Genomic DNA, 144,179 nt, shown 5'->3' on the forward strand with positions numbered 1-144,179 from the left:
CTGTTTCAGCCCTGAACGTTAGTGGCGGATCTGACTATCTTTTGTGCGACCGACGGTCGCGCGAAAGATCACAGATCGCCACGTGTGTGGCCACCTTAAGAAAGGTTGGGGATCCCTAAGTTACACAACCCTGCTCTACAACAAAAGAAGCTAAACCTTTCACATACAAAAAAATGACATTGATTGGCAAGAGTTTATTTGCAGTTTCTTGGTGACCAAATACCTTTAAATGCATTAACACAAATCTACCGTGGGGCTTTCAGATTTTATTGGGTTGCAGCCCCAGGATAGAATGACCATTAACTCCCTTGGGCACCCCTGGTAGGGTGGCAGTATGGCAGATAATTGTGGACCTGAAAATCTCTTGTTTGGTTGAACATGAAGGTGTGAGGGCAACAGTTATTCCTGACTGGGCACCAGGCCATAATCAGGCCTCAGGCAGCAGCAATAACGCCCAGTAGGCTTCCCAAGCGCCACACTGATACTAGCAGCGGCTGCTCAGGCCTATATTTAGTCAGGCGCGCCGGTCATGTGATACGCGCGGTCACATGGTCTGTGACGGGTTCTCCTGAGTCTCTTTGCTGCCTCCGTAAAGCGTCGCTGGATCAGGGAGTGGGAAGTGGGTGAGTCGGGCGAGTTGCCTGAAATGTTTATCTTTTATTTATAACGCGAACTGGGAGTTGTAATCTCCGCCCGGCGTTGGTCCTTACTGGGCTCTCGGAGACTTGTTGCTATTCTGTGTGTTTGTATCAACTCCTGTGCCTTCTGCCTAACATGGAGACACCATTTTATCCCTCAGCCGTGGCTATTAGTAATATGTGTGTCGTATGATGGGGGGGGGGGGGGAAATATGAAGGCTTGTGTGAAGGATATAAGGCTTATCGTACCCTTACAGGCTGCGTCTCTCCAACCGGCTCTGATTTATGGCTTCCCTGTGGGGGAGGGAGGATCATGGGAGTTGTAGGCTGGCAGCATAGGAAGCTGCTATGTATACACACAAAATCGAAATGCAGACAGGGCTTCTCTGTAACGGAATGTATATGAGGGCCTATCATAATGTTTATATTGCCCATATACCTATATATCTGTGTGGGTAGCCATTTTGCTTATCTCAGCAGAGACAGTCTCTGACTTGTATGACTTTAGCCCTAAACAGGGGATGCTCCATGGCAAGGTGACCCCAGGCCCAGACAGTCTGTGGGGCTGCTGTAAGGTGCCATAGACACTGGCAGCCATAGGCTGTTTGGGCCTTTATAAACCTCAAATGCCAAGGCCTGTTGTGAATCCAGACCTGAGTCCCACTGAAATGTTCTGCCTATAAGCCACCCAGCCCAGTGCCACTTACCCCTGCTGGTACTGAGGTGACGATATGGAGAAGAGTTGCCTGGGCAGTGCCATACTTCTATAGTACAGATCTGATATATGAAAGTAAAATGCCTCCCCCAGACCATCTTCAGTGTAGATTTTTTATGCTTAGCAACCTGTAATGTAATTAACCTGAATGAAAGGTTAAACACTGAGGGGTGCCTGTTTGTTTTGCATCCCCCTAGTAAGGTAAACTTCTAATCCCGTGGCCCCGACTTGGGGTATTTCTTGTATAGTGATGCTGTGTTTTATACTATTTCTCCAGTATCCCCTGGGTAAAAACAATGGTACTTTATATGTGCCTGACATACTGTGATACTGACACAATATTAATATATGTTCAAAGTTCCCTATAGGTCCTGTTGATTATTTGTTGCTGATAAACCTGCTTTTGTAAGTAATTGTTGGTGGAAGTTCCTAAAACTGCTTTGCCAACCTGACTGTCCCTTCTCAGCCTGTCACTTACAGCTTCTAATGCTAACGGGCTCCTGCTGCACAAATATGGCCGCCTCCTCATAGGGGAACATGGGGGATCTGTTAGGTATATGTAAAATCATTGGGCAAATACTTTTATGGCAAAATTCTAAAGCTCATGCACACAGTTTTATGATATATTTAAAAAAAAAAAAAAAAAAAACTTTGTGATGATCCTTTATTTCTAAGCTTTAAAATTACTTTTTTTTCCTCTGCATTTCCAGTCTGTACATAGTTCCTATTTACCTTTAATGCAAATACGTGCCTTAGGGATAGGTAGAGTGGCAGTGCCGTGGCTATGGAAAGATTGGGTCACATGTATTCCATGCAAACCCAAAAACCCCCGGTTTGTAAGTAAGGTAGATAATGACTTGTGCAGGATCTGCATTATAGTGATGCTATCGGTATTAGCAAACATGCAGCAATGCTCTAAGGCAGGGATCCCCAACCTTTTATACCTGTGAGCCACATTCAAATGGAATAAGTGTTGGGGAGCAACAGAAGCACGGATGAAGTTCCTGTAGGTGCATATAAGAGCTATAATTGGCTATTTGGTAGCCCCTATGTGCCCTGACAGCCTACAGAAGGTTCTGTTTGGCTCTACACTGGGTTTTATGCAATCAGCACTTGCCTCCAAGCCAGAAATAAAAAGTGAGCACCTCCTTTGAAGCCACTGGGAGCAACATCCAAGGGGTTGGGGAGCAACATGTTGCTCACGAACCACTGGTTGGAGATCACTGCTCTAAGGGCTCTGGCACACATGTCGCGGGCGACTAATCTCCCCGAAATGCCATCCCACCGGCTAGAATGTAAATCGCTGGTGGGATGGCATACGAGGCGCTGTGATTTCCCAATTTGACTTGAGAGGAAACTTCCGCAACTTCAGCAAATCGCGGCACCGCAGGGAGAATAGTTGCCCACGACAAGGGAGATTTGTCACACGGCAACTAATCTCCCCGTCTGTCTCAGCCCTTAGGCTTGTCGCCCTGTGGCAAATCTTCGTTGCTGCGGGCAACTAATCTCCCTGCAATGCCATCCCACCGGCAAGAATGTAAATTGCTGGTGGGACGAAAACGTGTCACTACGATTTCCCAAGTTGCCTTGAGAGTGACAGACTCATCTCCCCGTCTGTCACTGCCCTTAGAAGGGGCAACTAGCAGTAGGCTTGGGGCAATATAGATGTAATATTGTTAAAAATCTTAAATTTTGGTGCTGCATGACTAGTAATACTGACATATATGTCATATGTTATAGATGCAGGAACACGCCCCATATCCCTGTAACTTGAATTAAAGCTACTTTTTGGCAGGTTCCAGGAATGTAGTGTACTAGCGTTAGAGCAGGGGTACCAAACTAGTAACTTGGCTGCATGTTCTTTAACAAAAACTGATCTATGTGACCTGCTGCCCCCGCTCCCACGCCTTTTGTACCTCAGTACTTATACAAAGCTGCTGGGCTTGCTAAAGCCTATAAATAGTCTGGGTTATATTCATTGTTTTTTCCTTGTAATGGGGCCTAATCCAGGGTTTGTCCAACTTTGTCTGTTCAGCGGCTGCTTCGGTCACATGTGACACTTTGCTACTGTAAAAGCAAATAAAAATAAATAATGTAAGTGTAATGAATACTCAGCAGTTGTATGTAGTAAGCAACTAAATCACAGGGAACCCCACAATTCACCCCAGTCTATGGATGAGTAATGCAAGAAACAATAGAGGAAATGTATGAGTAGGTGCCCCAACAGGCACTAAATGAGTTTTTAACTTTCTTTGCTTTTTTGATTCTTTACTTTAAGGGCAGGGGTACACGGGGAGATTAGTCGCCCAACGACAAATCTTCATTGTCGCGGGCGGCTAATCTCCCCGCAGTGCCATCGCACCGGCTAGAATGTAACGATGTCCCGCAGTTGCCCGAAGTTGCCTTGAGAGGAAACTTCGGGCGACTGTGGGGCATTGCAGCGACATGTATGCCATCGCACCAGCAATTAACATTGGCATTGCGGGGAGATTAGTAGCCTGCTACAGCAAAGATTTGTTGCTTGGCAACTAATCTCCCCGTGTACCCCTGCCCTAAGGGAACCCACAAATATTTCCTCTATTGCTTCTTACTTTGCTACTGTAACCTTTGTCTGGGAAAGCTGCCATCATAAAAATACTGATAATAATCTCTATTGCCATTTCATTAGTGAGTGTGGCACATTAATGGCAAGGGGGAGCTGTAGTCCTTGCTCTGATTTGACTGGAAACAGCAGACTGCACGGTAGTGACATATTACAGAGGGAAGAATCCATGTAGTATTAAAAATATAAAAAAAAAAAAAAAAGCTAGTAATTAGGCCAGAGCTTAATATAGGCACTTAATGAGATGTCATCACAGTAAATTCATCTTTGAACTTAATGGCACTTCTGCCGGTGTTGCAAACTGCAAATCACAGATTTTAGAAACCATTCGTTCCTATAACATAGTTTAGACAAAGTGTTAAATGGGAAGTTAATATTACATTTTAGAATAATTTAAACAAGGCACAGGCTACAGCAGTCCGTCCTTCAGTTGTAGATTGGATGCTTAGGGTGGCAGGTAACATCTGGAGCCCCCATCATGCACGTTGCTGATGAATGCAGTGTATTTTAAGAAAATCTGCAGTTAGGTGTCATTTTATTTACCTGTGCTTTTTTTTTTTATTTTTGTTTTTGTTCTGCTGCTTTCATTTTTTTTAAATTCCATTTTGCTTGCAAAGGTCAATAACTTTTATTCGCTGATAGAGCTATAAAAAGGCTATAAAATATGTCCTTTTAAAAGGTGCTTAGTAACGTCACTGGTCTTAAATGATTCAGTGTGCCCCCTGTTGTAAAATATACAGCGATTAGACATTACCCAGGGCGTCACTAACTGAATAAAGGTGCACTCGGCCTGTGGCCTTGTGTTTTCATATGGCCATGGAACTCCTTGCTGGTATTTGTCCGTTCCAAGACCTGTTTAAAAGCACTCGGCCTTGTGTCTTTACATGGTCATGGATTTCTAATATCCCTATATTTTACAACAGGAGGTACACCTATATAATACACAAGCCATGAATATTCTGTAAATTATATCCTTATAAACGGTGCATAGTGATGTCATTTGTCACATGACTCACAGAAATCTGCATAGTATAATAAATACTGTACCTCCTGTTTTAAAATAAGAGGATATTAGAAGTCACTTCTGATTATCTATGACCTGTGTAGAAGCACTCAGCCTCTGAAACTTTTGCGACTTATTTATATCCTTATATTTTACGAAAGTGGATACATTTACTCTGTAAATTTTATTTATTAATTTATTTTTGCTATAGTTGCTTTCACAAGTACAGGGTTGCATGTACCTTTATGTTGGACTGTGAGTGCTTTATGGCATGATAATATATTTCCTACTTTTATTTTTCCCCAGATTGTGCGGTGGTGTGTGGCCATGAGACCGCAGGCAGCTGTGGCCGGTAAAGTCTTTATCCAGAGAGACTACACAAATGGAACGTTATGTCAGTTCCAGACCAAGTTTCCCTCTGAGTTGGAGAACCGGGTACGTGTAAGAGAAAGATACAATTTGTACATGGCAGCTTATTGGTCTGTGTATGGGGCCTGTACAACCAATATCTAAGCAGGTTGATGCAGTCCTCTCCCAGCACATCTGCATAATCCACTCATTGGCCCATTGAATGAATCAGCGTATTTGGCCCAGCAAGTGTTTGGCCATATTATAGCAAAGATCCGCTCGTTACCCAAACCTAGCCAAACAGGGGAATCTTGCAGTGTATGGCCGGCATCACCAGAATCTCATGGCTGCTCCTGCTACATTCTTTTCAATTATAAAACTGCATTCTTAGGGTTTGAGATGATTATTAATAAAGGAATGCACTTAGCTGAGTGAAACAGTTCTCCCTACAGTAATTCCTCTCCCTGTCATCGGCTTAATTCCTTTAATACCCATTTCCAGAGATTACATTGGTGCTAAGATCACTATGGCACTTTATTCGACAGGGGAGAAAAACTGTATAAATATTAAATGAATTAGAAACATTTCCTGGTTCATAAAATGTTTGGGGTCATTGGCTGTTATTGGAATAATAACACAGAAATCACCTGAGAGCCTCAGGCTGAGGATTGCTAGTTTAGAGCAATATTTATAGTCAGCAGCTAACTAACTAGGTTTTAGATACCAGTGACATAATCTGAATTATATACTAATTTCTATATATTTTTATTTTAGATTGACAGGCAGCAGTTTGAGGAAACTGTACGGACACTAAATAACATGTATGCTGAAGCGGAGAAGCTGGGGGGCCCGTCCTACCTGGAGGGCTGCCTTGCCTGTTTCACCGCATACACTATATTCCTGTGCATGGAAACACACTATGAGAAGGTGAGACTGACCTTGTTGCCACATACAAAGGGTAATGCTTACTGTATCCGTGCTTATATAAAGGGCATGTGCTGTAGGTTAAATATGAATGCTGAGTGCGGATATAAAATGAGCCAGTTTTGTTGCCAGTTAGATGGGTTAAGACCAAGGCTTTAAAAGAATGAATTGAGACCTTTCAGCAGCTTGCTGAAATACCTTTTTTTTTTTTTTTTTGCGCCACGTACAGACATCTTTTGGATTTATTTATTCAGGCTAACGCCAGCTAGATTAAGATATACCCTTTATTTTCCACTAAGATTTGAGAAAACCTGGTTTCAATCCTGTATGCCAAGTTCATACTTGGCAGGGAAGGAGTTAACCCAAGGCAGCCTGTGTCCTCAAACCTACCCCACCCTCCCAAACCTGACTGTAAATATTGGGCTTTGGACAGCAATCTCTAAGCAGGAGGAGAGAGAGCAAACTTATCTGGATGAATTCTCCACTGTAAGAGGTATATAGCCAAGGGAAGCAGCGTAAGTGTAGTTATTAATTCATAGAGATTTTCCCTTTGACTACCTGTTAACCCATGTAATGCCACATTTACTAATCTGTTCTGACTTCAGGCTGTGGTTCGCTAAGCTGATTTGTCCAATTAAATGTGTCTTTAGGTGGCAAGACATTGGCCGACCCTCAAGGTTTCTCACCGATCAGCCCCTGGGCTAAACATTTATATATTTACAATGTAAACATACACATGGATGGCCAAATAAAGTGCACCACCAGGGAACATTTTCCATATGGACTGATCAGCTGCAGTGGGCTGGCAGAATAGTCAGTCAAATCTCTACCCTAGGGGACATGTCCAGACTGTGCAAATTGGCCAAACTGCTTGGAATAAACAGGAAATAACTGGAATGAATAGGCATTTTAAAGCAACAGTATACATTTAAAAACACCTTTGCTAAAAAATGAACACAATAAATAGGACTTGTATTGACATTACACTCTGCTTTATTGCTTTTCATTTTAAAAAATCTTATCATTTCCATTTTTTTTGCCATTATAAAGCACTAATGAAAAATTGGGCTATGTTCCGTGAAGTTACTCCTCCCTTCCTTTATAAATAAGACAGTTTGTTGAGTGCTCCCTGTCTCTAAGCAGCAGCCTTTGAGCAGTTCATTATTAGGAGCTTCTCTGTGGACTGGTAATCAGCTCCAGTTCTTTGGGATCAGGAAGTGCTAAAGTGACACTGGCTTCATGTTCTTATTTAGTGCTAGAAATAACAGAAACCATAGATATTTTTTGCCTATTGGTTTTTATTAAAAAATATATTTAGCACAAGCCCTGTTCATTGATGTTGGAAAGGGCTGCATACTATCTCTTTAACATTGTTGCACTAATTAAAGGGGAAGAATACCAAACATGAAATGGTTTCTTTCATTTGTACCTTCCAGTGAACAATAACATCAGACAGAAAGGTTATGACTTGAGTGTATGGCAAGCTGCCACCTGAGTGCTAAACAGCCCACTGAGGTTTGATCATTTGAAACCAGGTTAAACAAAAAGGCTAGAGTTTCTCAGTACTTCTTTCTTTGTCCCTATCACCCACACAATGCACAGAATGTTCCTCTATGTGAGGTCCCTGAGAGCATGGATATCTAATATCAGAAATGGGTGCAAATAACTATGCTCATTCAGCTTCTAAACCAGCTGCTTTTTGAGCTGGTTTGCAAGGGATTGGGACATCTTAAATCTGCAAATTTGGAAATAAAGGGTAAACAACCATATACTTAAAAAGAGTTAAGTATAAATGCCTATAGTTCTTACCTGAGTAAGATGAGTGCTGCCCTTTAAGGGTCCTTATACTATAACAAAACAGGATATTTAAACCATACGTGCTGTTGTATGTATGTGTGTTCACAGCAATAAACACCAAATGTATTTAGTTCCTACATATATATTGGCAGGTACATCATCCCCAGTATATTAATGTAGCTGGGATTCTAACCCAGCAGCTGTGTACCTACCTCCAATTTATGAAGGGCATTGAAGCATATTCCTATCCCACCTGTCCTTTTCTCTTGATCTCCTTATTTCTGTGCTGACTTTTTTTCATTTATATTGATGCTATGTTCTGGATAGCTCACACTGTCATTTGCTTAGGCAAATAACTGTATCCATTACTTCTGCCCCTTCCCTCTTTTTTTTTTCTTACCTAGATACTTTTTTTTAATTGTACCTGTTGCTCCTTCCTCACCCTTCTAATTCCCCTGTTCATTTCCTCTCTTTAAGGTTTTAAAGAAAATTGCCAAGTACATCCAAGAGCAGAATGAGAAGATGTATGCGCCCCAGGGCCTGCTGCTGACTGATCCAATAGAGAGAGGCCTCCGTGTGGTATCCTTTGTACAGGAGCTGTACTTACTGACTGCTGACTCTTGCACTCATTTACAACAGCTGTTTAGTTTGGAATTTTAGCAGATATCTGGTTCCTATGGTTCCATTCCTCTAAAGAAAGCTAAGTAGTAAAGGTGAACTGCCCCTGTATTGTAAATCCTATGGTCATGCTCTATACACGGTCATACACTTGTTGGTTTATTATTTGCACCATACATTTTACTGTTGGTTCTAGGGATGTGCTGAATCCACTATTTTTTGATTTGGCCGAACACCAAATCCTTTGTAAAAGATTTGGCCAGATAACAAATCTGAATTCTAATTTGTAAATACAAATTAGGATAAAGAAGGGCGCAATGTGAAATATTTTCAACTTCCGTGTTTGTGACAAAATGTCACCTGATTTGTCCAAATGCTGCTGAAAAAGGCAGAATCCCGAACCGAATCCTGGATTTGGTGCATCCCTAGTTGGTTCCCAATACCAAATGATAACATTTTGAACATATGCTGTTGCTCAGCTCAGTGAGTGTAGTACCTTACATAGTTGATGTATGTGACTTTTGCCTTAATAGCCATAACTTGCAGATTGAAATTACCATCTATGAGGACAGAAGCCTGACTGGGAGATAGGACCTTGCAGGTAAATAAATACTTTTACCCTCTGTCCAAGCATTTCACTTTTTTTCCTCAACTGCTAAACTGCTGTTTTGTATTATAAGATTGTAGTATTATTGCTGTTGCATGTGAGAAGACTGTGGTGTCCTATAAAATCTGTGTACCACACCCCACCATCCAAACAGCACAAAAATACCAGCACAACAGGACTTAATTTAAGTGGGATAAACCCTGCTGATTTTTTAATAGTAGCAAACCATATAACATTTCGGGGGCACGCCCCTTCAACATACATTACCCTTGTCTGACGAAGGGGCGTGCCCCCGAAACGTTATATGGTTTGCTACTATTAATTTAAGCGGGATAAAGCCTGCTTATTTTCTGTTGTGGCAGTATTTTTGTGCTGTTTGGATCATGGTGGAGAGTCTCTCCTAATACTGTGCACCAGGCAGAACAGAATGGAAAGGCCTGGGTGTGCTGGTAATGTATAAATGCCTTGTTTCCTTCACATAAATCCATGGGGAGTATTGATCAGGAGCGCACAACACTGGTTTTTATGTTCTGATAAAAACAAAAGGGCATCTTATTTTTTTTTTTTTATATAAATACTTTAGCTGGCCTTACACTAATAGATTTGCTTGTTTTGTGCAAATTTTGCTGATCCAATTGTTTGGCCCCTGGTGTGTTAGCAGCATACAAACACAGTACTAGGATCTGACACACTGTCCACAAGACCTTGCAGCCAGTTCACTTTCTGGCTTCAGTCAAGCCCAAATAGGCTTGAATCAATACACAGTTAGGCTCTGTTTTTAAGTAGCAGCTATCTGGATGTGGGTGTTAAGTAACAACTGTGAAATGTGTGCCTTACCCAAGGCCACCATCCTGGGCATCCTGACCCCTAGAAATAATGATATAGTGTATTAATAGAGACAGCAAGAATGCCACCAAGTGATGGAACAGATGGGATGCAACCACCTAATGTCCCTGACTAATGGAAAGTTGTATTGCTTTAGAAACTGGCAGCCTCCCCAGCCAGCGCTTTAGCAGATGCACAAGAGGTATGCACCACGCACAATGGAGGTTCTTCAGGGATTATCCCATATTAATTAAAGTCAGCAAGTAGCTGTGTTTAGCATAGTGTTTTGGGCATGCCTGGCCCATACTCCCTCAGAGAGCTAGGTTTGGTCATTGTTTCTTGCCCTAGGCAACCTTTTCTGCTGTTATTTACCTGAATTAATTAATATAGGATAATACCTGAAAATCTTTATTGTTAAAGGGATACTGTCATCCGAGCATTAACCCATTTTATTATGATACCGTATAGTTTTACACATGCTTTAAAGGAGAGGAAAAAGGTTAAACCACTCTTGGATGCCAAATATTAGCATTGGGCCGGTGCTCCTGTTAGCGGGGTACTTCTGAGTGACCACCACTGAGCTTTTTGTTTGGCTTCTCTCTCTACCGCGCCTGTGCACCTGGTGCAAAGAAGGAAGAGTATTGCTCAGAAGTACCCCGGGCCGGGGCAGTTTTCTGCTAACTGGAGCACCGGCCTGGGGTATTGGGTAAGTGATTATATAACTGGTAGGTGCCTAACATTTAGCAACCCCACTGACTTAACCTTTCCTTCTCCTTTTATAATGTTATTTTCTTAGATTTATCTCATCCTACAAACGTAAGTGATCCAAAGTGGAATCATTTCTGTGGGGTTTTTTTTTTCTTGCAGATGTGGAAGGTCAGACTTTTGCTCTGTAAATAAAACTCTTCTGCTACCCGACGATCGTCCTTGACATTCCTTCAGTCACCATTCCTGTGTCTGCAGCAATCCTTTCCTGGTTCCTTCAACTCTGTATATAATGGACCCAAAGCACCACTCCTGTGCCAACGCTTTGTTGCCAGTCTGTGCTAAGTGACTATTTGAGATGCAGGGCACGGCCTTAAGGAGAGGTTAAAACCTAACCGCGCAGAAGGATGCCCCTTCTTGTGGGGGTGGGGGGAATTGTGCCATTGGTATGTGACTTTCCCAGCTTTTATTTCCAGACAAGACTTGCATTTATCTTTATCAGGGAACTGGTTCCAGAGGTGGGTACACAGTGCTTATATAGAGCCTTCAGTTTCCAGCTGCCATTAGCACTGGTGAATTAGTAACCGATTTTGTTTTTGGAACACATCTTGAGAAAAGGGAAAGTAGAAACCTGTGATAAGTACTGACGTGATTGAGTGCTAATGGCATCCATGGCAGGTTATAGAATCAGTGCAGCACGTTGGTTTTCATTTAGTGGGTCACTGTTCTACATCACACACAACCTGCTTAGTCTGGGCAAACCTGTCCCACCATCATTCCGAGCCTTTCAGCTAATTCTCTCCACCGCCTCTTTGTGGCCTTTGCCCCTAGTACTAGCTGTGGCATTTTTACATGGGATAAAATAAAAATATCACTATCAGAAGGAAGTTCTTTTACTTTTTTTTTCCCCCAAATGTATCTTGCAGCATCTGATGGGAAGGGATATGGCTTTTCCCTCTTTCCATTTCTTGTATTAATAGGAATATACACTGCTCAGGACAGCCTTATTTCTTTATCAGTCTATACAAAGCTGTGCACATATCCTAACTGTGCTGTATAGGAATCTGTGGAGTACATGGAAGTGCAGGCGTTTGCAGTATATCAGTGAGAGTTAAAGGGCTGGAAATAAAGCAGATATCACATTGATGCCTGTGTAAGGCCTGTACGACTCTGAAGCAGTGCTGGCTGCCAGGTATTGAGAATTTCATGTTGTATTACCCTTGCTACATCTAAAGTTACTGTTTTTGCATTGATTTTCTGTATGGAAACTACACATTTAGTGATAGAGCAGGGTCACCAACAACCTCATTTAAAAGGCAAAAACCTAAACAAAAGAAAAAGATCCATAGCCATTAATACTGTTACCCTACCCTTCAGAAGATGTAATAGCATTTTTACAGTGTAATAAAAGCTACAGAGTTTGCCCAGGTCTAGCAACCAATCAGATGCTTATTTACTTATTGGCTGCTTCGGTGCTGGTTTAGTACCCCATAGCAATCTTTGCAGTTTTTTTTACATAGCCCCTTGATGCAGCTCCTTAGGTAGAATTGCAGGGTCCTGTAGGACTAAAGGGCCAATTTTGGAAAGCATCGGGGGTCCAGTGGAATTCATGGCACTCTGCATACAGTATGCAAACCTTTCATATGTTGTAGGACTGTTGCTGCTAAGAAATATATCCTTTGCAGATGGTCAGGCATAAATGTATGAAAACCATTGTCATTTGTTATTGTCCATTTAACAAGGGTGCGATAACCAATGCCTGTATGTTGCTGCTCCGTGATGTATGCAGCGCTGACACAGGTATATTTCCCAGGTGTTTTTCCTTGAAGGTGGTTGTTGGCAACCCTATGATCAAGCCTCCTGCCATTAAAGCTCCCACTTTTGTGTACATTACCTCACTGTAACAAATTACATGCTTTTATGTATTGAATTTATTATAAATAAAACATAATTTATAGGCATTTGTGACTTGCTGCTCTGATTCTGGGGTATCTTATTGCAGAACCAGTGTTTCTCTGCAAGGGGAGGGAATGAGAATTTTAGGTTTCCCAGGGCGGGAGGAGAAATTTGGGGTTTGTGGGACTTAATAATAAAGGTGTAAATAATGGGAGAATCTGAAGTTTGGTGATGTAAAAGGGTATTACTTGGATTTCTTGGGTTATCCTCTGCTTCTGTGATCATTGGTAGTATTTTTCCCTTTGCTAAATTAATGCATCAGAAATGCCACTGGTGGGGAGGACCAAAGAAGGACCTGCACAAAATAAAAAATATTTGTTATATAAGTTAGGCAAAAATGTAATGTATAAAGGCTTGAGTGAGCAGAACATAATAGCCAGACCACTACTTCCTGCTTTCAGTTCTCTAAGCTGTTAGTTGGTGACTTTAGGGTGGGGCCACATGTGACATAACTGTTCTGTTAGTTTGTGAGCATGCAGGTCAGATTCAAAAGCAAACTAACTGATCAGCTATGTCCCATATGCGCCCCCCCCCCCCCCCCCCCCCCCCCCCATAAGTCACTGATTGGTTACTGACTGCTAACAGCTTAGAGAGCAGTAAAGGAGGAAGTAGTGTTCTGGCTATTATGTTAGACATCTTCTCACTCCAGCCTTAATAGATAACAGTTTTGCCTAACTAACTACATTGAAAACATTTTTTTTATTTTGCGCAGTCTATTTTACCCAGTTTCATTTTTACACTGAACTGTTCCTTTAAGTTGCACATTGTTGCTGTATATGGTATGTAAATAGGTTTTTATCCTTAATAAAGCTTTTTTGAATTTTTATCTGCTGTTCTGGAGTCCGACGAGTGCATGGTATGTCTATATATGGTATGTCAGCCATACGTGGGGCTTTTTTCCATCCTATATGGGCAATGGCACATGGGGAGATTAGGTATTTTGGCTGCCATGGTTTTTGTAATTTAAACATGTAAAACACATGCTCCATTGGTCCCTGTGAGAAGTGCCCGACAAGCTTAGGTGCTTGTGCTTTGAGTTCTCTCTCCTTGGGGCCAATGAAGTGCAAGTGCGGAGCCCTGCTGAAAAACCATCCCCCCCATCTCGTCAGGTGACGGCTTCATTTCTCATAATCTCAGTACCAGTGGAAAGAGCAAGGTACATTATATTTATTATATGGCTTGGCTTCAGGGAGGCAAGCTGGGTTGTGTGTATACTTCTGGAACTGGTTTGGGCAGCTGGTCCGTGGCCCATAAACAGGAAATTTGGAAAGCAAGGACAGAAATTTAATTTCCTGTAAAGGAGTTGCACTTTTCCCCCTGGGGGCTCAGACAGGAATTTGGGACAATATGAAATGTGAGCAACCTGTGGCTTTATCTTGCAGCCACATGCCCGCAGTGTATGTGATACAAACCCAATATGTGCGCATTATAGATTAGCAGTACTGAGTAGCATGCATAAGGGCAAGCTGACCGATACAGGGTTAAAAAGCTGTTTTGGGTTTTTTTGTGTTGCCAGCTGAACGGAATATTATGTGCAATATATAGGCATATGTGCCACTGCTCTCCCAACCAGAGCCGTTTTCTCAGACCCTGGCATTTAATTCCTGTTTGAGAATAAAAGCAACAGTGACCCTTAAGTCAAGGTTGGGTGTCTCACTTACACAGCTCTCCCCCCGCGCTCCCTTTCCTCAGTGTTCCATTACAATGGCTATTATTGGGGGGGTCCTGAGAATCGGCTGTCCGGGGCAGATCTGCTCGGCTGAACGCGGGTAATTCAAGTGGTTCCCCGATGGGGCCTGCAAGGAAACACAGAGCGCAGTGTGTGAGCAGCACATAAATGAGACTTTATTTCCTCTCTTCGGCTCCTTCCAGTTTCTTTTCAAATCAACAGGATCCTTTTACGCTGCGAGATGTGACTGTCACTCGCATCTGACCTGGGCCAAACCGCATTTCATTGCACACAATCGCACAATAAGTACACATAGGCCCACCCAGTCTGCTCCTTTTTCATGTGATGGTTGGTCGTCTTTTATGTTTCTCATAAATGAACACTGTTATGTTTCTTCAGTGTAGCAATAGCAGCTCTCTGCCCTGCGCTTGGTTTGGTTTCACTGTGGGTTCTCAAGCAGTTTGCAATACAAGTCTCACTTTGCCCTGATATATATATCTGTATATATATATATATATGTCTATATGCCCTGCAAAATATTGTTTAAGAAAAAAAAAATCACCCAATATAAAATCCTGTCAGAACTTATTCTGCCTTTGTTGCCAAATTGCAATCTATACAAAAGTTGGAAACAAATCAGAGACAATTTAGGGGACAAAAAGAAATGGCGCACACAAACCTGGTAGTGTGCACACCCCCTAAACTAATGTTTGATCTTATTACAGCACTCTTTTTGGGTAAGAGTCAGTTTGGCACATCTGGACTTGGCAATTTTTGGTCCCCTTGCAACATTTTTCCAGATCTGTCAAATTGCGAGGGCATCTTCTGGGAACAGCACTTCAATCCACATTGGGCTATCAAATAGCCAATCACAGTCCTTATTTGGCATATCCAAAAAACTTTCTTCATGCTTGTGTGGCGCATGAGTAAAACAGATCCCAGATTTAGATGTATGCCTTGGGTCACTGTCATGCTGAAAGGTGAAGATCCTCTTGAGCGTCGGCTTCCTAGCAGATGCTTGAAGGTTTTGTGACAAAATAGACTGCTACTTAGCGCTATTCATGATTCCATCCACCAGTTCCAGCTGATGAAAAGCAGCCCCAAAGCTTGATGCTGCCCCCACCATACTTCACTGTGGGTATGGTGTTCTTGGAATTATAACCAAATAGTTCAACCTTGGTCTCATCAGACCATAATACATTTCTCCACAAGGTTGTGAGAGACCGGCTATACATTTTGCAATGGTTTTTTTTTTTTTTTTACTTTGTTAGTAAAGGCTTTCATCTCTCTACCCCTCAAACCAAACATATGAAGAATACGACTGATTGTTGTCACATGTAGGGAACAACCAGAACTTGCCAAGAAATCCTGCAGCCCCTTTAAAGGACAAGGAAAGTCTAGGGAACATACAGGCTTCTAATAAAAGCTTCACATTAATACCTTAATGCGGACCTGGCACCCTAAGAAATTATTCCAAATTGTTTTCTATTGTGTTTGTCAAATATAATAAACCACTTACACTATATAAATTATTTTCATTGTATTTTCTTCAGCCTTGGAATTCAGCTGGGAATTTAAATGCATTTATAATGGGTATGGATGTGCTTAATAAAAAATGAGTTTGGGTTTCATGTTTAATTTGAAAAGGACTTTTATTATACAGCTTTTTATGTTTGGGTAACAGGTCCTCTTTAAGCAGTGCTTAAGACAATGCATCATCCATATTAATTGGATCATGCAGGGAAACATGGCGGCATGGTTCAAATTCATGGCCTGCTTACTGCAGGCAGTCGTACTTTGGGGTAGCACTTTTTATTTAAAAAAAACTAGCGATTAGGTTCAGCTCCACATACTTTATTAGTGGGATAAAGACTGCAGAATAGGGTTTTGTTGTCCTTTAATGTTGCTGTAGGCCTATTGGTGGTCTCCCTGACCATGATTATCAATCTTGGAGGGACTAAAGCTCCATAGCTTAAAAACAAATAACTAATAATAATGAACGTATGGTGGGGGCATATAGTGGAATTCTGTAAAGATTACAAAAGCCAGGCCATAAAGAGTCTGCCATTTATGAGAATTTGAGCCTTAAAGTGATACTGACACCAGAAATCAAACCTTTTATAACATTGTCATAACATTGCCTTTGCATGCTATTTATAATTTTGCCATAAAAGTATTTGTCCAAGCTTTTACATTCCCTATCTGATCCTCCATGTTCCTCTATAAGGGGGCGGCCATATTTGTCCAGCAGGGGGCCGTTAGCATTAGAAGCTGTAACTGTCAGGCTGAGAAGGGACAGTCAGGTTGGCAAAACAGTCAGGTTTTGGGATTTCAAGTAACAATTACTTACAAAAGCAAACCTATCAGCAAAAAATGATCAACATGACCTATAGGCAACTTTTTATGTAGATTCATATTTTAAAAAGTTGTTTTTTCGTGTCAGTATCACTTTAAGGCGGCCATACATGGGCCGATTCTAGCTGCTGATATTGGTCCCTTAGGCCGATTCAGCGCTAATCTACCCGTGTAGGGGTAAAAACGACAGGCCTGCCCGACAGATATCTGGCCTGAAATCGGCCAGATATCAATCGGGCAGGTTAAAAAACTTAGTCGGACTGGGGACCACATCAGCTCGTTGAACCGACTGCGCCTATTACCGGCGTTCTAATTCCATCGTTTGGCTGTGGGGCCACTACAAACTACGGTTTGTATATTTTACCCATTCTCCCAAATTAGCAAATAATTTGTCCATAAATTGTAAAAAATATAGCTGGAGTTTTCCCGTAAAACATTTGCCCTGGAACTCAAGATAACTAACGGTCGGTTTCTGAGTGACAGCTGCTGTTATCTAAGTCCTCTATGAAGCAGAGAAAACCCTGCCGGCACTGGCGCCCCGAAACTTTCTACTACTGAACCAATAGGGAACCTGCACACTTTAGAGTTAAGGAAGAGCAAAAAATGACTTTGGTGAACTACACCCATTAGCTTTTCCTAAAGTAACCCTTTAGCTGACCCTAAATTGGGACAAACAAACTCCATATTTGGAGGAGACTCTGGGGCAGCAGTTACTCTCAGCAAAAAATTAATGTCTTTCTTTCCTGACACAAGTAGGAATTGAGAGCATAAACACCTGAACAACTTATCACCTTTTGGCAGCTATCTGGGCATTGCCCGCCAAAATAACATAAGCAGCACACGTATGGCTTTCAGATAACAATTCATGACTAATGTTGGTCACACATTAGAAGCTGACGTTCTGCTAATTGCCAACGCAGCTATGACCACCATCCCACCCCGCCAAGTGCCGGAACCCAGCGGCGCCGCGCTTATATAGGCGTAGTGTGACGTCCCAGTATCGCGGGATTTGCGAGGCGCGGATTGGCTGCGCGGAAGGAGTCGCTGCTCACACTGAGCGCTGTGTTGGTGTGTATAAGTGCAGCGGCGACTCACTGATTTTATTATTCGCTTCTTGTTGTGACTGTCCTGAACCAAAACAACAACAAAAAGAAACAACGTCAAGAAAATACAACTTTCGTTGTTTTTAGTATTGGCAGCTTTCCTATAATGTTGGCACGTCTTCTCCCAGCACTGAATGTGCCTAATGGATAAATACATGCGCTCCAGCCGCACAGCGGTGCAAAGCCTTCCGCAGGGCTGCATAGGGCTCCTGTAGAGCTGTATTATTACACAATACCCAGCCCATGGGGAAGCGTTATGTTGGAACAGTCACCTACATTATTGGCAACACTGGGCTGTGCAGCTGAGCCTTTCACTTTAGTTTTGTGTGTGAAATAACAATTGCAAATTGAGCTAAAGGCCAGGGGCTCTGGCTTTGACCCTTTGGGGCACACCTCCCTGTCCTGCCTATATGCTGAGGTGGGTGGGGAAGGTTAATGGGGCAGGAGTAGAACCAGACCCCACCGGCAGACCCTGTGCCCCCCCATGTTTAGCCGTAGGGAGTAAATTTGGGGAATGGGTATGATGCCGCTTTCCTTGTATGATCCGTGCCAGTAACAGCAGGCCTATACCTGAATGTGGTGCAGCCGGCTACAGCATGAACGCAGTTTCTGACCCAAAATACATAGAAAATGCATTTATTTTTATTCCTCTCTAAGTCTGGGCCAGTGAGCATGACTGAAAATGTTTTTTATTTAATTGTAACCTAAGTGCAGAGTTAATAGCCTGGCTCTACACCCCACCATGTTCAAAACTGCTGTCTTTTGTTTCTTCATAACACAATCCCTCTCCCCTCAGGTTTCTTTCATCAAGTTCTGTTACTTACCGGCACCCTGGAGCAACCAAGCCTCGATGGGGTTTACCTTAGTGGTATTGAATATGACTTTTACCAGCTCATATCCACGGAGCTGGAGCACTTTCTGCATCAAGGAGACCTGAAAAAGTGAGTAACGCGTGAGGCCATCACAAACTCAATGGTAATGCTCTTTTCTAGGCATACAGGTATGGGATCCCTTATCCGGAAACCCATTATCCAGAAAGTTCTGAATTATGGAAACGCCATCTCCCATAGACTCCATTATAAGCAAATAATTCTAATTTTTAAAAACGATTTCCTTTTTCTCTGTAATAATAAAAAAGTACCTGTATTTGATCCCAACTAAGATATAATTACCCCTTATTGGGGGCAGAACAGCCCTATTGGGTTTATTTAATGGTTAAATGATTCCCTTTTCTCTGTAACAATAAAACAGTACCTGTACTTGATCCCAACTAAGATATAATTACCCCTTATTGGGGGCAGAACAGCCCTATTGGGTTTATTTAATGGTTAAATGATTCCCTTTTCTCTGTAATAATAAAAAAGTACCTGTATTTGATCCCAACTAAGATATAATTACCCCTTATTGGGGGCAGAACAGCCCTATTGGGTTTATTTAATGGTTAAATGATTCCCTTTTCTCTGTAACAATAAAACAGTACCTGTACTTGATCCCAACTAAGATATAATTACCCCTTATTGGGGGCAGAACAGCCCTATTGGGTTTATTTAATGGTTAAATGATTCCCTTTTCTCTGTAATAATAAAACAGTACCTGTACTTGATCCCAACTAAGATATAATTACCCCTTATTGGGGGCAGAACAGCCCTATTGGGTTTATTTAATGGTTAAATGATTTCCTTTTCTCTGTAATAATAAAACAGTACCTGTACTTGATCCCAACTAAGATATAATTACCCCTTATTGGGACAGAACAGCCCTATTGGGTTTATTTAATGGTTAAATGATTCCCTTTTCTCTGTAATAATAAAACAGTACCTGTACTTGATCCCAACTAAGATATAATTACCCCTTATTGGGGGCAGAACAGCCCTATTGGGTTTATTTAATGGTTAAATGATTCCCTTTTCTCTGTAATAATAAAACAGTACCTGTACTTGATCCCAACTAAGATATAATTACCCCTTATTGGGGGCAGAACAGTCCTATTGGGTTTATTTAATGGTTAAATGATTCCCTTTTCTCTGTAATAATAAAACAGTACCTGTACTTGATCCCAACTAAGATATAATTAAAGCAATACATATGTATTCACCAGGTCTGGATAGTGTGCAGTGAATTTAATATCATATAGGTGCATATAGATTTTGGTGACTTTTTGCCTCAAATAAGATTGGTATATGATATTGGTCAATAAATAATGGTACTTTTCTTAAAGGAGAAAGAAAAGTAAAAACTAAGTAAGCTTTATCATAAAGGTCTATGTAAATACAGCCATAAGCACTCACAGAAAAGCTGCACTGAGTTCTCTGTTTGTTTTCTTCTGCCAGAGACACGCAGCTCTCTGCTCTCTCCTGCTCCCCCCTCCCTCAAGAATGCTAAGAACTCACTCCCCCCCCCCTTAGGAATGTGGATCTGAGCCAATCAGCAGGAAAATGACTCATAGTCTAACTGAGCATGTACACTGGTCTGGGTGTCTGTGCAGGAGTGAGGCATTATGGGAACTTTCTTTACACAGCTCAGCGTTTTTTCTTCCTGTTTGGCTTCTGATCATCTGAACAGGTGAAATATGGGGAGACATAAGGGCACTATTGAGAGAAATGAAGGTATGCCTGCAGCTTGAGATTAACTCTTTATTAGCCTTTCCTTCTCCTTTTAAAATGTATTTAGTAATTTCAGACAGATGGAATTAGCCAATTAGCTAAAGGGTCCTAATGTTGGAAAAAACTGATGCATGTCAAGTACACAGAGGTCCAAATAGCCCCCCACCAGCCCAATAAATTGCATCTTACAGCAGCCCCTCTGGCATTTACCAGAACCCACAGACAGATTTTAGTACAGAAATTGTTGAAAAAGTTCTGTACTCCACATTGGCGGTAAAAATTTGTGAGGAAAAAAAAAAATATGTCAGAGGAAAAACCCCTGGGTCAGTACTTTTTTTTTGATGAATGGTGTTGGCCCGAGGTAGGAAGTAAGCATAACAGCATTGCACCTATACAGTGATCTACCTTTTGTTCTCTTTTAAATGATACAACCCTGCTGCCATTTTTTACATAGATAGAATTCTCTGATTCTCTGTATTTTTTGCCTCTGGGTTACTTCTTTCTCATGGTCCAGTTGGTGGGGAAAGGATGTGCGTGTTCTATTAGTTAAGTGTTTTCAATTTTTCTATGATGTGCACAGTTTATGAGGCTTCAGAAATCATTTGTTCCCTGGTGTTCACCCTGCCACTGAGACTGCACAAGCCATGACAATATTAAATAAGCAATTGTGCCTTTCTCTTCTGGGGCAAAGGTATATTTTCATGACTGTAAAGTAGAGTACCTTGGGCAACCATGGTTGGTCGTTTCTCAATTGAAAATTGAGAAATTGAGTCCTGCCGTAGATTCCAGTATTCAAAGAAAGTACTCATCAACAGGTAACAGGCCCCGTGCTGGCTGTACAACTTTCAAATTCAATCCAAATAACCTGGAGAGTACACATGTTCTTCAGTGCAACAGTGTAACAGCGGTGCAGTGATATCTCAATAAATTACACTGTTGCACTGAAGAACATGTGTACTCTCCAGGTTATTTGGATTGAATTTGAAAGTTGGTCCTTTCTCTCCTTTTCTGTTACTCGGACAAGGTGGACTGGCTTCTCATGAAAATCTTTTGATGGATTTGTAGAATATGCTTCTGTTATGGGTCTCTCTGCAGAGTTCTTCTGTTCCCACCAGTATCCAGCCGGCTGAGGTACATCATTCATCGCCTAACAGAGTCTCAAAGTACCCTGAGCAGCTTTTCTGTTGGAGAGGGCTGGCAGAGACGCACCGTCATTTGCTTCACAAGCATCAGGTAAACAGTAGTAAGGGCACTTATAAGCTTGATATATTCAGGGATGTTATATACAGGTTCTTAATTTGCTATGTCATTTAGTTCAGTTAATGCAAGTTGTGTGGAAAAGTTCAGAATTGTCTCTTTTCTACAAGACTGAAAATGGTTCACGGAGTAAACTTCATATAATATATTTGTAATTGACAGGCTTTCTACACAGGAAGAAGATACCAGACCCAAAAAACGTGAAGGGAGCTATGTCTCTAACAAAATGGGAAAGGGCAGAACAGGCTGGAGGCCGAAAAAGAATAGGAAGCCAGACCAAGCTTTATATGTGCCAAGGGGAAGGTTTGGAGGGAGAGGGAACAACATGGCAGGGGACATGAGCAGAAAATCACAGAAGGAAGAAGAGAAAAGGGAAGAGACTGAGAAGCCCGGGGATGTACATTTGCAGGTAGTGGAGAGTGTTGGGGAGGGAGAGAACTTAGAGAAGGGTGAGGAAAATGAGTTAGGAGAGGGATGTGCTGAAAGAGAGAGGAAAATCAGCATAGAGGATGAGGTAGAAATAACATCAGCAGTACAGACTACAGAGGAGTCAGAAAAGCGAGTCAAATGCTTGAAGGCAGAGGAAGAGAAACAAAAGGAGAATGAAGAAGACATGCAGACTGAGAGAACTGACCATGGGGAAGAAAACCAACCTAGATCTGGAGATATAAATGCCACAAAACAGAATTCAGAGCTGTGTGAATCCAGAAGAGCAGAATTACATATAATAATTTCTCCCTCTGGGGAAACTCAAAAATTGGGTGCTGTGATGCAGCCTTCAGAGCTGGGGAGCCCAGAGAGTATCTCTGAAGAAAACCGTAGAGAACCAGGGGATATACTGCTGCCTGAGAGACCAGCGGAGACAACTGAGGGGTCTCTTGCAGAATGCACAGATCTTCCTGGACCCTCAGAAGCTAAAGACAGTGAAAATAAAGGAACAGAAAGAAACCAGGGGGAAAATAAAGGAGAGAATAAGCAATGTGCCCAAAATAACAAAGGGGACACCTGCACCATAATAGGTGGGCACGAGGCAGCTGTGGCGAGTGAGGAGGCAAAGTCTCTGCTATGTGACTCATACAGACAGGGTGATGCGCAAGAGGAGGGGATATCTGAGCCTGCATTGGATGCTGCGTCACCAGCAGAATCAGGGATCTTGCAGCAAATAATAAAAGAAGTAAGTGAAATAAATGTATATTTATATATATTTTTATCTATACATGCATTAATTGATCATGAAGTACCATAGTATGTTAGGTTGAAAAAAAGACACCTGTCCATCAAGTTCAACCTTAATGCCTACATATAACCTGCCTAACTGCTAGTTGATCCAGTTCTATACATAAATGCAGTTAGATAAAATAAGATAAAGTAGGATAAAGAATGCACGTAAAACCTATGACCCTATCCAGTTTATTATTTATCAGACATACAGTATGGGAAGTATTTCCTGTTGTGACCATTGCCTTTTGTTCTGTTATTCCTGATGCTGCGCTGCTACCCAGTGGTAAGCTGGGGTAATGCATTTGTTCTGATGTAAATAAAATATTATAGCAACTGCTGGGGGAATCAGGAGTGTAGAGGGCCCAGTGGGTCGTAACTTTTATCTGATGCTGATGATTGCTCTGGAAATAATAATAAAGACAGTTGTTTTAGACCCACATTTAAAGGGATGCTTCAGTGTATATGTATGGATTTATATTCTATTACACCTTTATTACTAGATCATTTACTAGTGATACTAGTGATACACAAACCACTCTGAAATAGAATGTGATCTGTTTCATGCATATAATTCCAGGCTCTTTCCTACAGGCCCTGAGTTCTATCTGTAGACTTATAGCTCCATAGGACACTGCAGTCTTTATATAATCCTAATCACTTCTCAGATCATTGCCAACGTAAGTGAGAAGGACGTGCAGATTCAGCCCCTCCTGAATGATTTTGCAGCATATGCCGAAGATCAGACGGACCATGGCAGATTTGGCCATGTAATTGAGATTTATGGCTTCTCACGTGAGCTCCGCACTGAAGATCTAACAAAGCCTTTCATAGAATACAGGTATCCTATTCCTTCTCAGCCTGTCAGTTATAGCTTCTTATGCTAACGGCCTGCTGCTGCACAAATATGGCCGCCGCCTCCTCATAGAGGAACATGGGAGATCAGATAGGTAATGTAAAAGCATCGGGCAAATACTTTTATGGCATTATTAATAGCATGCAAAGCCAATGTTATGATAGATGAAACAAAAGGATTCATTTTTATGTCTTAATGTCAAAATAAATAAATAAATATATATATACACAATCCCTGTTGCTTAATGGGGAGGGCATTGCTTGGTAGCTAAATGCACAGAATGTCTTAATGTCCTATATATATTGATAATGGGTGAGTTCAGAATGCCTCTTGTCTCTGTCTGTTTATACAGATATATATTTGGCATACAAAGTGTCTGAACACTCTGTTTTAATATGGTGGTTATATATATATATATATATATATATTATAATTTATACACGTATATATTAAAGTAATGCTTTATTACAGGAATTTCTAAGGCTGGCATTTTTTTACAGGGAGCAAGGAGGCTTCCAGTTGCAGTGGGTGGATCAGTCACATGCCTTGGGCATATTCTCCAGCCCTGAAGATGGTAACGTGTTTTGTTCCTACTGTTTTATATTGAACTGACTTTATTCTAGAGAGCAGGAAAGTGATTAGCAGGCCTGGTGTCCTTTTACTGCGCCTGTTGTTTGTGTGCAAGGCTTGCTAGCTTGGCCTATAAAGAAGGTGGAGCAATGTGAGCATTCACCTCAATAGTTGTTCTGACTGTGCTACCTTTCTAGATTAAGTAGGTCAGAAGATGTGGCCTAAATGTACTAAATCCTACTATTAATGGAGGAGGCCCACCACTTTAAACCACTTTTGTATCTTGAGCGTTCTACTTCTGCCTAATGATGTGCTGAAGCAGACTTCCAGATATTATTTGAGGAGTAGCACATTATCCTCCTTATATTGAGGGCACCTAATGACCAGTAGATAAGGTGTCAATCAGATTCTTGGTTGTCATGGTAATTCCTCCTAAAGGGTGTCGTTCATGTTTAAGTAAACTTTTAGTAAACTTTTAGTAAACTTTTAGTATGTTCTAGAATGCCCTGTTCCTAGTACTTTGTAATTGGTCTTCATTATTTATATTTTTATAGTTATTGAATTATTTGCCTTTCTCTTCTGACTCTTTGCATCTTTCAAAATGGGGGTCACTGCCTTTTTATTAATTTTCTTTCTCTGCAGACCCTCTTCTCTTCATATTGCCAACTCTTGTTCAAACCACTGCTGGTTTCTGGGGTAAATTGCACCCTAGCAACCAGATAGCTGCTGAGATTTAAAAATGGAGAGCAGCTAAACAAAAAAGCTAAATAAAATAAAAAAATAAGACCAATTGCAAATTGCCTTAAAATATCAATGTCTGCATCATACTAAAATGTAATTTAAAGGTAAACTACACCTTTAAATCAGCTTTCTCCATGGCAAATGGAAACAGAGAACCACATAAGTATGACATTTGGGTAGACTCTACTTGACCGGGACAGGGCAAATAACAAAAACGAGTGTTGGCTCACCTTCTAAATTATACATTCTTTTGTTGCCAAATCTGAACTCTATTTAGGGTAAGGGCCCCCCTGCGACCTATGAAGTGCCAGTATAACCTGCATATAACTACTCATTCCTTTTATAGTCATAGGGTTTGTCATAAAGAGAACTGTGTTCATTCCTGATTGTGCCATTTCTTTGCTCCCAGTCAGCCATTAAACCCAGTTTCCCTTTTCAGGCTCATCTGTTGCTTTTGTAACCAGATTTCTGTGTATGACTTACTTTTGCCTCCCCTCTCGCAGCATATTCCGCCTCCTGTAAGTCGTACCCAGGCATGAAGTTTCGCCCACTGTCCCAGGGGTGCCACCAGTCTAAAATGAAGGCACATGAATGTGCAGGTGAGACTAATGTAGTACTTACCAGGTAGTAGGCAGTATCTTCTCGGGCAGTGTACATCTGCTATAGAAAGGCTAAAAAAGGGTTAAATATTCTATAGCCCCCTGTTCTTGTTGTCTTAGACAGGGTTGGGGCTTGGACCAGCCCAAAGGTGCCCATACACGGGCCGATTCTAGCTGCTGATATCAGTCCCTTAGACCGATTCGGCAGCTAATCGGCCCGTGTATGGGCACTACCGACGGGCCTGCCCGACCGATATCGGACCGACTTTTCCTATACCCACCGTTATAATTCAATCGTTTGGCCCCAGGTCTCCTGATATCGCCCACCTGTAGATCTGAAGGTGTATGGGCACCTTAAAAGCTGACTTTGGAGTTTACACACTGCGTTGTTTGTTATGGGCAGTGTAAAGCAGGTTGAAGATAATGTAGCCACTAGGGGGTGCTCTTGAAGACCTATCAATCAGTATAATGGGGAAAATGTCAACAGCTTTCAGCTGGTACAAGATATGTTCCTGGGTGAAAACCCTGGCAGTGGTTTGTAGTGGGGCCAATGGTAATGGACCAGTGTGTTATCTGTAAGCGGAGGGGGAAGTTGTTACAGAGGCCCTGCTCAGTAGAGCTTACAGTTATACACCTACCTGCATGAGTGCAGGCAAACGCTTCTGATAGTGAAGAGACCCAGGTGAAATGATCTCACTATGCTAAGGCACAGAGTAGATATTAATAAAGGTTTTGTCTTTTGCCATTTTATTCTCAACAGAGTTTCATTCCTCCAAGGAGAGACCCCAGACCGATTTTACTGTGGCAAAGAGAATGCTGAGCAGAGCCCTGGGTCACCCCCAACAAGATGGAGATCATACCCTGAGAGACTCCAAGTAGGGGGGGAAGAATTCTTTTGAGAATTATGTTGTATTGGGGTTGAGAGGGGAGTTTTAAGACATACTGCAGAGTTTATGGTAGGCTAGCGATCCAATGGCTGTGTACCCCAAGTATTCTAGTGAGTAGCTAGACAGTGGTGCGCTAGATTAGGGTTGCCAGAGCACTTGAAAATTCAGGGAAACATGTACCATGCATTTATTAGACATGCCCCTTAATGTTCAAGTGATCTGGTCACCCTATGCCGAAGGAAGTTGCCAGAGAGACATTTATTTGATTCCAATATGGATTCTGGGAATCCCATCACTACAAATTCAGTTGCCGCAGCACTTATTAAAAGGAAAAGTAACACTAAAAATTTTCAAGTAAAAAATCTATTCTAACCTGCCCCAATAATTGCCCTATCCTGCACCCCATTTATTATTTTGAATGCTTTATTAGAAAATACCTGCTAAAACTTGGCTTCCGGCCATTTGAAATAGGGCGATACAGTGATGCAGGGCAGAATCCACTATGCGATTGATCGATCCTAGCCTGACTCCTCCCCATACAGAAGGAAGGCTAGGATCGACCAATCGATGGTCGCATAGTGGATTCTGTCCTGTATTTCAAATGGCCGGAAGCCAAGTTTTAGCAGGTATTTTTTCAAAATAATAAATGGGGTGCAGGATAGGGCAATTATTGGGGCAGGTTAGAATAGATTTTTTACTTAAAAAGATTTAGTGTTACTTTTCCTTTAACCCTTCACGTGCATATGCAATAACCTGCCAATCCTATTTTGCCTCTGTGGGGCAGTATGCACTATCTTCCCAAATTGGAGGCCAGAACTAATCATTTCTGTGCAAGCCTAAACTAATGTGGCTCCCCCTGCTGGTAGAGTACCTTAATACAGCTTCCATACCTGGGATGTTTCCACACCTCTCTATATAGAATGAGAGTGTTATGAAGTTCCCACCCCACCTCCTAGTTTCTGAGTTGTTTCTTTGTTATATTCATTAGTGTTTGGTTTTGCCATGATGACATCATGTGCTAATAACATGACATCACTACGTTCTGCTGTGTGAGCGGTCTCTTTCATTCACTTTCTTATCAAACAAGAACACAGATCTGTGCTCACGAACAGTTTTATTTCCCCAACAATGTTATGGTCACATACAGGGAGGGAGAACCTGGAAGCTTTCATAATTCAAGTATAAAGCAGGCAGCATATGGGGGGAAATGGCTGCTCTCCTCCCCGTGCCTGTCCTTGGTTACTCCCCCTCCTCTGCAGCAGTGGTACAGCCAGCTGCCTCAATAGGCAGAGTCAGGACTGCAAGAGGCACTGAAAATCATTGTAATAATTATAATAAGTTATCATTTATTCCTAGACATATGCTAAGACTAATACTGGGCGGAGTAACGTAGCAAATAGCATAACATATAAGGGAAAAATAATCTTTACTTTACATTTAAAAAATATAGAATAAGTTAGATCTAGGTCACTGAATAGTCTACAGCAGGGAAATCCATTGAACTACAGCTCCCAGCATTCCCAGCTGAATTATGGTTCAGCACCAGCTAAAGGGCCATAGAGATATCCCTGTCATACAAAAAGGTTTACATTTATGATCTTCTGCTGGTTTGTTGGCCAGGAATGGTGGGAGTTATGGATACAGGCAGTGAGCCTTTCTGTCCTGAACCAGAGGGCTCTTGCTTTTAAAGAGTATGCTAAAAGAAACAATATGGCAGCCCCCCTACATGTACAGATTGATGTATTAAGTGAAGGAAATTGTGCTTGAGTGATAAGCTCTAACTTCACAGGTTACTGGGCAGTAACAAGGGAAAAATGAAAGATGATCCCTACTGATATACATGATGTATTTTGTATTTAAAGAATGAATCAACCTAATGTTGGAAAGGCGGCATGTATCTGCCATAGCTGGCCCTGAGCACTCCATGTACCCTCCAGTGTGCTTCCCCCTAGTGGAGAGAGATGATAAGCACAGAAGAGAGCCAGGATCACTGACTGTAGCCACGGAAATAGAACGGGGGAAGAGTCCAAAGAAGTGCTTGTAGGCATACTTCCAGGTTTAATAGCACCAATATAACAAGTGGGTAGCAGCAGTGGTTTGGTGGTAGCGCCAGTGTTAGCCTGACGCAGAGCCAGGGAAACGGGGGGCGCACCGCTCAAGTGGGAAAGGGACAGGATTACACAAGCTGCACCTTCCAATAAGCAAAGCTGATAGTCCCACTGGATTTCATCTTATCCTACAGCACCCAAACGAAAGGACTGGCATTCACATGATATAGATTTGGCTCAATTCTTATCTTTCATACATAGTGAGATACGGAGTGACCAAGGATTATGTCATTAAAGCCCTGAATAAATGAGTCCCAAATTCCAGAGGAATCGTCCTCGTGCCACAAGAACCAAGCATAGTACTGCCCGCGGCCTGTTCTACATCACACGGCTGGAGTGGTTCCATGATAAATGTGAATATTGTGCTACATTTAGAACATAGTCCCGAGTAACGACACAGGGGAAAGTGGGATGGAATGTATAATGCATAATACGTTCGCTGGAGCTGACAGTTATTGTCAGGCGGTTACAGAAGGTCTCTGATGCACTTCCTGCCCCCGTAGTGCTAGCAGGAAGCCATGGATTTTTCAAGCCCCCTCTGGCATTGGGGTTAGGTGGTGTTCCCTCTGCATCTTATAGGATTCATTGTTCCATTCCATAGAATGTCTACCGAGTGGAGAGCTGGTTATTCATGAGCCCACTAAAGTGTTCGAACTTCTCTTCTGTCTCGGTGCTGTACGACCCACCTGCAAGTAAGGGGCAAGTATATTTTATAGAGAATCTCATGTTGCAAACAGTCATTTATCAAACCTGGGCAGTAACCCCTGGCAACCAATCAAATTAATTGTTCTACCAGCAGCTGACCGAAAAAGGCAATCACTGATTGGTTGCTGAGTTACTGCCCATTTATAACTTGACATCCTACATGTTCTGACACTCCGTGTCATAGGGGGGCAGAGAAGCAGTAGGAGCTGGCAGTTATATCGTGGGCTTGTGTGCAACTCACCTATATGACAGTTGTACATCCAGATTCGGTGTCCGTCATACCGACAGCGGCACTTCATGATGTTATTTGTGTAGTCTGACTCTGCCACCTCCTGGTTTGGATTAATGATAACCTGTGGGCAGAAGGATATATGAGACCAATAAAGGGGAATGAGTAGGTTGTGGAATGGCAATGCCTTGGTTTGGGTTTCCTGTCAGCCTCACCTGGAAAAAGTAATCCCCCGGCGCAACGTCTGTGATATCGACCCACTGGCAGTCAATGTCGTGTCTGTAAACGTCCCAGCAACCCACCGTGATACCTTGCTCCCCAAAATTAGCACAGGCGTACTGCTTCTGGACATCTGCAAAGAAGAAAACAATGACAGAAGATTTTGAAAATGTGTTTGATAAATTCTCTGTTTTAACTGATGTAAGGCATAGCCAACTGATGCTGGAGCTTTTACAGGACTACATATCCCAGCATGCCCCCCACCAGCTGTACTTCCTCTGATACTGTACTCATCTCTGTGCTCCCCCCTCCCTTACAATTTCTACTACTTTTACCTGCAGCTTTCTACTTCGGATTTTAACCTTTTGCTAGGGTCCCACTTGCTATAGCAACCAGAGCAGGCAAGATAAGTTATATAAAAATAACTGGTTGTCGGGTCTCACTGGGACTGGCAAACAGCTCCAGTTATATATTTTAGCTTAGAGAAGGGCAGATAGAAATGACTTGTGGCCGGTGAAGCTCATGCTGCCTGTGGCCAGTAGAGGGAGCATATGCTCCATCAAGCAGCTTTATACTTTTCCCCATGACTGCAATGGACATATATTGGAGGTATTAAAGGGGTAGTCCCCACCCCCCTCATTTCAATATTAATGCAATTAATAATGCCTGTTTTTATTTTTTAATTACTGCACTAAACAGGGCAAAATCTGAAATGAAAAGTAGTCACATTCTGTACAGACGCAACCTAAACATCAGCTGTCCGCTGAGAAGCCCCCTATTACACCATTTTTCTCTTGGGAGCAACGACAGATTTCCTACTTTGCCTCCCCCATGTGTATTTTCATTTGTTTTTTTTTTTGGACATATGGGTATTTTAATGGTACAGGTATGGGACCCGTTATCCAGAATGCTCAGGACCTGGGGTTTTCCGGATAAGGGGTCTTTCGGTAATTCAGATCTCCTACCTTAAATCTGCTAACAAAAATTATTTAAACAGTAATTAAACCCAATAGGATTGTTTTGGCTCCAATAAGGGTAACATATCTCAGGTGGGATCAAGTACAGGTATTGTTTTATTATTACAGAGAAAAGGGAATCATTTAACCATTAAATAAACCCAATAGGGCTGTTTTGCCCCAATAAGGGGTAATTATATCTTAGTTGGGATCAAGTACAGGTACTGTTTTATTATTACAGAGAAAAGGGAATCATTTAACCATTAAATAAACCCAATAGGGCTGTTCTGCCCCCAATAAGGGGTAATTATATCTTAGTTGGGATCAAGTACAGGTACTGTTTTATTATTACAGAGAAAAGGGAATCATTTAACCATTAAATAAACCCAATAGGGCTGTTCTGCCCCCAATAAGGGGTAATTATATCTTAGTTGGGATCAAGTACAGGTACTGTTTTATTATTACAGAGAAAAGGGAATCATTTAACCATTAAATAAACCCAATAGGATTGTTCTGCCCCCAATAAGGGGTAATTATATCTTAGTTGGGATCAAGTACAGGTACTGTTTTATTATTACAGAGAAAAGGGAATCATTTATAAAAATGTGAATTATTTGATTAAAATGGAGTCTATGGAAGATGGCCTTTCCGTAATGGGTTTCCAGATAATGGGCCCGATACCTGTTGTAGTAAAAGTTGAGTTTTTATACCTTTGATCAATCAGACTAGTGACTCAGAGTGAGTGGTGCAATTTATGGATTGCCTGGTGGTTTCTTTCTACAAAATACATTTTTAAGTACTATTTTATTTATTTTTTTTATTTCCTAGCTTCAATTTAAAAGGGGAAGGTTTGCTTTTCATTTAACTCCCCCACCCCCCAACACAGTCGAAAGAAAGTGAGGTTAGTGGGAAAAAAGGAAAGGTTTGTGATGGTTTCTCTGCTTATAAAATAAAGTGAGTGAGCAGAGAAGGGTCATCCATTCACAGCAGAGCGACATCACAAGAAATTCCCTTTCTCACAAAATAAATTTTCTGCCAGCTGTAGCCGCTTGGCCAGAATGACCAGCAGGAGGCGCTGCTGTTACAAAGTACTTACATAAGCATGGTGTAAAAACTGCTGCTTAGAGTTTGTTTTAAGAGCACTTCAAATTAACCTATTAACTTTCAGATTAACCTAGTGATCTGTGACACACACTAGGGCTTATTTATAAACATTAGGCAAAGTTACACATGGGCAGTAACCCATAGCAACCAATCAGTGATTATTTTCAGACAGCTGCAGGATGAAGATCGAGAGCAAACATTTCATTGGTTGCCATAGGTTACTGCCCGGGGCAAATTTGCCCAGTGTTTATAAATGAGCCCCAGATTGGCAGCATATGGATGCTGAGTGCAAGCAGTGTGTGTAACAAGGTAAGGGTGGGTGTGACTTCAGGAAAGGGGAAAGGTCCGCTGACCTGTTTCACACTCTGAATCTTCGAGGCAGAAGCTGGCTTTGTGTCCCTCCGCCACTTTGGTCCCATTCAGGCTCAGCAGATCATAGTGGGTGAAAACCTCCATGCTGTGGTAATGGCTGAAAGACAAATGGGCAGGAGAGTGAGGACAGAATGATGCTGTTCCAGTGACAAGAACATTTGGGAGGCTCAGTGGCGAGCAGGACAGTATGGAGAGTAGGCACTAATGGCCTCTTATTCCTGTGTAGCTGCCAATTACTGTAATACCCAGCCATACCCAGGCTCCGCCTCCTGTGCCCTGGCATCACCTTAGAACTAATCCTTTAATGTAGAACCACCCAGCCCTTCCCAGGGCACAGACTGTGCTCTCTGCCTACATACAGCCGTGCCTTTATTCCCTCTCTCCAGTCTGGGACATATTCTATTCCCAGTACATATAATTAGCAGGTACATCATACTCAGGATTGCCTCAGCTGCTATATTAAGGGCTTGTTTTTGGCTTTTGTGTTTCTATTAGTAGCATAAAAGCTACATCAGTATCAGAGTAGAACTAACCTGGGTTTATTAAAAGAAACAGGAAGGAGGCAAACAGAATAGCACCCTGTTCATTCAGAGAACTTATGTGCATCTAGATCCATGTATGTATTTGTGTCTTTGGGTATCGCTTACTTATTCCTCCTGCTTTTGGCAACCAGTAATCAGCAAATCCTGCCACACATATGAAAGCCACTTTTCTAACCACTAAACATGCACAGTGTGGCCAAGGGTACCCAGACACCTGTCTGCCCAACTTCTCATTCCCAAACCAAGGTTGGCCCTCCCTTTGCTGCTATAAACTATTCCAGACAGGTTCCCACGATGTGTTGGAAGAGTGTTGGTAGGATTTGCTTCCATTTAAACAAAGGAACATACAGTGGCTTGCAAAAGTATTCGGCCCCCTTGAACTTTTCCACATTTTGTCACATTACAGCCACAAACATGAAATCAATTTTATTGGAATTCCACGTGAAAGACCAATACAAAGTGGTGTACACGTGAGAAGTGGAAGGAAAATCATACATGATTCCAAACATTTTTTACAAATAAATAACTGCAAAGTGGGGTGTGCGTAATTATTCAGAGTCAATACTCTGTAGAACCACCTTTTGCTGCAATTCCAGCTGCCAGGCTTTTAGGGTATGTCTCTACCAGCTTTGCACATCTACAGACTGAAATCCTTGCCCATTCTTCTTTGCAAAACAGCTCCAGCTCAGTCAGATTAGATGGACAGCGTTTGTGAACAGCAGTTTTCAGATCTTGCCACAGATTCTCCATTGGATTTAGATCTGGACTGTGACTGGGCCATTCTAACACATGGATATGTTTTGTTTTAAACCATTCCATTGTTGCCCTGGCTTTATCTTTAGGGTCGTTGTCCTGCTGGAAGGTGAACCTCCGCCCCAGTCTCAAGTCTTTTGCAGACTCCAAGAGGTTTTCTTCCAAGATTGCCCTGTATTTGGCTCCATCCATCTTCCCATCAACTCTGACCAGCTTCCCTGTCCCTGCTGAAGAGAAGCCCCCCCAGAGCATGATGCTGCCACCACCATATTTGACAGTGGGGATGGTGTGTTCAGAGTGATGTGCAGTGTTAGTTTTCCGCCACACATAGCGTTTTGCATTTTGGCCAAAAAGTTCCATTTTGGTCTCATCTGACCAGAGCACCTTCTTCCACATGTTTGCTGTGTCCCCCACATGGCTTGTGGCAAACTGCAAACGGGACTTCTTATGGTTTTCTGTTAACAATAGCTTTCTTCTTGCCACTCTTCCATAAAGGCCAACTTTGTGCAGTGCACGACTAATAGTTGTCCTATGGACAGATTCCCCCACCTGAGCTGTAGATCTCTGCAGCTCCCCCAGAGTCACCATGGGCCTCTTGGCTGCATTTCTGATCAGCGCTCTCCTTGTTCAGCCTGTGAGTTTAGGTGGACGGCCTTGTCTTGGTAGGTTTACAGTTGTGCCATACTCCTTCCATTTCTGAATGATCGCTTGAACAGTGCTTCGTGCTTTGGAAGGAGCACGGAGCACTTTGGAAATCTTTTTGTAGCCTAAGCCTGCTTTAAATTTCTCAATAACTTTATCCCTGACCTGTCTGGTGTGTTCTTTGGACTTCATGGTGTTGTTGCTCCCAATATTCTCTTAGACAACCTCTGAGGCCGTCACAGAGCAGCTGTATTTGTACTGACATTAGATTACACACAGGTGCACTCTATTTAGGCATTAGCACTCATCAGGCAATGTCTATGGGCAACTGACTGCACTCAGACCAAAGGGGGCTGAATAATTACGCACACCCCCCTTTGCAGTTATTTATTTGTAAAAAATGTTTGGAATCATGTATGATTTTCCTTCCACTTCTCACGTGTACACCACTTTGTATTGGTCTTTCACGTGGAATTCCAATAAAATTGATTCATGTTTGTGGCTGTAATGTGACAAAATGTGGAAAAGTTCAAGGGGGCCGAATACTTTTGCAAGCCACTGTAGTTGAGGTTGGGAACTGATATTTGGGTTCAGGACTGTCTCGTATTCACATTATAATTCACCCCGTGGTGTTCAGTTGGGTTGGGGTGAGGCCAGTGCTGTGCAGTCCTTGCTTTGTGCATGGGGGAATTATTGTGCTGAAACTGGGCAAATCTTCCCCAGACCTTTGCCCCAAAGCAGGGAACATGGAATTGTCAAGATTGTCATTGTACGCTGTACCCCTTATGATCCCAACCATGTTTGTGCTGACATTGCTGCTGGAGGCAGGGGGGGTCTAAATACTTTATATCAGTGGATATTGTTGGCCATATACAGTACATAGTAGTACTAATCAATATATACATCTGAGAAGTATCTGGGATTCTTTGCCGTCCTACAGCTAAACATCATCTTGCCATTTTGTTTCCGCTTCCTATCCACCGGCTATTGTAATCATCAGTTTTGTGTTGGCTTTTATCATTGCTTATTTTTAAATTTCTCACATAATAAACAGGTCTACTGCCAATCAGAGCCTCCTGTAGGCTGTCAGTCCATATAGGGGCCACCAAATAACCAATCAAAGTCCCTATTTTGCACACCAAAAAACATTTTCCATGCTTGTGGTAGTCCCCAACTCTTTTTACATTTAAATGTGGCTCATGGGTAATAAAGGTTGGGCATCCCTAAGGTATAGCATTTTGTAGGCTGTGATACTCAGGCATAATACTTACCGATGGCAGTCGTGCCATATCCAGGAATGCCGACCAGTCTTAGGGCGAAAGTCGGCCTGCCCGTTGTTGTGGATCTGGGAGCTGAAGCGCAGGAGGCGGCGGTAGCCAGTAGTAGGGCTAGTGCGATCAGCAGAGGAGGACAGGCACTGCTCTTCGTGGGCACACTGCAGCATGAACATTGGTCTGTCTTCAAGATATGTGGTTTGTTCCACCAGGGCGGCATTTAGCACAAGGTCTGGGGCAGCTGGAAGAAAGTAGAGCCAAGAGTAATAATTACATGACATTGCTTGCCTAAAAAGCCATTAATTAGTACCCAATTCATAAACTGTAAGTAGCGCTGAGAATTAGTGTCTGTCCTATAAATAAAGGGTAGCAACTCCTCCTAAAGCTGCCCATACATGCGATATTCGGTGCGCGTATGACAGCTTGACGAGGCGACTGATATCGCAAAAGGCTGCGGATATCGGTTGACTCGTCGATTCGCACAGGTTAAAAGATTTTGATGGCGCCCGAGCAAAATCTACATTCAGGGCTGAATTGGCAGATGGAGGTTGAATTTCTATTGTTTTTACCTCCATATCTGACGATTCAGCCCTGACATAGGCCAATAACAGCTGACAACTCTGTGCCTCCAGACTGGCAGCGTATCATCCCATGTATGGGGCCCTCAGCAGGTTCAACCCAATCAGTAACTGTTTGCGCTAGCTGGGTCCTGGATCTAGAAACTGCAAAACTGAGTCTGCTCACCTTTACGCCCCCCCCCCCGCCCCAGAAATGATGCTTCATGAGTCTTCAATTCCCCACCTTCAGACCTTTAGGGCAGTAAAAAGGGTATTTTTGGGTTAGGGGTGCGAATATTTTTCTTCCCCCCTACTTTTTCTACATCTTCTATGCTTACTTCTATGATTTACTTTGTATTTAAGAAGAGAATTTGGGGCTCCTGGGACCCAGAATGACTCCCTACAGCTCATAGCCGGCAGTACTATTTCAGTGGATGGATGCAACCCCACACAGTATTTAATGACTTTAGCAGCATATCATCCAGCAATGTAGGAGAACATACCACACAACAGTATGAGGGGTGGAAATTCGGGTTAGCTCACCATGTAAGAGGAGAAGAGATGCTGAGTGAAGGGAAAGAGCCACAGGAAATAATATGTTTAAAAAGCACCTTTTACATTCGGCACAATGAAGGAGCAATGAGCTTATGGAAAATGGAGGAGTCGGGTTACTGGCTGCCCTGATCCAGACGGGACGTACCAGGGGGCGGAACTGAGATAATGGTGTTATAGCATGCACACCAGAGGCACTGCCATAAACTGTGAATATGTGCATCTCTCCAACCTCTGTTGTGTTATTAGAGAATTATAAGAAGAAATATTCTCAATCGTTTGCCATAAGTAGGAAAATCCCATCCTCTAAAAATGCATACGTGAGGGATCCTTGGCCGGGCACACTTACTCTCCACACAGGACACGCCAGCAGCAAACCTTCCTCCTCCTCGGGGGCAATTGATGTTGGCCCCATCGTGCCGACAGTGTGCCAAAGACATCTCTGTACCTGAGCATTTAACCCCACTCATGACAACATCGTCGGCATTTATATCTCCTTGCCAGTACCAGGTCTCCTGTGTGCAAAAATAAATATAGCACGTGAGCTAGGATTATGTATCACAGCAATTCTATACTGCCATCATCTCTTCACATCATCAATGTGAGAACTGTCACAGTTCTTCCATCCATAACTGTATGGATACCAGGGTTAGACTTCCTCTTCCTGGTCCATACTATAAAGCTTCCCCTATAGGGATGTTTGTCTAATACCTCTCTCTCTCTCTATATATATATATATATATATGTGTGTGTGTGTGTTACACTGCGACCCTTCCAAAAACTCCATCTGGACCCCTGTGGTAAATTCTCCTACCTGAAATGCATGGCTAGCAAACCCAAGTCCCAACTGGCGACAAACAATCATGGCTTCCATTGTGCCCCAGGTATCACTGCACACAGTTCCCCAACGCAAGGTTCCATTCCGTTCCATCAGAACCTCCACGCGTCCTTCAGTTGGATGACGTCCTCCACTCAGCCGTACCTAGGGGATTAGAAGACCTTTGAAGGAATTTGCCAGTTGTACAAGTATGCTTTAGGTTAGGGCTCACCCTTGCTGCTCGAGGCTATGTAGGTAAAACGGTCTTCATGGGGGCATCACTCACCTGGTTTTCAAAGCCCATGGCCGGCACATTGCACCTAACAGCAGCATCCTCCTCATGATTGCAGCCTTGCGAGTGGACATTAAATTTGCAGTCTATTAGTGACTTCTCAAAGCCATTGCATTGGATCTCACTCATGTGGATGTGGCCCATTCCTAGAAGGAGAGCAGTGTGTAAGGTTAGCATGGCCTGCGCTCTCTCTGTCCCATTAGTGTGCAGTTGGCATTCGTTATTGTCCTAGTGCAGACCGGTAGATGAGAAGCTCACAATCTAATACTGTAAGTGCATAAAGGGGAGTTGACTGAGGAAAGGCTTATGAAATGTCCCGGCCTGGTAAGAGTATAGATTTTTGTGTGGATGAGGTTGTTCTGTTACCTTGGCCCATCTGTGCTCCTGCAAGAGCTTCCTTGGCGCTGCCAAACCCCAGTTCCCTGCAGACCACGCTGGCGGTGACCAAGTTCCATTTATCGTCACAAATCGTTCCCCATTCTCCATTCTTCAGAACCTCCACACGCCCTTCTCCAGTGTTAGCTCCGCCCCTCAGGCGCACTAGTGGCTGCTGCAGAGGAAAAGGCACAAGGGTTGGAGCTTAGGAGTGTATTTGGCATCCAATGAGGCACCCACTGAAAGCATCAAGTGTGCTGAGGCGGGGCATAAAGTGAATTTTTCCCAGGGCCAAAGTGGGGTGGCACTTGAAGACCAGTTAGGGTGGCATTTAATAGGGTTTGTTCACCTTCAAGCTAAGTGTTAGTATGCTATAGAATAGCCTGATCTTATCAGCTTTTCAGTTGGTCTTCCATTTTGTATTTTTTATAGTTTTCCAATAATTTGCCTTCTTCTGACTCTTCAAGCTTTCGCATAAGGGTCCCTGACCCCAGCAGCCAATAAACCATTGCTCTGTGAGACTACTAGTCTATTATTCAAACCATTGCCTGGTTGCTAGGGTAATTTGGACACTAACAACAAAAAGCTAAATAATATAAAAACCACTAATAATTACAAATGAAGACCAGTTGCAAATTGTCTCAGAATATTACTCTCTACATCATATAAAAGTTAATTGAAATGTGAACAACCCCTTAAAGGCAAGCTTTAGGTGATTGGCCGCTATACATAGTTACATATTTGTGGGCTTGTCATATGTTACATTTAGTTGTATACAAGCCAATAAGAAAGGCCCCTCACCTCTTGTCGGAATGCTTTCCTGAAGCCTGTGCCAGGACTGGGGGCAAAGGCACGCCCTGGGGTACAGCTCACCACGGCAGGAGAACCATCACTGCATGTCTGATTGGTTTTGGGATCGGGTGTGAGGACGCCCCCCACCTTGCAGGAAGAAAGATGGGCCTCATTTCCTGTGCAGTTTGCTGAGAATTGCCAATAAGTGTGCTTCCGACGGGATGAGAACAACCTTGGGGCAACAGAATGACAATGGATCCATTAGCCACAAAGGTGGAAACATGCTCATTCACGTCCAATAACAATAAACCATTATTCTTAGAACTATTAGTAACTATTATCCCACTGCTACTATAGGCATACCTGCTATCCCACAGCCATAGTCCCTTCCCAGAGGCTATTATCCCACTGCTACTATAGGCACCATCTCTCCCTACTATACCTGCTATCCCACAGCCACAGTCCCTTCCCAGAGGCTATTATCCCCCCACTGCTACTATAGGCACCATCTCTCCCTACTATACCTGCTATCCCACAGCCCCAGTCCCTTCCCAGAGGCTATTATCCCACTGCTACTATAGGCACCATCTCTCCCTACTATACCTGCTATCCCACAGCCACAGTCCCTTCCCAGAGGCTATTATCCCCCCACTGTTACTATAGGCACCATCTCTCCCTACTATACCTGCTATCCCACAGCCCCAGTCCCTTCCCAGAGGCTATTATCCCTCCACTGCTACTATAGGCACCATCTCTCCCTACTATACCTGCTATCCCACAGCCACAGTCCCTTCCCAGAGGCTATTATCCCCCCACTGTTACTATAGGCACCATCTCTCCCTACTATACCTGCTATCCCACAGCCCCAGTCCCTTCCCAGAGGCTATTATCCCTCCACTGTTACTATAGGCACCATCTCTCCCTACTATACCTGCTATCCCACAGCCACAGTCCCTTCCCAGAGGCTATTATCCCCCCACTGTTACTATAGGCACCATCTCTCCCTACTATACCTGCTATCCCACAGCCACAGTCCCTTCCCAGAGGCTATTATCCCCCTCTGCTACTATAGGCACCATCTCTCCCTACTATACCTGCTATCCCACAGCCCCAGTCCCTTCCCAGAGGCTATTATCCCCCCACTGCTACTATAGGCACCATCTCTCCCTACTATACCTGCTATCCCACAGCCACAGTCCCTCCCCAGAGGCTATTATCCCCACTGCTACTATAGGCACCATCTCTCCCTACTATACCTGCTATCCCACAGCCCCAGTCCCTTCCCAGAGGCTATTATCCCCACTTGTACTATAGGCACCATCTCTCCCTACTATACCTGCTATCCCCCAGCCACAGTCCCTTCCCAGAGGCTATTATCCCCACTTGTACTCTAGGCACCATCTCTCCCTACTATACCTGCTATCCCCCAGCCACAGTCCCTTCCCAGAGGCTATTATCCCCCCACTGCTACTATAGGCACCATCTCTCCCTACTATACCTGCTATCCCACAGCCTCAGTCCCTTCCCAGAGGCTATTATCCCCCCACTGCTACTATAGGCACCATCTCTCCCTACTATACCTGCTATCCCACAGCCACAGTCCCTTCCCAGAGGCTATTATCCCCACTGCTACTATAGGCACCATCTCTCCCTACTATACCTGCTATCCCACAGCCCCAGTCCCTTCCCAGAGGCTATTATCCCCCCACTGCTACTATAGGCACCATCTCTCCCTACTATACCTGCTATCCCTCAGCCACAGTCCATTCCCAGAGGCTATTATCCCCCCACTGCTACTATAGGCACCATCTCTCCCTACTATACCTGCTATCCCACAGCCCCAGTCCCTTCCCAGAGGCTATTATCCCCCCACTGCTACTATAGGCACCATCTCTCCCTACTATACCTGCTATCCCTCAGCCACAGTCCATTCCCAGAGGCTATTATCCCCCCACTGCTACTATAGGCACCATCTCTCCCTACTATACCTGCTATCCCACAGCCACACCCCCTTCCCAGAGGCCATTTGCTCATTGCTGTTGCTACTGAGTGGAGGTGCTCTGAGTGCTCTGTGGAGTTGTGACTTTCTCCCGGGCCCGGCTGGGTCTGGGAGTTAGTTTTGTGGGTATTTTTCTCTGTTTTTGGTGCTTTTCCCTACATGATGGGGAAGAAAGCGATAAAACCGTTTAGCCGGGTGGTGAAGACCCGGTTGAGCAGCAGGAGGGCTGCTGGATCTAACATTGTGGTGTCAGTAGAGCGCACTGCAAAGGGCAAAGTTTCCTGCTCTGTTAAAGCAAAGGAAAAGAAAAGCAAAAGCTGTTCCAAAAGTGGCATGGAGAGTGACTCTGAGGACCTGGACTCCGGTGTTGGAGTAACTGCAGGGAGCTGCGGAGCTACAACAGAGGCAAACCAGGAGGTGAGAGGAGAGTCTGATGGCTGCAAAATGGCTGCTGGCAGTGAGGAGCATGGAAGCCATGTGGCAATGGTGGTTGCTGAAAGTGCTCTGACCAACCAGGAGATGGCTGCTGCCAGTGAGGAGTATGGAAGCTGTGTGGCCCTGGAGGTTGCAGAGAGTGCACCGAGTCACCAGGAAATGGCTGCTGCCTGTGAGGTGCATGCAAACCGTGTGGCCCAGGAGAGTGAGCAGGTAATGGCTGCCGGCCCCCTGGGGAGGGCAGGGGAAGAGCACAAAGGTACTGAGACTGTAATACAATATGATACAATTATTAATGCTTTAAAGGAGCTGAGGTGTTTGGAGGAAAAACAAAGCAAGTTAAACAGAGACATTGACAGACTGATAAAGAATCAGAAGTTGCTGAGAGGAGAGAGGAGGACTCAGTTCATCAGGGAGTTGGCTTTCCACAATAAGGAACTAGAAGAGACTGAGACTTACATTAAAGACATTCTGGCTGTTATAGAGCCATGGAAGGAGCTGTATGGCAACAAGCAGAGATTTGAACAGATGAAGGAGGGCAATATGACTGCTGAGAGACTGCTAACAGTTGCTGAACTGCTGAAAGAGACTGAGTACTCTAAAATTGTTGCAGAATATAGCGTTGCTACTGATATTGTGCATAGTAACGATCTTTCCCATACTGATAGTGTGTGTGCAGCTGCCGTGAGTGGGGTGAGTGCTGGGGGCAGTGTGGGGCAAGCAGCTGAGGTGCAGGTGATTGCAGGTAATGCAATGTGTGTGAGTGAGGGGGGAGGGGCAGTGAGTGCTGGGGCAGCTGAGGTGCAAGTGGCTGGGAGTGGTGCAGCTGAGGTGCAGGTGATTGCAGGTAATGCAATGTGTGTGAGTGAGGGGGGATGGGCAGTGAGTGCTGGGGCAGCTGAGGTGCAAGCGGCTGGGAGTGGTGCAGCTGAGGTGCAGGTGATTGCAGGTAATGCAATGTGTGTGAGTGAGGGGGGAGGGGAAGGAAAAAATGTTGTTTATTCTGCTGGGGAAAGCAATGTGCATGGGGGGACTGAGAGTGTTGCTGGGGCTGCGGGGGGCAGTGTTTGGGAGGGAAGGAGATTCTTTGCACGTCAGCAGGATGAGGAGTTTGATGATGAGTTTGATAAAAGGAAAAATGTTGTGAAAATTAAATGGGAGAAAGAGAGGGAGGATTTCCCGGGGCGCAGGTTTGTGGGCAGAAACATTATTAAACAGTTGCTTGGTTTTACCCCACAGGACGTTTATGCCTTACTGAGTGTCACAGACACTGAGTTTGATTTAAGCTATAAGCTATCCCAAGGGTTAGAGGAGTTCTGGAGGCGGTACCATCTGAGTAAAGAGGCCAAGGAGTGGGAGGGGTTTAGGGTAATACCGGTGTCCAAACCCGAAACCAAACTGGTCACCATTATCATGAAGAGAGAGACCGTGCATGAGCAGGACATCCTCATATGGCTCCGGCGCCAGTGCACTGTCCTATCCCCCCTGGAGCCGGTGTTTGATGAGGAGGGATTCTGGGTAGGGGGGTATAAAGTCCAAGTAAAACTGCATGTGGATCAGAATGTTCAGAAACATCTCCCAAATTCTTTTTTCATTGGGAAAGCAAGAGGTGTCTGTTTCTATGTGGGCCAGCCCAGGCTATGCTATAAATGTGGGTCCAACAGGCATTATGCTGTAAAGTGCAACATACAGAAATGTGCTTTGTGTGGGGAGACTGGGCACCCAAGCAAGGAGTGTGTAAAGGCCATAAAGTGCAACCTGTGTATGCAATCCGGCCATGCTTATAGGGCCTGCCCCGACGCCTGGCGCAACATTAGGAAGGCTTGTCCCAATCTGGAAAAAGTAATGAGTACCCCAATGCCAGGGGAGAACTTGCCCCAGACTGAGGGAAGGGGGGAAGAGAGGGCAGGTGGGGGAAAAGAAACAGGCAGGGGGCGCCCAACAGAGGTGAGAGGGAAGGAGAGAGAGAACAAACAGGTAAAGGTACAGGCAGCGGTACAGGCAGCCCAAGAGGAGGGAGGTGGAGGGGATGGTTGGATAGTGGTGGGCAGCAAATCAAATAAAGCTAAGGAGGCTCAGTGCCCAGGTGTAATTACCCTCCCAACTGAGAATAGGTTTGTTTTGCCAGGAGGGAAATCGTGGGGGGATTTAGCAGAGGAACAGGTAGAGATGGAGAGAATGGAGGAGGAGGAGGAGGAGGAGGAGAGGGAGAAAAGGAAAAGTCTCTCATCTGATATCATCTCCAGCAGGAAGAAGAGCAAGAGGGAAGTGGCTTTTCAGTCTCAGGGGGCAGAAAAGGAGTCACTGGAGGAAGGGGAGTTGGGGGAGCAAGATGTGATGGAGAGTCAGGGGGCAGGTGTGCGGGTACAAGTTAAACGGACTGCTGGGAAATGTTTGGACAAGTCTCAAAATAAGAAACATAAAGATGCCTCTTGATATGTGTATTATAACGATCTGTAAGAAATAAGATGCTTTGGAGGGAGGTGCGCTTTGTTTTTTGATGCAATATTGATTTCTATGTATTTTTTGCTTGATTGAAATGTAATTGTATTTTTATTGTATTTGTTTAATATATTTTAATAAAATTCTCTCCCTACTATACCTGCTATCCCACAGCCACACCCCCTTCCCAGAGGCCATTTGCTCATTGCTATTGCTACTGAGTGGAGGTGCTCTGAGTGCTCTGTGGAGTTGTGACTTTCTCCCGGGCCCGGCTGGGTCTGGGAGTTAGTTTTGTGGGGTTTTTTTCTCTGTTTTTGGTGCTTTTCCCTACTTGATGGGGAAGAAAGCGATAAAACCGTTTAGCCGGGTGGTGAAGACCCGTTTGAGCAGCAGGAGGGCTGCTGGATCTAACATTGTGGTGTCAGTAGAGCGCACTGCAAAGGGCAAAGTTTCCTGCTCTGTTAAAGCAAAGGAAAAGAAAAGCAAAAGTTGTTCCAAAAGCGGCATGGAGAGTGACTCTGAGGACCTGGACGCCGGTGTTGGAGTGACTGCAGGGAGCTGCGGAGCTACAACAGAGGCAGACCAGGAGGTGAGAGCAGAGTCTGATGGCTGCAAAATGGCTGCTGGCAGTGAGGAGCATGGAAGCCATGTGGCAATGGTGGTTGCAGAAAGTGCTCTGACCAACCAGGAGATGGCTGCTGCCAGTGAGGAGCATGGAAACTGTGTGGCCCTGGAGGTTGCAGAGTGTGCTCTGAGTGACCAGGAAATGGCTGCTACCTGTGAGGTGCATGGAAACCGTGTGGCCCAGGAGAGTGAGCAGGTAATGGCTGCCGGCCCCCTGGGGAAGGCAGGGGAAATGCACAAAGGGACTGAGACTGTTATACAATATGACACTATCATTAATGCTTTAAAGGAGCTGAGGTATTTGGAGGAGAAGCAAAGCAAGTTAAACAGAGACATTGACAGACTGATAAAGAATCAGAAGTTGCTGAGAGGAGAGAGGAGGACTCAGTTCATCAAGGAGTTGGCTTTCCTCAATAAGGAACTGGAAGAGACTGAGATTAACATTAAAGATATTCTGGCTGTTATAGAGCCATGGAAGGAGCTGTATGGCAACAAGCAGAGATTTGAACAGATGAAGGAGGGCAATATGACTGCTGAGAGACTGCTAAAAGTTGCTGAACTGCTGAAAGAGACTGAATACTCTAAAATTGTTGCAGAATATAGCGTTGCTACTGATATTGTGCATAGTAACGGTCTTTCCAATACTGATGGTGTGTGTGCAGCTGCTGTGAGTGCCGGGGGCAGTGTGGGGCAAGCGGCTGGGGTGCAGGTACATGCAGGTAATGCAATGTGTGTGACTGAGGGGGGAGGGGCAGTGAGTGCTGAGGCAGCTGAGGTGCAAGCGGCTGGGAGTGGTGCAGCTGAGGTGCAGGTGATTGCAGGTAATGCAACGTGTGTGACTGAGGGGGGAGGGGAAGGAAAAAATGTTGTTTATTCTGCTGGGGAAAGCAATGTGCATGGGGGGACTGAGAGTGTTGCTGGGGCTGCGGGGGGCAGTGTTTGGGAGGGAAGGAGATTCTTTGCACGTGAGCAGGATGAGGAGTTTGATGATGAGTTTGACAAGAGGAAGAATGTTGTGAAAATTAAGTGGGAGAAAGAGAGGGAGGATTTCCCGGGGCGCAGGTTTGTGGGCAGAAACATTATTAAGCAGTTGCTGGGTTTTACCCCACAGGATGTTTATGCCTTGCTGAGTGTCACAGACACTGAGTTTGATTTAAGCTATAAGTTATCCCAAGGGTTAGAGGAGTTCTGGAGGCGGTACCATCTGAGTAAAGAGGCCAAGGAGTGGGAGGGGTTTAGGGTAATCCCTGTGTCCAAACCCGAAACCAAACTGGTCACTATTATCATGAAGAGAGAGACAGTGCATGAGCAGGACATCCTCATATGGCTCCGGCGCCAGTGCACTGTCCTATCCCCCCTGGAGCCGGTGTTTGATGAGGAGGGATTCTGGATAGGGGGGTATAAAGTCCAAGTAAAACTGCATGTGGATCAGAATGTTCAGAAACATCTCCCAAATTCTTTTTTCATTGGGAAAGCAAGGGGTGTCTGTTTCTATGTGGGCCAGCCCAGGCTATGCTATAAATGTGGGTCCAACAGGCATTATGCTGTAAAGTGCAACATACAGAAATGTGCTTTGTGTGGGGAGACTGGGCACCCAAGCAAGGAGTGTGTAAAGGCCATAAAGTGCAACCTGTGTATGCAATCCGGCCATGCTTATAGGGCCTGCCCCGACGCCTGGCGGAACATTAGGAAGGCTTGTCCCAATCTGGAGAAAGTAATGAGTACCCCAATGCCAGGGGAGAACTTGCCCCAGACTGAAGGAGGGGGGGAGGAGAGGGCAGGTGGGGCAAAAGAGACAGACAGGGGGCGCCCAACAGAGGTGAGAGGGAAGGAGAGAGAGAACAAACAGGCAAAGGTACAGGCAGCGGTACAGGCAGCCCAAGAGGAGGGAGGTGGAGGGGATGGTTGGATAGTGGTGGGCAGTAAATCTAATAAGGCTAATAAGGCTAAGGAGGCTCAGTGCCCAGGTGTAATTACCCTCCCAACTGAGAATAGGTTTGTTTTGCCAGGAGGGAAATCGTGGGGGGATTTAGCAGAGGAACAGGTAGAGATGGAGAGAATGGAGGAGGAGGAGGAGGAGAGGGAGAAAAGGAAAAGTCTCTCATCTGATATCATCTCCAGCAGGAAGAAGAGCAAGAGGGAAGGGGCTTTTCAGTCTCAGGGGGCAGAAAGGGAGTTGGGGGAGGAAAGTGTGATGGAGAGTCAGGGGGCAGGTGTGCGGGTACAGGTTAAACGGTCTGCTGGGAAATGTTTAGACAAGTCTCAAAATAAGAAACATAAAGATGCCTCTTGATATGTGTATTATAACAATCTGTAAGAAATAAGATGCTTTGGAGGGAGGTACGCTTTGTTTTTTGATGCAATATTGATTTATATGTATTTTTTGCTTGATTGAAATGTAATTGTATTTTTATTGTATTTGTTTAATATATTTTAATAAAATTCTCTCCCTACTATACCTGCTATCCCACAGCCACAGTCCCTTCCCAGAGGCTATTATCCCCACTGCTACTATAGGCACCATCTCTCCCTACTATACCTGCTATCCCACAGCCACAGTCCCTTCCCAGAGGGTATTATCCCCCCACTGCTACTATAGGCACCATCTCTCCCTACTATACCTGCTATCCCACAGCCCCAGTCCCTTCCCAGAGGCTATTATCCCCCCACTGCTACTATAGGCACCATCTCTCCCTACTATACCTGCTATCCCACAGCCACAGTCCCTTCCCAGAGGCTATTATCCCCCCACTGCTACTATAGGCACCATCTCTCCCTACTATACCTGCTATCCCACAGCCACAGTCCCTTCCCAGAGGCTATTATCCCCCCACTGCTACTATAGGCACCATCTCCCCCTACTATACCTACTATCCCACAGCCCCAGTCCCTTCCCAGAGGCTATTATCCCCCCACTGCTACTATAGGCACCATCTCTCCCTACTATACCTGCTATCCCACAGCCACAGTCCCTTCCCAGAGGCTATTATCCCCCCACTGCTACTATAGGCACCATCTCTCCCTACTATACCTGCTATCCCACAGCCACAGTCCCTTCCCAGGACAGTTACATGTTTTTGTTGAAGAGTTATCAGGAATCTTAGCAGCCCTTAGCTGTCGGTGGGCACTTACTTGTACACCTTGTTGTTGAATTTCTTTTCTGCAGGGAAGCCAAACATGCCACACACCACTCGGCTGTTCTTGCTGCTCCACTCAGCATTGCACACCTGCCTCCAGCTGCCTTGGACTTTTACTTCCACAAACCCCTCCGTTACTGGCACACGCTTACGATAGGCTGATAAAATGGCGCGGATTCGCACTTCCTCTACTTGAATATTCAGACCCTGTGGAACAAGCGATGGGGAAAATAAATACAGAATACAGGAGGGACAAGAGGGATCTATTACTGTTCTTACACTGTCCCACCACATGGGGGAGCTCAGGAGCTGAGCTGTAGGTTATGACAGTATGTGAGCAAAATCAGTTTTATCCATGTGGGCAAAAACAGAACTAGGCCCAGTAACAAGAAGAGTAATTGCATGCATTTATAATATAGCCATATTCATTCTGCTCTGGTTCAATAATCTGATAGGGGCCTGTTTTGGGGAAACAAACATAGTACAATATTCCTCCTGCCTTTAGAGAGGGGCAAGGAACGACTACAGAAAACAGAACTAAAGAAAACTCATCTTGGCACCTTAACATCACACACTTTTGGTTGGCAATAGAAAAAAAGCAAAATACTAAAATGTATTATTCTGTTTGTTTTGAAGTTTATAAAATCAGGGCAACTGGCAGAGGCTGTGGCCTCCTACGGCCAAAACTAACACATTAGCCTTTCCCCCCATGTGTACAGTGTTATTGAAAAACACTGCTCTAAAAAAAAGTCCCTCGCTGTGCCAAAAAAACAGAAAATTGGGATAAATAAAGCTGTGGTATCTGTGTTTCACTTGTGCTAATGGGAAGTGGGGCAACAGGGTTAGTGCCAAGCGCCGAGTGCCTGGGAACCACATCCAATAATAGGCACAAAAACAGGGGCTCTATAGTTCTGTGTCTCTTTTAGAAATGCAACTCCCAGCATTCTACTGGTACCTAGTGGGAGTTCAGGGATATACTGTACCATCATCTGGTTGAGTTCTTTTAAACAGACTAAATTAATGGGGATATATTATTGCTTAAAATACACAATTCGCACCAATTACAGCACCTAGTACATACTGTGCAGGTATATGGTAGACCTATAATACCCAAGAGCCACCAATAAGCTGTAATGATGTCATAAGCTATAATCAGTGCTTAGTGATTTCACTTGTGCCACACTATGGGTCTCATTTATTAACACTGGGCAAATTTTCACCTGGGCAGTAACCCATAGCAATCAACAGGGTTGGACTGGAGGTGAAGGGCCTACTGGGTGTGTGCCCCCGGGCCCCACACATCCCCAGGGGGCCCTCATCGGGTGCCCAATCCCCTTCCCCGAGTGCAGAAGGGTCAGACTGGGCCACCAGGGCAGCGGGAAAAAACCCAGACCCGATCCCCACAGGGTGCTCCGCCGAGCCACCAGTCTCCCTCCTCCGACCTGCTGAAGATAAGTTTAGTTTACGCACGCTCAGGGGAGGGGGTCGCATAGGTGTTGGGGGCCCCGATGGGCCCTGTACCCCCTAGTCCGACCCTGTTCCCACCTTAGGAACATTAGCAGAGGGAGATCTGTGGGCTGGGGGAGCGACAACAGGGATCAGGTCTGGGCCGCCGGGGCCCACTGGGTCTTTTCCTGGTGCCCTGTTGGCCTAGTCCAACCCTGGCAACAAATCAGTGATTAACCTTTTTTGTTTAGCCAGCTGCAGATAGAACAGTGAAATCCAACATGTTATTGGTTCCTATGGGTTACTGCCCAGGTGCAAAACTGCCCTGTGTTTATAAATGACCCCCTGTATGTCAAACTTATGTTTTATTAAAAGACCAATTGCCCTTTCTTTTTAACATATAAGGATAGCCTAATATTAGAGGTCACCTTGGAGTTCTATGACACATACAAAAGCTCTTTTTATCTCATTGCATGGCTAAAAGTATGTGGACATCTGCCTTCCCAACATCTTATAAAACCAAGGTTACTCCTCCCTTTGCTACTATAACGGTCTCTGCTCTTCTGGGAAAGTTTCCACTAGTAGAACATTGTTGGTGGGATTTGCTTTCATGCGGCCACAAGAGCATTAGTGAGGTTGGGAAACTGATGTAGGGGATCAGGTCTGGCTCACAGTCCTGTTCTTACTCATCAGACGGTCAGATGGGTTGAGGTCAGGGCTCTGTGTAGGTGGACCAAGTTCTTCCACTCCTATCTCAGCATAATCATTCATTCATTGGGACATTACTGTGCTGGAACTTCTGCCACAAAGCAGAAAGCTTAGAATTGTGGACTTTACTGTCACTTTATGATATAGTGGCACTTGTGTTATCAATGATGGCTGTGGCTTGAATAGCCAATTCCAGTAATTAGAAGGGGCATCACATACGTTTGGCCACATGTTGTAGCTTTATATCAGTGATCCCCAATCAGTGGCTTGGGGGCAACATGATGCTCACCAACCCTTTGGATGTTGCTCCCAGTGGCCTCAAAGTAGGTGCTTATTTTTGAATTTCTGGCTTGGAGGCAATTGTTGATTACATAAAACCCAGTGTAAAGCCAAGCCTCCTATAGGCTACCAGTCCACAGAGGGACTACAAATAGCCAATTATAGCTCTTATTTGCCCCCACATTAACTTTATCCATGCTTGTGTTGCTCCCCAACACGTTTTCCATTTGAATGTGGCTCACGGGTATAAAAGGTTGGGGATCCCTGCTTTATATGGTCACAGAACCCTCCTTCTGAAGAGCAACCACCCCTTTCTAAACCAATGACCAGTTGCGAGCAGCATGCCATGCAGATCATGGGCCTCTTGAACCCTCAGCAGGAATATTTTGAGATGTTTTGCAGACTTAGAAATTAGGAAAAGCCAGAGAACATCTGTTTTTAACTTTCTTCCCACAAATACTCCTTTATTGGAATTCAGTTCCCATAGCCGTGAACATTAGGGCTTCAGAGCTGGAGAATCAAGCCCTTCAGCGAGCCATGCAGCCACCTGAACTGTCCCACGTTTAGCTTCAGCCTATATCTGGCTACAGGAAGACTTTTCTAATTTAGTCAATGGGCATGCTGAAATGCTGGGCAGCAGCAGCCTATATATATGTGCTCACGGTGTATCCGCACACACCGGCTGTGCCACATTTAGTTGTGGGCAGGCACTCAGTAAACATGGCCCTTTCATGCAGAAGAGACATTGAACTTGTGACCCAGACGCTTCCTAGGATACACACGCCAGCCGAACAGGACTGGGGCAGGGGCACAGCTGGGAACAGCAGGAACACAGGAACACAGTGTATGGGTAGGTGGGCGAGACACCGCTGCGGTGACTGGCGAGATGTGTGAGAAACAGGAATAAATTACACACAGGGTGTGGGAGAATCATGAGCAACAAGTGCACAGGGAGATACAGTATGGGCTGAATGGGACATGTGCCAGCGGGGGGTTCATCGGATGTGTAAGTTGTGGTGGAAGGATTTCTAATAATCTCATCATTCATTTCTGCAGCAGGTCCAGACTGAGAATTAAAATAGGCCCTGGTATTTCAAGTACACAGAGGCCCAAATAGCCCCCCCACCAGCCCAATAAATAGTGACTGTCTATGGCATCTTACAGCAGCCCCTCTGGCATTTGCCAGAACCCACAGATTGCCAGTCTGGGCCTGCTCTACAAGACTTACCTCCAGCTGTCCCGGCAGCTCATTGCTGACTTTAAACCCAGGGATCCTCCGGTCACTGCACTGTACCCCAACATCCTCGCTGTGCTTGCAGTCTGTCACCCCCCATCCATTGGAGCCGCACGAGGCAATACTTTTCTCTCTCCCATTGCAATTCACATTATCCAACCAAATCCGTCCTGTGGAAGTGACCAAAAGCATAAACGGATAGCCATGAAATTGACCTCATAGTAACATAGTAACATAGTAAGTTGGGTTGAAAAAAGACATACGTCCATCAGTCCAACCTGTGGCCATTCAATTCTTCAATATAGCCCTGTGGCTTCACTATATCTTCAGTTCCACAGCCCTTCCCATTAACATGTACATTTAAAGAAAAACAAAGTAACATAAAATGCTCTTCTAATCACTCTTGCAACTTTCGTTATTTTATTTTCTAGTTTTGCAACAGTGAAAGTGTCAGACCTACCTTCTCCTTTTCCATACTTGGAGCTCGGTGACCACGACACTGCATCTTGGTAGCCCAACTCTCGGCACACTATATGGGCAGCATACATAGAGAAATCATCATCGCAGACTGTGCCCCACTCTCCTTCATAATAGACCTCCACTCGCCCCTCATTGTGCTTTCGCTTCTCCCCTGCCAGCCTGACGTGGATCTGTGGCACATTTCTGGCCGGAGTTGGTAGAGGTTCGGGCGCCTGGGACGCTTGATATTCTGGGTAATAGAGCCAGTGCTCATATTGCCCGAGTGTAGGCACAGATAGGGAGAGGGTGAGAAGGAAAATATGTGTCACCAGCATCTCTAATATGGTCCTTGGCCAAAGGCTCCACCTATGAAAGTAGAGAGAGAAGAACATATTATAAGAATGTAAGTCATTCCAATATATTTTCCAACTGGTTAATAAATATCCCTGTATTGATACATCAGTCTTCTGGTGCTTGTTTATTGGGAGCAAAAGGACAAACACACACCTACTAGGTTAGAGATTCAGGGCAGACATATTTAAAGAGATATACCATGAGCTGGACTGTATGGGACACTGCAGCGACATGAAACGGTATAACTAGTCGTGTCTGTGACTTTCCCATAGAGCTCAGTACTAATATTTCATAGATAAAACCTTAATTGCAGAAAACAATTTTTGTAAGAGCATTCCTGTTCGTGAAGGAGATGAAAGTATATTACCCCAGGTTGTACATTCTCTCCCACCCCCTCCCTGTCTGCCCTTCTCAGACTTACTGGGGGGGTTTAATGGTGGAAGGAACGACTGCGGAGGCTGAATATTTCCATAGTGAGCTCATTGTGACTATGCTAACACCAGCGCAAGGGGATATCCCAATGCTGACCCAAACTTGCCGTGCCTAGAGAGTGCATAGCGTCACGCCATTAACCACTTCATTGCATATGCCAGACTTTCCCCAACTATTAAGCGCTTACTGTTTAGTCAGTTAAACACTTTTAAAGATCTAGCCTGTATATAAAACATTAAAGAGATGCGCCTAGTTCTCTGCACTAACTTTACAATTTACAGTCCTATAACCTCAACAGCACATCAACACCTGCCTGGGAAAGAATTCAGCCATACAATGTGTTGTGCAAATGTCTAGTAGTCTTGTCATACAGGCTTCTAGCTGCTGAACTACAACTTTCAACACTCAACATTATACATCAGTGATTACTAGGGCTAGAGGTTATTTATAAGAGGAGGAGAGAAAGTGTTTATGTGGGTCAGCTAACTCCAAAATCTCATCAACAGGAAATATAGCGAGTTCTGTCCATTCTACAACAGACCTCAAAAAGACTGGACCTCCTGTGGCCCATGAGAGAACCTGATTCCTAGGATACACCCTTGCAACAATAAGATGCAGATGGTTTTTAATGTTTTAGATAATATAATGTTCTATGGTGGAAATAAAAGAGCTGATGGGAATTGTCCCATGTTAGGCCCACCAGGAACTCCTTGGGCACTCTGACTCTTCTCACAATGCCAAATGGGAACTGTCCCACACTGGGCCCACCAGGAACTCCTTGGGCACTCTGACTCTTCTCACAATGCCAAATGGGAAATGTCCCACACTGGGCCCACCAGGAACTCCTTGGGCACTCTGACTCTTCTCACAATGCCAAATGGGAACTGTCCCACACTGGGCCCACCAGGAACTCCTTGGGCACTCTGACTCTTCTCACAATGCCAAATGGGAATTGTCCCACGTTGGGCCCACCAGGAACTCCTTGGGCACTCTGACTCTTCTCACAATGCCAAATGGGAACTGTCCCACACTGGGCCCACCAGGAACTCATTGGGCAATCTGACTCTTCTCACAATGCCAAATGGGAACTGTCCCACACTGGGCCCACCAGGAACTCCTTGGGCACTCTGACTCTTCTCACAATGCCAAATGGGAACTGTCCCACACTGGGCCCACTAGGAACTCCTTGGGCACTCTGACTCTTCTCACAATGCCAAATGGGAACTGTCCCACACTGGGCCCAACAGGAACTCATTGGGCACTCTGACTCTTCTCACAATGCCAAATGGGAACTGTCCCACACTGGGCCCACCAGGAACTCCTTGGGCACTCTGACTATTCTCACAATGCCAAATGGGAACTGTCCCACACTGGGCCCACCAGGAACTACTTGGGTACTCTGACTCTTCTAACAAGGCCATAAAACCAAGGTTCCCTAAGGTTAAATATTAAAATATAAAAAACAAAGTCAGAGACAATTTTATGGGGTTTCTCCTTCTACCACTGGTCAGACTGGAGCAGAATGGTGGAATGTGAAATCTCACACCCCGACAGCCAGACTGACAATGTGGCCATTGGAATCTTTGCTGCTATTTTTTACTGGAATGCAGACAACTTATGATCTTTTAGCCACTGGCAAGGTCACTGGGAATGAACTGTCTCTTCTATTGTTACATCTTCCAGTTAAAGAACACAAGTGCACAAGGTCATGATGGTCACATGAAGATCTACAGCAAGAGCTCTTGGGTGAAAGAAGTCAATGGTACAGCAATCACTTAGGATTACTGAACACTAAGGCACCAATATTGGCAAACATGGCACAAGTTAAAAGCATGCCTCACAAGTCGCTCAGTAGGACTATGGTCTGTCACATATAACTAACCCTTTTACCCATAAAACATTCTTCCAGCTGAAATGGGGCATTGTAGTTTAGACGCTGTGCAAAACTACACGTGGGGCCCAGTAGTGGCAAACTAGCAATAAACTCTTTGTGTTACTGAGCTGTGGGCGCGTACTTGAGCAAAGGGTGTCAAAGATCTCGTCCGCAAACCATTAATCACCCTTTCTGTGTCCCATTTTACTGCATCAGGTTCAGTATAGAACAGACAAGTAAACAGAAGGGCCTTTCTAGATGTTAACAGCGGCTGTAAAAAAAATCACAATGTTATTAACAGTTGTAAGCTGCTAAAGCACCTATAAAAGAGGCCTATCGTTATTCCTCAGTGTCCTGGCTGTGACCATAGTCATGTCCCCAAAAAGCAGGTTGACGAAGAACTTTGCTTTATGGCAGGGATCCCCAGCCTTTTTAACACATGAACCACACTCAGATGTGAAAAGTGTTGGTGAGCCACACAAACATGAAAAAAGTTTTTTGGAGATGCTAAATAAGGGCTGTGATTGGCTATTTGGTAGCCCCATGGGGTCTGCTAACATGCAGGAGGCTCTACTTAGAGTAAAACCGTGTATTGTGCTTTCAAAACTTTCCTCCAGGACAGAAATGTAAAAATGGGCACCTACTTTGAGGCCACTGGGAGCAACATCAAAAGGGTGGTGGGCAACATATTGCTCACAAACAACTGTTTAGGGATCACTGCTTTAGGATGAAGCCTGCTCTCTAAGGCCAGTGCTACCATTGCCACCTAGGACTTTTTGTTACAACCCATTCCCATCCCCACTCTGCGTTGGATGGATGTGAAGGTTCTTAAAGAATGAATGAATGTCCCTGAAATATTGAGGACAAAAAGTTTCTGTCTGTGCAATTAAGTAGGAAGCCAGCTGAGATGCAGACTCGCATGGAAGAAGGTGCTGAGCAAAGCAATGGCTGGTTTGCAATAACTGAGGCCTGATTGCTATGGGGTTGTTAGATTGCACATTCCATCCCTACGGAATTTCTTGCCATATCCTGTATAATTCCTGGACACCACAGGCCAGTCTCTGTATAAAGTCCATCAGTAGCTCAAGTAAACTTCCTTCCATTCCTTTTCAAGAAAGTGGAAAATATGAGCTGTATGGTGTGACTAACCGCTATGAGGCATGAATGAATGAAATCGTTCCATTTAGGCTTCTGCTGGATGTCCCCTCACCAGAGAGGGGCTCAAGCTTCACTTTTCCCTGTGCTGGCACTGACCCCATGATAACTGACATACAGAGGGACGATTTAGGGCTGTTATACAGTCACTTTAGTCTTATGCCACCCCAAAAGTGTGGCAGCTGAGTGTTCTATCTCCACTATACATCATTGGCAGAGGTCATTCTACAGCACATGTATTTACCAATACCTGGCCTAGGCTTCATATGAAATTAGTCAACTGGTGATATTACTCTCCAGTGTATAGTCAATAACATTAATAATGATCAAACCAATGTCCTACGAACGTCAGGTATCCTGAGAGAAGGTTTGGGATTGTGGGGAGAACATTGAGACTCCATGGGGTCTCTCCACAAGCAACAATGGCATTCAGTGGAGCATATAGACCGATAAGCCCTACAACAAAATGATATATGTGCATGTATGTAAACACATGTACAATTCACTTGGCTGATTTAAAGTCCCAGCAAGTTGAAAGGACAAATTTATTTTACCTATTAAATATATCATATACAGGTATAGGACCCGTTATCCAGAATGCTTGGGACCAAGGGTATTCCAGATAAGGGGTATTTCCGTAATTTGGATCTCCATACCTTAAGTCTACTAAAAAATCAATAAAACATTAATTTGACCCAGTAGGCTTGATTTGCATCCAATAAGGGGTAATTATATCTTAGTTGGGATCAAGTACAGGTACTGTTTTATTATTACAGAGAAAAGGGAATCATTTAACCATTAAATAAACCCAATAGGGCTGTTCTGCCCCCAATAAGGGGTAATTATATCTTAGTTGGGATCAAGTACAGGTACTGTTTTATTATTACAGAGAAAAGGGAATCATTTAACCATTAAATAAACCCAATAGGGCTGTTCTGCCCCCAATAAGGGGTAATTATATCTTAGTTGGGATCAAGTACAGGTACTGTTTTATTATTACAGAGAAAAAGGAAATCCATGAAATTCTGAATTATTTGCTTATAATGGAGTCTATGGGAGACAGGCTTTCCGTAATTCAGAGCTTTCTGGATACTGGGTTTCCGGATAAGGGATCCCATACCTGTATATTCATTAGTAGGTAAATATAAAGGAATGGAACCGGAATGATTACACCGCTCCTGCAAACACAACAAAGACCAGTGGTAACACAACCACACATAGTAACTGAGCACCTTTCAGTAATGGAGGCAATAAAATGGCCTTTTAGTGAGCTTGAGAGGTGTCTCGGTGGCACGTTTCCATTAGAAGCAAACAGAGGCGACGGTCATTTCCTGTTACATCATGCAGTAATTGGACGAGTGCCTAGTTTATAACCGGGGGCGTTTAGAAGCATCATCAGAAGAGGCTGCTTCACATTCTGACATTATGTCCTTTTGGAAAACTTCTCATTGTAGCCACATGTTATATTCTGCTTCCCTTATAGCCCCCGAGGTTCTTTTCTAGAAATATGTGCAAATTATATCACCTTCTCGTGCTGCTCATCCACAAACAGGGACAGCATTGTACGAGCAGATCTGCATCTGCTTCAAGCCCTCAGATGAACTACAAATATGGAAAGACTTTGCAGCAAGCACATTGCCCTGTTGAGTAAATGCAGTCAGACTGGGGCTGCTAGGGCCCACTACAGAACCTGATATCCAGGGGCCCACTACAGAACCTGATATCCAGGGGCCCACTACAGAACCTGATATCCAGGGGCCCCACTCCCACAATAGTAAGATGGAGACAGTGCCAAATGGTTTAAAGATTATATAGGCTTATGGTGGAAATAAGAAAAAGCTAATGGGAATTTTCTATGCTCCACCAGAGCCTGGTCCTACCAGGACACCCTCTGCTACTCTGGCAGGTCTGGCAGAATAATAATTTTTAGATATAAGTGACGTATTATTGATCTTTTCTGAAATATTCTTTGGCCCCAAACAATGTAGGTCTCAATAAGAATAGATCACATATAACAGCTCATATGTAAACTCTGCTTCATACACATACTTTTTTAATAGTATGTGCCATTGGGTAATCGTAAATAGAAAACTGCCATTTTATGGGGCACCCCCTGGGATCACATGATTTACAGTACATACAAAGTTCTGTCTTTTGCTTCCACACTACTTCCTGCATTATTTCCTGTCAGCTGATCTCTGAGGGAGCACACAGCCCATTACTAAATGGCGGCTCAAGGGAAAAGATGTAAAAGGGCAATATGTACATTCCAGATTGGTAAGGCTCCTTAATAGGCCACTTAATATAATATAAACTATTTGTTGGTTAAGTATTTATTCTGGGGGTATAGTTTTCCTTTAAATATAAAGCTATCCGGGGCACTGATATACCCCCAAGGATACACAGATGCTCAAGCCCTTATAATGACAGTGTACTGTGTATGCCAAATGACAGTAGCCCTGGCTGCCAACTGGCAGGGCTTTGAGCCTTTAATAACGATGGCGTGTTTCTCTTTCTCCAGTTATGTTTAGGAGGCAGTGAAGTCCCGGCAGGATGTGCTTATGGCTGATGAGGGCCCGTGAGAGGCTTATATAATGCTTATATAATGCCTCTCACCAGCAGATGTTTAACATAACTTCTATTTAAGTGGTCACACAGAAATTTGCTGTTTATGCACGTTCTGTATGTCTGCTGAGTGTCCTTATTAGACTGCACTGGTTTATCTGCCACATGTGTTAGCTGTAGCGTGATTCCATTATGGGTGGGAACTTTATAACCCATCTTTGTGGGCACAGCACCAGTGAGACCAGTATAGTAGGAATGGGCAATCACCAGTATTATGCCAATAAAGTTTAATGGATGTCGGTAAAACTGCTTTTAGCAGCTGCTTTATTTAATAGCGTTATTCATTTGTTCCTTTTTAGTTTATGAATAGTCTGGAATATGGAAAACCATTCTGGGCTGTTCTACTGGGCTGTCTTGCATCTCAGGGGCGTAACAAACAGACTCTAGGACTATAGGGTGACATAGAAGTGGAAAGGCTGCACTGTGGCCCTGACAAATGTTCCCTCTAAGGCTACCTCCAGCTATCAATCCTGGTTGGAGCACTGACTGCTCTGTAAAAGCTTTCGAGAACATGCTATAACTGTATGTAGCCCTGTAATCTGACTAAACCTTGTTCATGGGTTTCCAAACATTCACTAGAAGGATTTTCTCTCTGTCTGGGCCTTGTTGACTCCAAGCTTCCCAAACACATCCACCTGGGTCAACGGACAAAGACCAAAGAGGAAGTGCCACCCCTTCCCAAACCCTTTATTAAAGTGCTACCGGAAGTGGTCACAAACCTATGGGCCAATGAATCAGTTATGTCTTCTGCCTAGTAACTAAATAATAGAAAGTATAGAGGATTTAAAGCCATATGGGCTACTAACCCTATGGGTCCCTATGCACAGACACAGACAGTCATATATACATTAGATCACAACCAAAGTCTATATATATATATTAAGTATGCATTTTTGTACTGAAATCCTCTCGTTATTTCTGCACCCAGGCCAACACAGCGCCCCTAGTTATGGAAACACATGGCTGTACATTGCCTTTACAAGCATGTGATAAAAACAGGGCAAGGGTTAATGAGTGAGAACTTACTTTTCCCGTCTTTTATTAAAGGGATAATGAAGCCCCTTTTAGTATAATTGTTCACACAAGCTTTCATTTATTTCTGTTATTAGAGGATCTGATTTCACATATTTATACAGTTTATATTCCTGTTAGGCAGCCTCCCCCTAGGCAGTCTCCCTCCCTACTTTCTGTGGGTGGCTTGCTGCTTTCCTCCCACCTCTCGCTCAGGGTCACTGGGCTTTTATTTCCATAGATAGGGCAGGCCGGGCACTTTGTTTTTTTGGAACACTTCATACATTCTGAGAGCTGTGAGATACATAATAGACACTATACTATAGCCCAAAAGGGGTTTATATATCATATATTATACTGCTGTTTCATAAGGCCCTGTATGGTATTCTTGCAGAGGGGTTCTGGTACGCCTTGTGTTGTACATACACCACCACAAACTCTTTTTGGCACTTGCATTTTTATTGCAAATCTTCCCATTGTCAACATTTGTACTTCAAAGAGACGGGAAGGTTAAATGGAAGGGTGTGTGTGTGTGTGTGTGTGTGCTCCAGGTCAGACCCCAGAGAGAATGTAGAGAGCTTGTGTCTGCTTGCTTTAGGGAGGAAGGTAGAGTGCTTTCACTTATTAGGGAGGAAGGTAGAGAGCTTTCACTTATTAGGGAGGAAGGTAGAGAGCTTTCACTTATTAGGGAGGAAGGTAGAGAGCTTTCACTTATTAGGGAGGAAGGTAGAGTGCTTTCACTTATTAGGGAGGAAGGTAGAGAGCTTTCACTTATTAGGGAGGAAGGTAGAGAGCTTTCACTTATTAGGGAGGAAGGTAGAGAGCTTTCACTTATTAGGGAGGAAGGTAGAGTGCTTTCACTTATTAGGGAGGAAGGTAGAGAGCTTTCACTTATTAGGGAGGAAGGTAGAGAGCTTTCACTTATTAGGGAGGAAGGTAGAGAGCTTTCACTTATTAGGGAGGAAGGTAGAGAGCTTTCACTTATTAGGGAGGAAGGTAGAGAGCTTTCACTTATTAGGGAGGAAGGTAGAGAGCTTTCACTTATTAGGGAGGAAGGTAGAGTGCTTTCACTTATTAGGGAGGAAGGTAGAGAGCTTTCACTTATTAGGGAGGAAGGTAGAGAGCTTTCACTTATTAGGGAGGAAGGTAGAGAGCTTTCACTTATTAGGGAGGAAGGTAGAGAGCTTTCACTTATTAGGGAGGAAGGTAGAGAGCTTTCACTTATTAGGGAGGAAGGCAGAGAGCTTTCACTTATTAGGGAGGAAGGCAGAGAGCTTTCACTTATTAGGGAGGAAGGCAGAGAGCTTTCACTTATTAGGGAGGAAGGTAGAGAGCTTTCACTTATTAGGGAGGAAGGCAGAGAGCTTTCACTTATTAGGGAGGAAGGTAGAGAGCTTTCACTTATTAGGGAGGAAGGTAGAGAGCTTTCACTTATTGTTCTATATGAGCTAAAATATTTAGGGACAAAAGACAGTAAAAGGAAGAAAGAAATTACTGAAGCCATTGATACCCTTCACACCGACTGCTCCAGTAGAGGTACCTGCATGGACAGTGGAATGGCCAGCCTCGCTGGTCAGGAGGTGGCAGTAGCTCCAGGGTTCCCAGGTTCTAATGTGGCAAATAGAGCTCGGTTGTACATGGCTCACTTGCTGTGCAATGATTGGATCTGACAGCTCCTAGTCCCTTATAGTTGCTGTGTGGGGCAGAAACCACTGGTTCTGTTACTGTGGCCCCTAAACTTGTCACTGATTGAACTGAGGCAGAGCAGCAGCTTTAAGGAAGAGAAGATGCACATAGAAGCTTATTGCCTGTACACCGTGGGCTCAGTGTATACAATGACATTGTATAAATATATTTCCCATTTCCCCAATGGCACCAAAATAGGGTGGGCAGCTCTACCTATCAACTTCTAATGGGCCTATGCCATATTGCTATGGTAACTGCTAGCCACTGTGCCATTTAAATTGTAAGTTCATGGATAGTTGGTAAAGGACATGCAAACCCTACATTTTCCTACCATGTATAGGTTGGGCACATCTCCCCCACCCAAACCACACCATTTGTTCGCCAGCACCATCACATTTCCTAAAGCAAATAGCAGCTTTCACCCAGCAGCCATTTTCCCTCTGATACATAAACATTTCTTCGGCGAGAGTGCATAGCTAGAGCAGCGTTTCCATGGAAACCAGCAATGCCATCTCTTGATTGGCTGCTAGACTGGAGGGCATGTTTGATAACCTGAGTTGAGACGAACTGAGCATGCCCAGTAGCCAATAGCCAAAGTAAATTCCCAAGGGAGGGGGCTGAGTGGGCTAAAGGAGGAGAAGGAATCCCAAGTGACTAAAGGGATGCTGTAGCCTTACTATTAACCTTTGAACAACTGGAGTGGCAGGTATTTAATTATTTCAAATAGGCTGTTCACTGTGAGGGGGTTTACATGTCCTTTAAAGGATTAAGTTTAAGTAACTAATAAGAATAAAATAAGCCTACTTGCCTTAATTCCTTCTTCCCAAACAAGCCCAACAATAGGCTAATATAACTGCTTAATGTTTTCATATGTATATTTACAGGTAAATATACAAAGATACTATTCTTTACTGAAAAGTGTTGAACAACTTATTTGAGAATAATAAAGTAGAATCCTTTCCGTGCATGTGTCCCCAGCTGGCCAGGATCTCCCTCTCCAGCCACAGACCCCCCCCCCCCCCCACCAGATCATGTAACTTACTACTAAGGAAATGTCTGAGGGACCCCAAAGGCCTCATTAGCCAAACCTCACATCCAAGTGAAGTCATGTGCAAATTATGTCTTAGGAAATGTGGGTGAGAGGAACATAAAGGAGGGGGGGAGAATCATTTCTAGAGAAGGGAGAAGGAGAAAGGCCAAGTGCTGAAGGCAAAACCATAGGGCGTAATGAGGGAAAGTATGGAGGGCTGAGTAAGGACTGGGGCTTCTTTACATGATATCTGGTTACAGAATGGAAAATATGAAGGTCATATCGAATGCACAGAAGACAAATGAATAGAGCTGATTGGCATGAAGAAGCCAAACCAAGAAGCCTATGGAGGTCTTGAGCAACTCCAAAATCCTTTGGAGGGTCACCAGTTGAAGGCCCTGGTTTACAGCTTTTCTTTTCCTTTCTTAAGCTGGCCATACATGCACCGATGTCGTCCGAAACCTCATTTCATGCGATATTCGGTGCATGTATGGCGACTCGGCCGATGTCGCAAAAGGCTGTGGATATAAGTCGACTCTCCAATCGGGCGGGTTAAAAAATTTTGATCGAGCACCATTGAAGGCGCCTGAGCAAAATCTACCTTTAGGGCTGAATCGGCAGAAGGAGGTAGAAATCCTATTGTATCTACCTCCATATCTGATGATTCAGCCCTGAACGTCTGTGGAGAGTGGGAATGATCTTTCGTGCGACTGATGGTAACATGAAAGATCGAAAATCGCCACGTGTGTGGCCACCTTTAGAACTTATATGTACTCGGGGCGGGGGGGAACCAGTATGAAGAGGGGCTGATACACAGAGTAAAGTCAAGGTACGACCAAAAGCTAAAAACAAAGGACAGATGATAGAACGGAGGGGGAGGGTCAAAAAGCCGGCGGGTAAAAGAATTGTGGGTAAAAAGAGAGGAAAGTATGATATGCCGCTCTAATGCCGTTCCCCGGGGATGTCTGTAATATGTCTGAGAAAAGTTCCACAGGATAACCTTATTCGTCACTCCGGCAGGAATGCAGCCCCGGCACATCTGGAGCAGATCTGGGCCCATCTCTCATGCACACCTCATAACACACAGCTCTAAGGTACGGGGGGGGGGGGGGAGAGCGCAACCATAATACCAACTTGGACTAGTTACTGTTATATTCATTATTGCAATTGGCTACTAGAGGAACCAGCTCCCATCATTCATTTGGCCAGTGATTCCTCCCTCAGTGTAGTGCAGTTTGAGGCCCTGATCAACTGGAGGCCAGTCTTTTTATTGGGGCCTGAAAGCAGGCAACTAGCCCTAAGCAGTTTCTGTATATACAGTACCATGGAAACCAGCTCCCCACACAGGCATTTAGACTTGTAATGAGGAAGGGTATGATATGGTAGGTATTACTGGGAAAGATGGCAACAGTATAACTCCCAGCATCAACCAATAGCTGTAGGGTGAAAGGCCATATGAGCCAATGAAAGGCTATGGTGAGTTAGCCCTGGGTTATATAAATAATGGGGCCACTAGGGTCCAGCAAAGTCTGCTTAGATCAGGGGTCTCAAACTCGCGGCCCGCGGGCCATTTGCGGCCCTCGGTACAATATTTTGTGGCCCTCACCAACGCCTTCTCAAAAGCAATGAATGGATCGCAATTTTTATTGCGATTCAAGGGATAATGCAAGGCACGGCGGGCGGGAGCTGCTGATTGCGGAAATGACGTTATGCCATCATAACAGTTATTATGGGAAGACGTTCTGTGTGCACAATTAGCTGCTAAGGAGCTAATTGTGCACACAGAACGTCTTCCCATAATAACTGTTATGATGGCATAACGTAATTTCTGCAATCAGCAGCTCCCGCCCGCCGTGCCTTGCATTATCCCTTGAAAGCCAATTTTTTGTGAAATCCCTTATGCGGCCCAGCCTCATCCTGACTTTGCCTCCTGCGGCCCCCAGGTAAATTGAGTTTGAGCCCCCTGGCTTAGATACTGGCCACATGGAGCCAAAAAACACAGGAAAAACACTTTGCAAACTATAAATATGGTGGTGGATCCATTATGCTTTGGGATGGTGTGGCAACCATTGGCACAGAAAATACTGTATATGTAGAGGGAAGAATGGATTCCTATAGTAGCAGCAAATTCTGGATGGCAATGTTACAGTGAGCGAACAAGCTGAAGCTATAAAGGGCATCTGGCTCTTACTACAATCCTAAACATACCTTAGATGCCGCCATGAGTTATTTGAAGAATAGCGAACTGAGAATATTGGAATGTCCCTCACAGTCCCCTGATCTAAACATCATTGAAAATTTGTGGTTAGAGTTTAAGCACGCAAGAAGCTGGGCCATGAAGGGCTCGGAATTAGCAGTGATCTGCAAGGAGGAGCCGGCAAAAATCCCCACAATTACAGAGAGACTATTACAAGCTGAGATGTGTTGTTTCTTAATGCACTTTTTACTGAATATGGAATTTGGCAAACGGGTGCCCAAATGTTTGTATCTACGTGTAGATTATACTACTTATATTGGCCTGCAAACCAATCAGTTGCACAGATTTTGTGTGTGCCATTCCCCAAACCAACCAGTTGCACAGATTTTGTGTATGCCATTTGTCAAACCAATCAGTTTTAAAAAACAAATGTTGAACAAATGAAAACAAATACAAAAACAAGACACGTAGGGGTGGGCAAAATCGGGCTAATTCGATCATTTGGCCCTAGGGCAATATAAACATCAGGTATAGGCAACTTTGGTTCGGGGACCGCATCTATGAGCTGATGCGGTACCCGATCAGACAGAAGAATCTACCCGAGATCTGGCCGATTAGGGAGGGAGGCCAGACGTTGGTGCCCATACATGGGCACATAATCTGTCGAAACGCTCCAAAGGTCCTACATCGGCAGCTGAAATCGGCCCATGTATGGCCAGCTTTACCCGGAATTGCATGGTCCCCTACTCCTTGTGTTTCCTCTGACTGATAAACGTTTGGCCTGTGAGCCACCTCGCTGCACTCTTGGGCTGAAGATCTCAAAAACAAATATGAGTGGCCAGATGCTTCTAACAAACAAGTGGGAGCTGCCAGACTATTCATCTTGGTTAGGGACTCCTGACTTGGCAAGATCTCAAGTTACACGAGAGCCTGATATTCCACAAAGCAGAACTTGCCTGTAACTCAAGGAGCTATGAATTTGTGTTTTCATTTGTTTTTCTTCTGGGTATAGCAATAATTCATAAGTAATGCTAGCTTTGTGCATGGCAGTCATTTAGGGTAACCTAATAGGCTCTAACTAGCTAACAAGGCATATTCCTGGCCTCAGCCACGAGAGAATCTGTCTCTAGAAGAGCTTTCCAATTCCCTCTTCATTTCACTGTTATTGTCTATGGGTTTCTTTTATTGAATATATATTAATCAGGGACATTCGACCAACACCAATTTACACAAGTATCCCATCTCTCTCATTTTAGCTGATAACTTATCTGCTTATGGCCTCTAAAGGCGTGGATCATTCAACAAGGTTTGTCCACCTTTAAATTTACTTTTGGTATCTAGACATTGATATTCTGGCTAGACCATTTGCAATGTCTTCATTCCTTATTTTGTATGGTTTTTCAGTCATTTAACTTTTTGTTCAGTAGCTCACCATTTTGGTATTTCAGCAGCAACCTGGTTGCTAGGGTCATATTTACCCTAGCAACCAGACAGTGATTTGAATGAGTTCTGGGAGTATGAATAGGAGGGCCTGAACGGAAAGATAAGTAATACAAAATAACAATAAGAATTGTAGTCTCACAGAGCAATAGTTTTTTAGCTGCAGGGGACAGTGACCCCCATTTGAAAGCTGGAAAGAAAAGAGAAAGGTAAATAATTATAAACTATAAAAACAAATAATGAAAACCAACTGCAAAGTTGCTAGGAATAAGCTACTCTATCCAGTTCAATCTGTTTCCTGCCTAATACATATGTGGCCAACTTTCAGCCAGATATTGGTCTGCCCGGCCAGGGCTTTTCATTATCGCTGCAACCTAATGAACTGTTTGACCCAGAATCCTGCAATTAGTATATGTCTTAAGGTCCCCATACACAATAAGATCTGCTCGCTTAGTGATGTCGACAAGCGAGCGGATCTTTACCCGATATCCCCACCTACAGGTGGGCGATATCGGGGGGCATGTAGGCGAATTTGATCGTTTGGCCCTGGGTATGGTGCAGTCGGTTCGGGGACCTCGTCAACGAGCCGATGCGGTCCCCGATCCGACTGGATTTTCTAACCTGGCCAATCGATATCTGGCCAATTTCAGGCCAGATATCGGTCGGCCAGGCCCCTCGGCTCTGCCCCATACACAGGCAGATAAGCTGCCGAATCGGTCCAAGGGATCGATATCAGCAGCTACTATCGGCCCGTGTATGGGGACCTTTATTCCTATTACAGCAGTATAATTGGATTCCCTGGGTAACAGACTGTAACTAACCCTTACATTTAGCATGTTTTACTCCATAGCTATAGTCACACCGGTCCCGCAGTGGGATGTCGCAGCTTGATGCACAAAGGCAGCTCTGCTAGGCAACCTCTTTAACATAAAACGCAGGGCTTTATTATGAGACCCATTAACCCTGCAGCACAGAAATAATGAGATGGATAGCCCCTGTAAAAGTTATACTGCTGTAGGATTTCCGCAGGCAGAGCTGAGCTTCAGCAGTGAGAGGGTTAAAGTGAGGAAAGAACAAGAGCAGGAGAATCGATCAGAGCCAGGAAGTACCCCTAATAGGGAAAGCAGAGGCGCAGGGAAACATTGTGTATCCAAGGAAGGGAAGGGGGGCTGCACACATGTGGGGAGCAGAGCTGGGTGTCCTGCACAACCCTACCCCAACCAATGAATGAGCAAGCTGAGCCAGTGTGGGTCCCATCCAGATTCATCAGCCCTAGACTGTACCCATTGCCCAATGGGCTGACAATTCAGTGAGTGTTTCACATCAGCCATATCAGAGCTGGCCCTGAGTATGAGCACATTTACTTCTGGAGAAAGCGAACGAGCCCCCCCCCCCCCCAGCTTCTGCAGAACAGCACCCCTTAAGCATCCTGGGATTCATTGTCCTACAACAACTGAACATTAAAGTTTACTGAAACCCAGCCCAGAAAGAAATGATTAAATGTATATATATATATATAGATATGGTTCACTTTATCAAGTCACTAGCCTGTAAGTTGGCAGATATGTGCCCAGTTACTGAGTGCCCCATTACCATAGTGTATATAACTACTTACTGCCATATTATCAGAGTATATATAACTAGTTACTGAGTGACCCATTTACATAGTGTATATATATATAACTAGTTACTTAGTGCCCCATTACCACAGTGTATATAACTACTTACTGCCATATTATAAGAGTATATATAACTAGTTACTGAGTGCCCCATTACCATAGTGTATATAACTACTTACTGCCATATTATAAGAGTATATATAACTAGTTACTGAGTGCCCCATTACCATAGTGTATATAACTACTTACTGCCATATTATCAGAGTATATATAACTAGTTACTGAGTGACTATTAACATAGTATATATAACTAGTTACTGAGTGCCCCATTAACATAGTATATATAACTAGTTACTGAGTGCCCCATTACCAGAATATATAACTAGTTACTGAGTGTCCCTCACCAGAATATATATATACCTTAGTTAGTGAGTGCCCCTCCCTAGAGTGCATATTTAATTGGTTAGTAAATATCTCTGTTACAACTATGAACTCGGTGGGTGAGTGCCCTTCCTTGACTCGGTCAGTGAGTGTCCCTCGCTACAGGGCATGCCACTTGCTTGGTGCCCGCTCACTAGAGACTGTCAGTAACACCTGCGGTGCCAATGTGCATTTTCATGCAGCCTGTACATTTTGCAGCTCCATGTATTGTAGTATGGGCTGTGTGCAACTCCTCCAGTTATTCCACTCACTGTTCCATCTATAGTTCCCTCACTGTATCTGGGTGTGTGTGGAACAGTCCAACTCATTGTCCTTCTGTATTACCACACACACACATACCCATATAACATACACACACACACATACCCATATAACATACACACACACATATACATACCCATATACACATACATACCCATATAACATAAACACACATATACATACCCACATAACATAAACACACATATACATACCCATATAACACACACACCCATATAACATACACACACATATGCATACCCATATAACATACCCATATACACATACACACACATACATACCCATACACACACACACAGACCCCCAGATGTTGGGAATCCCCCTTTTGTTACAGAGTGGCCTCCCCTAAGCAAACTAAATGTTCACTCACAGTTCAGAGGCAGATGCTCCTGGTGCCCAGAGGTGCCTATTGTGGTGGGTTCCTCACAAGGCTGGGGAGTCTCCCTGGTTCTGCTATGGGAGGGAGTCTATATGCTAGTCCCCCTGGCTTCGCTCTAATTCTCTCTTGCACACTTTTTGAACACACAGAAGTCTCCAAACCCTCCCTCACTGCCCCCTCTCCAGCCCTCCCCTCCCAGCCCCCAGCAGACTCAGCCATCTCCCAGCTACTGAGGGTGAGCTCATAGCTCCTGCTGTAATTCTGCCTCAGTAGCTGCCCAGTAGCTCCCATGCAGGGGCACAATGGTTAATAATTAGCCCTCGTTAACAGGTTGAGTGCTGGATGACAGGAAACAATGGCTGTCTAGCCTGCTGAGCCACTCTTTCCATACAGTACATTCTGCTAAGCTTTATAATGGGGAGCAATGTATATAATGTCTGTGCGGCGTGAGTCAGTGTATTCTGGCAGCAGCCGAACTGTGCCTCATTTATCCATGGGAATGAGTGAGCATTACAGTATATGTGCCTAGACAGGTACTGGGAACTCCATCTATGGCACAAGTTTTGTAGCTCAGTGGGAGGGGACAAAACACTTGAAACTATCAGAGCCCCTGTGCGGGCAGGTGAACCCTTGAAAATGCAGAATGGAGCACTTGCATGGCGATTTCCTTCCACAGTAACGGGCTGATTTCAAAATCAAAATGCTAAAATAGCTTATGTCCCATTACCTCAAGGGGAGCCTTCCTCATAGGCAGCCACTTGTAACATGGTGAATGGGAAATGTGGCCCCTGTGCTTTGCCATTATGCAGGGATCATTCAGCTAAAGGTGAGAGACCATGGCCCTAGTGCAACAAGAAGTTATCTGCACCCAGTATTGCAGCCCACGCAGCCAACCAGGGCTAAAATAAGGGGGCCCTTTTGATGCCATTTATCTGACTTGGTGCTCCCCAGTAGGCAGCAGATTTGGTGAGATCAATATCAGAGATTAGCTCCCATATCTCAGTGCTACATCAGGATGCCGCCGCGTATGAATTGGGCCCAGACTCACTGTATAGGCCATTTACAGCTCCAAATAAAGCACAAAGTTTAACAACATTTATAGCCTTAGATCAACCAGTTAAACGCCAGCCACAAGAAAACACACAACAGCAGTGCCCAATAGACAATGAACAATATTTGTGGGTTACTGCACCCAGGCAAATGTTGTGTGTCCTGCAGTTCACCTGTGCCTTTAAGCACCAGTTCAGTCCGGGGTTCCATAGGGCAACGGCACACAGGGCAATTGAATGATAATCGCTGAGACCTGTCAGTGCACTCATAGTGAAATACAGCACTGACCCATGAGTGCAATATCATGATTAGGGCAGTGCCAACCCATGGCAAATTCATGCATTTTGTTGCACACCAACCTGGAAATCATGTGGTTGGCAAAAGCTGTTGTGTTGGAACTGGTGTTGGTGGTTTGCATTCCCCCTGCGTGCCACTACTCTTAGTGCTTTGCACCCTCAAGAACATGATGTTGCACTAACTGTAAAGAAGCCACACACGAGAATGCCCATGGAACCTGCCCATTTCCATTGCCTGTTATATCCAGTGAATTAAAAAATGTTTTTGGGGAAAAACGCAGCAACTTAAAATACAAGCACCTATGGGGGCCAAACATTTCTCTGTCTTTAGAGTACAATTGTTTTAAAAACTGAAATCATTATTTATTTTTTAAAAAAATCATAATTTATTAGTCTTATTTCCCCTTTAACTGTTAACAGTGCAGTGCATTTCTGTGACCAAATCTGAGTGACAGGAAGGTAAATAGACATGTACAGACATGGGCAACATATAATGGGCTGCCTCACACTGGGGTAAGATGTGGGGGTCCCATCTCCCACCCCATTCTCAGCCTATGAGAGAGAGGCAGCATTTCATACCGGGCACAACTGGTGCGTGACTTTTTATATTGCTAATATGCTACTGGAAACTGTGTTTTTCTTCTCCCTAGAAACCCAGTGTGTGTGCGTGCAGGACAGGGATGCCGGGGTGGGGGAGGACTGGAAATTTCAGAGCACTGTTCTGGCCTGTTCCATCCTCATGGGGTGCAGGCACGTTCACACTGCTTGCTAGGAGCTGCCTATTGATTTAGTGTTGGCCAGTATTCTGTTTTCATAAGATTAACTATTATAGAACTGGTGTGACTGGGGAGGGGGGGGGGGCAGGCGGTATAGGGGGCTCAGTGGCACACGCTAACTGGTGTTTAACTGGTAGAGCCAAATTGGGCTGGGACCTCTGCTTGTTTGTGCATTTGCCCTGACATACACTGTGTTGGTCTGGGTGTAGACAGTAAATTACAGTGAGAAAATGCACGCTTACACGTTTCTGCACTGAAATCCGCTCCGTGTGTCTGCCCCCAGGCCTAAATGTCCCCAAACACGGGCAATGTCGCCAAGCGAGCGGATCTTCTCCTGATATCCCCCACCTACGGGTGGGTGATATCGGGAGAATCCAGGGTAATTCGATCATTTGACCCATAGGCAAAGTCGATCCGACTAGATTTTCTAACCTGCCCGATTGAGATCTGGCCGATTTCAGGCCAGATATCGGTCAGGCAGGCCCGTCGGGAGTGCCCATACACGGGCCGATTAACTGCCGAATCGGTCCAAGGGACTGATATCGGCAGCTACTATCGGCCCGTGTATGGGGGCCTTAAGCAGCGCCTGTGAGTGCAAATGTTCCAGAGGAGGCCTGTGGATCTGCCTGTGTGGCACTGCCTCTAAGGGGGGGTCTGATAGGGCAACTTGTCAGATGAGAGCAGGGTTCACTACCTACTACTCACTGTGCATTGTTTCCTGGGGGTCGTATTCTGTTATAAAGGTAGCTAGGATCTCTATCATAAAGCATTATAGTAGCGCTGCCCTACAAGAGATAAGCAAAAGGCCCCTCTCTGTTATGGGACCCCTGACTGGATTCCTCCTCTGTTCCCCCACAGCAGCCATGGTTTGAGCTACATGCTCCTATGGGGGCTTAGTGCAGGGCCCTGTTCTGTTAGAACTATGGATAGGCAGAAGAGGCACGTGCCTTGGGTGCCAGTGGTGGTGGTAGGGGTGCACTAAAGGGGGTACAATCAGCAGCAGAAAGTGGCAGGGGGGCAGCTGGGAAAAGCTGAGAAGTGGGAACCATTCTGCCATGAGGAGTAAGGGGGGGGGGGGGGCATGGGAGAGGCCACACGGTATTGCCTGAGATTGCAGTACTACATGGCCTAGCTCTGACAGCAAATAATCACAATAATTTAACCCCCTCAATCCTTAAATTGATACCGACACTAAAAAACTACTCTTCAAAATATTAATGTACATTAAAAGTTCCCTATAGGTCAATACTAACAGACTCCTGCTGCACGAATATGGCAGTCCCCTCATAGAGGAACATGGGGGATCTGTTAGGTAATGTAAAAGCACTAGGTAAATACGTTCAAGTCAAAATTACAAAGAGCATAATAAAGAGCATATGATAATGTAAAAAATGGTTTAATTGCTGGTGTCATTGTCTCTTTAAGGCTGCCTCAGCCCCCAAAATCCCTTTTTTAGCACTACTTTCCCTATGTTTTCCTGTGACCCCCACTCTTTGTTTGTTGTAGAACTACATTAACGATCCTTAATGTGCCCTTCCCCATGGAACCTCTGGACACACACGGGTTCAAAGAGAAGCAGACAACTCGCTGCCACTGACCCATACAGGGCTTTCCTATCCACCTAACAGAATGCATGTCCCAGGCTTTTATAAACACCATATGTTCATTGTATTTGTCCTGGGACATGAATCTTCCCCCTTTAAACAAGGACGCATTTTTCTTGGAAATCTGTAAATACAAAAAAAAAAAAAGTTCAGACAAAGTGTTTAACCCCATATAATCCAGTATTTAAAGGCAAAAAGCCAAAGCAAGAGATTATCACAGAATGTTGGGAAGGGATGGGCAATTTACAACTCTTCGGAGGTTTGTGAATTTCATCTTCTAGCACCCAATGACGGACAAGGTTCTGGGAGTTATAGTGCAGCAAACTCTAAAGGGCTCTAAATGGCTATGCCTGGCACAAGGCACATACAGGCAGCTTCATTTCCTTCTGATTAAATTGTTTGCCAATGTGATAGGGACCTTAGATTGCAAGCTCCGCTGGGCCAGGGACTGATGGGAGTGATGTATAGATCTATATGGAAGGGCTACTGGTTCAAACTAGCGGCCTGTCTATCTCCCTGAGAACGCTGGATGACTTCTACGACATCCTGGAGGCCTAGAAATGAGAGTATTGTGTTAACGCTCATGTTGTGGGAGGGCGGCTTACAGAACATCTAATGCATTGCAGATGGCTCCTTGCATAGTGTCTGAGAGCTGGAAGGGGAAGGAATGTGGCTGATGTTCTAGATTGCACCTGGACAGATGGCCTGGGCATGGCAGTGTGGCGAGCATGCGTGATGGGGGAATATAACGAGTTAACACTTTCATGCCGAAAGCAATGGAAATTCCATGGAGGGCTAACCAGGGCTAACAGCAGGGCAATGCAGAACACCAATATGTTTACTGTATGCAAGGCAAGGCCTGGATAAAGCATGGACACAGGGGGGAAACCCAGAGTGCAGTCCCAGCAGCTGCTGGGTGTTTCATTGTGGGATCCTGGCTTCAATATACAGTATATTGGTTTTTTTTCACTTTTCAAGCTCATGCAATGTGCCTCTCTATCACTACTACCCAAAATACTGTTTTGATGCCAATGTTATTAATAGGGCAGGAGTATAAAAATATAGGAAGGTCTGTATTTTTCCAAAAAAAAGCTGGCAACCTGAAGTAGGACCTAGGAAGAAAAGCTAAAGGTCTAATAGGGTTCGAGCTACGGGCCCTGCTTCACCATACAGTGTTGCGCTGGAGTACCTGGGGCCCACAGGCTGACTGCTGCCACCTGTCCCTCAGGCACCCACTGCACTCCCAGCCAATGCCCTTCTTCAGCCTATGGCACCAGGGGCCAAAAGGAGCTGTGGCAAGTAGAAGGCAGGGGCCCAGTGCAGTGGGCTTGTTGTCAGCCATGTGTCCTATTGATATTCTGCCTCATCACTTTCCGATTGTGATGCCCAACCAGGATATATATATATATATATAGAGAGAGAGAGAGATAGCAGCTATAGAAGCTTCTACTTCTGTGGGAACAGCACATTTAGGCAAGATATATAGAGATGCAGTTTGATTTGCTCTTTAAGGGGGTGGTTCACCTTCAGGTTAACTTTTAGTGTGTTATAAAATGGCCTATTCATAACAACTTTTCAATTGGTCTTCATTGTTCATAGTAGTTGCCTTCTTCTTCTGCTTCTTTCCAGCTTTCAAATGGGGTCACTGACCCCAGCAGCCAAAAAAATGATTGCCCTGTGAGGCTACAGTTTTGCTGTCATTTTTAGATTGTATTATTTATCTTTCTATTTATGCCCTCCTCTATTCATATTCCAGTCTCTCATTCAAACCACTGCCTGGTTGCTAGGGTATGTTGGACCCTAGCAACCACATGGCTGCTGAAATTCCAAACTGGAGTGCTGCTGAACAAAAGGCTAAATAATTCAAAAAACACAAATAATAAAAAATAAAGATCAATTGGAAATTATCACAGAATAGCAATCTCTACATTATAGTAAAAGTTAGGGCATCGGCATGTTGTGACTGCAGTCCAGTTATGCGATTAACTCCCAAGTAGACACAGGGCAGTCAGAACACTATTGGTCTAACTGAAAACATATAGCTGCAAGGCACTAATGCATGTATCACATTACGTATGTTATTTTTTTACTAATTGGCTGTTCCTTCCCGAGGCTCCATTTCCAGCTTCTCTGAATGCATCTGCCGGACCCCTTTACCAGTATGACACATGTCCGCTGATCCACAGAGCTGCTTGTGTGCTGCTATATTGTAGCGTGCCCCCCCTTAGCAGGACAAATTAATTGCCATTGTGGTTTTTTGGCTCATAACTCTGCATCCCATAATAATCCCCAAATGTATCTGCTTTTGGGCAAAGTTCATAGCTACTGTAGAACAATTCCTCCTTTTTCACAAATGCTCTATATCACTATAATACAGTCTGGCACTAGTACCATTGTGCTTTATTGTTTCCCATATTATTAGGGGGGGGGGTTGTACTTTTCCACATGATTCCTAATTAACCAGAAAAGGAAAAGCAACTTGGAAAAGTAATTAAAGATGTGGATACATTTCTGGCTGGGTGCTGCGCAGAACTGGAGTTACAGAATGGCCAGGGGCACTGGCTGGGGGCCCAGCTTTAGGAGAAAACACTTAATTCAAGCCGGAATTTGTGGAAAGGCCTCAAAGGCCTAGCATAACATTCGAAAAATGTAAAGAGGGACACAAAAAGAAACGGTATGCGTGGTGTGGCATAAATTTTTGGACCATGCCCATTTTTGCGACCACTCCCATTTCACAAAATTTGGCAGGTTATTTAAAGTTTAAACACCTTTCTGGGGATTTGTTTTATGTGTTATAAAAAGGTGAAATTGCCTTTAAGCTGCAAGTCTCAGTTCCCCCAAGAGACCTGGGGTTGAGTATTCTGGGCTCTGCAAAAAGCTACTTATCTAATTAAGTTTGAGAAACCTTGTATCTTTTTTAGCGTTCAGTGCAGGAGAAGGATCCGGGACTGTGGGCTGAGGTGATAAATTCAGGACTGTCCTGCGAAAAATGTGACAGTTGGAGGGTATGGCCTAGGGCGGCATAAATTAAGGGTTGGCATGCCGGAGATTTTGCCAATTATTTGGCAGATTTTGCCAATTATTTGGCTGATGCCAACTTTCTAATTTTATTTTTGAATTCTTGACTTGGGGGCAAGTTTTGGTTGAATAAAAACAAGATTTCCTACCAAATAAAGCCCCTGTAAGCTGATAGTGTGCATAGAGGCCCCTAATAGCCAATCACAGCCCTTATTTGGCACCTCCATGAACTTTTATGGTGCTCGTGTTGCTCTTTTTATATTTGACTGTGGCTCATGAGTAAGAAAGGTTGGGGATCCCTGTGCTAAGGTAATGCCAAGTCTGTAGGAAATAAATGATTGGCAAAGCCCAGAATGTTGCTCACAGCTTTTATCATTGTGTTACTAGGGGGCACTGTTTACCTAGAGAGTATAAATCATGAGAATGTGTTGCACCATACATTACACAATAATAGATAATATTATTTAGGAAGAAAGGTTCCATCTAGTGCTGATATGTATGGGGAGGGGGGCAGGTTCAATACCCATATGAGGTACTTGGGAACCCTGTGTTCTTTGGGTTACTGCCTACACATAATAGGACACATAGATAGGAACTTGTCGTTGGTATTTTCAGGTATCAGGAAAACAAATAATACAGATTTTATTCTCCTTAGAAGCAAATCCAGTTATGGAAAAACTTTGCCTAAATATAGCCCTATATGATAACCAAACAGTGACCTTATATAGTGAATACCCAGGGTGAGCCGGTGAGACTGCATCCACAGAAGTCAGAATAAATCTCATTACATTGCATTCAGCCCAACTGTAGCCAACACACCCACCTAGGTACCCATTATAGACAGAGGGACCCCAGCAAATACATTGTACCTCTGGAAAAAAAAAGTCTTCTGAGCTGAAACATGGAAACAAGCCTGGTATTCAGGAACAGGGCTGTCAAACAATGTAGAGCCTGGGCCAGAACATAAGAGACTTTATAGGAAGCAATATACATGGAATAAAACTTACTGTATCCTGACACAATAATTCCAGAGGCACTCACATTGGGACTTTGGTTGGGCCCCTTGGTGGAACAGCCACAGGATCCATACTCACCCCCTTACTACACAATACCACTCACACACATGAACCTACACTCTCACTTAGTCTCTCACTCACACACACACACTATTACACACACATTATTACACACAAGGGTTGCCATATTTTCTAATTGATATACTTTATATATGAAATAATTTTTAGTTTTCAAAAAGTTTAAGTTGTATTTGGGTGAAGTTTTATCACCATTTTGGGAGCATGGGGCACTAGTTCTTGCCCTGTTTGAGGGGAAAACTCCAGAGGTGCCAAGTGCCACCCCATGCCCTATACTGAGGATACCTGATTGTACAACTGTTTCTTCTAATTGATCCCTTATACTTTAAGTATGAAAGTGATAACAGCATATCAATCCATACTGCAGCCATCCCACCACTCCACCCTGCATGTTCTGCCTGCCACCCCCACTTCTCACTCCCTCCACTCGACTCCCTGTAACACCTGCCAATCTGCCCACACTGTGCCCCCCTAGCTGTGTCCAAGCAGAAACAATAATATAATCCTTCAATGGTCACATTGTGTTTTGATAACTACAGGGGCAAAAGCCTATGTCTATATCAGGACTGTCCAATTGGAGGCCTTGGACCTCCAATGTATTGCTGTACCCCCCCTGCCTGCTTATAGGCCCTAGAGACTAGGTATAGTCTGGCCTGCAGACTCAATACATGGAAAGGTTTGCCAGTGCTGGTCTAGTTAATTCTATGTATTAAGGGAAGATCAGTGTCCGGAGGAGCCTCACAGAGCAGGGTGTTTGTGCATAAGTTCAATGTTGCTGGGAGCAGAGTTCCCATAATAAATCCGGCTGGAGGATTAGGGAAGAGTGTATTATGGAAACTTGGCTCCTGTGTTGCAGCCGGATCCCAAAAGACATTGGGCTAAACAGAAGATAAACAGGTCTGTAAGCACTTGGCCCAGCTGCCTCTCCTCTCTCCACTGGTCCCCTGAGCTCCTCACTGGAGTGGGTGACAAGGACACATTCCTCTGGCCAAGCTGACTAGTTCCCCTGCCTTGCGTGGCTACCCTCTGCTTGCTCTGTGACTCACCCTGCCCCATTGCACCAAACGGCCAGCCTTCACAGCTAGACATCTGTGTGTAACCACACCTTGCTGAGACCTCTTCACTCACGGGGGCTTTCCTCCCGCCAACCAGCCCACCACCATAGGAGCATGAATGGTGTCCTTTGACCACCGGGGGAAAAATAAACAAGAAATGAACTCTTACTGTCACGGTCGGACTGTCACTCACAAAGGACTGTCCCTGGATATAGTCAATACCGATCCAGTAATTGCTGGAAACAAATGCAATGTACAAAAATGAAATAGCTGGTGACACTGGGGAATGTAAATACTTGGGAGCATGCATCATTGGCTTCACTAAAATCAGCACATATTTCTCATCTCCTGACCCATTATTTGGCCCATTTTCAGTAATTTGCTCCTTTTTTACAGTTACGCAATTTACAGTCATCTCTGGGAAAATATTGCCAGCAGGGATTATGACACATTAATTGGTTTAGCACAGATGATGGGATTGGCTCCCATTCTGTTTATCATATGATAATGTCTATAGATCTGCTTATGTATCTCTTGGGTTTAATAAAAACTAAAAAAAAAAAAAATAGATAGATACTAAACAAGCACTGACCCTATTAGTTTATTGTATTTGACCTGCAGAAGGCAATGGGTACCTGGCAGATGTGATAAACTGCAATGGACAAAAGGATGTTGGTATGGCATTTAGAGGGAAATAAGATGCTGTAATACATGGCATGGGTCGCTGGGGGTTGTGATCTATATAAAAGGGATCACTAGGGTCAGGGAATGCACTGGGGGCCGTAAGAAATATTACTATTACTTATGCTCTATATTGTGACACTGGTACCAGCTCCTAGTCCAAGACTCTCCTCTTTGGTCTTCTATGTATTGGGCTTTCCCCCACACAGCAAGAGCAAAAGAATTGCAGACTCACCAGTGGATGGGTTGTGAGTTAAGGTGCCCGTTTAAGCTGCCAGTTCAAGTCCTTCAGACCATTTGGGCAGCTTATCTGCCCACGTATGGGGCCCTCTGATGGGCTCCCCAACTGATATCTGACCAAAAATTGGCCAAGTGTTGATAGGGCAGGTTTGATTTTCCTGTTGGATTGGGGACTGCAATTGATGCAGTCCTTGCTCCAATGGCTCCTATATGCCTACGGCCAAACTATTAAATTATCTTATCACACACTTTATGAAGGCATATCAGGAGAAAGATCCATTCATCTGGCGACCTCACCAAACAAGCAGATCTTTATGTGTATGGCTACTTTTAGGGCCACTGCCTGCCCAATAAGTAATTTGCTGCCTTCAACTGCCCCAGCCCAGGGATAAACAGGCAAGACCTGCTGGTTTCGGTCTGACCTACTTCCCATCACTAGACTGAATAGAGAAGATGAAGTCGCCACAAGGTTACATGACACATATATATGGCTGCCTACAGTATACTGACTGCTACATATAGTACTAATGTATGGGTGTGATGAATCCAAAATAATACAAAAGATTGTACTCTGCTAAAGTTGGCTATAGATGGGACGTTAAAAGCTGCCAACTCCAGACTGAGCCAGAAACTAATTGGCCCCTGTAATGGGGAAGGCCTGGCTGACTGATATCTGGCTGAAAAAGGTGCATTTATCTATCGGCAGGTTTAAATAATCCTATTGGGAGAGAACCACATCTGTGTGTTGGTGTGTTGCTTGTCTGACGGTCCTCTATGTGCCCATAGTATGATCTGATGGTCCATCTGAATGGGCAACCTTGCCAAATGAGCAGATCTGTGTATGGCCAGCTATTGGTTTAAGCTCAATCTGAGTTAAGCAGACACTCTTTTTTCTATTTGTTATTATAGAGCTTCACATGTAGTCTGGGCTAATAAGAAAAGGCATCATTAATAACAGAGCAGTAATAGAAATGAGCGAGAGGTAGGGGAATGGGGCCGGCAGCAGACAGACGGGGAATTTAGAGAAATTAGAAGGTGGAAAATTAGGGTGGGTCCCGGCAAGGGAAGGAAGCAGTACATGGGGAATGAAAAAATAAACCCTTCACGTTTCGTGGGTTTCCGGAACTCTCATTTTTCTGTGGTTATTTCAGGATTGTAACGACTGCAATTCTAGAACTTCGCACCTGATTTTAATCTCAGTGGGTTGGGGGGGAGTATGGTGTCACTGTTATACCTTCCCACCCAGTCTGGGATTCATTAGAATAGCACAAAGGGCTTCAGTGAAGAATTAAGGGAAAAACCTGAAAGTCACGGGAGACAGAGAGGGGAATCACGTCCGACAGAGATGCTGGGAAACAATACAATAAGGAAAACCAGGGCTGTAGGGCTCTAACACATAGGTACTTGCAACTGCATTCCCATGTTAAAGGCATGGAAACACAGGAGGTAAAGGAAATGGAACCCTTGAAATGACTATAAAATTGATGAAAATGCACTTTGTGATTTACATTTTTTCAAGACGTCTTTACAATGTTATTATAATGAATTTAAAACAACAGCGCCACCTGCTGTTCCTTTCTGCCGATTGGGTTAGGGAGTGTGGTCACCTGACTTTGCTCTTTTCTACTGAAAAATGATCAGCAGGTGGCAGTGTTGTTTTAAACACATGAAGTTAGCAGTTTAAAAACTGCTAAGATCGTAGTAACTAGAAAAAAATGTATTATGTAAAATGCAACAGTGCTCCAAAGAGGGCTCCGAGCAACTACCAGGCAGACATATAGAATTAAGCAATACATTAAAGGGGGACATTTACTAAAGCTCGATTTTTTTGTTTTGGGTTTTTTGATGCTGAAAACCCAAATTTGTTGTGGGAAAAAAAATGATTCTTTCATGATTTATTACACGACAAATCAACACCAATTCCAATACTCCAGCTAGAAGTCAATGGCAGATGTCCCCTTTACAATTGGAAGATCTTTCTTGCTTTGTGGTTTTACAGGTTTTTGTGTTTTCTGACGCAACAATACAAAAAAAGTTGAGGTTATTGTGTGGCAAGTCGAAAAAGTTGAGGTTTTTGTGTTTTTTTTGCAACTTTTTTCCTTTCTCAGTTCGGATCTTTGATAAATGGCTGCCATTCATGGAAACAAGTTTATTTGTGGTTTCTAAAAACTAAAAAAAACACAAAAAGCTGAAATTTAATAAAACCCCTACCACTAACTGTAATACTAATAGGGTTATGTAATAAAAGGCACTAAGCTTGCCAGGAGCAGTAACCCATAGCAACCAATCAGCAGGTAGAATTTACTGGTCACCTGTTACTACTCCTGGGCAAACTTAGCGCTTTATTAATTACATATGGGGGAAATGGTATCTATTTAATGACCTGCTCTCTATGTAACCTGCAATATGTGGGTCACAGAGTAAAAGAAAGAATAAGGGAACACATATCTGATACACAGAATAGGAAATAAACAAATGTCAGCACTTTTTAATGTGCGCATAAGGGAATCTGTCTTAATTACAGTTCAGGGTACAGGGAGAAATTCCCTTGGGGGTTAATATAATTAGAAATATCCTTAAACGGGAAGCTATTTGGATATTAAATTTTAACACTAGAGTACTCTGAGCTTGTGCACTGCTATTGTTCTTACTAGTATAGGTTATCCAGTTTTACATTCATATTATAGACATATGGTTGCCACCTGGCCTGTATTTCACCGACCCAGCCAGTAATATATCAGCCAAGGCCAGGGCCAGTATGACAAATTTACCGGCTATGTACATGCCCGTAATTTGTACCAGCTAGTCCTTCCTCTAGTCCGCCCCCAGCTTGCCCCATTCTTGCTCAGATGGACTCTCTCCCAATTCAATACTTGAGGGCCTGGTTCTGCCCCTTGACATTATTACCTGTGATGATGCAGCCCCGCCCATTTACATCACAGACCCCCACCTCCCAGGACCGCCCCCTGCCCAGCTAATTTAGGCAGTTCAAAAAGGTGGCAACCATAGAAATATACTTTTCTATTTGTGATCATATATAACCAAATTGTAGTTTATAAAGTGGTTGCCCTCCATATATTCGGCAATAATGTGATAACTGGCATCTGTATATTTTATACATTGTATGTACTGAATATACTGTCCCTTTAAGAATCTGGATGCACTGTTTCTTTAAGATAATTTTTAATGTCTTTCTTTTTTCTAGCTGTGTTTTAATTGGTTGCTGTTTCTATAAATTACTGCTTCCTTTTAGACACATTCACCCTATGATTAAGTGCTCTTGGAGCTGAAACGCCTAAGGCTTTTTAGGATGTCACACTAATAGCATTTTTTTATTTTCTTTTTTATGTTCTGTTTTTTTTTATATTAGTTTTGGTGACCTATGCAGCTTTGTTAGAGTACCTACCCAGCTTTGGTTGTTAAAAAGGCCAAATAGTCCATCAGTCCCAGCACTCATTTGATGTTGCTAGTTCCAAACCTTTTATGAACTGACAACATGGGATCTTGGGCTTGATGATTCTTTTGTGCAATCCACGACACAGCACAGAGCTTACAATGTATGGTCTCTCATTCCTAACAACTTTGCAATTGGTCTTCATTACATTTTCTTTATTTCAAATGGGGGTCACTGATCCCGGCAGCCAAATTAAAACTGTTTTTATTGTTACTTTTTATTATTTATATTCCTATTCAGTCCCTCTCTTATACTTATTCCAGTCTATTACTCAAAACACTGCCTGGTTGATAGGAAAATAAGAACATAGCAACCAAATAGCTGCTGAAATACCAAACTGGAGAGCTACAGAACAAAAAGCTAAATAAGTAAAAAAACAAAAAAATTAAAAAATGAAGAGCAGGTGAAGAATGACAGACTGTGGGGAATTCATAGCCTGTACAAAGCCATGTGAAAGAGTCTCAGTCATCAATATTCCCTGACATCCTCCCACATCTACCTTGTTCCCTCTGTTTGTATTAGGAAAAGCTGAATGGCGTACACAAGCACTAATGAAGGTGAGAGATTTGAGAAGTCTGTATGTCCCTACATGGATCAGCTGAAAAGCCAAAGGTCAGCACCTATGGTTTTTGTCTGGCACCCATGCCTTCTACTTAATGGGCCCTAAGCGCCTGTTTAGGAAACGCATTGGAAGGAAAATAAACAAACAGAAAAATAAGGACTCTGACAGGTCTGAGTGTAGCTATTGTATCACTGACAAAGGTGGGCGCTTCCATGCAGGTACTACCTCTGGCAATGGTGGGAGTGATGGAAGGACAGCATCTGTGCAGTAATATATATAGTAAACACTTCTGTAAAGGCTTTCCATTTAATGTTGGTAGGGTTTATTGCCATTCATATGTAATGGTGGTCATACACGTTACAATTACGCTCTTTCCTGCGATCACTGGTTTCAGGAAAGATCATTCGTTTGCCCACTCCACTGACGTTAAGAGCTGAATTGTCAGATATGCAGGAAGATACAAAAGAATTCTACCCCCATTTGGTGAATCAGGACTAAACGTTTGCCAATGTTCAGGTGCCATCAAAAAGTTCTGTCCTGCCCGACCAATGAGACAACAGATATCCAAGACTTTTGCCGATATCGGTCACCTTGTCTCCCACTATACTGTACATGCACCAATTACTGTACGAAAGGAAGATAATATCGGTGTGAGTACGGCCACCTTTGGGTGTTGGCTATTGGCACAGTCAGAGTTCCACCGGTGGCCTTTTGGGTTGAGGTCTGGGCTCTGTGTAGGTTACTCCATTCCCATCTCAGCCGCCCAATTCTGTATGGACCTTACATTGTGAATGGGGTTATTTTCCTACTGAAATGGGAAAGAGCCTTCCCTAAACTGTTGCCACAAAGTGGGAGTCAGGGAATGTATGCTGTAAGGGCACCAGTACTGTCTATAATGGGTGTGGCTTATACAGCCATTTCCAATACTTTTGCCATATATTATATATCAATGATGCATGGGAGCCAGAAAAAACTTGGCCCTAACCCAATTCAATGATCCACACCTGAACCTAACTCTCTCTATTTACATATGTATACCCTAAATGTAACTAACTGGTCACCACCTAGGAGGGGCCATACCACGTGGAAGGGGGCCATAGTAGAAAAGGCAGGAAGATCAGTGTAGGGGCATAAGAACAGGCACTGAACCCACCACTCACCGGATCATAAAGCAAGTTCCCTTTGTTGACCCAAACCCAAGGGTCTTTAGGGAACCCACACATCACTAGTGTATAAAAAAAAATACACGCACATTTATTGAAGCCTCTGATCTGATCAGAATTGGCAGAAAAGCCACTGAAAGGACAGTAAAAGGGCAAGAATGTAGATGGACCAGGAAAGTTATTTTATTGTTTAAAATCCCTGTTCCTTATTCTTGAGGAACATTAATATATCCACTGCCAAAGAGCATGTAGGCAAAGGAAAAAATTCTATGAATTGTTCAAGTACTCAAATACTAATTGCGTAAGGTATTTGGCCAGTCCCCGCATCGTTCCCACTGCTCTTAAATCCTGTGCATTGTGGTAAATTCATTACAGATTTGCAGCCAGGAATCCAAAGACTGCCATCTTGTTCTAATAAAAGTCTCATTTTTTTAGCTGCTGCAAGAATGTCTGTTCTTTGTGGGATGTCATGCCGGCGCAGAACAACACACTGGGCGCCCAACGATTGATTTTTATTGTATTTTTCATACAAAGGAGAAAACATATACAAAGTTCAGTGCAAACCAGTAGCATAGGAAGGAAATGAAACGATGGACACAAAGAACCCAGAAAGGGTTTCAAAGCTCACATGGGGAACGGAGGGTCGGCAGGAAGAGAAAGTGCCTCTGAACATTGATACTTGACTTTCAACCATAGGATCAATTCCTTCTTCATTTTGTGCCACTGTTCCTCTAGGTAACCAACGTGAATGCACAGAATTATGCTACCGTATGCGGAAAGGTCTGCAGTGGCCAAGGGAGTAGATCTTTGAACAGCTGAGGTGGGTTAAGTCAGGAAGATCAATTATGATCAGCTACTTGGATTTCTGATTGGATGAAATGGCCTCTGGATTACATCTATGCTCCTTGGCCGATCGTATATTTCACACAGTTTAATCTACTGACCAAGGCTTGACCTGAATTTTAGCTGAGAGGTGATGTAGGAAGAGTATCTGTAGTAAGCAACCAATGTCTGTAGTTGTGTGGTGCCCTGTACACCCAGTCCTGAGTGGAGGCTTTACTATATGATATGGGTATAAACACTAAGAACAACAGTGGCTGATATCTAACCCAGGACCAGGGCAGTGCAAGGCAGCAATGTTACCAGCATACTGACCATATGCCTTGGAAGTAGGGGAACCCAACACCATCCGAGTAGATATTTCATGCACATCATAAATGATATAAAGACAATACGCAGACAGTATTTGGGGTGCACTTGTCATTAGTAGGGACAGTCATGTTGTAAAAGACCAGACCCAGGGTAGCAGGTACTGAGAACAAAATCCAGAGAACCAGCCAAGGTGAAGATCAGCCAGGAGACTTGGAATGGAGAACAGAGAACTACTGAGGCCCATTACAGGAAGGAGTGAGAATGTAGCCAGGAGGAGATTAAGAAGTACAAAAACAGGAGAGCGAGAGGTCAGGCAAGCAGATTAGAACAAAGCATGGCTGCATATTTTGGCATTCTGCAAACACCGACACCAGCCGTCAGGTCAGAGACAGACCCCTTGCACTGTGAGAGTCAGTTACACATACGCCATATGGCAAATAAATTATTTAATAAATAAAAATGTGGAAAACACACACAAAAAAAATCATGAAACAAACGTCCCTCATCATTTCCTGAATTATCCCAATAAACAAATCCTTCAATATATTACGTGAACCTCTGTGCTTCTGTAAGGATTGCACCCCCACATGTGCCAGGTCAGGATAGTACACTTGGCACATTACACACAAAGATTCTTTCATTTTACTTCTTAAAAAATGTAAAAAAAAACAAAACACTATTGCTGTGTAAAATAAATGGCAGATTTATCCGCCTGAGCAGTGGATTGGATGCAGTTGTTTTATGCAGTTGTTACAGTGGAATTCGCTATATAATAATGAAACAGATGCATTACATTTTTTAAAAAAAAAAGGTGCTCTCTTGCATGTACAATAACCAGACCGTACTGTGTGTGTGTGTGTGTATATATAATATATATATACATACACACACACATATATATAATTTATAGAGGCCTTGTGGATATTACTTTAGTCTTAGGTGCACGTTTTCCTTTAATGAGACAGATCCTGTAAACCACGTAATTACAGGTAAAGGCCAGAAGCAGAAGGCTGTACTTAAGAATTCCGAATGTACAAAAAGGCAGTTTAGACAGTAAATCCTTATTTAACTGCAGTTTAAAGTGCAGCTGACAATGAGGCGGAGTGGCATGATTTATATGTGTGCAGTTACTCACCATCACAATACACAGTTGCACACACCCCACCCAAGGTATCCTGGAAACTACAGCTGCCTTATATCTAATGTGAATGCAAATTGTGAAAGGAAACAAAACAGATGCCCTATGTGAACAGAGACAAAGATGGTGCCCCTAACAAACGCACAGCAGCAGGTATTCGTCCGTTATCGTTTAGGCGCACAGCAATGCGGACTTCATTTGCCAGCTGCTTGATCATACAGTAATCACGCACCCGATCCCTTTTTATATAGTAAAAATACTATATCGTACAAGGCCTTTTATGGACGGAAGGTTGGACTTCATATGAAGGAACCAAATAGAAAATTCTATCAGCAAATATACAGGGATGAGCAATGCAACAGTCACCTACCGTTTAACAATTTCCTCATAAGGCAGAATTAGGAGAGGGCACTAACACATAGGTACAGATCCCTTAAACAATATCTCACTGCGCTATGGCCAAGGAAAAGAAATCGCATATGTCTGTCACACTACCCTATGCATCATCAACACTGACCCATTTTAGAACAAAGTGAACACTGCAGACACTAGAGAGAAAGTGGCTTCCTTAGCCGCTCAAGCTCCATTCTTCTCAGAAATATATTCCAAAGGGTGAAGTAAATCTTTGGGGGTTTTTAGAATAGAATCTCCCATTTAGATCATGACCATGATATTTAAGCCAATGGGCCTCTGAGTTCTAAAACAACCTGAATGACAATTTCATGTCAAGTTTTTTGCATGTGAGGATGTAGTGACCACGTAGATGGTGACAAGTGTTCTTCCATCCTCATATAAGATATGCCCTGATCGACTGTAGTGAGGGTTCCATCACGCTCAGTTATTACTGTTGGGTAAAGGTAACCCTGAGTCTAAAAACATGGCTTTGTTAAATGCATCTGTACATGCCAGGGCTATGGCAGCCACACTGGTAATCATAAGATCCAGATCTTTTATAGATAACAGGGAGCTGCTACACAGTCCATACAATCTTCTTGCCGATCCAATGAGAAGTGTGCGGGTATTGCGGTGGCTCATAGAACATTTGATAGCCCGGGGGACTGAAGTCCTTGCTCTACCCACAGAGCAGAAGAGGAGGTGTTGCGCTGCATACGGCGGTGAATGCGTCGAAGTCTCAACAGGTAAAGCACAATGGACAGCAGGACAACCAGAAAGCACACCAGAAACAGGTAGTGATTGTACACAAAGGACGCCCCTCGCCAGTGGGGATGGTTGCCTCGGAAATTTTCTTGCTGGATATCTCTGTGGGCGGGACAGGAATCAGTCAGAGAGGGGTAGAACAGTGGTAGCAGCAAGCTAGTTAAATGAAAGCTACAGAACTGCTGCAGGCAACTCTTACAGCAGGGCCCCATAATATAGCATATGGCTCTTCAGATCAGATATGTGGACAGTCACTGGAGCTTTAAAGGTTAATCCTTTTTTTTTTTTTTTTTAAACCTGAAATGGGACACTGGTTATTTGTGTGTATTAGCTAGGGAAGAATAAGAGTAAGCACACTGGGAGTATTTGCTGTGAGATATAAAACGAATTCTAAGAAAGCAGCGATATATAATAAATGTTGCAGCTGAGCATTCTTACAGCTGACACTACACAGTTTAGGTCCCTTTGTCTATTATATCTAATTATTATATCTAATAGGATTTAATAACATTAGAGCTTCCCTCAGCATGGAAAGTAGGAACCTACAATAACTAAGGGCAAGCTTAAATGTAAAAACCTAAATTAAAGGGTAATTCACCAACTTTTAAGCATGTTATAGAAAGGCTAATTCTTAGCAACTTTTCAATTGGTCTTTATTTTGTATAGTTTTATTTTAATCATTTGCCTTCTTCTTCTGACTCTTTGCAGCTTTCAAATGGGGGTCACTGACCCCGACAGCCACAAATCTATTATGAGGCTACAATTTTGTTATTGTTACTTTGTATTACTTATCTTTGTATTCTGTCCTCCCCTATTCATATTCCAGTCTCTCACTCACACTGCTTCCTGGTTACTAGTAATTTAGCAGCCAGATAGGTGCTGAAATTCCAAACTAAAGAATTGCTGCACAAAAAGTGTAATAATTATAAAACCACAAATAATGAAAAAATGAAGACCAATTGCAGGTTGTCTTGAAATATCACTCTCTACATCATAATAAACGTTAATTTTAAGGTGAATTACCCCTTTAATGCACATTGCTTAAAGTTTTTTCCACCGCTGTTCGGTTTGTTTGGCTCCTCCCCTATTAGGTACTAGTTGCCCTACACATTGCCATTTTGCTGTAGGACAGTGTAAGTGTGAGTTAAATGATACACTATACATTTAGCTACATGCATATAGATTGTTTCACATAAAGCCCAAGCTTTTGGAAAGAGTTGGATTTAGAATATCCCATGGAATACAGTTATACCTCAATGGCAAGAATCTGGTCCGATACAATATGGCTCCCAGGGTCCACTGCACTTCTTTATCATACACCTGCAGAACAGTCTTGAGGTTGCCATAGTTACTAGGGAAGGAAAATCCTGTGTGGAAAACTTCATACATCCAGGCAGACTTAAAGCACTGGTACCTGTAAAATGAGGATAGAGCAGTGTTTCATTAACAGAAAAATTGAGATACAGGTATGGGATCCCTTATCCGGAAACCGGATATGCAGAAAGCTCCGAATTATGGAAAGCCTGTCTCCCATAGACTCCATTTTAACCAAATAATTCAGAATTTTAAAACTGATTTTCCTCTTATCCAGAATACCCTTGGTCCCGAGCATTCTGGATAATGGGTCCTATACCTGTATATGGTTTGATTTATATATAACAGTATAGATATACCCCATAGTATAATGAGGAAATATTATATTTTTGAAACTCAGTCCCTTCCAGGTGCCAAGAGACCTGCTCTACTTATGCCAACTTACTTGAGACGGTGCAGGTCTGCATGTGATGCGTAAAGGCCACGGTCAAATCTCTCCCTCAGTGTAGACCACTTGGTGGCGCAGTAATCCTAAGGGTATAATGAGGCAATATTAATAAGCAGCACTAGTGAGACCCAGTCATGTCTCAGGGTCCAGCTTCATTAAGCCCACCCTTCCACTAGTGCTTACTTGTGCTGCCAGCAGAAAGCGAGTAGAGTTGTAGCTCCCACCCATACGCAGAACATCCTCAGTGCAGTAATAGAACTCGGAGAAACCGTAGAACTCGCTGTTGTGGTAGGGAACTGGTGGCTGGTAAACGCCATTCAAGGTGGTCTGTGTCTCATTAGATAGGTTCATAAGGGGCTGAATGATCTGGCGACAAAGCTGGAAGTCTCCTGTGCCACGCAGGTACATAGTTTGCCCTCGTTGTTGGATTTGATCAGAGATATCCAGAGGAAGACAGGGGTCCAAGTATGGAGCATCCCCAGACATGCCAATTTGCTTCCCCAGTAACCTAAAAACAAAAACAGGGCACCGATTATGTGTAGAAGTGTGTACAAAAAACATGACACACACACACAATAAATAGAGCCACTTTTAAAAGACCACATGGCTGTTCGCCCTGAATGCTGACCTGTTCTTTTCCATGTTACTGGAGAAGATGTGATCTTCATACCTCTGGCGAGCGGCGTTACCTCCAAAACCGAGGAAGGTGGCAACATACACACGGTAAACGTGTTGCGTCTCGTGCGCATCACAGCCAAGATTGAACTCCGCCAGCAGGTTCTTAGCCACTTCTTCCTGCAGGTGTAAAAAAGAATAACAGCGGGCATCAAGCTGCAATGGGCAGCAACAGTACATGCAGTTGCCATCTTGCATAACAGTGTTCCTGCAGCCCTACTAGTCTTATTACAAGCTGCCTTACAGGACATGCATTGAGAAGTACATGGAACATCACCACCATGTATATAGAATATAGAATGAATTCCAGGCAGCTTAAAGAGTAGCTGTTTGGCAACACAAATTTCTTCCTGGGCATCATTTTATAAAGGAGATACTGTGAGACTGATGTGCAATGACACTACCACATTAATGGTGCACTAAGGCATCATTATTATTATTATCTTGGGCCTATGTTTTTCCATTATACTGTCCCAGCTATCACAGACTAAACCACCTCAGTCTGCAGATTCCTTGATATTTTGTTTATATATTTGGGGTGGTATAATGGCACAATATACCCTAGGGGTAACTGAAATGATCTATGAATGTTTTGTAAAACATGTGGTGTACGTCATGCTTGACCTGACAAGGCACCCTCTTCCACAGAAATAGAACCCTCTTCTAGTGGTCATATTAGACTGAATAAATGGCTGAATGTAAACACTACGCACCTCCCAGACAAACACAGTGAAATGCCATACAGAACAATGAATGGTTTGCTTGATGCATAATTGGTCAATTTAATGTCCCTTTTATCTCTCTGCAAATCTCCATGGGATAATACATTTTTTCTGGCACCAATCTCTAGAGATTGCAGAGCATGACCTCTGGGCTTAGGATGTCTAAAGCAGTATGCAGAAATAAGCCTTCATTTAATATACGGATCATTACGTATGGAAACGCGAAAAAAAAAGGCATCTTCACGTGGCAGTAGAAATGCGACGTGACCAAAGGCTGGGGAGGAAAATAGGAGTGAGCAGTTCAAATGAATGCAGAAGCAAGCAGTGGGAAACTAAGGACAGCATGTACAGATTTAATTTCCCAAAGTGACCAACATTTTCCTCTGCTCCTCATAATCTGTTCCAGCCAGAAATAATAGTATCCCATAATAAATTCTGTAATTCCCCAGATTAACATGCACCACCGCGGTTTAAAAGAAGAGACAGTGCCAACTATCACACACCCTTTTTTTTCATAAAACCCCAATATTAGCTCAAATTATTATAATTAATAATATGATTTTTTTTTCTTGCTGTGTTATTGTCTGAGACAATTCAGGGAACAAAGGCAGCTAACCAGCTGCTGTTTTTGGGAGGAAAGTGAGTTGTGTTTGGCTTCTCCCTGTGCCTGCCACACGCCAAGTGTTCGGAACCATATTCCTTTTGGCCGCTATTTGCCATGTAGAGGTCTGCACGTGGCTGCTGTTTATGCTGCAAGTGTATTAAGCACAAAGCCAGAAACCTCATAACAGGGTTTATTTTCTTTCCCTTTTCTTAAATCATTGAAACGGATGTAAGGACTTGGCATAATACCGACGCCTATGTAATCGCTATAACATAAAAAAACTGAAAGCAAAACAAGCAAAAAAAAGGAATGAAGTTTTTCAGATAATGACCTGCTGGGAGGAGGCAAAGCTTACACTTTTAGGGACTTCGTATGCGATCTGGGTGGAGACGCCACCCATGTCTAGGATGCCTGCTGTGCGCTTGCGCAGGATGGCTTCCTTATTATCAGCCCCAGGGACGTTCACTTCCACTACAGCGTCATCTTCTGTGGGAAAACACAGTGAGAGAAGTGGGTAGACTGAGAGGAAAGGGGAATGTTCCCATCCACATAGACTATACACAGTAATAACCTGCCATGCCTCTCATTCACTTCCCACATCACCTGTTTTCAAGTAACCCCCATGCTCACTTAGTTTTACTTTACACCAGTTTTGTAAAATTGTAAGACACCTTAGCACATCTTAAATAACGTGGCATCAAAAATTACTGAGAGACCTCACCTTGCAAATAAAGGTTAAGTGGAAAAGACACGTTATAGATATAGACGAGTAAGATGTTATTTTGTGGCCCAGAGCTATTATAGGATTCATAACCTTAGAACACCCAGGTTTGGCTTGCACACCTCATCCTGGCAGGAAGCCCAAGGAATTCAAACGAAATTTAAGCGTGACAATTCATTTACCTTCTTCTATATGATCAAAGCGCCCCAGGACAAAATTAATGCCGATCCAGGCATAAACTCCTACAGTGTACAAGATAAGGGAGAAAAAATATATATCAAAGTCAAATCAGTTAACACACCCTTCAGACTGTATAAGTATACAACAATTCATGCAGAAAGCAAATTTATAAAAATATTGTTGGGGGGTGAAATGCATAAAACTGCGCAGTTAGAGGAGTACAACCTGTGTGCATGTTACTGCACATTACTCCCAGCATGCAGAGGGCACCAACAATGCAGCTACAGTTTGAAGACACACTGGGATATTAGTCACTGTGCAACAAATTTCCCTTGTCGCGGGTGACTAATCTCCCTGAAATGCCATCCCAACGGCTAGAATGTAAATCGCCAGTGGGATGGCATACGTGGCGGCGCAATTTGCCGAAGTTGCCTTGAAAGGAAACTTCGGCGACTTCGGCAAATTGCACCGCCGCAAATGCCATCCCACCGTCAATTTAGATTCTAGCCGGTGGGATGGCATTTTGGGGAGATTAGTCGCCCTTGACAAGGAAGATTTGTTGCACGGCGACTAATCCCCCAGTGTGTCACAGCCCTAACACCAAAAAATGATTTATTTTTTTTGTTTTAAGCACTCAAAATATAATGTATTCTTGCACTACACTGGTAAAAACTGTGTGTTTGCTTTAGAAACACTATTATAGTTTATATATACAAAGGAGAAAAGACATAGGTAACATAGCAGATACAATGGGAATATACACAGCTTATATGCTACGTGACCTGTGCTTTTCTTCTCCAGTACATAATATATTAATTACTTTTCTACACTTTAATTTTTGTTGGTGTTACTGTTCCTTTAAAACATATGTCCTCTTTCTCTATTTCAACTTGATTGAATGACCCCATAGCTAAACAGCGACTTATTTATAAAATGAGATTTGAGTCTCTAATTTAAACATAAAGTTGGTAACTTTGAAGCGTTTGAATTTGAAATGTAGAGAAGACACATACAGGTTTTTGGTGTTACTGGTCCTTTATCGGGCTTGCCAATGGTCAGTTTATATGGCAAAAATTAACACCATTTCCATAATGTACAATAATATATATACTGCAATTGTAGTCGCTGTTTAACCAACTTTCCGAAGGAGATTGGCAGGGTATGAAGTGCAGAGTAAAACAAATATATTGAAAGGATGGTACAATTACATTTAAGCACATAAGGCTGCAGCTACACACTGTACCTTCTTGTTTCCCTGATATGACCTCAGTGTGTGAGTCAGAGAAAAGAAAGTCATATCGCACCGGGATATCCGTCCTCAGATCTTCCAGTATGGCCTCCTGTTGGCTAATGAGAAAAATCTTTATGACCTTTGCACACCAGCATTCACACATGGCATACTATCCACTTCTTTCTGTCTGCGTTTTATAGGCAGCGAATCCGCTCTCATTCACAGCTCCTTGTAGCCACACTGACAGGCACAGCGTTGGCCTGAGTGCAAATACGCGAAGATGGGAAGCGGAACTCTAGGCCGCAAATGACTGTGGTCCTTATACCATTCCCTAGACACCTGGCATGGTATAAATATAACTTATGGTAGAGAAAAAAAAAGAGATTTGCTTTCAGCAAAACCACTAAATGGCACTTAGCCATTTTATTATTAACCATGGATGAGACAGAATATGTTTAACATTTGAGTGTGGAAATTAGCCCAAGAACAGTCCCCGTATATTATTTGGCCACAACCAAGTCTTTCAGTCTCTGAGCTGCAAGCCCATGCATCAATGTTCAACTTGTGTATTATTTTCTGCCCCCTAGGGGGCCAATCTCACCTTTCAGTTAAGACTCGCAGCCCTGCAGTGCACAAGATATACAGAGGGGTCTCTTTGTGCTTGTTCTTGGGGATGTGGCGGGCAGCAAAGTCAAGCAAGGGGGAGATATAGTCACTGGCTTTCTCTGGGGTGCTAGAAAGTTCTGAAATACCTGCAGAGGGACAGGAATGAAGAGAAACAGGTCTTTCTTATAGTATTCAAGGAGTCTTCTAGTGTAAACAGTAAGAACAAATACAAAAAAAAAAATGACTCTTGAACAAAAAGAAAAGCAGCCGCACGTTGTCCATTAAAATGCTAGCCAACTTAGTTGTACAATATCTTTCTTATGACTAAATCAGGTATTTTGTTTGCTTGAAATGGGGTGGGTGAGCTTAAAAGAAAACCGCTAGGCCTCTATTAATTATACTTTATTTATATAGCACCAACATATTCAGCAGCACTTTACAGAGATTACACATCATTCCCATTAGTCCCTGAAACTAGGAGTAGGTAGAAGAGCCACGTGCCTAGGGTGCAACAGTCAGGGGGACACTAGACACGTACCTCTTTTGCCTGCCCCTAGTAAGGGCCCTTGTCCCCCCCATTGCCCCTATGTCCCCCTCGCTACCTACATTACCTCCCCCCCTTCATCTTCAGTGCGGCTGTACATGCTCATTCATACACGCACACTCATGTGCCAATTGCCTAGTGTGGGGCGGCCGGCTTGGCCCAACACTGATTCCCTGCCCCAGTGAGCTTACACTCACTTACAGGTACCTGTCACTTTTTACACAAGTGTTTGAAGTGAATAGCAAACGTGTTCTGCTTTTTGATGGTAGTTACATTAGAGTTCTAAAGGCTGGCTGCTCAGGTCAGAGTGATCATGTTACTCAAGTACATTGCCAGAGAGTCAGGCATATCTGAGAAACCTGTAGAAATTCCAAAGCTGACCCTGCAGGTTCATTACCCTGACCCTACCTTGGGGCGGGGGGGGGGGGCTTGGTATTTAAACATGGGTCGCTGTCAGCCTACACTGATGACTGCTAAACCCTCTCCTTTTTAATTAGAAATGTTGTTTGAAATGCAACTAATTTAAGAAACCAACCAGCTCCCTGGCAGACCTCTAGTTCCTAGCTACAGAAGACAGATGCAACTTGTTAGGCCCCAACAATTCTCAGTTCAAGCTTTGCTGTATCGACTTGCTTACATACTAGGCTGGAAAACATCAAATGGCGGCAGTACAAATAAAGATCACCTAACATCCTGCATGGCCCAGGTCCATAACCGTCAGTCACATTCAGACTGCCTTCCAACACTGTTCTATCATTCATAAAGTCTCAATCCAAAACAAAATCTGAGACAACAAAACACAAATGGCCACTGAAGCAGAAATATGAAAGGCTACAATGATCATACAACTGACTGAACTGGGAAGGATGCTGGCTCACCAGCATTGTGATAGAACTTGGATGACCCTTCCAGTCCCATGAATAAGATCCTTTCTTATAATATCCTACTGTTCCGGTTCAAGATGGCAGATGCTTTAGGAGAACAGATATAGAAATTCTTAACTGCATTATTATAACAGATATCTATCCTGTCCTTGGAATGAATGATGCACAAAGATACAATTAGGAATGCATCCTGGTAGAACACAGCTGCTACCTCTATCTCACATGTATCGTGCCTCCATTTTGTTGGTGTATAGACATCTAGCAAACACGTACAGATATACATTTTTAAAGTATAATTACCATGGTGCAAACATCTCTGTAGGAGACAAGGCAAAGTAGTTAAAATGCTTTTCCAATTACTATAATAAACTGATCTTCTTTTGAACTCTATTGCATTTTCATTATGAGAATTAAAAATAAACTAAAGACTTTTTAATAGGACAGGGTGACTTCTTCATGGGGTTGAAGGCATTGTCATAACAGATAAAAATAATATTCACGCATTATGTTCTAGGACATAAAAACTTGCATGAGAGGGTGCCACCTACTGGGTATTATAATGAAAAGCAACACTTCTATGTAGTTTAAGATGGATGGGATGAATAGTAAACCTTTAGGGAATGTATACTGAGGGATTGTTCTCTGCCTTCATTGCATCACGTAATTTAGGGACCTTAACCAAAACCTACATATGAGCAAAGGGACTACTATCTATAATGGTGAATTGTGATTTCTCAAACCGGAAAGATTTTCCAGCCATTGCCATGCAGTTCAATCCAACTGAATAGACCACACTCACATCTATTTAGCTAATGTGAATATGAGCTGTGCAAAGGTATGGCAAGGAAGCTTCTGATTTGAATAAGCCATTCCATATGCCCACAAACCTGAGGTGACCATACAGCACCAGATTTTTATCTGACTGGCTTGTCTTATAAATCCAATGTCTAAATAACATTAAAGGTTCATTTTCAGGTGGCCTTCCCCTTTAAAGTCTACAGCTGGAATAAATAAGTTTTGGCACGAACTGTTAGAGAGCTGCAAGATCCTGGGAATATAAGTCTGCACACAAGAAATGCAAATAGTGCTTCTGCCAAACATGTACATTTATAGATAAAAGGCAGTCAGGGCCGTGCCTGTGACAACATGTAATCATAGCTTTCATGCTTTTATTGTCTGTTCCTTATCTTTGTACTGGGTACCTGGTTTGATTTTCATGACGACAGTCTTCCTGTTCTGATCTCTCATCTGCTTGATATCTAGAAGTTCATGTGGATTCCCATTGTGACGTGGCCAGCAATACACAAATATCCGTGAGCCACTGCTTCCACAGTCTACAACTATGCCATAATTAATGTTGGGATTGCTTGTGTCTGTGGCATCCATGTCTGTAACACGAGCCAGGTACCTGGAATAAGGAAAGGTCCATTTTTAACAAAAAAAAACCCTGGGTTATTATTACAGTTGCACCAAGATATTACTGTCATTTGACCTTTTAGATAACCTGCCAGACAAGTGCGGAGGAAAATAAAACTGCAGAATAACTTCTATCAACATACTCTTCTCATATTCCATAGAAAAAGTAAACGGAAAACCCTACTTATAACAGCTTTTATTTTCCAGACTGGCCCAGATGTCACCGGGCAGGTTCATGCCTGGCTATTACATGATCCTGAATAACATGGGAATTTGGTTTGAAAAAAAGACACACTTCCATTAAGTTCAACCATATTGTCTAAATGTGAAAAATCCTATCTAAAGCCTCTCCAATTTGCCTCAGAAGGGGAAAAAATTCCTGTTTTTTTTTTTTGAACTGTCTCCATTATACGAGGCGCTCACTGATAAACACAGGTAATATGCAACGGCATTTGTGCATTTTAGGACTACGTAGACATGTATCTAATAATGGTTTATCAGCGTCTTACAGGTAGGGGGCCCAATATCCAGAATGCTCGGGACTAGGTGTTTTCCAGACTTGGAATCTTTCTGTAATTCGGATCTCCATACCTTAAGTCAGTGCTGTCCAACTGGCGGCCCGCGGCCCGCGACCCCCCTCTGTGTGGCCCCCCACCTGTCTGGCTGCTTTGATGGCTTACTCTTGTGTAAGATTTAAATGGTATCAGTACTGTGATTAACTGCCCCCCCTGCATGGTTCTCATCTCAGATTCAGGCTGTAATCCCTCTGTATTGTTTAAATATGTAATCCCCTGTACTGTTCACACCTTTTAATCTCTGCATTGTTCACCCCCTGCAGTGTTCACACCTCAGGCTCAGGCTGTAATCACCCCCATTGTTCTCCTGTTCACACCTCAGGAGCAGTAGAAACCCACAAATAATCCCTGCATACTACAAAAAGAACATATACTGAGGTGGTACTGCAATTAAAAAGTTTTTTAATATATAGTTATTGTGCAGACTGTAGGAGCAGTGCCAGCATTGTGTCACTGTAGGCTGCCTGTGTGTGCCATACACACAGGCAGCATAGGGCAAGCAGAGTATGGCACACACAGGCAGGGTAGGGAAGGCAGAGTATGGCACACACAGTCAGAGTAGGGCAGGCAGAGTATGGCACACACAGGCCAAGTTTGCACAAACCAGCCAAGAATGGCACACAAAGTGAAAGTATGGCACGCAGGCAGGGTAGGGCAGGCAGAGTATGGCACACGCAGGCAGGGTAGGGAAGGCAGAGTATGGCACACACAGGCAGGGTAGGGAAGGCAGAGTATGGCACACACAGGCATGGTAGAGCAGGCAGAGTATGGCACACACAGGCCAAGTATGGCACAAACCAGCCAAGAATGGCACACAAAGTGAAAGTATGGCACGCAGGCAGGGTAGGGCAGGCAGAGTATGGCACACACAGGCAGGGTAGGGAAGGCAGAGTATGGCACACACAGGCAGGGTAGGGAAGGCAGAGTATGGCACACACAGGCAGGGTAGGGAAGGCAGAGTATGGCACACACAGGCAGGGTAGGGAAGGCAGAGTATGGCACACACAGGCAGGGTAGGGAAGGCAGAGTATGGCACACACAGGCAGGGTAGGGAAGGCAGAGTATGGCACACGCAAAGGTAGTGTAGGGCAGGCAGAGTATGGCACACACAAAGGCAGGGTAGGGCAGGCAGAGTATGGCACACAGGCAGGGTAGGCAGGCAGAGTATGGCAGGTTTTTGCTGTACTACAACCATTAATATGGGTATGGTCATGTGATAACATGGGTGTGATTTCAAGTGGGTGCGGTTTCAAAAAGGGGAGTGGTCAAAACTGGCTTCCATTATCGGCCCTCCACCGCGTAGGTCGGAAAAATTCCGGCCCTCGGTACAACAGAAGTTGGACAGCACTGCCTTAAGTCAACCAAAAATCATTTAAATTAAAAAAAAAAATGAATTAAAACCAATAGGATTGTTTTGCTTCCAATAAGGATTATTTATATCTTAAGGTGGCTATACACAGCAAGATTCGCTCCACCTGTCCACCTTCTACAGTGTTGTAACTGAACTATAACCCACATATAAAATAAGGCTTACAGTTCCTTCTTTAATATCTTTACTGAAACACAGAAAATTGCTGATTTCTAGTTGGGGCAAAGAGCAGGTGGGAACAGCGTGGCATGCAGTGGGCAACCCCAGCTGTTATGATGCATGGTACTAAATGCCTGTGGCTATTTTAGCAGTGCTTCACTTTAAAAATAGCATTTGTCTAAGTGTTTCGTATGGTGGCCATATGGACTTGCCGCAATTAAATAAAGTCTAACCAGGTGCATGTGAAGAAATACCACCAACCATTTAATGCCTCTCAGCTACTTCTTTCAAATAGCCAATATTATGACTGCACAATAAAAGATATTAAGTGGGGTTTACGTCAGTGTCTGCGCCAGTCCCTTGCTCATCTTCTTATTAGTCTGGTATGTTCAAAGGAATAAAAAAATCATTCCTATATTGAACAAATGTTCCCCTGAACAGCACATATGTGTTAAAAGCAGAATAGAAACCCCCACTAAATCAAAGTATACAACATTCAACCTATTAACAGGGATGTCCCTGTTAATGGGATGAATGTTATATCATGAGCTGGAGAAAGCATCTGCGGTAAACAGCGGTAAAACCTTTCCGATTTTTTCGTGCAAATGTCCGAAAAAGTCGTGCAGCGTACGAAAAAGTTGTGCAGTGTACGAAAAAGTTGTGCGGACGCCCGAAAAAATCGGCGAAAATACACTCGGAGCATTCGCATGAACACTCATGCGTTCGTACTTTTGTAAATGTGCCCCTAAGTTTAGATGAAATGAGATGAAATATGCAGTGCCAATCCTGGGGCCTGAGACAGCAGCCCCGGTGCCGCCCCCATCCCACTTCACAATTACAACTTTAGCGTCGGAGCAGGTCAGGGAGGGCCACATCGCTAGTGCAGAGAGTGCTAGTGTGCTCAAATTTACACTTAAAAGAAAGCTGTTAAAAGTTAATAGGGGTGTACCCCTGGTAACTAGCTGCTCCTTGCCACCAGAGCCAGGATCTCACCCTGCCTTATGGCAAGAGCAGTCCTAGAAATATGACATGAGATAAATCATGAATTTGGGGTTATATTTTAAGGCCAACAGACTAAGTATACTGATTTTCACAACTTACCCAACATAAAACACAGCAATTAAAACACTGCCAACCTGTGGCACCCACTTCCCATTACAGTATTTGAAAAGTGGACTATTTATAGTACATGATGACCATCATGCCATAATGCTTATGTGCAGGTTATACCAGGATACTCATTTAGGTGTGTCGTAGTCAGCAAATATGCCATATATTATAATGTGAATCAGCTGCAGCAAGTAATATAGATTTGACCTTATTGTACCTAGGGTACTATTATAATACTGTTAATAGCAGTGCATATTCCTAACTGTATCTAAACTGGGTCAAGGCTATAGGTTACCTCTGATATTTGATGTCTAGGTAAGAACCGCCATGTTTGCTCCTGGCCATGAGCAGAGAGTATATGAGTAAAAGGAGGATCACCGCTGCTGCGCCAATCACCATCAGCTGACGGAAAGTGGGGTTTAGGAGGCGAGGGAACCCAGTTGCAGAGAGGCTGAAGTGCCATGAAGCTGGAACCAGGCAAGAAATACTTAACCTGTGGATAAAGACAGACATTTTTAAAGAAGGACCTTAAAGGAAAAAGTAATGAATATAACCTGCACACTGCCCACGCAATAATATAAAAATATGTAGGACCTTGGAGAACACAGCACCCATTATTTAGCTAAGATGGAGCTCAGCCTTAAAAGATTTAAAAAGATACTGTCCTCAGAAGCACAATGTACAGCCTTGTAGTTATGCAAACAAAACTGTACAAAACATTATTGACATTTTATATGCTTGTATATTAGAAGCCATTGTCTGGTACTTGTGGCTATTACGTTTGCCTTTTTGGCAAACAACAGACGCCCTATCTCGCTTTATGGCAGGGGCAGATATATTCCCAGAATTAGAGCCAATGTCCAAAGATCAAATATCATTAACAATTACAACACTTCTGTTTGGACAGCCTGTGGGCAATTTAAAGAGGCAGTTACACCAAAATACACCATTAAAAAAACATTAGAATCTATGTAAAAATATATACTGCCAACTCTTAATTTTAAACAAATCCATATTTTCTATAATATTATTACTACTATTGTTTTGACACACACTACTACCCCTGTAATCAGCCCTGGCCATATACTGTAACTGCATATCCACTGCGTTTATCAAAAAGCCGAGAAACAGCTGCGTCTGACCATATTTTATGCAGAGGTACAGGCTGTTTGTAATAGTATTGGCTTACTGAGAAGCAGAAGTCCATTTTGCATGGTGTTTATCTGTGCGCTGGTAATCTGATTTGCTACCTTCTCTTCCTACCGCAACTGCTTGCAACAACCAGGCTGTTGAACTTGGTTTTAATACACTTTACCCAGCCGATCTCAAAAAACAACAATACCTTAGAATTTTTTTAATTAACAATAGGAAATACCTTAAGAGTACCTCCTATTCACTTAACTTGTGTTTAAAAAGGGAGTATACGGTCCCTTTTTTATTGTGCTGTACAGTGCCCATCAGAATGCCCCCATCTGCTTGAATGTTTCTGAGTGGCCGTCAGTCTGACGACAGCATGCTTGAGTTCCCACATCTCTTATGGGACACATGACTTGGAATGGCATTACATATCATTCATAGCAGCTAAGCAGTGGCACAGCTGTAAGAAGGAAGGAAAGTATCCCATGTGTGGGTACAAGGCTGCCCCCACAATCTACGTCCCCCTCCCACAGTATGAAATACCATCACTGACATTATGTGCTCTGACATACTGGAGGAACATGTGGGGGCAGGGGCAGCATGGCATATGTGGAGTTGGGGAGTATGTGGGGTTCTCTCTCCAACCCCACACATATGCAATTTTCCCCTTACCCACACATATGCCATGCTTTCTTCCATCTACTCACTAAATGTGCCAATCTCTCCTGATTTCCCTTCTCTGTGCCCCTCATTCCCCCTGTCTTCACCTTCTTACTTTCATTTTCCCTATAACAGGAATCCCTGCATCTTCTTTCTCCTGCACAGCTCTCTGTCCAGATCATTTCTTCACCAAAGTTTAATAGGGTGAAGAGACATGGAGCTACTAGTAGCAGCTACTTGTCATGGCTACTAAAATAGACAATGATAAACATTTTCTGATTATTGTCTTTATTTGTGTTTTAGCAGAGGCATTTCTCAGTATTGTCTGTGGAAGGGTATTTTCTGGAGTTCAGTAGCAGTTACAAGTAGCTGCTACTAAGTAGCTCCATGTGTCTTCACCCTAAGTCCCATTAGAATGCTGTGGGAATTGAATAGGCTAGGGCAGTGCTGTCCAACTTCTGTTGTACCGAGGGCCGGAATTTTTCCGACGTACGCGGTGGAGGGCCGATAATGGAAGCCAGTTTTGACTACTCCCCTTTTTGAAACTGCATCCACTTGAAACCACACCCATGTTATCACATGACCATACCCATATTAATGGTTGTAGTACAGCAAAAACCTGCCATACTCTGCCTGCCCTACCCTGCCTGTGTGTGCCATACTCTGCCTTCACTACCCTGCCTGTGTGTGCCATACTCTGCCTTCACTACCCTGCCTGTGTGTGCCATACTCTGCCTGCCCTACCCTGCCTGTGTGTGCCATACTCTGCCTGCCCTACCCTGCCTGCCCTACCCTGCCTGTGTGTGCCATACTCTGCCTGCCCTACCCTGCCTGTGTGTGCCATACTCTGCCTGCCCTACCCTGCCTGTGTGTGCCATACTCTGCCTGCCCTACCCTGCCTGTGTGTGCCATACTCTGCCTGCCCTACCCTGCCTGTGTGTGCCATACTCTGCCTGCCCTACCCTGCCTGTGTGTGCCATACTCTGCCTGCCCTACCCTGCCTGTGTGTGCCATACTCTGCCTGCCCTACCCTGCCTGTGTGTGCCATACTCTGCCTGCCCTACCCTGCCTGTGTGTGCCATACTCTGCCTGCCCTACCCTGCCTGTGTGTGCCATACTCTGCCTGCCCTACCCTGCCTGTGTGTGCCATACTCTGCCTTCCCTACCCTGCCTGTGTGTGCCATACTCTGCCTTCCCTACCCTGCCTGTGTGCCATACTTTCACTGTGTGTGCCATTCTTGGCTGGTTTGTGCCATACTTGGCCTGTGTGTGCCATACTCTGCCTGCCCTACCCTGCCTGTGTGTGCCATACTCTGCCTTCCCTACCCTGCCTGCGTGTGCCATACTTTCACTGTGTGTGCCATACTTTCACTGTGTGTGCCATACTTTCACTGTGTGTGCCATACTCGGCCTGCGTGTGCCATACTCGGCCTGCGTGTGCCATACTCGGCCTGCGTGTGCCATACTCGGCCTGCGTGTGCCATACTCGGCCTGCGTGTGCCATACTCGGCCTGCGTGTGCCATACTCGGCCTGCGTGTGCCATACTCGGCCTGCGTGTGCCATACTCGGCCTGCGTGTGCCATACTCGGCCTGCGTGTGCCATACTCGGCCTGTGTGTGCCATACTCGGCCTTCCCTACCCTGCCTGTGTGTGCCATACTCTGCTTGCCCTATGATGCCTGTGTGTATGGCACACACAGGCAGCATACAGTGACACAATTCTGGCACTGCTCCTACAGTCTGCACAATAAACTATATATTAAAAATGTTTTTAATTGCAGTACCACCTCAGTATATGTTCTTTTTGTAGTATGCAGGGATTATTTGTGGGTTTCTACTGCTCCTGAGGTGTGAACAGGGGAGCAATGGGGGTGATTACAGCCTGAGCCTGAGGTGTGAACACTGCAGGGGTAGAACAATGCAGAGATTAAAAGGTGTGAACAACACAGGGGATTATATATTTAAACAATACAGCCTGATTACAGCCTGAATCTGAGGTGAGAACCATGCAGGGGGGCAGTTAATCACAGTACTGATACCACTTAGATCTTACACAAGAGTAAGCCATCAAAGCAGCCAGACAGGTGGGGGGCCACACAGAGGGGGGTCGCGGGCCGCCAGTTGGACAGCACTGGGCTAGGGGAAAGTTCGAACTTCATCCCCCAACCTATCCAATCCCCACACAGCTTTCTTGGGACTTAAACTTTGATGAAAAAAAAAAAAAGAGTAGGACAGAGAGCTGTGCAGAAACAGAAACTGCAGCTCTCCTCCCCTCCCCAGCAAGCAACAGCTCACTGAGAACAGAGGGTCCCGGCTAATGTACAGCATGGCCGAGCCCCTCTTAGGGCTCTGGCACACGGGGGAGATTAGTCGCCCGCAATCAGGGAGTTTTGTCGCGGGCGACTAATCTCCCCCGTGTGCCAGAGCCCTTAAGAACCAAAACCCACTGGGCCTGGGAAAACTCTCCCTCTAGTCTCTCCCAAAGGCAGTCCTGCGTGGGCACAACCTAAAAATATAGCCTGCAACAAAAGATAACTCTATGCAAACATTTTATTAGGTACTTTATTGAGATTATAACCTTATCAACAAATGCCTTAACATGACTGGGGCTATAAGAAAATGCTTGCTCCACGCCAGAGTAGCAAAATGACTAATAGCAGCTTCACAATTAGGTCATTCATTGCGTGTAGATTTTGTTCGGCATCCTTGGATGTCTTTCTACTCACCTTCCCATTATGAGGAAGCCCAGCACGTTAGCAGCACAGGTAGAAGAAATTCAACCCATAGTGGGTGGTGTTTCCTATGTCATTTGCAGAATTTCTGCTCCATGTTGTTGTTACTGGTATTTTGTTGTTATTACTCCTGCATACAAAACACATTCCATGAATTTCAATCACAAAAAAATAAGAAATAGCACACGGATCAGAGAAAGGAAGCTTCATTCTTTCTGTGAGAACGCTGGTCTGAACAGAGGAGGACCTTCCTATGCGCACAGCCCTTGGTCAGTGCCCCATCATAACAAGCAGGAAGAATTGCAACCTGAACAAAATTATTTTTTGTGATTGTAAGATGTAATTCTCTTCAGATTCTGTCAGACTTGATTGTTCAACCTGCCAGCTAAATAAAGCGGCCCTCAATGTTTATGGCCTTGTGTCTGTCCCCCATGTGGGAGGATATTGTGAAAGGTCGGTCAGTATATGGCCATCTTTACTCAGCACAGTAATTATACGCACTGAGGGTCACACCACGTGCATATTACAGTCAGAGCTGTGGAGTTGGAAGCAGTTTTGGGTCTCTGGATGTAATGTAAACTGAAGAGTAGGAGTTTAATTGTTTATGTACTGGCGCCAAAGCCCTGATTAAAGTTACCCATTTCTGATGCGAAAAAAGTCTTCTTTCTCCTTGCATTAGTCCCAATCCTACACGTCTGCACTCCTCTAATAAAACATTTACCTTATTAAGATAAAGCAAATCTCTTTTCACGCCCCACCCCCGTATCTCCACCTACAGCAATTCTCTATCACCTTTATCTACCCCTCCCCACCCCAGGTCCTGTTCATTTGCATGAATGTCCTGTTGAACTTTAGTGACTTCTCTTAATGGGGAACTCCACCCAAAACTTCTTTTGTTATTAAAAAGAGACAAAGTTATTCCTAAGCAACTTTCCAATAAACATTAATTATACATTTTCAATGGTAGCTGAAATTTCAAGTTAGCTGGTTGCTTTCTGTGTTTCAAGAGGCAGAACCAGCACTGCAGAAAGAAAATCCACCTACAATGAAAAAACAACTTGCAACCCTTTCACTCAGATCCTTATTTTCTCATTTATATGACTTGTTTCTAAATATGCTCTAGTTAGGTCCACAGCTTTAATTGCATTGTATTGGACAGCAATGCTTTACCACCTATGCTAGACCTTAATAAGTTTCCCAAAGGGTTGCTGTGCCTGCCCCGGAGCCACTGTGCTGCGGAATTCGGCACAAGGCTGCTGCATATGAGCCTGTGGCACTGGCCTCAAAGTTAACTCCTACCTTTGCTCTGGTTACTTATCTATCTCGGGGCTAGGGTGTGGGCATTTTCTACTGGACTGCATACTGTTGCACTAAACTGGTTTATAAAACCAGATGTCCAGCTCTTAAGATTCTTACTGCATGCAGCAGACACACTGTTGGATACAGACACACTCTCTTGGATACAACATCCTGCTGTTAGACCAAAAAGAGAAACAAACCAACAATTACAGGCTTTAAATGGCACAGTCCAGAACCCAGATTACAGTTTGTCTGTATTTTTTTTTTTTTTAAGTTTGAAACCTGGACAGTCCTTACTGAATTAGAAAGCACCCCCTAAACAGATGAGGTGGCAACTCTAGCAGCTGCTCTGCTGTATTCAATATATACATTTTTAATAACAGATTCCACTTCCATTGCAATGCTTTTCTTAGTTTCTGTGATAGCCCTACACCACAGCAATGCTTTTCTTAGTTTCTGTGATAGCCCTACACCACAAACACCTTACCTCAATTAGGACTTCCCTTTCCCTTTCCTACTTACTATTTATTACTCACACACCTGACTTTGGCTGTGTACTGACTACTGCTTTAGCTACCAATGGCAGCCTCAAGAAACGGCTTAATATTCCTTGATAGGGAGGTCCTTAAACTGCAGGATTGTCAAACCTGATCACTTATTTGTTTTCTGTATTGACCTCACAGCCACTCTCTATACTAAGCCAAGGCAACCTGCAGCTGTTAAAGTGATCCTAAACTGGGCTGGTTTAAGAGAGTATGGGCCCGATTCACTAAAGTCCGAAATAAGGAGTGCTATTTATAGCATGCGTTAAAAATCTTATCACTTCTTATTTTTCGCTCGATTCACTAAAAGGACACTTGTCATAATTAAGAAGCGATGTTCTTGGCGTTATTTATCTTGCGACAACATATTTTCAAGCAATGTGCTGCGTAATATGTTGTGCGCTGTGTAATATATTGCTTGAAAATATGTTGTCGCAAGATAAATAACGCCATGAACATCGCTTCTTAATTATGACAAGTGTCCTTTTAGTGAATCGAGCGAAAAATAAGAAGTGATAAGATTTTTAACGCATGCTATAAATAGCACTCCTTATTTCGGACTTTAGTGAATCAGGCCCTATATGTCTTGCGCCTTCAGCATTCTTCTAAAAGAACCCCATGAAAGAAAAAGGTAAATAAGATTTCAAAGCATATATGTATCAAGGATATTTAAGCTGCAGCCCTCCAGCTGTGGAACTGCTCCTTCTCAGTTATTTTAGAGCTGTAGTTCAACCACAGCTGGAAGGGCTGCAGGTCAGACAACAGTCACTCATGTTACACGTTGCCACAAGTACACTCGCATCTAATTGTGGACATGCCTGAAATGAAAATTTCCCCCAGCTGCTGTAACCCCCAGGCTTACTACTCTATACAGCGCATCTTACCCGCGCTCCGCACACGCCGACACCGGACACGTCACTACAGGTCAGGAGATGCCAATCACTCCGGGCTACCTCTGTTCGATCTCTCACCAGGCAGACCTAAAGCAACCAGAAATCTGTTATTTTTTGCAGAACAAACCACTCAGTATGTTACTGTTAGAAAAAAAAAGTTCTTTGGGGAGTCATTTCAGAACTGGTCATTCAATATGTGATGCCTCTGGCATTTTCCATGTTACGTGCGACATATCATTTCTGTCATATTTCACACTATGTTAATAACAGAGCTGGCATTGGCTCAGGGCTCAGGCTGTATTGTTGTGCAAGGACGGAAGTAAGCAGATCTAGCATGTGTCACTTAGACCAGTGTAGGTAGTTTGTGTATCTAGTTTGGTAGTTTCCACTGAATATTCTATGAGGCGCAAAGCCCACCCAACGGTGAGGGTTGCTTTCAGTAATGCCATGGCAATGCCCCAAAACTTCCCAGTGAGTGCACACCACAATTTATTAAGTGGATTGAAATAAAATGGCACTTAAAACAGAAAAGCCCATGCAATGTTTGCTCCAGGCAGCTATAAAATCTGTCATTCAGCAATTTTCTTTTGTGAATTCCCCCTCAAGGAGTTTCAATAGAGGTTTGCTCAGCTTTAAGTTATTAATGGGGGAACCATATTGGACATTTAAAGCACAAGTAAAGAGAACTATATTGCACACTTAATGCCGGAGCAGAGGGAACAATATTGTACATTTAATGACAGAGTTGCTGTTATACACAGTTGATATACAGGGTTTAGCTGTAGGTATTAGTGCACACTTACTGCAGGTTTGTGAGGCAGGAGAAGCCACGCTGCACAGTAACTTGCTTGGGGAATGCAGTTCTCACTACCAAAGTCTCCCTGTAGGGTTGGTTGCTAGAAAAGCTTCTGGAGGGATTTCAGTCTGGTGTTCCGAGCTGCACACCCACCCTCACAAGCTGCACACTCACCCTCTGCCCCACAGCACTCACCCTTACCCTCTGCCCCACAGCACTTACACAAGCTGCACACTCACCCTCTGCCCCACAGCACTCACCCTTACACTCACCCTCTGCCCCACAGCACTCACCCTTACACTCTGCCCCACAGCACTTACACAAGCTGCACACTCACCCTCTGCCCCACAGCACTCACCCTTACACTCACCCTCTGCCCCACAGCACTCACCCTTACACTCTGCCCCACAGCACTTACACAAGCTGCACACTCACCCTCTGCCCCACAGCACTCACCCTTACACTCACCCTCTGCCCCACAGCACTCACCCTTACACTCTGCCCCACAGCACTTACACAAGCTGCACACTCACCCTCTGCCCCACAGCACTCACACAAGCTGCACACTCACCCTCTGCCCCACAGCACTCACCCTTACACTCTGCCCCACAGCACTTACACAAGCTGCACACTCACCCTCTGCCCCACAGCACTCACACACAGGGATCTGTCTCCCAGCACTCACACACAGGGGTCTCTCCCTTCCAGCACTCACACACAGGGGTCTCTGCCTTCCAGCACTTACACACAGGGGTCTCTGCCTCCCAGCACTCACACACAGGGGTCTCTGCCTTCCAGCACTCACACACAGGGGTCTCTCCCTTCCAGCACTCACACACAGGGGTCTCTGCCTCCCAGCACTCACACACAAGCTGCCTTTCAGGACCTGCCAGTTGCTCAGGGCATATCTCCAGCTGCCTTTTCTGCTCATATGCACTTCCTTCCAGCACTTCACTCCACCTTCCCACATCACTTCCTCTGCACAGAGCATGGCCTTCTGGGAGATGTAGTTCCCATGATCACAGTATTTTCTACACCGCTGCAGCAGAGGTATAAGTGTCTAAAACCATGTAATTAAAGTGATAATGATTCAGCCCTGGAATTTTTTTTGTAACTTATGTTTTTTATTAAAAAGATTTTACTTTCAAATAGAAACATTTATACATTTACGGTAGGAATGATATTATATATGTGCCAGCCTAACGATTCACAAAAGAAAAAATGATATAAGGCAAACAGATGGGCACAGTGAGCAGAACTCTTATTTACACCGACTTGCTACTCTGAAACTGGCAGTACGTGGGCAGAAAAAAGCTGGCTACTAATGTACAGTTGCCCCCTGATACCAGCCTGGCTAGTAAAAATAGTGCCTGATGCCAATGTTATTAATTGGGAAAAAGATAAAATACCAGAAGGCCAGTGGGGGCCCTCTGATAGCCTGCATGTATGGTAGGGTTGCCACCATTCCCGGGTCCTTACTCCTGGCAGAGGGTGGGCAGTAGTAACACAGTTGGTGGGGAGGGGGTGGGCAGTGGCATCGGGGGGGGGGGCAGCCATTGCCATCATGGGGCGGGCTATGATGCAGAAATCAGTGATTATTTGATTGATGCGTCCTGCCCCGTTTTCCTAATTTGGATGTATGATATCTGACAGGTTATAAAATCCTGTCAGATGAAGCACCTGTGTCTGTCATGCATCTGAGACTTAAGCAATAAAAGTGTTCCATATGCCACATAGTTTCCACAGAACTATGTAGAAATCAGTACAGTCTTCAGCATATTTCTACATTATGTACTAACTAGTCATTCAGGATATATATTTAATAAGTGTCTGATTAAAAGGTTTGAAGGGATAATGCTGGCAAAGCTTTTCTATAATTCTTTTAGTTTCATGACTTGGCTTACTAACAGGCTGGTGGCTGGTTGAATCAACTTGCTTTCATTTCAACTAAAAAGGGATAAGTATTCTTTACTAACTTTATCAAAACCATTGTGTTTTTTTACTGTTGGGTTTTATTTATTTTTTTCATAAGTAATTGTTGTTTTTGGAGCTAATTTACAAAGTTTGTGGGATCCATAGGCTTACAGCAGGTTACATTCCCTTGTAATTACCCTCAGCTTGAGGAGGGTGGGGTTGGATTAGTTCACCTTTACAGACTGCATAAATAGAACCACAGGCAGTCCAGTGGAGCTTGCTCTGGTGGTAGGTGCTCTGTAAGTGATTGCTCTTTAAGTGGGACTCTGTAAGTGGAGTTATAAACTCAGGAGTTAAACACTAAGGGAGTTAAAAATAAGGTAAAACAAGGTATTTACTACAAGTCCTTACACCTATTTTTGTTTAACTGTTCTTGTAACTGGGAGAATGAGTGGTAGCAACATTGAAGGTCTGACACAGTGCACAGCCTGCCACATGTATGCAGTTGTGGAACAACAGTTCCAAAGTGCATACCTCTGTTGTGGATGTGAGCGAATTGCCACTTTAGAGGCTCGCGTTAGAGTCCTAGAGGAACACGTCGCAACACTGCGTTCAATCAACAATCTTGAGAGGGGTCTCTTGTTAACTGAACAAGAACTAGTGGGGTCAGATAGTAGGGGGGGAGGGGAGCAGCAAAAGGATGATAGGGCAGTAAGCTGGGTGACAGTTAGAAAATCTAGTGTGGGGAAAAGGAAAAGGGAGGCTGCTCCAGGGTTTGCGCATCCCAACAGATTTGCCAGATTGTGTGAAGAAGATGGGAGTGTGAACTCTGGATTGGCGGTTCTAGGTGAGGCTGATCTCTCTAACAGCCGGGAGACCAGTTTCACTAGTAGTGGTGGGGAGGAGAGCAGAGCTAGGCCTAAACAGATGGTGGTTATAGGGGATTCGATCATTAGGAAAGTGGACAGGGTAATCTGTCAAGCGGATCGCTTCAACCGGACAGTTTGCTGTCTTCCTGGTGCCAGGGTTCGGCATGTGGTTGATCGGGTTGACACATTATTGGGAGGGGCTGGGCAAGACCCGGCTGTCTTGGTACATATCGGTACTAACGACAAAATGAACGGTAGGTGGGGGACTTTAAAGAGTGAGTTCAGGGATCTAGGCTCTAAGATTAGGCAAAGGTCCTCCAATGTCATTTTTTCGGAAATTTTGCCGGTGCCGCGTGCAAGTTTAGGGAGACAGCGGGAGCTTAGGGAGCTAAATGCGTGGCTAAAGTCTTGGTGTAGGAAGGAAGGGTTTGGGTTCCTAGAGCACTGGGCTGACTTTTCCTTGGGGTACAATCTATACAGCCCTGACGGATTGCACCTCAATGGAAGGGGGTCTGCTGTGCTAGGGGAGAGAATGGTTAAGAGGTTGGAGGAGTGTTTAAACTAGACAAGGGGGGGGTGGGTGAGCTAGAATTCCATGGGAAAATTAGTGTAGACGGGGTAGGGGGACTAGCAAAGGGTTGTGGGGGAGGAGTGAGGGGGGCATATAGTTTATCAGATAAGGAGCTTCCGTTACAAGGAAAGCAGTCTCATAATTGCCTTAGCTCTAATTCTCCCTTAGCTAATGTAAACATCAGAGGGAGAAGTAATAATCTCCGCTGCATGCTGGCTAATGCGCGTAGCTTGTCGGGTAAATTAGGGGAGCTGCAAGCTATTGCATGTATTGAAAATTATGATTTAATAGGTATCACTGAGACCTGGTGGGATGATAAATGCGACTGGGCTGTGAATTTAAATGGGTATACACTTTTTAGGAGGGACAGAGAGATTAAAAAGGGTGGAGGGGTTTGTCTTTACGTAAAGTCAGACTTAAAGCCATGTAATAAAGACATTACCAATGAAAACGTCGAATCTCTTTGGGTAGAAATTTCAGTAGGGCTGAAGGTCACAAAGAAAATGATCATTGGTGTATGTTATAAACCACCCCGTATAGATGAGGGGGATGAGGCCCAGCTATTGTTGCAAATGGAGGAGGCTTCAAAACTGGGTCAAGTTGTTGTTATGGGGGACTTTAATTATCCGGACATTGACTGGAGTAATGGGGTGGCTAAGTCAGAAAAAGCTAGTAGGTTTGTAAATATGCTAAATGACAACTTTTTATTTCAGGCAGTTCAAGAACCCACTAGGAATGACGCTATTTTGGACCTGGTGATTTCTAATAATAATGAACTTATCTCTAACATTTGTGTGGGTGAGCATTTGGGGAACAGTGATCACAACATGGTCTCCTTTGAGATAATGCTGCAGAGACAGCGCTATAAGGGAGTAACTAAAACACTCAATTTTAGACGTGCAGACTTTGCCAGTATAAGGGCATCTCTGCAATGTGTCAACTGGGAAAGGCTTTTCATGGGGTTAGACACAGAAGGAAAATGGAACATCTTTAAAACATTGCTTTGTAGGTATACGCAACAGTATATCCCCCTAGTAAGCAAGGAGAGGCATCGCAAAGCAAAACCTTTATGGCTGAATAAAAGTGTTATTGTCGAGGTTGGTAAGAAAAAACGTGCTTTTAGGGCATTCAAGTTAGCTGGGACAGCAGAAACTTTCATCAGGTACAAGGAAGCAAATAAAGCATGCAAAAAAGCTATCAGGCAAGCTAAAATAGAAATGGAAAGGGATATTGCTGCTAGGAGTAAAAAGAATCCAAAATTATTTTTTAATTATGTGAATAGTAAAAAAATGAAGCAAGAAGGGGTGGGAACTTTATTATCACGGGGGGGTACGTTGGTTGATGAAAACGGGGAAAAAGCTGAAATTTTGAACTCTTATTTTTCATCTGTCTATACATCTGAGGAGCCAGATAATGAAGGCTTCCCTTGTAATATGCCCAGTTCTAGTAATTTAGCTACTGACGCATGGGTCACTCGGGAGGAAATTCAAAAGAGACTTGAACATGTAAAGGTAAACAAAGGTCCAGGGCCGGATGGGATTCATCCCAGGGTATTAAATGAGCTGAGCGCTGTGATTGCCAAACCTCTTCACTTAATTTTTCAGGATTCATTGAGGTCTGGCATGGTGCCAAGAGACTGGCGGATTGCTAATGTGGTGCCGTTATTTAAAAAGGGATCCCGTTCTCAGCCTGAAAACTATAGGCCTGTTAGTCTGACATCAGTAGTAGGAAAACTTTTGGAAGGGGTAATAAGGGATAGGGTACTTGAATACATTGCAGTTCACAATACTATTAGTTTGTGCCAGCATGGTTTTATGCGTAACAGATCTTGCCAGACTAATTTAGTTGCCTTTTATGAGGAGGTGAGTAGGAACCTTGATGCTGGAATGGCAGTTGATGTCATCTACTTGGACTTTGCTAAAGCGTTTGATACAGTACCTCACAGAAGGTTAATGATCAAATTAAGGAATATTGGCCTAGAACATAATATTTGTAATTGGATAGAGAACTGGCTGAAGGATAGAGTACAAAGAGTGGTTGTAAATGGAACATTTTCTAATTGGACCAGTGTGGTTAGTGGAGTACCGCAGGGGTCAGTCCTTGGGCCTTTGCTGTTTAAATTGTTTATTAATGACCTGGAGGTGGGCATAGACAGTATTGTTTCTATTTTTGCTGATGACACTAAATTGTGCAAAACTATAAGTTCCATGCAGGATGCTGCCGCTTTGCAGAGCGATTTGACAAAATTAGATAACTGGGCAGCAAACTGGAAAATGAGGTTCAATGTTGATAAGTGCAAAGTTATGCACTTTGGTAGAAATAATATAAACGCAAACTATCTACTGAATGGTAGTGTGTTGGGGGTTTCCTTAATGGAGAAGGATCTAGGGGTTTTTGTTGATAACAAGTTGTCTAATTCCAGGCAGTGTCATTCTGTGGCTACTAAAGCAAATAAAGTGCTGTCTTGTATAAAAAAGGGCATTGACTCAAGGGATGAGAACATAATTTTGCCCCTTTATAGGTCCCTGGTAAGGCCTCACCTTGAGTATGCAGTGCAGTTTTGGGCTCCAGTCCTTAAGAAGGATATTAATGAGCTGGAGAGAGTGCAGAGACGTGCAACTAAACTGGTTAAGGGGATGGAAGATTTAAACTATGAGGTTAGACTGTCGAGGTTGGGGTTGTTTTCTCTGGAAAAGAGGCGCTTGCGAGGGGACATGATTACTCTGTACAAGTACATTAGAGGGGATTATAGGCAGTTGGGGGATGTTCTTTTTTCCCATAAAAACAATCAACGCACCAGAGGTCACCCCTTTAGATTAGAGGAACGGAGCTTCCATTTGAAGCAGCGTAGGTGGTTTTTCACGGTGAGGGCAGTGAGGTTATGGAATGCCCTTCCTAGTGATGTGGTAATGGCAGATTCTGTTAATGCCTTTAAGAGGGGCCTGGATGAGTTCTTGATCAATCAGAATATCCAAGGCTATTGTGATACTAATATCTACAGTTAGTACTAGTGGTTGTATTTATAGTTTATGTATGTGAGTATAGATTGGTAGGTGTGGGTTAGGTGTGCTGGGTTTACTTGGATGGGTTGAACTTGATGGACACAGGTCTTTTTTCAACCCTATGTAACTATGTAACTATGACACTATTCCCTGCAAATTGGAAGAAATGCCATTTACCCTCTGAAACAAGTGACAGAAGGAAAAAGTCAACTTCTTATATTTATAATCCCACTAGACCCATTAATTCTCTTATTATACCAAGTGGAAGAAACTGCCCCTATCCCAGCCGAAAGGCCCTACCTGTGTTACTTTTTTTATCCAGGCCAAGAGACTAATTGCCCTTAACGGAAATCTGATCAACCCCCCAAAAAGGCAGGGGTAAAAATGGTTAACACCTCAGTCCCTCTTTATCAACTTACCCTCCTACGTAGGGGTTGCCCCAAAAAGTTCAGCAAAGTCAGGTCCCCATGGATTTCTGAACACCTCATTACTATCTCTAACCTAAATAAATTACAATAGTACCCCCCTCTCCCCAGAGGAATGACAGTGAATTTTAATATTTGTTACATTATTACACAATTTGATTTTCTTTCTTCTTTTTATTTTAATAAGATTGACATACATTTTCTGTATAAGGCAAACAATTCACTGACATCCATGTGAATCCATTTTTTTGCCTAGTCTAATATGTACTCCTGTCCAGTCAATGTTTATGTAATTGCTGGGTTTTGTAAGAGGGTCATATTAATACCTATTTGTTCTTCCTCTGAAAATCCAGTCCAGGATGATATTTTGGGTAAACAGCCACTTGCTGTTAAAAAAAAGCAATATTTTCACAAGTGTAATATATTTTTATAAGCTAGTGGGACCCTGATAAAATGCTGGACACTAAAGGCAGTGTTATAATCATATTTTAGCTGTTTGTACCTGCCCCTTTGGTAACAAACATCTACCAAAGCCCAGTGCACGTATAGTTTGTGTCACATTAGGGTACCGGCACACAGGTCGAATCAGAGCATTTTGTTCCACATGTCATTTCCAAATTACAAGCCTCAGGGAATTCTGAGCACATGAAGTTGCACCCCTGCCACTGGCGTAACTTTAAGAAGTTTGACTCTTTCAGTGTGGAGAGCACAAATGTGTTTCCTATATAGTGATCTCTTGGTCTGAACACAGGATGGTAAGTGCAGCTGGTAACAGGGTCTGCCAACACTGGTAGCAAAAAGGACAGACGTGCCCTTTTTACATAGGTTGAATTAGAACAACTATTATTACATCAATTATTTCCATTCTTTTTGCAGAAAAAAAGCAGTTTAGTAGCATGTCCTAGACTTTATATGCATTCAAATGTATGGTACTGCTTTCCCCAGCTTTAAAACACATGATATATCTTGAAGGTGTATCTTAACCTTTTAAGTAACAGTATTTTTCCTTTGCATCTGTGGGACATATTGTGCTAAGATATGAAAAGTAGTTCTGATGTAAGAATTAGCAAATCTTATAGATCACAAGACAAGTCACATAGACTGCTAAATGATATTCCGAGCATTCTCTTGTATAGGCAACTTATTACAATGTGGCCTGACAACTAGCACTGCTTATTATGGCTTACTAATGCCCTCTGCTGTTAGCTGTCTGACGCATTGTTCTTTTGTATATTGGCTATGTTATACTGTGTTCTGTTTGGTACAGTAGTGAGTGTTCATAAAGCTCTGTGATACCCATTCATAATAGCTAGGGAATTACAGAGTACAGTATAGCAGTACTGCATAAATAGAAGAAACAGCGATTGGTATCAGTGATACCTTGTACAGCTCTATGACTAGGGATTTTATATTGTGCACTCAAAATAAGTTTAATATTTATATGACAAGGCAGGTACGGTTCGGGTGCGGCTCCTTCAATGGCAACATTTTGCAGGTTAGGGCCAGTTGCTAGTTGATTTTTTGCTGACCTGTACATCACCCATCACTGGTTACCTGCTAGTTATTGTCTATCTTAATAAATAGGACACATACAGAACAGGTGAATATGGATAGGAAACTCTTTTTAAAGGAGATTGGCATTTACCCAGCTATAAAAAAATAAAAATGAATAGTACAGTAAGAATAAGTTTATGTGGGACTGCATTGTTTTGCTTCTCAAATTTATGACCATAACATTGCCAAGCCACCATACCACGTCAAGGTAACCCCCATATGGTGGAAAAAAAATTTACCTTCAGTCCTATGTTCCCTAGACCTACCTGCATGGTTGCATTTCAGGGGAATTAAGTAAAATATAATTAAAGTACAATGGACGTGCACCTGATGTGGCCGATTTTAAACATATAAAAGGGGGTTTTTAGTTACAAAGTTATGATCATAAAATTGACAAGCCACCATACCACATGGGGGTCCTAGCTATTTAGGCCTGCTAATATTTTTCATAGAAATATATATATGTGGTATTGGACCCTTCTCTTACACTGTATTTTCACATTTACTTCACAATTCATTATTGATGAAATAATAATTTAGCCAGATTTGCTAATCCAAACTGTTTTATAAAAGTATAAACAATCTCAACAATAATTGCTTGTCACATGGTCTGTATTTAATACCTTAAATACGATAAACGATACCTTAAGCATCTAGAACTTTACAGTACTCACTAACTAATGGTGAGTTAGGGGTAACTAGCCTTTTATACTAGTACAGGCTACATTACTTGACACAGCAGTCCAAATGCACAGCCCCCGACATCTCAAGAAATGGCTCGATGTTGAAACAAGCTTCTAACCAAATATGACAATACCCCAATTATTGTGGACTCCAAAAACCCAAAGGCCGGTTCACCACAGATGTTACCAACTACACAACCATACTAGTATTACACATACTTGAGACTTACCCATTTCCTAATTAAGAACATGCCCTAATATAAAATACTACGACAAAATCTATGTTACCAATTTCTATTTACAATGCCACAAGATCTTTAACATCTATATATGATAAAATGGGAACAGGACTTACAAATAATACAAGGATCAATGGCAAGAAATAGCCAGCTCAATTGCAGGAGCAACAAGATGTACCAACCATATTGCAACATACAAAAAAGTACTATTTAGATGGCACTTGAAACCAGAGAAACTGAACAAAATAACTGGCACCTACCCCCAATGTGCTGGAGAGGCTGTAAGCAAAGAGGTACACTAATTCACATGTGGTGGGAATGCCCGCAATTGGTGGAACTGTGGATAAAAAGACATCTTTAGATGAATGTTACAAAAAACCCCAAAACAGCGTTATTACTGTACTTCCAAGACTACACACCTAAACACAACATAAACAACATACATTATTGTATGTGTTCAATGCCCCAACAACAGAAATAGCAAGAAAATAGAAAACAGGATGACCCATTGGCCTACAACAAACATTACAAGCAATGGAAACGAGAGCCATTATGAAAAAAATATTGGCGAGAAACGAAAATAGACTTAGAACATACAAAAATATCTGGAGTCCGTGGAATAGATACTTTACTAGAGACTCCCCAAATAAGGTTGGAGGACAAATACAGCCCTAATATTTAAACACAGCCAGGTTATGAATCTATAGTAAGTAACACAAGTACAGACCCGGTGAGCTGGTTACTAGTGATGGGCAAAATGTTTCAAATCTTAATAAAGAGGTTACAAAAATAAAAAAACTCCCAGCAGTACATTATGAATTTTCAAAGCATTATAGCAGAATACAGCATACTTTAGATTCCAAAGCCAAAAATCCTGGAACATTAGGTTTACCCCAGTAAACAATATATTTTTTTGAAAAGTACACATTCTGCCGAATCCGAAATGGGTAACCATGTCTTTCTACTGCTAAGTACCAAACAGCAATGGTTTTCAGAATTAAGCAGTTTCTATAAATTTGTCACTACACTGATGAGCCCCAAGAAAGGCGAAACCGGTCTGTAGTTGGGAATCTGATCAGCTATTATCCTGGCTTTTGCTTTAAAAACCCAGTGGGTGAACTTTAGCCTATAGGAAAAACCCATGTAAATGGGATTTTTCTAAGAGCCTTAAGAAATTTGTTCTCAGAAACCCCTTGACCTATAAAAATCATGAAAACTCTAAAAAAATCGCCTCAAAGCTTCCATTTTCAAGCATCATATCTTCCATATAACATTAGGTACCAAGAAAAAACATCCTAAATATGAAAGCCAATAGTCAACTGAACAGTTTGATACCCATCGAGCACAGGATTATTAAAGTATCTGGCATTTAGAGATCCCAAAAGGAAGTTAGTACATACAAATTTCCCAAAAAAAATAGAACCCAAACCCGACCCTAAATCAGATTAACAAAATCATTTAAAAGGTGCAAGTAATTGCAAAAGACTAAGGAATAGGGTTATATTCCAGATTGTGCTGACTTTTTGCAGTCAGCATTATAATTGCAAACAAAATGTTGGTATCTGAGCTAATAAAGAGCAAGTATAAAAAAGAGAACCCAAACCCGACCCTAAACCACAAAATAATTTAAAACTTGCAGATAATTTAATGAATAGGGTCATATTCCAGACTGTGATGACTTTATGCAGTCTGGGCCCACCACCCTCCCGAACCCGCACAAGTATGATTTACTTGCAACCCTAACCCTCCACCCGCGGGTTCCATGGGTTTTTGGTTCAACCTACTCATCAATAATCTAAACTCTTATCCAATTCTCCTTACACACTGCAGTTTGTGCCTTTGTTATAACTGAGCTCCGTAGTGTTTCAATTCTAAACTGCAGATTTCTTATTTCTTCCTCACTTTTAAGATCATCTTTTACAGGAACATAGTTCCTTATTACCCATGGAATATCTCTATAGTACTTTGCACGTATTGAATAAATAAATGATACCAGCAAAGTAATAGGACCATGCTGAACGAAAACACTCATGAGGAATGACGTCCATGAAGCTATGAGCCACTCCATCGAGATTTCATATCCATATGAGAGTCCATACAAAACAATTAAAACTGCAGACAGGGTTGAGAAGAAGACAATCAAGCCCCAGGCAGAACAAAGATGAACATTTCTTACTTTGCCTTTAGCTATTTCTCCAAGATTCTCTTTCTCGATCGTAATTTTGACCTCACCATCTTGCATGTCTTGTGCGTTGGAGGCCGAACTGATCTGTTCTCACTTGAATAAGTGGAGGAATATTCTTCGTAAAGACATTCTAAGCACCTACGTTCTGAACTTCTATCCAGTAATTCATTTTGTGAGTCATTTTCAGTCAGTTGCTGCTGATTTGCTAAAGACCTTTTTGTGCAATAGCAAACAATTTCTCAACAACTAATCGGAAAACTTTTGTAATGAGTGAGGTCACTGCTCCTACGCATATAGATCTGAGAAGCAGTTCCACCTTCACCTCTTCTTCATCATTTTGTCTGTTATAATACATCATACTACAAAACAAACCGCCCATGAAGCTCACAAACTGAGAGGAAAGTCTCTGGGCTCTTGTAGAAATTGTTGGAACATCAGGAGCAAATACAGACAGCAACAAATTGCCCAGAAAAAAGTTGTAGTATGCATTGATTAGGAAAAAAATCTTTTTTTTCTAAAGGTTGCTGAATGTCTATAGGGGCAAACATCTTTTGTGGGACGGCACCCTTTTTATTGGTACCGAACCAAGTGCAACACATGAAATACCATTTTTTCTTGGTGTGTAAATCTTCAATTTGAATTCTGCTCAGATACCAACTTGGAGACTTCATGTTAGGTTTATGCCATACCTCGATAGACTGAATGTCTCCTAAAGGTTGTTTGGTTTTAAACACTTGCTCTTGTACCTGATCTAAAGCGACTGCCGGTGTCGGTTACATCTCTCTTATCTTTTATGTGTGCCAATACACTTATAATGGCATAAAAGACAATTATGACAATGACCGTGATTAGCGGCACTAAATTTCCTTTTTGAGTTTCCACAGTAACCTTTGTCAGATCAATAGGATTAGGTAGAACAAATACTCTGGCTGCAAGAAACGTGTGTTTGTTCTGTAGAAATTGTTCACCTTTCATCTGTACTTTTGTAAAGTTTTCACAGATGCAATGGATTACTGCATTGTCTGTTAGGGGTCCTGCATGGCAGTTACCGTCATTCCATTCATCTTAAGCTCCACTGAAGTCCAAGCAAGCCACATTAAAGATTGAATATTGAACTTGCGTATAAGTGGAACTTGGCGTCACTTCAACCGAAAGGTCAATTATCAGTTTAGTCTTAGGTAGCAACTCCATTGGAATGCTGATCATCTTAGGATTCCAAGCCTTATTACTTCCAGGATTTATAGTTTTAGGGATGTTAAACAGTTCAATCGGAGTGTTATTTGTTAGATTACTTCCGATATAGTGAAACTGCAAATGCCATCTGTCCTGGATAAATAAACTGGATAAACCATTCTGCTTTCACTGTAACATTGAGTTGAAAGCTAAATGCAGCCCTTGTTATATTTCCTACTTACAAAAATAGGTGTGTTGTTCTTTCTGTCCAATACAACTTCCACCATCTCTGGCATTAGATTTGTAGTGCCTCCTGTGCTGTTGCTAGCCACCATGTACCCAGCTACATCTGTATCAATTTCTCTTCCATTCCGTAACCATGCAAAGGGGCTTTCTTCAAATTCATAAAAATCAGTGCTCACAACAGCATCCACGGGCACATCAGATAGAGATACTTGCAGTTTAGCAGACGAGCAGCTAAGGCAGCTGTCGTCCCGCATTTCAAGGTGTGAGTTTGCAAGATCCCATTTTTCCTCTTTCTTCAAGCTTATGTTAAAGGTGGCAGCTTTTATAGTTGTCTTGTTTTCTCCAGGAACCTTGCCTTGTAACACAGCTTCTGTTAAAGTTTCCATCGCAGATACAATCTGCTCCAGAACTTCAACTTTCTCTTCTCGGATATCTGACTCAGAAGGAGGAATATCCAAAAGTGCAGCGCTCATAACACTGGATAATGATGTTACAATGCCGCTGCTCAGACGTTCCTTCTCAGCAGAACCGAGCGATTCTTGTCTGTGCGTAGCTAAGCTGCTGGCCACTTTACTCAGCTTTCTCACTGCAAGCTGCTGAGACTGTAAATTCACTTCTTTCACATCTTTAGTGAGTTCGACAATACAGGTGACTACCTGATTAACACCCATAATGTCTGTGACTGCTAAACTAGATGACACGTTCAGTAGATGTTCTCGTAGCTGAGTCCTCTCTTCTTTCAGAGGGTAGGTTGCTTCCGTGGCCTTAAAGTTGTTCAGATTGGATGTTATCATGTATATAAGATGCCCTGAGTTTATAAAATCTCCCACGCTAAGTGAAGTATTCATTACTGAACTGGATCCATTAACCATTGAATTTAAATTTTAAAGAACCGTTCTTTTGTGGTTTTCCAACCTAAAATTCGGTAACTATTGCAGACAGGGATATTTCGGTGTACGCGGATAGAGCATCGTAGACTTGTACATATAATTTCAAATGATAATCTTGGCTTTGATCTCCAACAGGAAGTAGAATTGGTGGGGTTGTTGGTTCATAGCCATGATAAACAATAACTCCAAGTGGATTGTCCCGCAGAGAGCTTATATTACTGTTTTTATCTACAGCTGCAAAGATTTTATATGTAGGCGGCTGAGTTTGGTCTTTGAATCCACTACAGCCTATAATAAATTTTCCAGCTTCAGGGGGAGCATTGACATAAAACGAGTATTTACTTGTTGACTGTGCGCCAGACCAAGTTGTCACTGTTAAAACTTGAGTGTACCTCCTGTCAACAGCATTTATAAATGTTAGGGGCATTATAGACATGTAAGGAGTAGACCTTCCAGTTGTACTTTTGGAGGCCCAATAAAAGTCTTCTTCAGTGGTTCCACGGAGCAGGGACCATTGGTATTCTGGCCGGCTGGTTGTACTGTACATTTTCCTGATAATGAGAACCGTTCAGTTGGAATAAATTTTGTAAAGCAATTCTCTATACATTCCAAAGTTACAAGGGGCGGAGACCCTCGTTGGACAAAAACAGTCTGGGTAAAAGTGCTGGTTCTCTTGTCTTTCTCAACAAGCAAGCGAATGTGATAATTTCTGCCCCCTTGGAGTTGCTCAGCAGCAACAGTCTGAGTGGCATCATTAGGGTTTATCAACGTGAGGTTTTGCTGAGCTGGGTGGCAGCTGGAATCACTGCTTAGTTTCATGGTATTGTAGTCATCTATATTTCTTGTACAGTACCATGTAAAAGATAGCCCTTTTAGATCATCTGGTAGGTCCGGATCTGAAGAACTGTTCCCATTAAGAATCCAAGGAATGTTAATTCCAACAGTTCTAAAAGATCCTCCTGAAATGACCGCGATGAGTTCACTCTCTCGAACTTAAACAGTAACAGTATCTGAATTACTGCGCATATTCTCTCCGTCATCATCGTCTCTAGGAACATCAATAGAGACGTGAAACAGATAAAAACCAACGTCGAGGGAATTCTTTGGAACGACCAATGTTGTCTGATTCATTGGGGATATCCCCGGCAGATTTAAGTAGTTATTCCAGTCTGGTATGGAATTTTTCCTGGAGAGACGATATATTTTCCATGTTATGTTTATTGAGTGTGATGACACACAGATCAACGTCATGGATAAATATAATGTCAACTGCCTTCCTGTTGTGGTTATTATAATCAGTGGCCTTTGGTTTGTTAATATTAAATGCCAGTAATTCACAAGGAAACTTCGGAATATTTATGGAAGTTTCTAATACTTTGATGACTTGCATTGCAAGATGTGCATTTAGGATAACAGGCTTTTCCCCACTTTGTGTAAAATTCGCCTTAGCCACAAAGCCTGTGTATTTATTTACATCAAATGGCAATACAGTCCCAGGAAGGAAGGTTTGTGCATTTGTCTGTATGAGGCAGTCTCCTCAACCTTATTTATTTATTTGTAGAACCACATGGTGACTCTACCTAAGCTGATCAGAAAACCCTGCACTACACTGATGAGCCTCAAGAAAGGCGAAACCGGTCTGTAGTTGGGAATCTGATCACCTATTATCCTGGCTTCAGCTTCAAACCCAGTGGGTGAGCTGTAGCCTATAGGATAAACCCATGTAAATGGGATTTTTTTAAGAGTTTGGAATTCATTCCCAAAATTCCTTTTGTTTGCATTTGCTACAGAATCGTTGTATGTGTATTTGCTGAGCTAAACAAGGTACGATTTTCTTGCACCAAAGATTTCTAGATTAAATGTCCATTGACACTGTAAGGATGGATGCTGGTTTGGTATAAACCACACAATGTATGCAAAGGTATTTAGAGCTGCAGGGCTGCTAGTAAAAAGCTGCACTTCAATACCATCATCCAATAGGGATTTATACAGTGCTTTATTCTTGTTTAAATACATATATGTTGCTAAGCTTAATAGCAAGGGTTTGTTATATTTGAATTTGAAAAGAAATGATAGACTTTCATGTTCGCAAAACACATAATTCTCGCTAAAACTTACCGCAGTCTCATTCTCAATTGAAGAGTAGTAAAGCCCACTGGCTTGATTGAAGTAGTAGGAGGTGACTTGCTTCAGTGTGGGGTCTAAAGTCACCGAGCCGAGGTATCTGCTGATAGAAAGCATTGTAGTGCCCTTGTGATACCCTATATCTCCAATGATTTGAGATATTCTGCTTCCATCTATTGGGAAAACTACTGTGGCAAAATTATTTCCAGAAGAACTTGTAAGAGGGGAACACAAATAAATCTTTATGGCGTGTTTGTTGATAAACAGATTCCAGGACGCTACGCTGTTTTCATCTGTAAGCTGGAAAGCCACAGCTTTGTTAGATAAGGGCACGAGTGCCCATGTCAGGCGTAGATGGGAATTCTGATTTAACACTGCAGTTGCAGACAGAACATGGTCTAGACCTTGTTCCACCAGCAGCGACACTGTCAGTGTGTTCATGGGCACAGTTTGAGATGAGAGTGAGGCGACAAAGTTCCCAGCTTCAGTGTAGCTGGCGTTGGCTTGGTAATAATAATAACCAGCGCATTTGTCACGGAAATCCGACGGATGTTCCAATGCCTCGATGTCCATGTTCCCATCACTTGAAATGACTGTGCTAGATACACCTTGGTGCCTGGAGAAATGATATTCCCATGCAGTACTCTTCAGCTTGGCGCACCACCCAAACCACACAAGCTGGTACTGGGAAAGAGGTGGCGCAGGGGAGAGAATAAAGAGATGCACGTGCTGATCAGAAATAGTAATAGTGCTATTCTGATGCTGGCAGGCATTGATTGGGCACTGGGATGTAACACACTGCACTGTGATAATAGTCCCAGCTATGCCATGTATCATCACACTGCCTGACCAATGGGATGTTGTATTGAACCAGGCACCATTGTTATACCAGGAACATTCCGGAGGCTTGTAAGACTCCGTCATAGAAACTGAAGGAGTTGCATTATAGAAAAGTTTAATCTCTTCTGCTGACAAGCATATAACATTTTCAGGTGTGTTCTGGGGGCTCAAAACTTCCCCATGTGGTTGTGAACAGTAAATGGTAATTGGTGGGACATTCACGATTCCACCATGACTCCATAAGATTAGCAGAGAGAAGAACGAGAAGAGGCTGAGAGCAGCCATCCTCACTCTTGCTCTTCAACTTGCTAAATGACAGCTAGGGCAGTGCTGCGATTCATTAAGTCAACTTGGTTGTTTACGTTACCAATTGAAATAGGGCTATATGGCACAGGTTAAATAGCGATAAGATATTTTTTACTTTGTAATTAACGATATGTAGGGGCGCCATTAAAAGAAAACTCTGAAGCTTTGAATTTTAAGAAATATTCTAAAATACTTTACAAAACCATTGAACTTTTTCTTTGTAATTAAGGATATGTAGGGGTGCCATTAAAGGAGACATATTGGATAAATGGGGGGCAACGCTAATTTTGTAGGCAATTATGAATAATATCCGGTGCTGGTTTCCCTTTGGGCTAAACATTAACCCTATCTGTAACAATGGCCCCTTTATTGGAGCTCCCTATAGATCCTCTCACTTCTCTGTCCGAGTTTGAAATGAAGAGTGGGCGTGTCCTAACGGTCCCTGCCAGAAGCACAGTAGGAGGGGGAGAGCCAATCACAGCCCTGCAGTCACACAAGCACAGACAGGCTTCAGTTCCCTATCAGGTCAGCCTAGCTGCTGATTGGTTCCTATCCTACAGTGCAGGGTACGGAGGGCCGCCGGCTCCCCAGCTCATCCAGAGAATTCAGCCAGCAGGAAGTGGAACAGATGGGCGGGGCTAGTGGGGTTTGGGGGAATTTCTCAATAAATCAGTCAGAAACACAACTTTTTAAGCACAATCCTTCTATATCTAGAGGAGTATAATTCATTGGTACATTCATAATTTTTATAGGATATGTCTCCTTTAAATAAGAACTCTGAAGCTTCTAAAATAATTTACTAAAAACCAGAAAACCATATTTATCCACTGAGTAATTAGAAATATATATACATATGCAATATATCCTAGGATACAAACTACTGTTTGTATTGGAGCTATTTACTGAATGATAGAGCGTCTCCTACATAACCTTTCCAGCAGGGGAATGACTGGTTATTGGGCCCCACAGTAACATCATTGGCCCCTACACTTACGCAAATTACTCAACTTATGCAAAAGCTTACATTACTTTCAAAGAAACGTATGCAACTTACGAATAGAATCAAGTGACCACTCAATTTAAAGACTGATTTATTAGCACATTTTTTAACTATTTTTATGAACTAATACTGACTAGTTATTGGCCCCCTAAATTTGCGTGGTTTATGTAACTTACATAACTCCCATATCAAGCAATAGCAGTGCAGAGAAGAGGCAGGTAGGTGGGTAGGGTTCAAACTTAACTGACCCCCATTAAACTGACAGTTAGTTTAGTTTGTGTGTGCGCTGGGTTTACTTGGAAGGGTTGAATTGATGGAATCTGCTCTTTTTTCAACCCTATGTAACTATGAATATCGCTCTGGGCACAGTGCGTGTTTCCTTAAACATACAAACACAGGACTGCTTCCCAGGACACTACTGATGCATGATCCTGCTTCTGTGTGGCTTTACTCACTGTGCCCAGAGCGATATTCAGAACGCATACAGCGCACACTGATGACTTCACATACTAACTTCACAAGCAGTGGATGAAAAATCAATAATCTAAGCTAAGTTAACTGTCCTTACACATTGCTCTGTGCATTTCTTATTAGCAGTAGTTCAGTAGGCTAAATGTTGGCATCGCAAAAGACTAAGGAATAGAGTTATATGCCAGATTGCGCTGACTTCTTGCAGTCAGCATTATAGTTGCAAACAAAATGTTGGTATCTGAGCTAATAAAGAGCAAGTATAAAAAAGAGAACCCAAACCCGACCCTAAACTACAAAATAATTTAAAACTTGCAACTAATTTTCTGATCAGTAGGTGCAAAATAGTTAACGACTAAGGAATAGGGTCATATTCCAGACTGTGCTGACTTTATGCAGTCTAGGCCCACCAACCTCCCGAAGCCGCACAAGTATGATTTACTTGCAACCCTAACCCTCCACCCGCGGGTTCCATGGGTTTTTGGTTCAACCTACTCATCAATAATCTACACTCTTTTCCAAATCTCCTTATACACTGCAGTTCTGTGCCTTTGTTATAACTTGTAATTCAGTAGGAGATATAGGCTGGTAGGCTCCACTGCTCCGTAGTGTTTCTATTCTAAACTGAAACCGGTCTGTAGTTGGGAATCTGATCAGCTATTATCTTGGCTTTTGCATTGAAAACCCAGTGGGTGAGCATTAGTCTATAGGATAAACCCATGTAATGGGACTTTTCTAAGAGCCTAAAGGAATTTGTTCCCAGAATCCTGTTATGATTTATTTGCATACGTATGAGGCGGTCTCCTCAACGCTTTTAGCATGTTCGTGAATCCCCACTCCTGGCTCTACCTAAGCTGATTAGTAAACCCTACACTACACTGATGAGCCCCAAGAAGGGCGAAACCGGTCTGTAGTTGGGAATCTGATCAGCTATTATCCTGGCTTTTGCATTGAAAACCCAGTGGGTGAGCATTAGTCTATAGGATAAACCCATGTAAATGGGACTTTTCAAAGAGCCTAAAGGAATTTGTTCCCAGAATCCTGTTATGACTTATTTACATATGTATGAGGCGGTCTCCTCAACCCATTTAGCTTGTTCGTGTATTCTAAACTGCAGATTTCTCATTTTTTCCTCACTTTTAACATCATCTTTTACAGGAACATAGTTCCTTATTACCCATGGAATATCTCTATAGTACTTTGCATGGATTGAATAAATAAATGATACCAGCAAAGTAATAGGACCATGCTGAACGAAAACACTCATGAGGAATGACGTCCAAGAAGCTATGAGCCCCTCCATCGAGAGTTCATATCCATATGAGAGTCCATACAAAACAATTAAAACTGCAGACAGGGTTGAGAAGAAGACAACCATGCCCCAGGCAGCACAAAGTTGGACATTTCTGACTCTTCTTACTTTGCCTTTAGGTATTTCTCCAAGATTCTCTTTCTCGATCGTAATTTTGACCTCACCATCTTGCATGTCTTGCGTTGGAGGCCGATCGAACTGATTTGTTCTCACTTGAATCAGTGGAGGAATATTCTTCTCTTCTCGGATATCTGACTCAGAAGGAGGAATATCCAAAAGTGCAGCGCTCATAACACTGGATAATGATGTTACAATGCCGCTGCTCAGACGTTCCTTCTCAGCAGAACCGAGCGATTCTTGTCTGTGCGTAGCTAAGCTGCTGGCCACTTCACTAAGCTTTCTCACTGCAAGCTGCTGAGACTGTAAATTCACTTCTTTCACATCTTTAGTGAGTTCTACAATACAGATGACTACCTGATTAACACCCATAATGTCTGTGACTGCTAAACTAGATGACGCGTTCAGTAGATGTTCTCGTAGCTGAGTCCTCTATTCTTTCAGAGGGTAGGTTGCTTCCGTGGTCTTAAAGTTGTTCAGATTGGATGTTATCATGTATATAAGATGCCCTGAGTTTATAAAATCTCCCGCGCCAAGTAAAGTATTCATTACTGAACTGGATCCATTAACCATTGCATTTAAATTTTCAAGAACCGTCTCTTGTGGTTTTCCAACCTGAAATTCGGTAACTATTGCAGAAAGGGATATTTCGGTGTACGCGGATAGAGAACCGATGTGCTGCCACGCAGCTTCTTAATGCCTAGCACTTGTTATTACATGTTAATGTTATAATGTTATTTGGTATCATCAAACCCAACTGTTGCTTGCCAGATAGTTGCTCCCTGCCCTCCATTTTCCTGCTGTAACTCCCCCTTTTGAGTAGTGTGAGACTGCAGTGTATGTAAGCTGTGTAACTCCATTAGACATTTACCTATGAAAAAGTCTCTATGTTTATACCTTTGTTACCTTGAAGCATAAAGAAGCACTGGAAAACACTTCCGCAGTCTTTAATCATTGAGTAAGCTCTCTGTCAAGGTGATCATTCAACCTGCTGCACACATCCTCACAGACTGGGCCTACACTGAGCTTGTGGCAGGTACATCCGATGCTGAGACAGAACAATCAAGACCTGTACATATAATTTCAAATAATAATCTTGGCTTTGATCTCCAACAGGAAGTAGAATTGGTGGTGGTGTTGGTTCATAGCCATGATAAACAATAACTCCAAGTGGATTGTCCCGCAGAGAGCTTATATCACTGTTTTTATCGACAGCTGCAAGGACTTTATATGTAAGCGGCCGATTTTGGTCTTTGAATCCACTACAGCCTATAATAAATTGAGTTTCTAATGCAACTCTCTGGGTGGTTTTATGAAACATTTTCCAGCTTCAGGGGGAGCATTGACATAAAACGAGTATTTACTTGTTGACTGTGCGCCAGACCAAGTTGTCACTGTTAAAACTAAAGTGTACATTTTCCTGATAATCAGAACCGTTCAGTTGGATAAAAACAGTCTGGGTAAAAGTGCTGGTTCTCTTGTCTTTCTCAACAAGCAAGCGAAAGTGATAAGTTCTGCCCCCTTGGAGTTGCTCAGCAGCAACAGTCTGAGTGGCATCATTAAGGTTTATCCACGTGAGGTTTTGCTGAGCTGGGTGGCAGCTGGAATCACTGCTCAGTTTCATGGTATTGTAGTCATCTATATTTCTTGTACAGTGCCATGTAAAAGATAGCCCTTTTAGATCATCTGGTAGGTACGGATCTGAAGAACTGTTCCCATTAAGATTTCAAGGACTGTTAAATCCAACAGTTCTAAAAGATCCTCCTGAAATGACCGCGATGAGTTCACTCTCTCGAACTTCAACAGTAACAGTATCTGAATTGCTGCGCATATTCTCTCTGTCATCGTCATCTCTAGGAACATCAATAGAGACGTGAAACAGATAAAAACCAACGTCGAGGGAATTCTTTGGTACCACCAACGTCGTCTGATTTATTGGGGATATCCCCGGCAGATTTAAGTAGTTGTTCCAGTCTGGTATGGACTTTTTGCCAGAGAGATGATATATTTTCCATGTTATGTTTATTGAGTGTGATGCCACACAGTTCAACGTCATGGATAAATATAATGTCAACTGCCTTCCTGTTGTGGTTATTATAGAATCAGTGGCCTTTGGTTTGTTAATATTAAATGCCAGTGATTCACAAGGAAACTTCTGAATAATACTTTGCTTACTTGCATTGCAAGATGTGCATTTAGGATAACAGGCTTTTCCCCACTTTGTGTAAAATTCGCCTTAGCCACAAAGCCTGTGTATTTATTTACATCAAATGGCAATACAGTCCCAGGAAGGAAGGTTTGTGCATTTGTCTGTATGAGGCAGTCTCCTCAACCTTATTTATTTATTTGTAGAACCACATGGTGACTCTACCTAAGCTGATCAGAAAACCCTGCACTACACTGATGAGCCTCAAGAAAGGCGAAACCGGTCTGTAGTTGGGAATCTGATCAGCTATTATCCTGGCTTCAGCTTCAAACCCAGTGGGTGAGCTGTAGCCTATAGGATAAACCCATGTAAATGGGATTTTTTTAAGAGTTTGGAATTCATTCCCAGAATTCCTTTTGTTTGTATTTGCTACAGAATCATTGTATGTGTATTTGCTGAGCTGAAAAAGGTACGATTTTCTTTCACCAAAGATTTCTAGATTAAATGTCCATTGACACTATCAGGATGGATGCTGGTTTGGTATAAACCACACAATGTATGTAAAAGTGTTTAGAGCTGCAGGGCTGCTAGTAAAAAGCTGCACTTCAATACCATCATCCAATAGGGATTTATACAGTGCTTGATTCTTGTATAAATACATACTGTATATGTTGCTAAGCTTAATAGCGAGGGTTTGTCATATTTGAATTTGAAAAGAAAAGATAGACTTGTTCGCAAAACACATAATTCTCGCTAAAACTTGCCGCAGTCTCATTCTCAATTGAAGAGAAGTAAAGCCCACTGGCTTGATTAAATTAGTAGGAGGTGACTTGCTTCAGTGTGGGGTCTAAAGTCACCGAGCCGAGGTATCTGCTGGTAGAAAGCATTATAGTGCCCTTGTGATACCCTATATCTCCAATGATTTGAGATATTCTGCTTCCATTTATTAGGAAAACTACTGTGGCAAAATCATTTCCAGAAGAACTTGTAAGAGGGGAACACAAATTAATCTTTATGGCGTGTTTGTTGATAAACAGATTCCAGGACGCCAAGCTGTTTTCATCTGTAAGCTGGAAAGCCACAGCTTTGTTAGATAAGGGCACGAGTGCCCATGTCAGGCGTAGATGGGAATTCTGATTTAACACTGCAGTTGCAGACAGAATATGGTCTAGACCTTGTTCCACCAGCAGCGACACTGTCAGTGTGTTCATGGGCACAGTTTGAGATGAGAGGGAGGCGACAAAGTTCCCAGCTTCAGCGTAGCTGGCGTTGGCTTGGTAATTATAATAACCAGCGCATTTGTCATGGAAATCTGACGGATATTCTGATGCCTCAATGTCCATGTTCCCATCACTTGAAATGACTGTGCGAGAAATGATATTCCCATGCAGTACTTTTCAGCTTGGCGCACCATCCAAACCGCACAAGCTGGTACTGGGAAATAGGTGGTGCAGGGGAGAGAATAAAGAGATGCATGTGCTGATCAGAAATAGTAATAGTGCTATTCTGATGCTGGCAGGCATTGATTGGGCACTGGGATGTTACACACTGCACTGTGATAATAGTCCCAGCTATGCCATGTATCATCACACTGCCTGACCAATGGGATGTTGTATTGAACCAGGCACCATTGTTATACCAGGAACATTCCGGCGGCTTCTTCATAGAAACTGAAGAAGTTGCATTATGGAAAAGTTTAAACTCTTCTGCTGACAAGCATATAACATTTTCAGGTGTGTTCTGAAGGCTCAAAACTTCCCCATGTGGTTGTGAACAGTAAATGGTAATTGGTGGGACATTCACGATTCCACCATGACTTGATAAGATTAGCAGAGAGAAGAACGAGAAGAGGCTGAGAGCAGCCATCCTCACTCTTGCTCTTCAACTTGCTAAATGACAGCTAGGGCAGTGCTGCGATTCATTAAGTCAACTTGGTTGTTTACGTTACCAATTGAAATAGGGCTATATGGCACAGGTTAAACAGCAATAAGATATTTTTACTTTGTAATTAAGGATATGTAGGGGCGCCATTAAAAGAAAACTCTGAAGCTTTGAAATTTAAGAAATATTCTAAAATACTATACAAAAATATTGCACTTTTTTCTTTGTAATTAAGGACATTTAGGGGTGCCATTAAATAAGAACTCTGAAGCTTCTAAAATAATTTACTAAAAACCAGAAAATCATATTTATCCACTGTGTACTGATACAAACTACTGTTTGTATTGGAGCTATTTACTGAATGATAGAGCGTCTCCTACATAACCTTTCCAACAGGGGAATGACTGGTTATTGGGCCCCACAGTAACATCATTGGGCCCCTACACTTACGCAAATTACTCAACTTATGCAAAAGCTTACATTACTTTCAAAGAAACGTATGCAACTTACGAATAGAATCAAGTGACCACTCAATTTAAAGACTGATTTATTAGCACATTTTTTTACTATTTTTATGAACTAATACTGACTAGTTATTGGCCCCCTAAATTTGCGCGGTTTATGTAACTTACATAACTCCCATATCAAGAAACAGCAGTGCAGAGAAGAGGCAGGTAGGTGGGTAGGGTTCAAACTTAACTGACCCCCATTGAACTGACAGTTAGTTTGGTTTGTGTGTGCGCTGGGTTTACATTGAAGGGTTGAATTGATGGACTCTGCTCTTATTTAAACCCTTTTCCTTACACATTGCTCTGTGCTTTTCTTATTAGCAGTAGTTCAGTAGGCTAAATGTTGGCATCGCAGCTAATGATGAGCAAGTTTAAAAATTAGAACCCAAACCCGACCCTAAACCAGATTTACAAAATCATTTAAAAGGTGCAAGTAATTGCAGAAGACTAAGGAATAGGGTTATATTCCAGATTGCGCTGACTTTTTGCAGTCAGCATTATAGTTGCAAACAAAATGTTGGTATCTGAGCTAATAAAGAGCAAGTATAAAAAAGAGAACCCAAACCCGACCCTAAACCACAAAATAACTTAAAACTTGCAACTAATTTTCTGATTAGTAGCTGCAAAATAGTTAACGACTAAGGAATAGGGTCATATTCCAGACTGTGCTGACTTTATGCAGTCTGGGCCCACCACCCTCCCGAACCCGCACAGGTATGATTTACTTGCAACCCTAACCCTCCACCCGCGGGTTCCATGGGTTTTTGGTTCAACCTACTCATCAATAATCTACACTCTTTTCCAAATCTCCTTATACACTGCAGTTCTGTGCCTTTGTTATAACTTGTAATTCAGTAGGAGTTATAGGCTGGTAGGCTCCACTGCTCCGTAGTGTTTCTATTCTAAACTGAAACCGGTCTGTAGTTGGGAATCTGATCAGCTATTATCCTGGCTTTTGCATTGAAAACCCAGTGGGTGACCTTTAGTCTATAGCAGTGATCCCCAACCAGTGGCTCAGGGGCAACATGTTGCTCCCCAACCCCTTGGATGTTGCTCTCAGTGCCCCCAAAGCAGGTAGTTATTTTTGAATTCCTGACTTCGTGGCAAGTTTTGGTTGAATAAAAACAAGATTTACTACCAAATAAAGCCTCTTGTAAGCTGACTGTGCAAAGAGGCTGCCTAATAGCCAGTCTTAGCCTTTATTTGGCACCTCCATGAACTTTTATGATGCTATTGTTGCTCCCCAAGTCTTTTTACATTTGAGTGCGGCTCACGACTAAGAAAGGTTGGGAATCCCTGGTCTATAGGATAAACTCATGTAAATGGGACTTTTCAAAGAGCCTAAAGGAATTTGTTCCCAGAATTCTGTTATGATTTATTTGCATACGTATGAGGCGGTCTCCTCAACCCTTTTAGCTTGTTCATGAATCCCCACTCCTGACTCTACCTAAGCTGATCAGAAAACCCTGCACTACACTGATGAGCCCCAAGAAGGGCGAAACCGGTCTGTAGTGGGGAATCTGATCAGCTATTATCCTGGCTTTTGCATTGAAAACCCAGTGGGTAAGTTTTAGTCTATAGGACAAGCCAATGTAAATGGGACTTTTCTAAGAGCCTAAAGGAATTTGTTCCCAGAATCCTCTTATGACTTATTTGCATACGTATGAGGCGGTCTCCTCAACCCTTTTAGCTTGTTCGTGTATTCTAAACTGCAGATTTCTCATTTCTTCCTCACTTTTAAGATCATCTTTTACAGGAACATAGTTCCTTATTACCCATGGAATATCTCTATAGTACTTTGCATGGATTGAATTAATAAATGATACTAGCAAAGTAATAGGACCATGCTGAACGAAAACACTCATGAGGAATGACGTCCAAGAAGCTATGAGCCACTCCATCGAGATTTCATATCCATATGAGAGTCCATACAAAACAATTAAAACTGCAGACAGGGTTGAAAAGAAGACAACCATGCCCCAGGCAGCACAAAGATGGACATTTCTGACTCTTCTTACTTTGCCTTTAGGTATTTCTCCAACATTTTCTTTCTCGATCGTAATTTTGACCTCACCATCTTGCATGTCTTGTGCGTTGGAGGCCGATCAAACTGATTTGGAGGAATATCCAAAAGTGCAGCGCTCATAACACTGGATAATGATGTTACAATGCCGCTGCTTAGACGTTCCTTCTCAGCAGAACCGAGTGATTCTTGTCAGTGCGTAGCTAAGCTGCTGGCCACTTCACTCAGCTTTCTCACTGCAAGCTGCTGAGATTGTAAATATACTACTTTCACATCTTTAGTGAGTTCTACAATAGATTCACAGGAGGAGGGAGTTATTTTTCCCCTTTACAGAGCACTGGTAAGGCCCCATCTGGAATATCCTGTTCAGTTTTAGTCTCCAGTGCTCAAACGGGACATTTTTGAGTTAGAGAGGGTCCAGAGAAGGGCAACTAAGCTGGTAAAGGGTATGGAAAGTCTCAGTTATGGGGAAAAATTAGCCAAGTTGGGTCTGTTTAAACTCGAGACGAGGCGCTTAAGAGGTGACATGATAACTATGTATAAATATATAAGCGGATCACATAATAACCTCTCTAATGTTTTGTTTACCAGTAGCTCCTTCCAAAGGACACAAAAGCACCCACTCCGTTTAGAAGAAGGAAGGTTCCGTTTAAATATTTGGAAAGGATTTTTTACTGTGAGAGCTGTGAAGTTGTGGAATTACCTCCCGGAATCAGTTGTGCTGGCTGATACATTATATAGCTATAAGAAGGGACTGGATGGCTTCTTAGCAAGTGAGGGAATACAGGGTTATGGGAGATAGCTCATAGTAAAAGTTGATCCAGGGACTGGTCTGATTGCCATCTTGGAGTCAGGAATGAATTTTGTTTCCCCTCTGCAGCAAATTAGAGGCTTCAGATGGGTTTTTTTTTGCCTTCCTCTGGATCAACTAGAAGTTAGGCAGGTTATATATAGGCATTATGGTTGAACTTGATGGACGTACGTCTTTTTTTTAACCTAATTTACAATGTTACTATGACAACACGGGTGACTAGCTGATTAAAACCCATAATGTCTGTGACTGCTAAACTAGATGACACGTTCAGTAGATGTTCTCGTAGCTGAGTCCTCTCTTCTTTCAGAGGGTAGGTTGCTTCCGTGGTCTTAAAGTTGTTCAGATTGGATGTTATCATGTATATAAAATGCCCTGAGTTTATAAAATCTCCCGCGCCAAGTAAAGTATTCATTACTGAACTGGATCCATTAACCATTGCATTTAAATTTTGAAGAACCGTCTCTTGTGGTTTTCCAACCTGAAAATCGGTAACTATTGCAGACAGGGAAATTTCGGTGTACGCGGATAGAGCATCGTAGACTTGAACATATAATTTCAAATGATAATCTTGGCTTTGATCTCCAACAGGAAGTAGAATTGGTGGTGTTGTTGGTTCATAGCCATGATAAACAATAACTCCACTGAACCCCAGTTACATCACAGAGGAGACCAGGTAGGTGCATAAAAGTTAACGGCTAAAGGACAGGGTCATATTCCAAACTGCACTGACTTTGTGCAGTCTGGGCCCACCACCCTCCCGAACCCGCACAAGTATGCATCCCTAACCTTCCACCCACGGGTTCCATATATTTTTGGTTCAATCAAACCCATCAACAATCTATACTCTTTCCAAACATTGGTTTCAAATAGTCCATTAGTTTGTAGAACATCATGCAAATTCTTTTCTAATTATCCTTATACTTTGCAATTCTGTGCCTTTGTTATAACTTGTAATTCAGTAGGAGTTATAGGCTGTTATAAACTGCAGATTTCTCATTTCTTCCTCACTTTTAAGATCATCTTTAACAGGAACATAGTTCCTTATTACCCATGGAATATCTCTATAGTACTTTGCACAAATTGAATTAATAAATGATACTAGCAAAGTAATAGGACCATGCTGAACGCAAACACTAATGAGGAATGACGTCCAAGAAGCTATGAGACACTCCACCGAGATTTTGTATCCATATGAGAGTCCATACAAAACAATTAAAACTGCAGACAGGGTTGAGAAGAAGACAACCATGCCCCAGGCAGCACAAAGATGGACATTTCTGACTCTTCTTACTTTGCCTTTAGGTATTTCTCCAAGATTCTCATTCTCGACCGTGATTTTGACCTCACCATCTAGCATGTCTTGTGCATTGGAGGCCGATCAAACTGATTTGTTCTCACTTGAATCAGTGGAGGAATATTCTTCGTAAAAACAAGCACCTAGGTATTGACCTTCTATCTTGCATGTCTTGTGCGTTGGAGGCCGATCGAACTGATCTGTTCTCACTTACATTCTAACCACCTAGGTTTTGAACTTCTATCCAGTAATTCATTTTGTGAGTCATTTTCAGTCAGTTGCTGCTGATTTGCTAAAGGCCTTTTTTGTGCAATAGCAAACAATTTGTCAACAACTAATCGGAAAACTTTTGTAGAGTGAGGTCACTGCTCCTACGCATATAGATCTGAGAAGCAGTTCCACCTTCATCTCTTCATCATCATTTTCTCTGTTGTAATACATCATACATCCCAATAGGGATTTATACAGTGCTTGATTCTTGTTTAAATACATATATGTTGCTAAGCTTAATAGCGAGGGGTTTGTTATATTTAAATTTGAAAAGAAAAGATAGATTTTCATGTTCGCTAAAACTTGCCGCAGTCTCATTCTCAATTGAAGAGTAGTAAAGCCCACTGGCTTGATTAAATTAGTAGGAGGTGACTTGCTTCAGTGTGGGGTCTAAAGTCACCGAGCCGAGGTATCTGCTGGTAGAAAGCATTATAGTGCCCTTGTGATACCCTATATCTCCAATGATTTCAGATATTCTGCTATTATTTGTTAGGAAAACCACTGTGGCAAAATAATTTCCAGAAGAACTTGTAAGAGGGGAACACAAATTAATCTTTATGGCATGTTTGTTGATATGCAGATTCCAGGACGCTACGCTGTTTTCATCTGTAAGCTGGAAAGCCACAGCTTTGTTAGATAAGGGCACGAGTGCCCATGTCAGGCGCAGATGGGAATTCTGATTTAACACTGCAGTTGCAGACAGAACATGGTCTAGACCTTGTTCCACCAGCAGCGGCACTGTCAGTGTGTTCATGGGCACAGTTTGAGATGAGAGGGAGGTGACAAAGTTCCCAGCTTCAGCGTAGCTGGCGTTGGCTTGGTAATTATAATAACCAGCGCATTTGTCACGGAAATCCGACGGATATTCCGATGCCTCAATGTCCATGTTCCCATCACTTGAAATGACTGTGCCAGATAAGCCTTGGTGCCTGGAGAAATGATATTCCCATGCAGTACTTTTCAGCTTGGCGCACCATCCAAACCGCACAAGCTGGTACTCGGAAAGAGGTGGCGCAGGGGAGAGAATAAAGAGATGCACGTGCTGATCAGAAATAGTAATAGTGCTATTCTGATGCTGGCAGGCATTGATTGGGCACTGGGATGTTACACACTGCACTGTGATAATAGTCCCAGCTATGCCATGTATCATCACACTGCCTGACCAAAGGGATGTTGTATTGAACCAGGCACCATTGCTATACCAGGAACATTCCGGCGGCTTGTCAGACTCCGTCAAAGAAACTGAAGGAGTTGCATTATAGAAAAGTTTAATCTCTTCTGCTGACAAGCATATAACATTTTCAGTTGTGTTCTGAAGGCTCAAAACTTCCCCATGTGGTTGTGAACAGTAAATGGTAATTAGTGGGACCTTCACGATTCCACCATGACTTGATAAGATTAGCAGAGAGAAGAACGAGAAGAGGCTGAGAGCAGCCATCCTCACTCTTGCTCTTCAACTTGCTAAATGACAGCTAGGGCAGTGCTGCGATTCATTAATTCAACTTGGTTGTTTACGTTACCAATTGAAATAGGGCTATATGGCACAGGTTAAACAGCGATAAGATACTTTTACTTTGTAATTAAGGATATGTAGGGGTGCCATAAATTGAGAACTCTGAAGCTTCTAAAATAATTTACTAAAAACTAGAAAACCATATTTATCCACTGTGTAATTAGAAATATATATATACATATACAATATATCCTAGGATACTAATTACTGTTTGTATTGGAGCTATTTACTGAATGATAGAGCGTCTCCTATATAACCTTTCCAGCAGGGGAATGACTGGTTATTGGGCCCCTACACTTACGCAAATTACTCAACTTATGCAAAAGCTTACATTACTTTCAAAGAAACGTATGCAACTTACGAATTGAATCAAGTGACCACTCAATTTAAAGTGGTTAAAGTTACTATTTTTATGAACTAATACTGACTTGTTATTGGCCCCCTAAATTTGCGTGGTTTATATAACTTACATAACTCCCATATCAAGCAATAGCAGTGCAGAGAAGAGGCAGGTAGGTGAGTAGGGTTCAAACTTTACTGACCCCCATTGAACTGACAGTTAATAGGCACAATAATTAATAGACTATTTATATGAACTGCTTATAGAGTAACATCAACTGTTTATATTGTACATGAAAGGGACATGGCTAAAACTTTAGTACAGCCCACTTGTGTTTATTGGGGCCCCATGTAAATAACTCCTACAGGGCTCTAAAAGTTCTAATGGCGACCCTGGCTGTACAGTCTAAGTTAGGCCAATTTAAAAATTCACAAAAGTGTTGGTAAAGTCAGAATATTGTATTCTGCTTTGTATATCATTGCTTGTTTATGGATGTATTTTTATGCCCTTTATGTATGTGAGTGTATAGATAGGTAAGTAATAGGTTTGTGTGGGCGCTGGGTTTACTTCGAAGGGTTGAATTGATGGACTCTACTCGTTTTTCAACTATGAAAATCGCTCTGAGCACAGTGCGTGTTTCCTTAAACATACAAACACAGGACTGCTTCCCAGGACACTACTGATGCATGATCCTGCTTCTGTGCGGCTTTACTCACTGTACCCAGAGCGATATTCAGAACGCATACAGCGCACACTGATGACTTCACATACTAACTTCACAAGCAGTGGATGAAAAATCAATAATCTATGCTAAATTAACTGTCCTTACACATTGCTCTGTGCTTTCCTTATTAGCAGTAGTTCAGTAGGATAAATGTTGGCATCGCAGCTAATGATGAGCAAGTTTAAAAATTAGAACCCAAACACGACCCTAAACCAGATTAACAAAATCATTTAAAAGGTGCAAGTAATTGCAAAAGACTAAGGAATGGGGTTATATTCCAGATTGCGCTGACCTTTTGCAGTCAGCATTATAGTTGCAAACAAAATGTTGGTATCTGAGCTAATAAAGAGCAAGTATAAAAAAAGAGAACCCAAACCCGACCCTAAACCACAAAATAATTTCAAACTTGCAACTAATTTTCTGATCAGTAGGTGCAGAAAAGTTAACGACTAAGGAATAGGATCATATTCCAGACTGTGCTGACTTTATGCAGTCTAGGCCCACCACCCTCCCGAACCCGCACAAGTATGATTTACTTGCAACCCTAACCCTCCACCCGCGGGTTCCATGGGTTTTTGGTTCAACCTACTCATCAATAATCTACGCTCTTTTCCAATTCTCCTTACACTGCAGTTCTGTGCCTTTGTAATAACTTGTAATTCAGTAGGAGTTATAGGCTGGTAGGCTCCACTGCTCCGTAGTGTTTCTATTCTAAACTGAAACCGGTCTGTAGTTGGGAATCTGATCAGCTATTATCCTGGCTTTTGCATTGAAAATCCAGTGGGTGAGCATTAGTCTATAGGATAAACTCATGTAAATGGGACTTTTAAAAGAGCCTAAAGGAATTTGTTCCCAGAATTCTGTTATGATTTATTTGCATACGTATGAGGCGGTCTCCTCAACCCTTTTAGCTTGTTCGTGTATTCTAAACTGCAGATTTCTTATTTCTTCCTCACTTATAAGATCATCTTTAACAGGAACATAGTTCCTTATAGAATATCTCTATAGTACTTTGCACGGATTGAATTAATAAATGATACTAGCAAAGTAATAGGACCATGCTGAACGAAAACACTCATGAGGAATGACGTCCAAGAAGCTATGAGCCACTCTATCGAGATTTCATATCCATATGAGAGTCCATACAAAACAATTAAAACTGCAGACAGGGTTGAGAAGAAGACAACCATGCCCCAGGCAGCACAAAGATGGACATTTCTGACTCTTCTTACTTTGCCTTTAGGTATTTCTCCAAGATTCTCTTTCTCGATCGTAATTTTGACCTCACCATCTAGCATGTCTTGTGCGTTGGAGGCCGATCGAACTGATTTGTTCTCACTTGAATCAGTGGAGGAATATTCTTCGTAAAGACATTCTAAGCACCTGGGTATTGACCTTCTATCTTGCATGTCTTGTGCGTTGGAGGCCGATCGAACTGATCTGTTCTCACTTGAATCCGTAGAGGAATATTCTTCGTAAAGACATTCTAAGCACCTAGGTTCTGAACTTCTACAACTAATCTGAAAACTTTTGTAATGAGTGAGGTCACTGCTCCTACACATATAGATCTGAGAAGCAGTTCCACCTTCATCTCGTCTTCATCATTTTGTCTGTTATAATACATCATACTACAAAACAAACCGCCCATGAAGCTCACAAACTGAGAGGCAAGTCTCTGGGCTCTTGTAGAAATTGTTGGAACATCAGGAGCAAATGCAGACAGCAACAAATTGCCCAGAAAAAATTTGTAGTATGCATGATTAGGAAAAAATCTTTTTTTTTTCTAACGGTTGCTGTATGTCTGTAGGGGCAAACATCTTTTGTGGGACGGCACCCTTTTTATTGGTACCGAACCAAGTGCGACACATGAAATACCATTTTTTCTTGGTGTGTAAATCTTCAATTTGAATTCTGCTCAGATACCAACTTGGAGACTTTATGTTAGGTTTATGCCATACCTCGATAGACCGAATGTCTCCTAAAGGTTGTTTGGTTTTTACCAAGAAGGTGTCGCATCCTCCAGTCTGAAGAACTTTCTGCCCATGACATTGTAAGTGATGTGCATGACTATCGCCATTCTTGCCAAAGATTTTCATATAAACACTTGCTCTTGTACCTGATCTAAAGCGACTGCCGGTGTAAAAGGTAACTAAGAGACTTTCAGTTTCATAGGGATCATTGTCCTGCAATATTATTACATTTTTTCTGTCGGTTACATCTCTCTTATCTTTTATGTGTACCAATACACTTATAATGGCATAAAAGACAATTATGACAATGACAGTGATTAGTGGCATTAAATTTCCCTTTAGAGTTTCTGCAGTAACCTTTGTCAGATCAATAGGATTAGGTAGAACAAATGCTCTGGCTGCAAGAAACGTGTGTTTGTTCTGTAGGAATTGTTCATCTTTCATCTGTACTTTTGTTAAGTTTTCACAGATGCAATGGATTACTGCATTGTCTGTTAGGGGTCCTGCATGGCAGTTACGCTCATTCCATTCTTCTTCAGCTCCACTGAAGTCCAAGCAAGCCACATTGAAGAGGAGGAAGAAGCAGGTTCCTCAATTAGAGAAGAAACGGGATGCAAAAGATTTAAGGGAGGGACAGGTTTTAATTAAGGATTTAGAACAACATCGGTTGGTGGACAAATTATATAAAACTTGGGCAATGGCCACTAACCATAAGCATGAGGAGGGATCTGTGGAATTTTTCCACAGACTAAAACTGGCATTTACTAAAGCTGGTTATTTAGAAACTAGTGAAAGGGACAAAGTTCAACTAAGAACTACTTTGATAGAAGGGTAAAAGGAATTCAAAGAAACTTTACTGACCTCTCAACCTGAAGCAAAAACATGAGGGAAGATGAACTTTTAATTGTTTGTACAGGTATTGATGAAAAAATTAAGAAAGGTAAAGAAAATAGACCACAGAAGGTGTTGCTAGTGACAGAACCCAAAAGGTATAGTGATTCCAGATGAGTTGGAGTAACAGGTACAGAAAATAGGTTCCTTTTAATTGTCACAAAAAAGGACACATGGTGAGGGAATGTCCACAGCCGAGGGTTGACCAATCATGGAATTCCAGGGGAAGAAGGCACACAGGGAATTCTGAGACTGGGGAACATTCAGCCTGGGAAATGAGCCAACCTGTGTCCACGTTTAGTAGATACAGGGGCAGCTAAGACAGTACTAAAAGCGGATCAGGTACCAGACCAATTATTAAATGACAAAGAGATAATTGGAATGGGATTGGGTGGTAAGCAAATAAAAATGAAAGAAACAAAGCCAGTAGAGTTGGTGTACAGTTGAAACTAATAACATCTTTATTAGTCTCTGATACAGTACCTGTAAACTTACCACCAAGTTGTGTCAGGGCTGTCGCAGCCTGTGCACTATTGCTGGATAAAGCGGCAGATCTAGTATTGGGCCATATATCAGAATTATTGGTGCCTCATTGCGTGACTGAAATGAGCTTTACTTACTTCGACACATTTGACAATAAAAAGGTGAAATGTTTGAAATTGATTATTGTTAATAATGTAAAAGATGAACCATTGCTTAACCCTAAAAACAGTTTTTGTATACTCAGCGCTTCTTGGTGGTAGAACTTGAGTGTAATCTTCAGTGCTGTGTAAATACATGGTAATTTGCTGCTTTCTCTTCGAAAAAAATCCCCTTTGGATGGGTCTCAGAAACGTGCAAAATGAAAGCGCATGAAAATTAAACAAAATATTGTGCAAAAATGTACAATTGCAATAAACTGAGCACCAAAAGTGCAGGGTGACAAAATAACTTGCAGTGTGTCAACACCCCCTCAATCTATCACATATATGCTCACCAGATATAAAAGGAATAATGCTCATAGAAGCCAGGATCAAATATTGATTGAAGTAATGGGCAGATCCTCAATGTGTAAAATGTAAAAAGAGAGCAAAGATAGTGTAATACAATTTATTGAAACAGGAACCCTGCTCAATGCACGCGACTCACACTGTTCAGAAGTAGTAGGAACAGAAACCAATAGCTCAATGCGTTTCACCTGCTAAACGAAACGCTTCCTCAGGAGCAAGTACCAAAATGCAGTCTCCACGGGTTATTTAGAATCCCCCCATTGACAGAAAGGTCACCCAAACCGTTACGTTGAGCAGGAAGTAAAAAAAGACGCAATCGCGCATAACACGTGTGTGGATACAGGTCGTTGCTATGGAAACCCGCTCTACAGTAGTGCGAACCCGGAAGAAGCGTGCGCGTAAGGACACACCTTTATGTGACGCACCTAAATGTGGCAAATGCACATGAGCAGCTATACCTAGGGTAGAAGGGGCCGTGACCATAGGAGCCATTCTATAGAGGCGAAGGCGCCATGGAGCAGGAGTGTGCATAGGCGGAAAGGCCAATCATGCGCCAGTGTCGGGTACGGCCTGGTCCCCTAGCTTATGGGTGATGTCATAAGAGAGTGTGCAACTGCAACTCCCATCGTGTAAAAACACTAAAGGTAAAACATAAAAAAAGCAACATAGGGGGACATGCACATATAAAGCAAAGAAAACATAAAACAAAATAAAATTGAAAACATTGAGTGCCATTGACAGCTCTAAAATAGATGTGAAATCTGATAACTAAAAATCCACAGAAGCATAACACAAAAAGAAGGAACAATAAGCATTTTTTCCCTCTCTTATTTTTAATTTCCCCCTCCCCCTTATAAACTAAACATAAAATAAAAACAATGAGAAAAAATCAAAAAGCAGCCAAATCGATATCAACGTTGGGTGAAGCGTATTAAGCTTGAATATCCAAAAGGTCTCACATTGTCTCAATTTGATGGAACAGTCACCCCCCATGATGTTGGGGGCATTACCAACCATGGAGTCTCCCGACACTTTAAAACAACACATAATAGTGACCCCAAGGGTCTAGTTTTTATTGGCCTTAAACAAATAACCCCCAACATCAGGGTGGGTGAGCGTTTCATCAAATTGAGACAACGCGAGAACTATTGGATATTCAAGCTTAACACGCTTCACCCTTGTGGTCTTAACATTGATATGGATTTGGCTGCTTTTTTTTATTATTCTTTATGTTTAGTTTATAAGGGGGAGGGGGAAATTAAAAGTAAGAGAGGGAAAAAATGGAAATTGGCCTTTTTGTGTTATTATGCTTCTGTGGATTTTTAGTTATCAGATATCACATCTATTTTCGAGCTGTCAAAGGCACTCAATGTTTTCAATTTTATTTTGTTTCATGTTTTCTTGCTTTATATGTGCATGTAGCCCTATGTTGTTTTTTTATGTTTTACCTTTATTGTTTCTACACAATGGGAGTTGCAGTTGCACACTCTCTTATGACATCAAACATAAGCTAGGGAACCAGGCCGTACCCAACGCTGGCGCATGATTGGCCTCTCCGCCTATGCACACTCCTGCTCCATGGCACCTACACCTCTATAGAGTGGCTCCTATGGTCACGGCCCCTTCCACCCTAGTCATAGCTGCTCATGCACATTTGCCATATTTAGGCG

General features: G+C 43.0%; 4 protein-coding genes across 7 annotated transcripts; 2 read left to right on the forward strand and 2 right to left on the reverse strand.

The window, feature by feature from the left end:
* Positions 1 to 514: 514 nt before the first annotated feature.
* On the forward strand, positions 515 to 13,562 carry golga7 (golgin A7). Of its 3 annotated transcripts, none has more exons than XM_012959019.3 (6): positions 515 to 623; positions 5,265 to 5,393; positions 6,081 to 6,233; positions 8,505 to 8,606; positions 9,192 to 9,246; positions 10,945 to 13,562. In XM_012959019.3, exons 2-5 carry the CDS (start codon positions 5,286 to 5,288, stop codon positions 9,234 to 9,236), a joined length of 408 nt encoding a protein of 135 aa, XP_012814473.1. In that variant the 5' UTR covers positions 515 to 623; positions 5,265 to 5,285; the 3' UTR covers positions 9,237 to 9,246; positions 10,945 to 13,562.
* Positions 13,563 to 17,707: 4,145 nt separating this feature from the next.
* r3hcc1 (R3H domain and coiled-coil containing 1) lies at positions 17,708 to 26,976 on the forward strand. The gene is made up of 8 exons (XM_012959437.3): positions 17,708 to 17,830; positions 18,662 to 18,806; positions 21,564 to 21,701; positions 21,888 to 22,899; positions 23,612 to 23,784; positions 24,300 to 24,373; positions 25,614 to 25,709; positions 26,470 to 26,976. The coding sequence occupies exons 4-8, from the start codon at positions 21,952 to 21,954 to the stop codon at positions 26,586 to 26,588; spliced, it is 1,410 nt and encodes a 469-aa protein (XP_012814891.1). The 5' UTR covers positions 17,708 to 17,830; positions 18,662 to 18,806; positions 21,564 to 21,701; positions 21,888 to 21,951; the 3' UTR covers positions 26,589 to 26,976.
* Positions 26,977 to 28,631: 1,655 nt separating this feature from the next.
* Positions 28,632 to 68,293, reverse strand: loxl2 (lysyl oxidase like 2). The gene is made up of 14 exons (NM_001142048.1): positions 68,161 to 68,293; positions 51,650 to 52,014; positions 51,184 to 51,359; positions 47,518 to 47,729; positions 38,895 to 39,117; positions 38,085 to 38,268; positions 37,713 to 37,864; positions 37,424 to 37,591; positions 36,959 to 37,124; positions 35,498 to 35,741; positions 32,271 to 32,386; positions 29,854 to 29,990; positions 29,651 to 29,762; positions 28,632 to 29,390 (listed from the first exon to the last, which is right to left on the reverse strand). Exons 2-14 carry the CDS (start codon positions 51,981 to 51,983, stop codon positions 29,311 to 29,313), a joined length of 2,304 nt encoding a protein of 767 aa, NP_001135520.1. The 5' UTR covers positions 51,984 to 52,014; positions 68,161 to 68,293; the 3' UTR covers positions 28,632 to 29,310.
* Positions 68,294 to 83,658: 15,365 nt separating this feature from the next.
* Positions 83,659 to 107,354, reverse strand: entpd4 (ectonucleoside triphosphate diphosphohydrolase 4). Of its 2 annotated transcripts, none has more exons than XM_012959158.3 (14): positions 107,235 to 107,335; positions 106,423 to 106,518; positions 103,692 to 103,827; positions 99,464 to 99,661; positions 95,742 to 95,947; positions 93,107 to 93,257; positions 92,518 to 92,621; positions 91,277 to 91,336; positions 90,705 to 90,859; positions 89,001 to 89,167; positions 88,556 to 88,880; positions 88,370 to 88,455; positions 87,863 to 88,024; positions 83,659 to 86,712 (listed from the first exon to the last, which is right to left on the reverse strand). In XM_012959158.3, exons 3-14 carry the CDS (start codon positions 103,697 to 103,699, stop codon positions 86,484 to 86,486), a joined length of 1,851 nt encoding a protein of 616 aa, XP_012814612.1. In that variant the 5' UTR covers positions 103,700 to 103,827; positions 106,423 to 106,518; positions 107,235 to 107,335; the 3' UTR covers positions 83,659 to 86,483.
* Between the last annotated feature and the right edge of the window lie 36,825 nt (positions 107,355 to 144,179).

The sequence above is a fragment of the Xenopus tropicalis genome, chromosome 3, assembly GCF_000004195.4.
Source record: "Xenopus tropicalis strain Nigerian chromosome 3, UCB_Xtro_10.0, whole genome shotgun sequence".
Taxonomy (NCBI): domain Eukaryota; kingdom Metazoa; phylum Chordata; class Amphibia; order Anura; family Pipidae; genus Xenopus; species Xenopus tropicalis.

Coding starts and splice junctions, on each gene's coding strand:
- golga7 (XM_012959019.3), top strand. CDS start 5,286: ATGAGACCGCAGGCAGCTGTGGCCGGTAAAGTCTTTATCCAGAGAGAC. Junction 5,394..6,080: donor CCTCTGAGTTGGAGAACCGG/GTACGTGTAAGA, acceptor TTTTTATTTTAG/ATTGACAGGCAGCAGTTTGA. Junction 8,607..9,191: donor TAGAGAGAGGCCTCCGTGTG/GTATCCTTTGTA, acceptor CATAACTTGCAG/ATTGAAATTACCATCTATGA.
- r3hcc1 (XM_012959437.3), top strand. CDS start 21,952: ATGGGAAAGGGCAGAACAGGCTGGAGGCCGAAAAAGAATAGGAAGCCA. Junction 23,785..24,299: donor AAGCCTTTCATAGAATACAG/GTATCCTATTCC, acceptor ATTTTTTTACAG/GGAGCAAGGAGGCTTCCAGT. Junction 24,374..25,613: donor ATTCTCCAGCCCTGAAGATG/GTAACGTGTTTT, acceptor CCCCTCTCGCAG/CATATTCCGCCTCCTGTAAG.
- loxl2 (NM_001142048.1), bottom strand. CDS start 51,983: ATGCTGGTGACACATATTTTCCTTCTCACCCTCTCCCTATCTGTGCCT. Junction 32,387..35,497: donor ATATGGCACGACTGCCATCG/GTAAGTATTATG, acceptor TTTGTCTTTCAG/CCATTACCACAGCATGGAGG. Junction 29,391..29,650: donor GATGTACAACTGTCATATAG/GTGAGTTGCACA, acceptor CCTTACTTGCAG/GTGGGTCGTACAGCACCGAG.
- entpd4 (XM_012959158.3), bottom strand. Junction 95,948..99,463: donor CTAGACATCAAATATCAGAG/GTAACCTATAGC, acceptor TCCTTATTCCAG/GTACCTGGCTCGTGTTACAG. Junction 92,622..93,106: donor CTGCGAGTCTTAACTGAAAG/GTGAGATTGGCC, acceptor TTTTCTCATTAG/CCAACAGGAGGCCATACTGG.